The sequence below is a fragment of the Aotus nancymaae genome, unplaced genomic scaffold, assembly GCF_030222135.1.
Source record: "Aotus nancymaae isolate 86718 unplaced genomic scaffold, 86718_ANA_hifiasm-v0.15.2.pri h1tg000004l, whole genome shotgun sequence".
Classification (NCBI taxonomy): Eukaryota; Metazoa; Chordata; class Mammalia; order Primates; family Aotidae; genus Aotus; species Aotus nancymaae.
Genome location: NW_026988415.1, coordinates 1,050,640 through 1,191,604, shown reverse-complemented (window position 1 = coordinate 1,191,604; position 140,965 = coordinate 1,050,640). Strand labels below are relative to the sequence as shown.

The window sequence follows — 140,965 nt, the reverse complement described above, 5'->3', positions numbered from 1 at the left end:
AGGAACCTGGTGATGTTTTGTCACCCATCAGCAGAATAATGATGCTCAGAGCCACAAGTGTGTGAAGAAATGGCACCGTGGCTGGGTTGATGGAGTGTACACGGGTGAGTCTTCGTGGAAGGCCATTTGCTGGAAGGCAGACATCAGCATCTTAGATGTGCGTGCCAGGCGGCCGAGGCATTCTCTTCAAAAGGTCTTCACACGGCGAGTGTTAGTGGAAATACCATTTCTAGTGGCAAAAGTGGGAAGCAGCTTGTAACTCTCCCTCAGTGGAGGAATGGTCAGGCAAATTGTGGGATGACCAACAATGGGATATCACACAGGCAGTGAAAACAAGGTAGATGAAGGTGGGCAGATGGAAAGAATGGGCTTGATGTGCTGTTAAATGGAAGAGTCATGCCCTATCCTATGGAGATGTGTTGGGAACAGCAGTTTGCCAAGATGGCTGAAGCAAAGGACCATAAATGGGCTGGCTTAAACTACAGACGTTCGTTGTCTCACAGTTCTGGAGCATGGAAGTCTTAAATCCAGGTGTCGGCCGGGTTCGTTTGTTCTGTGGGCTGTGAAAGACAATCTGGTCTGTCCCTCTCTCTTAGCTTGGGTTGACTGGGCGGCACTCCTTGGCTTGTAGAAGCATCTCCCTTATCTCTGCCTTCGTTTTCTCATGGTGTCCTCCCCGTGTGCATCACTGTCTCTAACATCCCCCTTTTCATAAGGACGCCAGCCACGTTGCATGTGGGTCAACCCTAATGACTTCAGTTCTGCTTGATCACCTCAGTAATGACTGTGTCCTTATGTATAAGGCCCCATTCTGAGGTGCTGGGGTTTAGGACATACGCATTTTAAGAGAACACAATGCAACCCATCACAACCGACAAAAGCCCTGAGGTAGAAACAAGCTTGGCATGTTCCCTCAGTGGATGGAAGGCCTGTGTGGCTGCAGGGTGGTGAATAAAGGGGAGAGGAGAGGACATGGCTGGGGCGGGAAGCCTCTCAGACATCTTGAGAGGCTGCGACTGGGCTGATGTTCTGGCTTCAAGCCCATGGCTCCTTCTGAAGCACAGGGCTGTACTCCATGCAGGAGGAGGGGACCCTCTCCCAAGGTACACACGCAGGAGGCAGGGACCCAGGCAAGAGGCGTGAGAAGTAAGAGCGCATGTGACTGTGGGCCGGCACCTCATTCTCCTCAGCCATAGACAGCCTCACGGTAGCACTGACCCTGCTGGTTACTTGAGGATTCCATTTGATGATCTGAGGATCATGCCATGCCAGAGGCTGGCATGTGTTTCGGGGAGGTGGCAGTTGTTCTGATTTTCAATCTTTTTTCAGCTCAGATCGGGGACAGGGGTGTCTGCTGACGTGGAGTGCAGTGGTGGGGGAAAGGGCTTGAGGAAGGTGGCACCCAGAGGGGTGGGGAGGAGATGTCTGACTGAGGACCGACTGAGGTCATGGTGCATCCTGAGAGCAGAGCTGAGATTGGATATCAGTGACCTGGGCTCAGCAGCCCTGCAGTAGGAGCCGGGAACGTCAGTGCCTTGGTGGCAGCAAGGCCAGGGCACTGAGAGTACTGGCGGGGCACAGCAGGGGGAACAGAAGAGAAGCAGAGCCTGGGACTGCCCCTCTGTGCTGGAAGAGGGCTAACACCAGCCCCGCCTCTCCACTCTGTCTAGGCCGAGGGGGCCCTCTGTCCTCTGTGTTCCCTAGGGCTTGGTGACCTCTGTCATAGCACTGACCACACGCTATCTGGCCTGTGCCTTCCTCTAGCTGCCCCCGCCCTACTCCAGACCTCCCCAAGGACTCCATGAAATGGACCTGAGTCAGCCGAGTCCCAACCCCTTTTCTTGGGCCTTCCGTGGCGCTGGACATCAGTGACTGCGTAGTGACACACGGAAGCAGTGGACCATCAAGGTCAGTGGGATTTAAGGGACCTGGGAGACACGGGGGAAAGGTCAGGACCACTGCCAGTGAGCTTGGAGGGCTGGCGTGTGACGCGCTTCTGTGCTTCGGCAGGCCACAGGAGGCCCCGGGAGCTTGCGAAGATGAAGTTTGGCTGCCTCTCCTTCCGGCAGCCTTATGCTGGCTTTGTCTTGAATGGAGTCAAGACTGTGGAGACGCGCTGGCGCCCCCTGCTGAGCAGCTACCGGAACTGTACCATCGCCATCCACATTGCTCACCGGGACTGGGAAGGTGATGCCTGGCGGGAGTTGCTGGTGGAGAGGCTCCGGATGACGCCTGCCCGGGTTCAGGCATTGCTCCGAGAAGGGGAAAAGTTTGGTCGAGGAGTGATAGCGGGTAAGTGACGATGTGCCAAATGCGCAGGCAACTCCCGGAGCCGCCACCCAAGATCTTGCTTGGGAGTGTGGGGCCTCCTGTTGTCGTCTGAACTGATTGGCGTGTACAGCACAGTTTCCTTTGATGACAAACCTCCAAAGGGGCAGCGAGGGCCCTGGGCTGGGGGTTGGCGGGCCTGGCTTCCGCATGCTCTGCTACATTGTTTCTCCACTCTGGGCCTCAGTTCCTGTTTCTGATCTCAGTGAGAAGCCGGGTCAGGTCCCTGTGCACATGGTACGTGTGGTGTTTGGTGTGTGTGTGTGTGTGTGTGTGTGCGTGTGTGCACGGGTTGCACATGTCTGCCAGAGACCAAGTTCAGCCTGCCGAATGGGTCAGGTGGCCTCTAGAGTTGGGCTGTCTGCCTGGCTTCACGAGCCTGCCCCAGCCCCACCACTCACGGCACCCTGGGCGAGTCCCCTAACCTCTGAGTGACTGAATTCTGACATCAGCACCTGTCCGCCGGTGACCTGCGTAGGCATCACCTGTAGGTTCCCAGGCGGTAGCTGGTGCCCTTCCAATCTGCAACCGCTGCCTTCAGCAGTCTGGCTTGGACCCGCCTCTTACTTGTGTGGCTTCACTGAAGACAAGACCCTCTCCTCTGCCTTTCTGGAGCCCTCCCCGCTGCCTTTCCCAGCATTCGCTGAATCGAGTTTGGTTCGTTATCAAAGCTGTGGAAAAAAGACTCGACCCCCTTCTTGTCATTTTGCTGATGCCGTCTTACTTTCTATTGATTGTGACTTTGAGTAAATGTGTTGTCACACAGGCAGGCCTTGGGCTATGGAAGTGAAAAGCATTCATGTGTATCTCTCTTTGTGTACAGGACTCGTTGACATTGGGGAAACTTTCCAGTGCCCCGAAGACCTAACTCCTGATGAGGCTGTGGAACTAGAAAATCAAGCTGTACTGACCAGCCTGAAGCAGAAGTACCTGACTGTGATTTCAAACCCCAGGTGGTTACTGGAGCCCATACCTAGGAAAGGAGGCAAGGAGGTATTCCAGGTAGACATCCCAGAGCACCTGATCCCTTTGGGGCATGAGGTGTGACAAGTGTGGGCTCCTGAGAGGAATGTTGCAGGGAAACCAGCTAAATCATGATTTCAATTCACCATCAGATGAAACCAGCTAAATCGTTTAGCTGCTTTCAATTCACCATCATGATGCAGACCTACATACATTAGGTGAAGTCTGAATTTCCCCTGCTCTGGAGAGCCCCAGCCACTAAGCACTGTGCATGGGAATAGGTTTCTTTGCTCAGATGAACGAAGTAGGGGTGGGGCTTTCCTCGTGTGATGCCTCTTTAGGCACACAGGCAGTGTCTCGAGTACTTTGTCCTTTGGGTAGAAGGAAAAGCTGCCAGGAAATGTCTCGGCATGGCTACAATTTTGGTCCTGCTAATTTCTGGATTATACAAATAAATGTGTTGTAGATGACCAGTTATGAGGCTCCATTCTGTGTTTTCCCCTGTCTCCGTTCCGGTCAAAACTCATCAAATCTAGCACGCAGGCGACATTACAGAAAGCCGGACCTGGCACCGAATGTTTGCCTGGTAGTGAGCAGCCATTAATGGACTGACTCATCCAGGATGGAGAGGACGTCAGACAAGAGCAGCTGTCTGTCCTTTCAGGTTACTCTCACTCTCTTATGAAAGTGTCTGTCAGTTCCTGAAGCATGTGTGTCATCTGCATCACACAGCTACTTCATATCCTAGCAGTGGCCCTTCTCTTCTGAGCCGGGATGTTACAGTGGTCGTAAATCCCTTGGCAAAATGGGGTGGCCTGACTCAGGGGGCCCCGGTAGGCTAGACTAGGGATGCTGACCTGCTGATCAGACACTTCCTGGCAACATTGGGAGGGACCCATGGGGAAGAATCTCCTGTTTAAAGATACTGCCAGGATAAGGAGTGAGGCTATTCTTTCTCCTGACCAGCAGGCAAATCTCAGCGGACCAGGTCTTCTTGGGCTTGGCCTCGACGCTTCCTAGCAACATCCTTTGCTGGGTGTGTGAAAATGCTGCTTCTCCAAATGAATGAGGACAGTGGGGACCAAAGCCTGTCTTGGACAGGATTTTCAGCCTCTTCTGGCTTGTGCCAATGAGATGCGTGTCGTATAGAAGGTTAGAAAGAACACAGACACCAGTTCTCATTTAAATTGTTTATTATTTATTTCCATGGAATTTTGTTTTTCTTTCTTAAGACCAAAAAGGTGTTTCTCATTAGAAAATGGCAACTTTTATTGGGCACTAGTGGCCTGTGAATTCATGGATTTGGATTGTTTCTGAACTGTTCACAGAGTGTAGAGTTGTAACCTGAGGAGTCTTCCTCCTCCTCCTCCTCATCATCAGAGGGCTCGTTTGGAGTCATGACCAAGAGGGAGGCCAACAGAATGGAGTAGCAGACATTGCACGAAAACATTAGACTACTAATATCTGGGCAAACCAGGCTGCTAGGCACTTCCCTTGCGCTTTCCATCCCGGCAGTAGCCGAAGATGCAAACGCGTCATTTCCAGAGGTGCCCTCCCTATTTGGGTCATTTGGTTCCTGAGGGGGCCCATATCCCGGGGGATGCCCAGTGATAGGGTTCACATAGATGGGCCACGTACCAGGGTGTGGGCACGGGAAGGACTGGGTGCCACTGGGTCCCTGAACATTGGGGGTTCCCCCCTGGGACATTTCGATGGCTGCATCCTTGTCATTGCTGTGATGGATTTGTAGGGGGTGTCTTATAGGTACCAGCTTCGACCTCTTTGGAGCTGGGACGTGGGTCGCTTGCTGAGTGGCGTTTCTGAGGTCACCGTTTCTCCGGATATTCTCCAGGAGCCAGGGCTTGCCTCTCTGAAAATTGGAGTTGTGGTAGATCTGAAACAAAATGAAGTATGTTAGTTGTTCCGGGATAAATTATTCCTTTCCTGCCTCCCAAAATGATGATCTTGTTTTGCAATGGAGAAAAGAATGCTTTAAGTGGCAGCAGGTGTGGTATGCCCTACAGCATGACCTGACTAGAGGTAAACAGTTCATAGGGCAAGGTGGTAATATATAACTAGCATGAATTTTGATATTAAACTGCAACCCCCTTAGAGGTAATATGCGGGTCTGGATAATATGTTCCTTTATATTATCTTTAAGGGAATTGTAGTTTAATGTCAAAATTCCTACTTTTAAAATTGTATAGTTTGCATCTTTCAATAAGCAAAATACATATAAAAAAGTTATCTTTGACACTTAACTCTTTTACGGTATATTATTTGCATTGGTGTCCTATGAAGATGTTTGAGAAACAAAGGAAAGGGATTACAGAAATGCCTTGTACTTTACCATCACATTCTTGTCTCTTGGAGAGGTGCTTGCGCGTATTTTGCGGAATCCGTAGAGGTTCAGTTGGCGAATGAAACTCTTCAAGCTATCTGTTTTGAAGATCTTCTCTGCGCCTCTCCGTTGAAGAATCTCCCTCTGGAGGAGATCCTTCTCGATGATCACAGCATCTCCATCATCGTTCCAGTTCACAGACTGGAATGTGTCTTCCTCCACCATCATCCAAAGCTTTCTTGGGAAGGAAAGCCTAAAAAGGTTGCGGTTGTCTTCCATGCTGGCCACGCGTTGGTTTTGGTCTTCTGGTTGTGGGTTGTCTTGAGAACCTGAGTCTTGGCTCACGGCTTGGTCCTCGTGCCTGTCCAAAAGCTCCCTGGAATCCACATTTGGATCAGGTGATGAACTAGATGGGCCCCCACTTGTTGGTTCTCCACCAACAGATGGGGCCAGCTTGGCTTCATATTCCTGTTCAGTATTCTGACTCGCCATGGAGCTACACCAGAATCGGGAGCATTTTGTACCCAAGACCCTTATCACTGTCCTAGCAAGTCCAGTATGCCTTCAGTCCCAGTGCGGGTGCCCAAGAAATACTGTCCACAGAATTCTAGAGTCTCGGTGTCAGGGCAACCAGCTGCTTAACTCATCATCTGCTTTATTTTTCACGTGATGTCACAAAGGTGGCTCTCAGCCAATCTGGAGAGGGGGCCCTGGCCAGATGTTGAGGGAGGAGACAGGTAGCGTAGCTTTCAGCTTCTCCCTTTTCTAAAAGTGTAAACAGGCATGGTTTAAGTTCCCAGGGAGTCTCCCGTCTTCTGACAGGCACATTGTGTCTTAGGGCCAGGCCCCAGATGAGCTGAGGAGCCATGACTCTATGGCCATTCCCACCCCTGAAGACAGGGGAGGCCTTTTGCTAGCCTCTGATTCGCTCAAGAGCCAGCCTCTAGTTAGACCTAGCTTGGGTTTCACCAAGACTGCCTGAGTCAGACGGGCCCCTCACGGGTGACTGCCTTCTAGGAGATGGTGGTCCCTACCAGGCTGTTTGGCCTGGTCTGCGTTAGTAGCACCCCTCTTTACAATCCCCCCATCTCCTTCCTCCTTGGTCTCTTCCAGGTACTCCTAATGATTGGTTGGCTCCGCGCCAGTGGGCCCGGATAAAGTGTTTCTTATTCCACTTGATGGAGTTGTCCCCAGAGGGGTGCTGTGCTTAAGTATGGCGGGAGCACTCCTCTCACTCCCCTACCATGGTGTTACCCAAAGCACCATTTGTGGTTGGATGGCCACATCCTCAGCTATGCCTTGGAGTCTCCTGTGGAGCTCTGCTTGCCCCTGCATCTCTCCGTCTTGCAGATCGCAACAGGAGATTACCTTTAGTTTCTATTTTTGCTCACAAATACTGTTTTCATTGCCCAAGACATGCGCATTTCTGAGGCCTGCTGTACACAGACTGTCCTAAGAAAAGTTTCTACTTGTTTAGTTAGACCTGATTAAAGTAATCCAGCACAAAAGTGCCATCATTGTGTATTTGAAAATAGATGAGAATATGAGTGTGTGTTGGGGTGGGCAGGAGGAAGGAGAAAACCTAAATGAAAGTCATCTTCAGCCTCAGATGAGAGGATACAACGGTCTTTTGGTTGATACACCTTCTCTAGCCATTAAAGACAACTTTGTTCTTAATATCCACTCTGTATAGGGAGACAGAGTGATACAGTGGAAAGGCCCCAGGCTGAAAGGACCCTGGGCCCTTGTCCCATTGAGTAGCACCCTTTGCCCACTCGGGGTCAGCCCTGGGTGCGAAGAGGGTTGGAGGAGGCTCTCCCAAGGTGCCTTTTAATCTCAGGGCTATCTAATTTTTCATAGTGCCCCACATGCCTGGATGCAGGTTTGGATCATAGTCGTCATGCTTTTTAAACAGCGTTGCGAAGGTTTTGTTCAAGGACTCAATGTAACCTCTAGGTACACATACTCTAAGGCTAAATATTAAAATATCGGTGACATCTCTAAAGGAGATCCTTGAGTATTCAGTTACACAGCTGGCATCTTTCACTTACATACCAAAGTGCTTTTTCATAGGGGAGTTCTTAACACTGCAAATGATACTTAGTGGTGGCTTTTGTGACCTCATGAACCCTGCTGATTACTTTTATAAGGGCCTTTGGCCATTAGGTGGGAGGGGAACAATCATGAAGGAAATCACTAGGGAAGCTACACGGTAGCATTCAGCCAAGAGCTGGTATTGATTTGATTTAGTCACACTATGTCATATGGCCACCATTCTCCTTGGTTTTAAGTCACAGAATGTCCACTGGGATTACAAGTCTAAGACATCAAGCTACTCTTATCCCCTGGAGAGAATATTTAGGGTGCTGACTTAAATCTAGTCAAGAAGAGTCATGGGAAGGCTGGCCTCCTCTGGCTGAGCCTGCTCAGTCCCCAAAGTTCAGCTTTGCAACCTTCAGCAATCATTCAGACAGTCTTCATGAGTCATCTGCCACCTGCAAGCCCCTTTGAGGAAAATGGTTGGTCTTCTCTTCCTTGCTGCAAAGGCCCCTGAGATGGCCCCTGCATTGCTGCTTTATGAATGAAATAATCATGGTCAGACGACCCAAGCAGAGCACAGCTGACTAGGGTATGAGGACCAGGGGCCCTGTGGAAAGCAGTCTCAGTGCGGACTTGCTGCAGCGTCTTTGTAGCTGTGCAGTGATCGAGAACAGTGCCGAGCTCTTGACAGTGGGGCCCCAAGGCACGAGGCCAGCCGCAGGGCAAGAATCGCTATGTAGGCCTTGCCTGTCACATGGTCCCCCAGGCCCTTCCTTCCTCATCCTACCCCTGGCCTTTCAGGAGCTTCTTCCTTGCTGATCTCTCCCAGGCTCTAGGATGTGTCCCTGCACTTGGTTCATCCTACCGCAGAGGAGTCTTTCTTTTCTTCTTCTTCTTTTTTTTTTAACTTTAAGTTCTAGGGTACGTGTGCAGATCGTGCAGGATTGTTACAAGGCTATTATACACATGCCATGGTGGTTTGCTGTATCCATCCCCCTTTCATCTACATTAGGTATTACTCCTAATGTTATCCCTCCCCAATCCCCCCACCCCCTGCTATCCCTCCTCTAGCCCCCCTACCCCCCAACAGGCCTTGGTGTGTAATGTTCCCTTCCCTGTCTCCACGTGTTCTCGTTGTTCAACACCCACTTATGAGTGAAAACATGTAGTGTTTGGTTTTCTGTTCTTGTGTCAGTTTGCTGAGAATGATGGTTTCCAGTTTCATCCATGTCCCTGCGAAGGACATGAACTCATTCTTTTTTATGGCTGCATAGTATTCCATGGTGTCTATGTGCCACATTTTCTTTATCCAGTCTATCATTGATGGGCATTTGGGTTGGTTCCAAGTATTTGCTATTGTGACTAGTGCCGTAGTGAACATACGTGTGCATGTGTCTTTATAATAGAACAATTTATAATCCTTTGAGTATATACCCAGTAATGGGATTGCTGGGTCAAATGGAATTTCTATTTCTAGGTCCTTGAGGAATCACCACACTGTCTTCCACAATGGTTGCACTAATTTACACTCCCATCAACAGTGTCAAAGTGTTCCTATTTCTCCATATCCTCTCCAGCATCTGTTGTCTCCAGATTTTAAATGATTGCCATTCTAACTGGCGTGATACGGTATGTCAATGTGGTTTTGATTTGCATTTCTCTAATGACCAGCAATGATGACCTTTTTTTCATATGTTTGTTGGCTGCATAAATGTCTTCTTTTGTAAAGTGTCTGTTCATATCCTTCACCCACTTTTTGATGGGGTTGTTTGTTTTTTTCTTGTAAATTTGTTTAAGTTTTGCAGATTCTGGATATCAGCCCTTTGTCAGATGGGTAGATTGCAAAAATTTTTTTCCCATTCTGTTGGTTACTGGTTCACTCTAATGATAATTTCTTTTGCTGTGCAGAAGCTCTTAAGTTTAATTAGATCCCATTTGTCTATTTTGGCTTTCGTTCGCGTTGCTTTTGGTGTTTTAGTCATGAAGTCCTTGCCTATGCCTGTGTCCTGAATGGTTTTGCCTAGGTTTTCTTCTAGGGTTTTTATGGCGTTGGGTCTTACGTTTAAATCTTTAATCCATCTAGAGTTAATTGTTGTATAAGGTATAAGGAAGTGGTCCAGTTTCAGCTTTCTGCACATGGCTAGCCAGTTTTCCCAACACCGTTTATTAAATAGGGAATCCTTTCCCCATTGCTTGTTTTTGTCAGGTTAGTCAAAGTTCAGATGGGTGTAGTTGTGTGGCGTTACTCCCTAGGCCCCAGAGGAGTCTTTCTAAACTGTGGCTCAGAACTTGTCAGTTGTGTAAGCACCAACCCCTCACTCCTCCAAGGCCTTCCTTTCCCAGCCTCATTAGCCACGGGGCCCTCTTTCTTGCGCACTTAGGCATCTGCCATGCCTAACCCTCCTTCACTCAGCATTTGCTTGATGCTGGGTCCTGGGTAAGACAACTCTCAACCTCTGGTTCCCTCTGGTGCTGTTTTCTGAGCACACTGTGAACTTCCTTGCTGGTGTGGGTGCTTGTGCTGCCTCTCCTGTGGGAACACCCTTTTCAACCCAGAAGCCACTCAGCTTGTCAGGGGCCAGGTCACCCCATGAGGCCAGCTGACAAGACTTATTCCTAGGGACTGGCCCACCACAGCTCTCCACCATTGGTTGGGTGGATCCGGAGCTCTGTGAGGTTGGGCATGTTGACGGGCTGTGTCCGCTGTGGACTAAGAGGCCTGTGAGGATGGCTGAGACCACAGTGCAGATGTGGCCCTCAATACATACATGTTGGACCAAGAAAGTTCTGTGTCACCAGGAGCTCGGTGGGGTTTAGTATCCTTGGACATTGCTCTACACTAGAACAGTGATGACAGGACAATTATTGTGAGCTCCTACTGAGACAGGAGAATAGGGTCTGGAGACAGGGAACTGTAGGCCAATCTGTGCTAACTTCCTAAAAGAGAAAACACCAGGGTCTGGGGGCAGGAAATCTAAGGTCACTTCACTCTGACTTCCCAAAGCTGGATCAAAAGGAAAACACCTGGGTCTGGGGGCAGGAAACTTAAGGCCAATTAACACAAACTTCCTAAAGGTAAACCAAAAGGCAGAAACCCCATCTCTCCAGGCTGAGTAACAAAGGATCAGAGGCTACTGTCCCTACACCCATCCCCCTTCCACCACATCTCAGGTGGAAAGGGAGGGTGCCTAGGATTGGCCATGGGCCAAGCAGGGACCATACCTTCATGTGCATGGGGTGCCAATTCACCTCAGCCTTTAATTAGCCACAGACAAAATCCTTCATCCAGATAAGGGGTAGCCGATAAGAACCTCAAGTGGGGGTTTGAGAAAAGAAAACTTTGTAACTGAGCCCCTGAGCCGCTTGCTCGGTCCCACTCCCACTCTGCGGAGAGCTTTCTCATTTTCAGAAATTCTTGTGTCACTGCTTTGTTCCTGCATTTCATTACTCTGCCACTTTGTACATTTTGTTCAATTCTTTGTTCAAAACGCCAGTGACCTGGGCAACTCATAGTCAAGCCACTGTGCTAAGTGCTCTGTGGTCTGTGTCATTTACTGTACACTCCCATCTGTTTTTAAATTGTTGTTCCACACCCCTCACGGCATAAATGCGCAGGATGAAAAGGGTTAAACCCATTTTGGAATCTCTTGGAAATGCAGGATTTCTTCCTGACTGCTTCCTAAACATGATGAGTCTTTCAGTTCTCATGATGCTGTATGACAGTGTTTTTCATCTCTCTCTCTCATAGCCCTGCCAGGCAAGAAGGGCAGGGGGAGGGTAAGAGATGATTGAAGCAATCTGTAGAGTTTTTATTGTTCAGTGGGCCATGCTGATTTTATAAGGATGGATGAAGAAGAGAATGAGACATCTGGAGAGGTGCAGGAGAAGGCATTGTGACCTTGGTGTTTCAGAACTGTTCCTGAAAGCTTTCTCCTCTTGCTGAAGGAAAACACCCCATGCTGCCTTTGCAAGCTTCTGCAAGTTTTGTGTATCCAAAATGATGGCTACGTCTGAGACCGTACCTGACCCCACTGAGTAGGGGCCAGAGGGCGTGGCCCCATCTTCTCCATGTTCCCCACAGAGCACCTCCAGGTGTCCTGTGCACCTGTCATGCACAAGCCAAATTGTCTGCAAGGGAAACCAAGGATGGAACTGGATTATATAGCCTGTACTGGAAAACCTGTGCAGGTGCTACAGTGGGAGGCCACAGTGTGGCCCCTTAACCTGTGCTGCCTGACTTAGGTACACCCTCTTGTGTTGCCCACTCTAAGTTTGCAGGGGGACCATGTGTACGCTTGGGTATAGTACATCCTATGTGTCCTGCCTGTCATGACACTGCCTCAGCCCTGGATGGCTTTCAGGCCAGCTCAGACTTACTGTCCAGGGCTGTGTTTTACCTGAATTGATGCCCCAGTTGATTGAATTGGCCAAGTATAAATAAAAAATACTGAAATTTAGGAGGGAAGCCATGTGGCTGTCTAAGGTACACCTCTGTGGTTAATGGGGTTTGTGTTAACTGGTTCAGTTCAGGACCCATAACAGGCACGAGTAACATCTATATGCAGCTCGGTTTCACCCTGCTGCGTCAGGTCCTATGATAACTTTCCTGTAATATGCCTTGGCCAATGGGGTGCACTGTGCAGAAAAGAGCTCACACAGCAGGCCTCACTGCTATCTCTGGCAAAGCCTGCTGCTTTCAATGTTATCCATTGGCTGGATTCTGAGGACTTGGATTTGGGAGGGATTCCACCTTTCTCAAAACTGACAAGAGTGGTTCACTATACCCCAGCTGTCTACGCAAACAAAAAGCTGCATAGTGCTTTCCTCCTGGGAGTCTGGAATTTTGGTCATGCCAGGGAGAACTGCTTATGTGACCAGCCCCAAGTCCAAATCATGAGTGATGAGGTTTCATGGAGCTCCACTGGTTGGCAACATTTTACATGTGTGGTCACAGCTCGTTGTGGGGGAATTAAGTACATTCTGCGTGACCCTACTGGGAGATGAGGTGACTCTGGAAACCTGTGTGTGGTCTCCTGCGCTTCTCCCTGTGCACCCTTTCCCTTTGCTGGTTGTACTTGGTAGCCTTTCACTGTAGTAAGTTGTAGTCATGGGTAGGACTATATCATGAGTCCTGTGACTTCTCCTAGTGAGCTACTGGACATGATTCCGTGGTTTGGGGTCCCCCATTTGGTCCATTTTGGGGACCCTGACATAACTGTCCAGCCTCTCCATCTCACATTCCGGGAAGTTGCAGGTCAGGACACTGCTGAGAAGAATCATAATGGACAAGCTTGCTTGAGTGCTTCTTAGATCTCAGGGGCCATTCTCAATGCTTTGCAAACATCTAATTCAAACCTCACCACTCCCCGTTGAGATAGATTCCATTGTTCCACCCACTTTGTGAAGGAAATCCTTGGTTTTATCTGTGCAACTTTTCTGTAAATCTAAATCTGTTCTCCTACCAAAAGTTCACGTTTCTATACAATAAATGGTAGCAGGAGGTTTGGGCAAAGATACTGGAAGTTGAGGTTAAATCAGTATGGTGGTGAAATTTTCATGCTATTTTTTTACTCTATCTCTAAGACTAGACCCAAAGGTTGCCCAAATTTCGAGTGGACAGAAAGAGCTTTATGAAAAGAGTCTCTCTCTATGGTCCAAGAGCGAGGAAGGCAGGCCCATACAGTATACAGGGAATGAGGGAAAGACAGTTTTGATCCTGCCGTCCTAGCTCACAGATGAGCCCCAGCCCTGAATCTGTCACCTGTGGCTGCAGCATCAACCACAGCTGGAAAAGCATCTAAAAGTCGCAAGGAAGGGAATCCTATTCTCAAACAAGGTATTTGGTCCAAAAACGTATGAGAAGACTGTGGGGCGGTAATGAGTAGCACTTCTGCAGGTCTCAGCCCAGGGCACAGGGCAGTAAAAAGACAGACTTACTCACAGGTCTGCGGAATGCTTCCTCCTTGCCATACTTTACCAGTATGTCAGTAGGACTCATGTAATAGCAGGGGAATAGCACTGAAACAACTTTGTATCTCAGATTTCATTTAAGAAGAAATATCTAGGGAAACTCAACACAGAAAGTTTAACCTCTGAAACCTATGGCTCCAGGAAACAGTAAACACAGTTGAACTCCTAAACAGACAAAAACAAACTGTCACTTTAAAGGCTTATTTTCCTCAATTCCATTCACATAGTACATTATGTCTGGCTTTCAACTAAGAAAGGAATTCCAAAGCAGGCTGAGCTTTCACTGGTGCTTCTCAGTTTTGTTTTCCCCTTGAAGACACAAGAAGGCTGGATGGTCTTGTAATTGGCTATTTCCCTTCCCACAAGTTAATTAATGTCTAGAAAAAACCCAGCAAGTTAGACTCTGGAAAAATAGTTTCTCTTGCTTCCAGGCCCTGGTAAGAATAACAGAACCCTCTGGGCATATTTCTAATGAATTCTTTCCTATCTCCTTATAGGAAGGGACTTTTCTCAGGTCTTCACTTAGAAAACCCGACAGGGAAAACTTTGGAAAGGATGGTAGTCCCGTTAACACAGTTCCCCCAAGAGCTTTCAAACTTGCCGATACTGAGCCTCCAACCATTCATCTTGTACAGATGAGGTTTTCCCATCCTGGTACATGTACTTGGGTATTCAGCTCCTGGACTTCTCGTCTCCAAGGTGTGACTGTATTTGCCTGTCTCTTTGGCTTTGGTATGGTAGTTTGCCCTGTGGTCTCAGTTCTGCAAGCAAATCTGAGAAAAGTTGTTGTTTTTCAATTGATTCGGGTTTTTTCTTGTTTGTGTTAATGGAAGGGAGACTTGAAGCTTCTTATATGCTGAACTGGAAATAAGAATGGACAATAAAAACTGGAAAACCCATATTTTAAAAGATCAGTTTTAATAGATTAAAAAATAAAATGCTTTGCTATATAACTAATGAAATAAGTCCATATCTGTGTGGAGAAATGACAAAATGCTAATGAAGAAAATTCAAGGAAGTCCAAGTAAATATATGAACATATTGTCTTCATGGACTGGAAGACTCAGTGGAGATGTGTGACCTATACCAAAACTATCTGTAGATTCCATGTAAATGTTGTCAAACTACCAGCAGGAATTTTTGTACATGTGGACAAGCTGACTCAAAAACTCTATGGAAAGGCAAAGGATCTGGAATAGTCAAAACACTTTTGAAAAAAAAGAAAAGCAGAAAATCATGGTGGAATCATACTGCTCAATGAAAAGATGCAAGATAAGCTTACAGTAATCAAAACAGCATGGAATTGGCTAGTGGAGACACATACAGATTACTGGAATAGAATGGGGAGTCTTTGAATAGACCCATACAAACATGGGCAGTGGAGATTTTTAGAAAGAAGTAAAGACAATTCATTAGAAAAATGTTAGGCTTTTCAATCAGTGATACTGGAAAAATTGAGTATCCATATGGTATTTAAAAAAAAACCTTCACCAAAATCTTACACTTTAGACCAAAATTAATTCACAGTGGATCATAGATTCAAATGTTATGTGAAGAACTATAGAACTTATAAAGAAAATACAGGAGGAAATACTGATAACCTAAAGTCAGGCAAAGAGGTCTTAAACACAACGCCAAAAGCATGATTCATAAAGGAAAAGGTGATAAATTGGATTCCTCAAAATTAAAACTTTTACTTTGGGAAATACACTGATCAGAGAATAAAAAGTCAAATGTGGAGTTACACAAATATATGCAAATTATATGCCAAACAAGACTTTTATGCAGAATATATAAAGAGTCCTAAAGTTTCAGAAATGAGAAAACGTGTCAAAAGACAAAATTACACCAAATTTGGTTAAAAAATCCAATTAGCTTTTATTTGCAATTCTGTGGTGGACAACTTCTCATTCTATTTAATACAATGGGTGCTCCAATGATCTGAACAGAACATGTTGGCTTTACGTACAGAGCAGGGCTGAAAAATGTGCAAACAAGTCTTCAGCTGGGCCCCATTCCTAGGTAAGTAGCTGAATTGAAGTTTGTCTTGGAAATTTTCCTTAATGGCTAAAAGTTAAGATTAACAACCAGCTGGTCTTAATTTCTCCTTATCATAGAGTACTCAGTAATCCTATAGTTTGCGCTATCTTTTGTTTTGCTTAACTGCCTTTCTGTTTTTTTATTGTTTCAGTCTATTTCCCAATTGATTTGGCCAACTCCACTGGACTTGGTCAAATTTGAAGGAACAAGGCCTCTGAATTGACTAAAATCATGCAACTGAAAAAAAGAATTTGATTACCTTAGGTGCTTTATTTACATAACAAGGCCACCTTTTAGTAGACAAGCCAAACTGAAAGAGCAATGGCTATAGTTCTGTAGCTAAGATCCTGCTGTTTTTTCACATGACAGCCTGGGTTTGGTTCCTAATCAAGTCCTTTCTGGTTTGATATTTTTGTGTTACATTTGAAATATCAGCAGTTTATCCCAGCCAAAATATGGTAATGAGATTTAAAAGGATTTTTTTAAGAGCACAATTGTTATGTCAGCTTAATTAAAAGCTAAGATCCAAGATGTATATGTGTGTGCCTGTGTGTGTGTGTGTGTGTGTGTGTTCAAAAAAGAGGTCTCTGAGAAAAAAAGAAACAAAAATTTAAAAAGGTAAATATATATGCATACACATACACACACATATATATAAAACGTGTGTGTGTATATATACATATATACATATATATACACATATACATATAAATTTTAAAGGCCTTTATGCTTTCTTTCTCTTCTAGGATATTATTTTTTGAGAAAAAGGGTTTTTTGCCATCCTCAGTCAACAGAATTCTGTTTTCTCCATTGACTTCTGCCTGTCCCTTTCTTCTTGCCACCGTCTGCTGCGTGAGGGGAATTAAATATTATTTCAGGGTCTGTGAAAGTAAATTTTTCTAGTTTTAAGAGAGCTAATTATAGCTCTTTTATATATTTAATTTTAATATATTTAATTATATATTTTATATATTTATAGATAACCTATATAATTTAATTGTATATATTTAATTGGCTTAAAGACAAAAAAAGCACTTAAATCAATTACTTTACCAGAAACATAGAAGCCCAAATGCTTTTTTAAGTTTACTTGAGTAAATCCTTAATAAATAAGTTGGTTTTAAAATTATTGGTAAAATTAGAAATTGCTTCAGAATTGTCAACATTATTGTTGGATTCATTGGTCTAGTAGTTTAATATTTATCACTGTTAGAGGCTGTAAGTTGTCAAAATTTCACGTGAGGGTTGTAAAGCTTGCGGCCCACATGATAATTATTTTTGTATAATTTTTTGTAAATAAGGCACTGAATATTGTTGGCTTTAATGGGAATCGCTAAATCCTGAATATTGGCAGAAAATACCATTTTTTTAACCTTAAGATTCTTACTGAGGTAAATACCTGAAATTTACATGCTATAAAATGATTAATAGGGGTATAACTTTAAATGATGACTATCACAATTTTCATAAGCAATCTACTTAAGCTATTAAAAATACAATTAATTAATTAATTAGGAAAATGTAATGAAATAAATGCTTGCAAATAAACTTCTCACATAATTTAGAATCTAAACTTATATTGAGTTAAAGAATAGATATTCATTAAATGGATCATTTTTATTTTTTAAAAAAATCATTATAGGGAAACTTTTTTGTAAAAAATGTGTTCTTATTTAAAGGGAAATAAGTTTAGTTCAAATTTAAAGATTATTTAATGCTTATTTTTGAAACAAGGTAAAAGGAACCAGTAAATAAGCGAGATGTAAAGAAAGTTATAGATATAATAAGATATTTTGGTAAGATAGGCTAAATAAATAATTTTATGTAAATGAATCTTGTGTGGTAAATTTTTTTTGCCCTAAAATAAAATGTGTGTTTTACCTTTTGGTAACTGGTCTAACAAACAATTTTTACATTTTATCAGAATTATTCCTATGTCACTGTTGCTACATTTTGATTTCCTCAGGAAAACGGAGATAAAAAAATTAAGGTTATTACATCCATGTAATTTTCTGTATTTCTTTTAAAGTCTTCATGCTATTAAGTTACAGGTCTTTGATTCCTGGGACTAAAAAGGATGCCAAGTCCTGCTAAGTCTTAAGCACTGTCAGCAGTTAAAGCCTCATCTTCAGACCTGGTAGAAGATGGCAATCAAAAGGAACTGTTCATGAGACACAGGGCCAGAAGTTAAAACGATTCAATCCCTCTAGGCCCCGGGAGTATTGTGGCAGAGGTGGGCACATGAGACTGTACGGGCTGTTTTTGAGAGAGAAAATTTGTTCAGAGTTTCTCTATTATAAATTAAACATTAATATCAAAGGCACACTAATGCAAGACCAGCATCCAGGCCTTAATTCTCTCTTTCTTTGTAGCAACTTGAACTTCTATTTATGAGAAAAAAAAAGCTTTGCAATTCAATCACCTTTTTTGACTTCAGACCTTTCTTTACTGAAATTAAGCACTACAACACCAACATTTCTTCCATAATCTTCGTATGTGACACCAGCTCCTTTATCTATAAAGTGTTTTGCAGCAAGACCAGACCAGAGCCACTCCTCCATAACATCCAGAAGGAAGAGCTATCTGGGTGTTCATTTTCACAAGAGCTTACTCCATAGATGGTATTGTATAATCATAGGCACTATACATAATCTGCGATCAGTCAACACTCCCGGGTCAGAGCCATGGCATGTGCTTGGAGAGCGGGCAAAGTGCAGCTGCATGCTGCCCTCCTCAGCAGGCGAGGCCTGCTTCCTGGAGGAGAAATGGCTGCTATCTCTTCAGAGCAGGGCATGGCAGAGCAAAAGATGAGCAGAGGAAAGGGCCCAGGAAACGAGAGCACAGGATGAAGCCAAGTTCACTTTGATTATGTGGCAGTTAGCACCAGTGTCTCCATTCTGTTTTGGTCTGTTCTGCTGGGGCCTGGGGGCAGATCTTAGTCCAGACCAATGTATCTCATGAATTCATGTAACACAAACGACCACATTTTGTAAATGGGCAAAAGGTATCAATAGACACTTCCCCTAACTGGACATACGCATGACACATGAGCACATGAAAAGGTACTGTCCATCTCATTTGCTAAGAAATGAGAATTAAACCATGATGAGATAGCATAACATATATTTGAAAATGACTGAATTTTTTTAAAAAAAGATATTACTAAGTGCCAACAAGGATGAAGACACACTTAAAATCTTATGTGCTGCTAGTGGGAATTACAAAATGGTACAACCACTGTGGAAAATGATCTGGTAATTTTTTCTAGTTTTGCAATTTGTACTGCATTTATTTTTTAAAAATTCTATTTAATTATTTTTTGTTTCTTCCCAACTTCTATTTTTGCTTCAGGGGCACATGTTCATGTTTGTTACATGGGTAAATTGCATGTCATGGAAGTTTGGTGCACCAATTTTATATCACTCAGGTAATAAGCATAGTACCAGATAGGTAGTTTTGTTTGTTTTTGAGACAGTCTCACTCTCTCTCCCAGGCTGGAGTGCAGTGATGTGATCTCAGCTCATTACAACCTCTGAGTTCAAGTGATTCTCATGCCTCAGCCTCTCAAGTAGCTGGGATTACAGGCATGCACCGCAAAGCCTGGCTAATTTTTGCATTTTTAGTAGTGAGTAACTGGATTTCACCATGTTGGCCAGGCTGGTCTCCAACTCCTAACCTCAAGTGAGTCACCCACCTCAGCCTCCCAAAGTGCTGGGATTCCAAGCATGAGCCACCGTGCCTGGCCAAGATAGGTAGGTACTCCCATCTCTACCCTCAAGTGGGCCCCAGTGTTTATTTTTCACTCCTTTGTGTCCATGTATACTCAATGTTTAGCTTCTGCTTATAAGTGAAGGCAGAATCTTACCCACCTTCCCTGCTACCTTCCACATGACCATTCTTGCCTGAACACCCTACAGGTGCCACTAGTCACATTGAAAGCCAGTATGTTCCTGGGGGCAGATGCCAGACAGGAGGCAGTGGAAGGCTGGTTCTTTTCAAATTCCAGCTGGCATGTCCACCAAGGAACCATTTCTCATGTCCTAGGAGGAACTGAGGATTGGTAAGAATTCAGCTTCAGGAGATGGCTGCTCCTCTTCTACCTTTTATGAAGGAATGGGATTCCTGAGAACCATCCATTTGCCTGTTCAGTCCCCAGCTTTGGATAAGAAGCTCGTTAAAATCCTTCCACAGATATGCTAGTGGCTTAACCAAACTACTATCTAATTTCAGTGCTATAGCCCAAGAATCAGGAGATTATGGATAAAGCAGACTCCACCGATACCCCACTGGAAAAACAGAGTGTTTAGAGGACTCCCAGGGAGAGGGGACCAGGTGTCTAAAGTGACAGTCCAGAATGTCTGTGCCTGTGGGACAGGACCCAGGGTGAGCAGCAGAAAAGTCAGGGAGCTTTTGCAGGGGATAGGAATGCTCCATGTACTGGGGAGGGCAGGTGATTCTGTGCAGCATCCAGAGGGAGCAGGGAAAAGCAAGCAGCAGGCTAGGTTCCCAGAGGTGGAACAGAGGGCACATGAGAGGGACCACGTGAAGGGTGTTGTCACTCGGGAAAGTGTTCGGGCCAGACAGAAATGCTGGCTAGGAGTGCATTTGACCCATGTACTGAAGGAGAGAATCCAAAATGTGGATGGGCACTTGTAGGCTCTCCCATAACATGTTCTATAGTAGGTGCTTAACAGAAAACACCCAACAGTAACCCCCCCAGAGACTCGCCATGCCACCGCTAATACTGTTTGGTTCTCATTGTCACCTTCTTTTGGCCTGCTTTTAGTCACTTGGCCTCAGGTTCTTTTTTTTGTCACCTGAGAGATATGACGCAGTGCTGAGAAATGAAGTACTGCTCAGGAGGTGGGCCTCAGGCTGGCAGGAATGGGAAGAGCATGGGCTCCTAAAGAATTCAGACCAGAGGTCTGGTTCCAGCCTTGTTACTTACTAGCCATGTAATCCTGGGAAATGCCCAGCCCTGTGAGCCTTGGGTTCTTCATCTGTGAAGCAGGTGTCATAAGGCCTGTTCGACAGGACTGTTGAAGTGTGTGCAATGCCAATGATGCAGCTGGCTCAGGGCCTGGTGTAATTTAGAAGTTTGAAGAATAGCAGATGGCTGTATTTCTACTATTTGATCCCAGACCCTAGCACTCTGGGATTTTGTTGTATGCAGCTTAATGAGACCTGGAACAATTACCCAAAAAAGGAAGTTTTGTCAATGAATTTCAGTAAGTTTACCCACTCAGAGGGTATACTTCAAAATTTCAGTGTGCAGGAGTCTTCCCCAACTGGAATGTAACTCAAAGTTCCTAGAATATGAGTCAATAATAAAGTCCTTCCCTCTCTCCCGGATTCTTTTCCATCTAAACCACTATTTTCATTCATTATATCATCACCCAAATCTTTCCCTTGTTAAAAGTGGCCACACTGCACTTCAGAAAAGCTCATCAGAACGCCTTTTTAATAGAGTCAGCTCTGGCTCTCACAACCAGGAAAAAATACCCTGGCTAAGTGGCATCTGAGCCTCATCCCAGGATATTCACGCTTATCTCTCAGGAAACCCTTGCAGATGATGGGTATCCATCACTAACCTTGTGCGCTGGGTTGAACTGCACTGAGACGAGAGTGCAGGACACCTCCCATTCCTGCCCCAGGAGGAGATGCCTCTCTATTTCATCCACCACACAAAAGGAACTGCTGAGCACTTTTCCCTTCCAAGCTTTTCGTGCTCTGAGAATCTGGCTCTGGCCCCACCCCGCTTCATTTGAATCAGCTCACCCAAAAGGTACTGCAGTTTCCCAAAGCCCAAAAGGCCTTGGCTCAGGGCATGTACAGTCCACCACTCTCTCCTGTTGCCCCACACCCTCACCCCTCTCTTCTTTTTCCTCTAGATGTTGGAGGACAGCTGTCCACCTCAGTTATATGACTGCAGATCCGAGACTCAACCACCTTAAGGTTAGGGGTGGGCCTGGCTTACCTTAGCATCTCCCCTGCTAACCCAGGGCCTTCCAAGTAGCGGGAGCTCAATGAATGCTTTGGGAAAAAATGAGCCAGTGAGCAGGGAAACATATTTATTCATATTTAATTCAATTTCATGCTCAAAGAAGCAAAGTAAATCCAGGTACACAGAGACAGGGTAAACCAAGAGGTGCAAGGAAGGCAAGAATTCACTATTGTTTAATTTCTTTATGTCTTTATTTCTCATAGTTTACTGCTATGTTCTTTCACATTTCTAAAAAAAAAAAAACCGTAATCCTCTGCTCTTATAGTGTCTGAATTCAAGAAATAACATGGGTTTCCCAATGTAAGTGAAAAACAAGACTCTTACTCCTAAACTATATATAAAACAGTAATTCTGCCTACTGTCATACATAAAATGAACGTTGAAGTTCATTACACCATCCACTAAAAGAACGTTAGAACAATTTCAAAAGGAATTTGAAGTTTGGCTGCCTCTCCTTCCGGCAGCCTTATGCTGGCTTTGTCTTGAATGGAGTCAAGACTGTGGAGACGCGCTGGCGCCCCCTGCTGAGCAGCTACCGGAACTGTACCATCGCCATCCACATTGCTCACACTTCCCCTAACTGGACATACGCATGACACATGAGCACATGAAAAGGTACTGTCCATCTCATCTGCTAAGAAATGAGAATTAAACCATGATGAGATAGCATAACATATATTTGAAAATGACTGAATTTTTTTAAAAAAGATATTACTAAGTGCCAACAAGGATGAAGACACACTTAAAATCTTATGTGCTGCTAGTGGGAATTTCCTACCACTGTCCTGTATTATAGTGGCCTTCCCTTAGTCTCTGCCATGTTCCCTCTCTTCCAGTTGGAATCTGGCCTCCCTCCTGTTTGCTGTGAAAGTTGAGTGGAATCAACTGCCCTCCCATTTACATATCCTGTCATCCCAATTGTCTGTCTAAACACACTCTCAAACTTTTCTACATAGATGGCGAGTGAAATGTGATTTAGCACATGATCTACTACTCTTGTGATACAAAGTTAGAGAGGGACTCTTTTAAACCACTTGTTATTTGTAATAGGAATTTAAAGAATGTTTTACTTGAAATTGGTCACTGAACACACACAAGGATGAATGAGCTTACCTTGGTGGTCAAAAACCACATCTACTGAGGCCGAACTCCTAAAACCCTAGAGTCTCCCAGGAGGTGAAAAATGGTTCCTTGTGAGAGTACTAGGTCAAATTTTAACAGAATATTTAACCAAAATTCTACTTTGTCTTGTCTAGTACTTACCCCACAGGAAAATATGGGCTTTCATTGTGTCTAAAGGCACCTGACAGGTGTTTAGGCATGTGGAGTGTAGCAGAAATTCACAGGTTAAGATTTTGACCAGGAATCAAATGGAGGAAAAATTCTAAGCCTACTAAGGGTTTAAAGGGTATTATAAAGGGAAGATTCCCTGAGGAGCCTTCCTGCTGAGACTTTCAAGGTTCTTGGACAGTTGTGAGCCCACATATGAAACCATCAGTCACGTAGCAGACACTAGAAAAAATTAGAGAACTTCAAGGCAAATGTGGCCTCAGAAACTCCTAGCAATGAGAAGGGTTGTGTAATATCAAATTATCATAGTTGCTTTTTTTTGAGCACCTCCTACGTAACAGTTTATGGGGGAGAGTATACTACTCACTCACATTTTGTCTTTGTCTCCTTCCTGGACACATGGGAACAGTACAGCACAGTTACATTTAGGAAGGGTCATGTGACCACTTGTTACCACGGAAACATAAACAGAAGTATTGTTTGTCACATCAGGCATTTGAGAACCAGTGTGCCATTTTCATGTTTTCTTCCTCCATCCAATAGTAAACGTGGCAGCTTCATTTTGAGATAATGGAATCACAGGGTGGAAGGAGCCTGGATCCCTCTGTCATGTGAGAGTGGAGAGCCCCTGCCAAAACACATCAGAACTTATGGGCACATAAAATAAACTTTTCTTGTGTCAAGCCATTCACATTTTCGGGTTGGTCTGTTGCATCAGCTAGCAGTTATTTTTACTAATACATAGCTACTATTTTTGCTGTTTTTCTTATTTAAAGAGTTTTATTACAAAAATAGCAGTATGTATATGTATTTTTGTTTCAAACAATCTAAATATACAGATATATTATAATTTTTCCCTTTTCAAAGTCCTTCCACAATTTAAACGCCACCACAGAGTTCACCATAATTATTATTCTTATATGTATTATTTTAAAGCTGAGTTTAGGCTTTTTATATATAGATGTCCTATGAAAATACTAGTATATTGGTCATTTTGATAATGATGTATATATTGATATGCTTCTTGGCTTTACTACTTAATAAAATGGATACAGAATCTTACCATGACAGTACATGTATCTCTCCCTTGATTTGGTAACCACTCTCTAGAATCTTAAAGCATTAATATACCATAATTAGTTAAACCATTCTGTACCTGATAGATACATAAATTGTTCTTACTCATTGTTATGATCAATAGAACTAAAACCAACATCTTTGAACATGAATTATTGTGCAAATGTGCATATTGTCTACTAAGAAATTCATAACAATGTGAACATTGGGTTAAAGTGGAAAGGGTGGAAACAGTTTACAGTTTTATAAATACTGCAGACATTTCAATCCAAAATCTGTAGCAACACATATTCTGACAGATTAACATATATGAATATTTTATACTCTCATGAACATTTTAATATATTAATTTTAAATTTTTTTTTTTTTTTATTAAAGAGAAAGAGAGAGAATGGGGAGGAGGAAAAAGGAAGAGAAAGAGAGAGAGAGAATGGGGAGGAGGAAAAAGGAAAAGAAAGAGGGAGAGAGAATGGGAGTATTGCTTTCTTGCCCAGGCTAGAATGCAATTTAGTAATGGGTATTGAAAACCTCTTGTATACTGATAATTATACTTAATGATGTAGTCAGGAAGGAATAAGGGAAGAAGATAACAAACAAACAGCCAACCAATATTTCATTTAAACCTATGAAATGCTATGCGATTACTGAGGAGTGATTTACTTCCAATTATATAGTCACTTTTGGAATAGGTGTGAGGTGGTAATGTATGTTTTGTGTATTTGAAGTGGAGAGTTCTATAAATGTTTATTAAGTTTACTTGTTCCTGGTCTGAGTTCAAGTCCTGAATATCCTTGTTAATTTTCTATCTCGTTGATCTATAGAATCGTTAGCTATTCTTGTTACATTGATCCTTTTACCATTATGTAATGTCCTTCTTTGCCTCTTTTGATCTTTGTTGCTTTAAAGTCTACTTTATCAGAGGCGAGAATTGCATCTCCTGCTTTTTGTTTATTTGTTTATTTTTACTCTCTGGTTGGTAAATCTTCCTTCTTCTCTTTGAGTCTTTGTGTATTGTTGCATGTAAGATGGGTCTGGATGCTGCATACCGATGGGTTTTGGCTTTTTATCCAATTGAAATATATATAAGTTTAATACTGGCATTTGATGCTAGCTGGCTGTTTTGCCCATTAGTTGATGTAAATTTTTCATTGTATTAATGTTCTTTGCTTTTTAATATATTTTTGGAAAGGCTGATATTGGTTGTTCCTTTTTATGTATAGTGCTTCTTTCAGAAGCTCTTGTAAAGCAGGCCTGGTGATGGTGAACTCTCTAAGTACTTGTTTGTTCGCAAAAGATTTAATTTTTCCTTCGCTCATAAAGCTTAGTTTGGCTGGATAGGAAATTCTGGGTTGAAAGTTCTTTTCTTTAAGGATGTTAAATATTGGTCCCCACTCTTTTCTGGCTTGTAGGGTTTCTGCTGAGAGATCTGCTGTGAGTCTGATAGATTTCCCTTTGTGGGTAACCTGACCTTTCTCTCTGGCTGCCCTTAGTATTTTCTCCTTCATTTCAACCCTAATAAATCTGGCAATTATGTGCCTTGGGGTTGGTCTTCTTGAAGAATATCTTTGTGGTGTTCTCTGTATTACCTGGAGTTGAATATTACCTTGCCTTGCTAAGTTGGGAAAGTTTTCCTGAATGATATCCTGAAGAGTATTTTCCAACTTGGATTCATTCTCTTCATCACATTCAGGTACACCTATCAAACGTAGATTAGGTCTTTTCACATAGTCCCATATTTCCTGGAGACTTTGCTCATTCCTTTTTATCCTTTTTTCTCCAATCTTGTCTTCTCGTTTCATTTCACTGAACTGGTCCTCGACTTCTGATATCCTTTCTTCTGCTTGATCAATTCGACTGTTTAAGCTTGTGCATGCTTCGCGAAGTTCTCGTGTTGTGCTTTTCAGCCCCATCAACTCACTTATATTCCTCTCTAAATTGTCCATTCTCGTTAGCATTTCGTCAAACCTTTTTTTAAGGTTCTTAGTTTCTTTGCATTGGGTTAGAACAAGTTCTTTTAATTCACAGAAGTTTCTCATCACCCACATTTTGAAACCTGCTTCTGTTATTGGAACACACTCGTTCTCCATTAAGTCTTGTTCCGTTACTGATGAGGAATTGCGATCCCCTGTAGAGGGAGAGGCATTCTGATTTTGAGTATTCTCTGCCTTTTTAGGCTGGTTTCTTCCCTTCATTATATATGTATCCGTCTGTTGTCTTTGTAATTACCGACTTTCTAACTAGGTCTCTGAGCGGACGTCCAACTTTTTGATTCCCAGCGCCGAAATATGAGCAATCCACTGCGCCGGCCAAAACAGCGGTGTTAAGATTGATGGTGCCTTTCTGCCCAGGAATCTCTGGACTCTGCACCAAGAACTGCCGCTTTAAGGCGCCAGCAAAACCGCCGCGCCGGCCACAAGAGTCGCTCTGGCCACCCGTGGAGCTCCTCCGCTGGGAATCTCCTGGTCCGTGAGCTACAAATATTCGTCTGAAAGTGTGGCGTCCTCTCGTTCTCTGCGCTTTCACTGGGAGCTACGTGCCCGAGCTGCTAGTGGTCAGCCATCTTGGATCTCTCTCTCTCAATTTTAAAAATTTTGATCAAAAATATGAGTGAAAAATATTTTCTCAATGTTACTTTAATTAGTGTCTCTGCATTTTCTAATCAGGTTAATTAGAATACCAAGTTAATTTCTTACCCATATGAAGCTGGACTTATGGGGCAGTGTTCTAAGTAAGACTATTCTTCTGGGCATGATTTAAAATTTTGAAATGTCAACTTATGTTTTTCTTTTGAGGAGGAAAGATTCAGTCAGACTGACAGGAGTCAGGGAAGGAGAGCAGACAGGACATGCTCAGCCCGTGAGGGGCATTGGGTGGCTCCAGGGGAGAGCAATTGTCAGAGTCTGTGAGTGAGACCACTTGGGAAACCAAGTCCATGGAGACCCAGCAGGCTGGCACTCAGAGATCTGAGTTCAGAGTTCAGCCTGGTGAGGACAGGGAACCAGGAACCCAAGGGAAAGGAGCCAGAGGAAGAAGGAGTACAGGACAATGTACAGGAGTAGTTTTGGGAAATCTGGGAATCATAATCATCAGCTGGGTTGCCATTTCACTGTCTTGATGGTGTCCTTTGAAGCCCGAAAGTTTAAAATTTTGGTGAAGTCCAATTCACCAATTTTTTTCCTGTTAATGCTTTTGGTGTCATATAGAGGAATTATCTGCCAGATCCAAGGTCATGAAAATACACCTCTATGTTGTTCTCTACAAATGTTATAGTAATAGTTCTTATATTTAGGTCGTTGATTCATTTTGAGTTAATTTTTGTATATAGTGTGAGGTAAGGTCAAACTTCATTCTTTTGCATGTGCTTATCCAGCTGCTCCAGCACCATTTGTTGAAAAGATTATTCTTTCCCCCATTGAGTTCTCTTGGCACCCTTATTAAAATCAGTTGTCCCCAGAGACATGAGTTTATTTCTGGACTCTCAATTCTGTTTCAAATTTTTCTTGATCTGTACTTCTATCCTTGTACCACTGCTAAACTGGTTTGACTTCAGTTGCTTTGTCTTAAGTTTTGAAGTCAGAAAGTGTGAATCTTCCTACGTTTTTTCTTTTATCAAGGTTGTTTAGGCTAAAATGGGTCCAATTAATATTTGACAAGCAAAATCAATTTTGGGGATAGCATTTTTAAAGCATTTTATGTGTCATTTAACAAATTTGCACTTTTGTGGGTATATAGTAGATGTACATATTTATGGGGTACATGAGATGTTTTGATATAGGCGTGCAATTGATAATAATCACATTATGGGAAATGGGGTATCCATCCCCTCAAGTATTTACTCTTTATGTTACAAGCAATCCAATCATGTTCTTTTAGTTATTTTAAAATAACTAAACACTATTGACTACAGTCACCCTCTTGTGCTATAAAATAGTAGAGCTTATTAATACTTTCCTACTATTTTTGTCTCCTTCCTGGAGACCCATCAACCATCCCCACCTCCCCCTCAACCGTGACCCTGCTACCCTTCCCAGCCTCTGGGAATCATTTTTCTACTCTTTACGTCCACTAGTTCAATTCTTTTTATTTTTAGATCCCACATATAAGTGAGAAGATGCAATGTTTGTCTTTCTGTGTCTGGCTTATTTCACTTAACAAAATGATCTCCAGTTCCATCCATGTTGCTGCAAACTATAGGATCTCATTCTTTTTTATGGCTGAGTAGCACTCCATTGTGTATATGTACCACATTTTCTTTAACCATTCATCTCTTGACAGACACTTAGGTTGCTTCCGAATCTTGGCTTTTGTGAATAGCACTATAACAAACATGGGAATACAGATTTCTCTTCGATATACTATTTCCTTTCTTTTGGGTATATATTCAGCAGTGGGATTCCTGGATCACACGGTAGCTCTATTTTTAGTTTTTGGAGGAATCTTCAAACTGTTCTTCACAGTGGTTAAACTAATTTACATTCCCACTAACAGTGTACGGGGAGTCCTCTCTTCTCTACATCTTTGCAAGCATTTGTTGTTGCCGTCTTTTAGATATATAAGCCATTGTAACTGGGGTGAGATTATATCTCATTGCAGCTTTCATTTACATTTCTGTGATGATCAAACAAGCTGAGCACCTGTTACATGCTTTTTTGCTTCTTCCTTTGAGAACTGTCTATTCAAATTAATAATGAATTCTCTACAAATACATATGTGTGAATATATTTCTAGACTCTCTGTAGTTCCAGTGATGCATTTCTATTGTTATGATAATATTATACTCTTCTGATTGATTATTGTGACTTTATAATAAGCCTTGAAATTAAGTAATGTAACCCCCGCAACTTTTATTGTCCTTTTTTATTATTATATTTTAAGTTCTGGGATACATGTGCAGAACGTGGAGGTTTGTTACATAGGTATACACGTGTTGTTGTCTTTTAAAAAGTTATTTTGACTATTCTACGTTCTTTGTACTTGTATATGAATGTGAACACCAGTCTATCAATTTCTATTTTTAAAAAAGTCTTCCTGGTTTTTGATATGGATTTTATTTAATCTATATGTGAATATGCAAGGAATGTACATCTTAACAATATTAAGTCTTCCAACTCATGAATAAGATACCTATCTCCATTTATTTAGGAGATAAATACCTAAATAAACTTTATTTTGGCATTTATCCTTCATTAATTTATCACTGCAATATTTTGTAATTTTTGGTGTACAGATCTTCTACATATTTTGTCATAGTTATCTCTAAGTATTTTATGTTTTCTAGTGCTACTTTTATTTTATTTTATTTTATTTGACGGAGTTTCACTCTTATTGCCCAGGCTGGGGTGCAATGGTGTGGTCTTGGCTCACTGCAACCTCTGTCTCCTGGGTTCAAGTGATCCTCCTGTCTCAGCCTCCCATGTAGCTGGGATTACAGTTGCCTACCACCACACACTGCTAGTTTTTATATTTTTCATAGAAATGGGGCTTCACCATGTTGGCCAGGCTGGTCTCGAACTTCTGACTTCAAGTGATCCACCTGCTTTGGGGTCCCAACGTGCTGGGATTGCAGGTGTAAGCCTTCACACCTGGCCTAATGCTACTTTTAAATAATACTGTTTTAATGTCAATTTCCATTTTTTCATTGCTAGTATATAAAATAGAATTAATTTTTGTGTATTGATATTTTATCTGGTGACCATGCTATATTCAATTATTAGTTCTAGAAGCATTTTTATTTTATATTTGTACAAGTTTCTGCATAGACTAAAGACAGCTTTACTTTTCTCTTTCCAATCTGGAGGTCTTTTTCTTTTCTTTTTTTCTTTTTTATCATTAGACTTTAAGTTCTGGGGTACATGTGCAGATAGTGCAGGACTGTCACATAGGTATACCCATGCCATGGTGGTTTGCTGCATCCATCCCCCAATCATCTACATTAGGTATTACTCCTAATGTTATCCCTCCCCAATTCCCCACCCCCTGCTATCCCTCCCCTAGCTCCCCCAGCCCCCAACAGGCCCTGGTGTGTGATGTTCCCCTCCCTGTGTCCATGTGTTCTCATTGTTCAGCATCCACTTATGAGTGAGAACAGGCAGTGTTTGGTTTTCTGTTCTTGTGTCAGTTTGCTGAGAATGATGGTTTTCAGCTGCCTCCATGTCCCTGCAAAGGACATGAGCTCATCCTTTTTTATGGCTGCGTAGTATTCCATGGTGTCTATGTGCCACATTTTCTTTATCCAGTCTATCATTGATGGGCATTTAGGTTGGTTGCAAGTCTTTGCTATGGTAAACAGTGCCGCAGTGGACATCCATGTGCATGTGTCTTTTTCTTTGTCTGTTGCACTGAGCAACATTATATAATGTTGAACAACCATCCCACCTCTGTGAACTCAAACGTCTTAGGTTGTAGTTTCCTGCATGCAAACACCCAGCACAACTCCTGGCAAATGAATACCTCCCTCATCCCTCCTGTTAAAACCCAAGTCTGGTACTACACAGACTGAGATGAACACAATGCCCACAGTTGAAACAAGACTAATAAGATACTCAGTAGAACAAGGCTATTAACAGCATGAAAATCTGACAGCCTAAAGGCAGCGATTTCAGATTGGAAAACAGAAAACTGAAGGGGCCTCCGTGGACACTAGGAAAAGAAGGTGGGATGGAAATTTTCCGTGTTAGTAACCAAGAAGTGAGTGGTCTTCAAGTTACATAGGATAAATTTTTAGGAGGGAAGTGAGATGATTCACATCTCTGCATACACCTAAATGCGGCCACATTACCTCAGAGGGATTTTTGGAAAGATGTACAAAAATTAGATAGTTGTGAGAGGTAGGAGAGAATAAAGTAAGCCACTGAATGAGGTGGCCATGGTGGGAGGCTTGGATGGGACATCCTCTCTCTGCTATGTGACCCAACAGAATTTAATATGGGGAGATGAAGAGGGTGGCAGGTTAGTTTGGATGGCTCTATAGGGTTGCTAATGAAATGCTACCTTTCTCCAACCAGAGCATCTTGGCCCCCTCACTGCCACCCCTCCCCTACCATCTCCACAGAGGTGTCAGGTTGGTGTTTTGTATATCTAAGACTTCCAGAGCCAACATTGGCTGGGTACTGTCTTTCTGACCAATCAAAGCTCAGGGATGTGGTTTGTCATTGTCCTGGGAGGGGTATCTATGGGGAAGCCAAGTGGTCTGGAGTAGACCACTGAGAGACGAGGACAAGGTGAAGATGCCCAGGAAACCCTGAGCCTCCAGACCAGTTGTGGAACAACCATCTGCCAACACTAAAGAGGCAAGGAAGAGGAAGGCCCCTCTCAACCAAAGTCTGAAAGCCCTATCAAGGCGAGTGACCCACCCAAGCTCCTCCTCGTCTTCCCCTTGACTTGTCTCTGTCAAGACTCCTACTCTATCCTGGTCTGACACAAGCCCCCACCCCAGCCTGTACCCCTTCTCATAAAGACCCTGTTCCTACCCCTCCTTCATCCACTTCCCCAAAACCAATTGCATATTATGATTTAAATTCAATTTTTATTTTTAGATAATTGTAGACTCACATGCAGGTGTAAGAAATAATACAGATAGATCCTGTGTACCCGTTAGTTACCTTCCTCTAATGGTAACATCTTGCAAAACTACTCTACAGTATCACAACTAGGATGTTAACATGATACAGGCAAGACACGGAACAGTCACCACAAGGCTCCTTCATGTTGCCCTTTCATAGCCACAACAACTTTCCTCCTACACCACCTCCTCCTCAACCCCTAGAAACGCCACTCATATGTTCTCTATTTTTATAATTTTATCATTTCAAGAATGCTATTTCAATGGAATCATACAATTATGTCAGCTTTTGATATTGGCTTTTTAAAAATCTGGCATAATTATCTGGCGATTCATCCAGCTTATTGTGTCTAAGAAAAGTCTATTTATTTTCATTGCTGAGTAGTGTTCCAAGGGGTATGGGCGAATCACAGTTTTGTTTTGTTTTGTTTTGTTTGATTTTGTTTCTTTTTGAGATGGGGTTTTGCTTTTTCACCCAGGCTGGAGTGAAGTGGCTTGATCTCGGCTCACTGAAACCTCCGCCCCCAAGGTTCAACCAATTCTCCTGCCTCAGCCTCCAAAGTAGCTGGGATTGGAGGCATACCTGCCACCACACCCGGCTAATTTTTGTATTTTAGTAGAGATGGGGTTTCATCATAGTGACCAGACTGTTCTCGAACTCCTGACCTCAGGTCATCCACCTGCCTCGGCCTCCCAAAGTGCTAGGATTATGTGTGAGCAATCATGCTCGGCCAGCAGTTGTCTTTTAAACCATTAGTCTATTGAAGGACATCTGGGCTGTTTCCAGTGCTTGCTTGTTAATATATCTATAGTGAACATGCTTGTACAGGATTTTGTGTGAATATAAGTTGTTAGTTCTCTGAAATAAATGCTCAGGAGTGTGATTGCTGGGTTGTATGGTAGTTGTATATTTAGTTCTAGTTGTTTTTTTAATTAATAGGCTTTATTATTAGAAAAATTTTGGATTGGCAGAAAATTGAGCAGACAGTAGAGTTCCCATATACTCTCTTTGTCCCTTGTACAAAGTTATCTCTATTATTATCCTCTGCTAGTGTGCTATATTTGTCACAATTAATGAGCTAATATCAGTATTGATACATTGTTTTTAACTAAAGTCCATAGTTTACATGAAAGTTCACTCTTTGTGTTGCAAGGTTCTTTAGGTTTTGACAAATGCATAATATTGTGTATCCACCATTACAGTTTGACCACCCAATGAATAGTTGTGCTTCACGTATTTATCCCTCCCTTGTTGCCTCCAAAACTCTGGTAACTACTGATCTTTGTCATTGTCTCTCCAGTTTGCCTTTTCTAGAATGTCAGGCAGTTGGTATCACACAGTATTTAGCCCTTTCGGACTGGCTTCTTCACTAGGTTCATCCACGGTTCTTTGTTGTTGTTTGGTTGTTTGTTTTATTGTTGTTATTTACAGACAGTGTCTTGCTCTGTCACCCAGGTTGGACTGCAGTGGTACCAAGAACATATTATGGCTCTCGGGATACTGATGGGTCATGGTTCAGGCCCCAAAGGGTGCAAATGGCAACCCAGGAATTTCTGGAGTCAGCTTCCTGTGGGGTGTTGCTTCTTTTGAAGGCCTCCACCCCTGCCCAGGGCCTTCAAGGTACAGAATGTGGCGTCTCACGTGGAGGGGAGCAAATGTGTGTTCTTTAAGTCTCTGGATGTGTTCTCAGAATCTGAGAATGGAACCCAAAGCTCTCAAGTGTCCTTCTGTGGAATCTGCCTCACATAGCTTCCTGGGCCCCAGCTTCTTGCCTGGCATCCCCTGAGGATCTGACGCCAGTTCCCCATCTCTGTCACTCCTCTCCTCACCTGACCAGTCCCTGCCGCATGGCTAAAGGAAGGGGAAGAGATTGCTTGATCTCAGAAGGAGGGTGAGTAATGTTCTCTTCCCATGTGGGTCATGTCATTCTTGCACACCCCCAAACTCCTGCACTGCCCCCCTAACCTCTCCCTGGAGGGATTTTGCACGCTCCATAGTCCCTCCTGCTGTGCTCCCAAACCCCAGTGTACACCTTCAGAACATGTCTGCAAGGGCCCAGGGCCCCAACATGCTCTTCCTTCTTCCCCCTCTTGGCATCAAATCTATCTTGGAGGACTCTAGGAATACTAGCATGATTTTTGTAGAACGCCCCTCAGTTTGAGTGGGTCTAAAGTCTTAAGATTAGAAGGGGATGCATGATTATGTGTTATTAGGAAGAACACCACGGAAGTAGAAAGCCCTCTTTCTAGTAAATACAGTATTTCCAGCACTTAGGTCAGTGCCTGGAGCCTATGAGGAGCTGGATAAATACTGAATGAGTGAGTAAATGAAATAACGTTAGGTTACATCTTGGAAAATGGGTAATGATTCCTCAGATAACTTCGAGCAACAAGGAACAATGTGTACAAAGGTAGGGAGGACATCTGTCTTCTGGCATTGGGAAGATAACCGTGATGGAGCATTTTCCAGATAAATGCAACCTTGCAAACCATGTTAGCCACCCTTCCTATTTTCTCCTGGCAAGCATCATCAAGGTAATTGGTGAATACGGGACTTCTCTCTAGAGCCTCTCCAAGAATCAATGGGAATGCGCTACTTGAACTGAATGTTACATGAATCCCTTTAAAGCCCAGCTGAAACCCGGGGACAGGTGAGACCTGATATTGGCTGCCTGCAGACTCAAATGACCAGAAAGAGGAGCAGGGAATTGGGACAAGGGACACAGCTTCCCACTGGCAAGAAAGAGTGTTCAGATAGCCACTGGTGTTTGTAGTCCTGCCATGCTGACTTTCCCAGGATGCCAGACGCATAGACCAAGCACTGGAACAGCAGGTCTCTGGAGTTCCTAGAACTCAGTTCCATGACTCAATAATAAGAGGATGTTGTGATGCATTTAAACTTTGATTGTTGGGTGATTGGGAGCATTGAAAACACCAGGAGGCTTCAATACAGAGAGGCTGAGAATACTAGGACCATGGAGGTGTAGTTCTTCACTCATCCCACAATGGAGTATTGAGAATATACTGTTTGCCAGGCACTGTTCTAAGCTCTGAGGATACAGCACTGAATAAATGCCCTGCTTCTATGGAGCTCATATTCTAGTGGGAGGGGAGGGGTGGGCACACAATGAACTGTGGAACAAAGTTAAGTAGATTTTATGGAAACAAGGTGAAGTAGATTTTATGGAAACAAGCACTACAGAAACAAATTGAATCTAGAGAGCTAAATAAGGAGCGTTGGCAATGAGGTGGAAGGAGGGATTGAAGTTTTTACAGGGGTATTCATAGAAGGCCTCACAGAAAAGGTTTTGGAGAGAGAATCGGGAATGTGTGGGAAGGAGTGCTAACAGTATTAAAAGAGCAAGTGTCTAGAACAGAATAAAGACATGCAGTAGCTCAGGGTTTTGGAACAGAGAGTAGAAGGCAGGGTCTAGAAAGACTGGTCTGGTTAGCCAGGTAAAGGGTATTACCTGATCCTCTGAGTCATGAGCTGCCTCAGAGGCAGGTCAGCTGCACTGTACCATGAACTGGCTTATTGGATCCAGGTTTCTATTCCAGGTTACTGACTTGAACTGGTGACATGATTTGGCTCTGTGTCTCCATCCAAATCTCATCTTGAATTGTACTCCCATAATGCCCACGTGTTATGGGAGGGACTGGTGGGAGATAATTGAATCATGGGAGCAGTTTTCTCCATACTGTTCTTATGGTAGTGAATAAGTCTCATGAGATCTGATGGTTTCCACTTTTGTATCTTCCTGATTCTCTCTTTGCCTGCTGTCATCCATGTAAGATGTGATTTGCTCCTCCTTGCCTTCCACCATGATTGTGAGGCTCCCCCAGCCACCTGGAACTGTATGTCCAATTAAACCTCTTTCTTTTGTAAATTGCCCAGGTTCCGATATGTCTTTATGAGCAGCGTGAAAGTTGACTAATACACCTGGTGATTGGGTACAGAATGCAGATCTAGGTGTCCAGAAACCTTTCTCTTGGGATAAAGGGTATGGAAGGCACCATTGGCATGGAATGGGCAAGGCTGTTGGCTGTGACACTGCTGCAGTGTGCAGGACAATGGTGCTTGTGTAAAGACAGAGTGCAGAACAAAGCAGAAGGCTCTCTGGTGACACCTAGTGCTCGTTCCAGAGTAGACCCAGTGTCTTCAATGTGGGACTAAACATCATAATCCAGGACTGGATTTCCTATCATTCAAAGTTCACCTCAGGGCAAGGAAAGAAGCAGGTTTGACTTTTTGTTGGGGGGAAAAGGTACACATGGGAGGCTCTTTGTGCTTCCTACTGTACTCCAGCAGGAAGCATACAACTTCTGACTTTTCAACCCTTGATCATATTGGCTCTGATCAGAGGGCTTAGGTGGAGACAGTCTTGTTCCTCCATTGTAGAGTGTGCATCAACCTTTCACCAAAGTTTCATCCATTGATTAGCATGGATTGCATCAGTTGCATTGCTGGGGATTGCAAATGCTTGTTGTCTTTTTTTGCATCATATGTTGCATTTTCCTCAGCTGGAATTCTCCAGTAAGGAAGAACCTTTTCTCATAAACTACAGCTTTTGTATCACCCTGAAATACACTTAGTACATAAAAAACAGGATACATGTTTTATTCTCTCTCTTGCAGAGCTGATTCTTAAAGTGAGGACTGGTTATTCTTGTTCCTTCCAATGGGGTCAAATGAGTCATTCTTTATTAATGATTAATTTTATTTTAGAAAATGTTTAGGTTTATGGAATTATTGTAGAGATAGTACAGAGAATTCTTATATACCCCACACCCAGTTTTCCCTATTACCATCCTTTTATGTTAGCATTATATATTTGCCACAATTAATGAAAGGGAAGAGAAAAACAAGGACACTAGAGGAATTTGAAGCCTCTGGCATCTATAGCTAGAAGAAATAAAGCCCAACTCCTAACCAAATTGACATAAATTCTCACAGTAGAGACCTAATTGCCTCTGTTCCTATGACCTCACACAACATGTTGACTCTCAACAAAAGGATTGCAAGGCACACACACAAAAGAGTAAGAAAATACATAGTCAGAAGAGACAAGGCAATCAACAGACTGGACTCTAATATGACTCAGATATTGGGATTATGAGGCAGAGAACTTAAAATAACTATTTTTAAAATTTTAAGAGGCTTTAATGGAAAAAGTAGGCAACATGGAAAACCAGATAGGTAATTCAGGAAGAGAACCATTGTACTCAGCAAAATCCAGTGTATGGGAAGCTGGACAGAACAAAAGGCAGGTCTTTATTTTCAACAAGTGAGTTTCAAAAAAAAGATAAGGTGGGGGGGTCTATAAATTACTTATGGTAGCTATTAAGAACATAAACGCAATATATAGATCATATTTGCAAACTGATTCAAAGAAACTGCATTTTAACAGGAGTATATGGCCACCAGATACATGTGACAAATAAATGACTATTTAATTATACTAATGACTTGCTTAAATGTTTAGGAACTTCATATGGAACCAAAAGAGAGCCCGCATAGCCAAGATAATCCTAAGCAAAAAGAACAAAGCCAGAGGCATCATGCTACCTGATTTCAAACTATTCTACAAGGCTACAGTAATCAAAACAGCATGGTATTGGTACCAAAACAGAGATATAGACCAATGGAACAGAGCATAGGTCCTGGAGGCAACACCACACATCTACAATCATCTGATCTTTGTCAAACCTGACAAAAACAAGCAATGGGGAAATGATTCCCTGTTTAATAAGTGGTGTTTGGAAAACTGGCTAGCAGTGTGCAGAAAGCAGAAACTGGACCCATTCCTGACACCTTACACTAAAGTTAACTCCAGATGGATTAAAGACTTATAACACCATAAAAACCTAGAAGAAAACCTAGGCAAAACCATTCAGGACATAGGCATAGGCAAAGACTTCATGACTAAAACACCAAAAGCATTGGCAACAAAAGCCAAAATAGACAAATGGGACCTAATTAAACTCCAGAGCTTCTGTACAGCGAAAGAAACAATCATTAGAGTGAACCAGCAACCAACAGAATGGGAAAAAAATTTTGCAATCTACCCATGGGACAAAGGGCTAATATCCAGAATCTACAAAGAACCAAAACAGATTTACAAGAAAAAAACAAACAAATCCATCCAAAAGTGGGCGAAGGATATGAACAGACACTTTACAAAAGAAGACATACATGAGGCCAACAAACATATGAAGTAATGCTCATTATCACTGATTATTAGAGAAATGCAAATCAAAACCACATTGAGATAACACCTCATGCCAGTTAGAATGGCAATCATTAAAAAATCTGGAGACAACAGATGCTGGAGAGAATGTGGAGAAATAGGAACGCTTTTACACTGTTGGTGGGAGTGTAAACTAGTTCAACCATTGTGGAAGACAGTGTTTCGCTTCCTCAAGGACCTAGAAATAGAAATTCCATTTGACCCAGCAATCCCATTACTGGGTATATACCCAAAGGATTATAAATCATTCTATTATAAAGACACATGCACACATATGTTTATAGTGGCACTGTTTACAATAGCAAAGACCTGGAACCAAGCCAAATGCCCATCGACGCTAGACTGGACAAGGAAAATGTGGCACATATACACCATGAAATACTATGAAGCCATAAGAATTGATGAGTTTGTGTCCTTTGTAGGAACATGGATGAATCTGGAAAGCATCATTCTCAGCAAACTGACACAAGAACAGAAAATCAAACACCGCATGTTCTCACTCACAGGCGGGTGTTGAACAATGAGAACACATGGACACAGGGAGGGGAGCATCACATACTGGGGTCTGTTGGGGGTGGCAAGGGAGGGACGGCGGGGAGTGGGAGGTCAGGGAGGGATAACATGGGGAGAAATGCCAGATGTAGGTGACGGGGATGGAGGCAGCAAACCACATTGCCATGTGTGTACCTATGCAACAATCCTGCATGATCTGCACGTGTACCCCAGAACCTAAAGTACAATTTTAAAAGAAAAAACATGTTTAGGAAAGATAATAATGTTGGCTTTATGTTTTATAAGAGAGGACTTATGTTTAGAAAAGCACTCTGACGTATTTGGAGATGAAATCACATGGTGTCTTGGATTTGCTCCACATTATTTCAGCTTCTGCTAGGCGGAGTAGGTTGGGGTATAGTTAGAACCAGATTGACCATGAATTGAAGATTATTGATACTGAATGTTTGGCATATCAGATTAATTATAATATTTACTGTTAGGTGTGTTTGAAAATTTTTGTAATGAAAAGATTTTTGAAATAAATATGGCATTTAATTTGAAATCCTAAGTGAAATAGATAATATTTTAGGAAAATAAGTACATGAACAAATTGATACAAAAAGAAATTCAAATCTTTAATCAAACAATAAAAAGTGAAACTAGTCTAAGCTCAAGCCATCCTCAAATGTAGACAAGGCAGCTTAGGTGGCCAATTCTACATTATTATCAGGAATAACTCAAAGCCACCTTAAGTAAACTCTTCCAAAGCATACAAAAAGTTGGGCAATTATTCAAATCATTTTCCCAGGCTAACCGTTCTTCATTCAAATACCAGAGGAGGACAGCACCATGAAAACACTTGAGCCATGCTCACTCATAAGATGCAAATATATTAATTAAATTAGTAGTATATTCAACGTAGAAGTGAATTAACAGACTGTGTCCTAGGAACAAACATACGATTTAATATAAAATGATTTTCAGTTGTAATTTCCTACATTATCGAATTAAGATGAAAAAAATCGATCACTTTAGTAGGCACAGAAAAGCTTCTGGAGGAAATTCTACACAAGTTAATGGTCAAAATTTTTAGCAAAATAAGGTTAGCAGGGAATTTTCTTTTCCTGAGATAAATGGACAACATACTTAAATATGAAATGGTAGAATTCTTGTCATGGACATATGCTATAACCTCTATCTTTGGAAATTACACTGTAACATAAGGTAAGAGATATGGATGTCAGAAGAAATAAGTATGAATGTTGAACAGAAAGAGTTAATAGTTGGTATGACGATATGATTATTTAGAAAATTCAAAGAATGTTCACATGAAATAGTCAAATAACAGACTTCAGAAAAATAGTATACAGAACGTTACTACAGTGAAATCAAAATCCTTGCAACCCAAAGAAATAACTATTCAGAACAAGTAGCAGAAATACCCCATTTACAATGGCAACAAAATCCAGAAATTATCCAACAAGACAGACAAACCACAGAAGATCTTTATGGAAACAACTACGCAAGTATTCATAGATTCAGGTCAAAAAGTTCCCAAATAAACAGAGCGGTATTCCACGTCCCTTAACAGGGAACAAACTAGTGAAAGATGTTAATTCTCCTTTATTCAATATTTACAAATATAATGCTTTAAACTTAGCTGCCAAGATGAATGTCAGGCTTAGACTTCTGTTCTCCACTCTCAAAATGAACTCTGGAAAACTGTAGAAGGAAGAATAAAATGACAAACAAACAGTATAAACAACAAACCTAAACAGGAAAACATGAGAAAGCCCTGCGGGAGAATGAAGACTAGGTTTAACTGGTACCTTTAATCAAAGTGGCCAGACTGGCAGGGAAGTTAGGGAAGGTCCACAGCCAGTATAGAAGGAAGATGACAGGATGCGTAGGAGGAAACATTTAAACTTTTGCCCCTATTGCACGTGAAAATGTCAGGTTGCACCTGAGAACACAGGAGCCAGTAGCCTGGTTTGATTTAAGTAGTAATAACTCCAGTGTGTGCTAATAACCACTTAAAACCACATTAATAGGTAGAGATTGGCTTTTTTAAAACATTCACTTTAATTGAACATAAAGAATTGATTAAAAATAGAGTGTTGAGCATTAGAATGAAATGAGCATAATGAGGTTAAGTATGATTTCTGATGCTGAATGAAAGTTTAAAAATGAAAATCACTGCACTGATGTTGATAATTATGATGTTGATTAAAATGTTAGATAACTCCAATGACAGAACTCCCTATATTTCCAGCTGCTGTTCAACCTATTCAATGTAAAAATAAATATTTTAGGACAAAAGTTTTGAAAATCAACCTCTGGCTGGGGACGAGCTTCCCTGGGAAGGTGTGCGTCTTCTCCCAGAGGTCACTACAATCACTACATCTAGCCTGAGACCCGCAGCCATTCTCTGCCCGTTTGCTCAGAAGTGGCAGAAACAGAGTCTCTCCCGCCCATGGCTTCATCAAAGAGCGAAGAGCCAGGAGGAGGATCCTCTTGAGTGAGGACTGAGGGTCCATTCTCCCTGCGTAGAGAAGCCAGAGGATCCAGCTCAGCCCCTTCTGTCAGCCCTGGAAGATCCTGGCAATGTTGTTGCCCCGACCACACACCTCCCCCAACTGCCACCTCAGGGGACTGGGAGTCAGAGACTTGGTGTGAAGGGAGCAGACACAATCGGCAGTGGATGCGGTCCAGGGTCTGAAAGGAATCAATGTCAGGACCCTAAGGAAAGCTTGAGAGCCGCAAACACATTCCTACTCCCACACTTGGCAGAATCCAGTTCTGCCACTGCTGTCAACCCAGGGAAGCCCTAGGCTTGGGGGCCAAATGTCACGCCACTGACCTCGGGGGTCAGAGACTAGTGAGGGCCTCACTTTGAGTGGCAGCTTGAGATTGGTGTAGTGAAATGCGCCCTGGCTCTGTGAGAAGGCAAGATGAGATGCTGAGGGAGGACTAAGGAGGCCCCCACCCCAGATAGAGGACCCAAAATAACCCAGTGCCACCCCTGCTGCCAGCCCTGGACCTCCCGGGGGTGGACTTCTCAGACTGCGCCGCTCCCAGCTGCACTGGCACTTAAGCCACAGGAGACTCTGGAGACAGAGCTTGGTGTGACCAGGGAAGGGCTGGTTAGGAGAGGGCAGGGCCCATGCAAGACCAGTCATCAAGGTCCGGACCCTGAGGGAGGGCTGAGATCCCTCAGAGCAAGGCTCCATCTCTGCTCTCAGCTCTGGAAAGTTCTGGGCATGGTGGTCAGGCACATGGGTCCTGATGTTCACATCTGGGGCTGATGTAGGGAAGAGGCTTGGTATCATGAGCATGGCCTCAGGGGAGCAGAGGGAGGGTCCAGGCCCTGCTGAGAGACAAGGCAGGCCTGAGGGGACCCTGCACCCCAGGACAGGAGGCTTACCACGCTTCTGTCTGAGACTGAGGCACCTCCTCAATTGGCCTTGGGAATTTGAGGGATATAGATTCAGGTCCACAGAGGGGTGAGGCCCAGCCCTAACAGGATCAAGGGGAAGAAGAAGAGAGAGGACTCAGAGGACTTCGACCCTGGGAGGTCCCAAGAGTGGTGGCTGTGTGCGGCACATCTTTGCTGTGTCTTTGGGGTGTCAGCGATGAGAAGGCTATAATCTGAGGAGTGGAGCCTCAGGCCAGCAAACAGAGCAGGCCCAGAGCCCTGAGAGAGGACTCAATAGACCTGTTATCCCTGACCTAAAAAATCTGCCCCTGCTATCAGTCCTGCCTCCCAGGCAGGCCTGTGGGGAAGGGATGTGTTCCCCACTTTCTCCTTGGGGGGTCCGAGGAAGATAGTGGCCTTGGTGTATAAGACTCATTCACAGTTGAGCAGGAGGGAAAGGGCTGGGCCCTGTCGGGAATAAATCTGAATACCTGGAGGACACTCAGCGAAGGCACCCCTGAAACCTGCTCCTTCTGTGAAATTAGGGAATCCCATGCAGAATTCTCTGTGTGGTGCCCCCTCACTTCTGCTTCCCAGGTCTCAGAGAGTTTGGAGCCTTGGTCTGAGGCAGTGTGCTAAGGTCATAGAGCAGAGGAGGCCCAGGTATTGCCAGCAGTCAAGGTGAGGTATTTACTTTGAATGTATACAAAAGGCTCCACTGGCCCCAGAACAGAGAGGACTCGAAAGTGCTAACCCCACCTGCCCTACTGTTAGTGCTGGAGCCTCGACCTCTGCCGACAAGCTGCACCCTGAGGAGCCCTCTTGTTAGCAGTGGCAAGTACTCGAGTTACCCTGAGTTACTGGTGGTGTATCCATAAGGGTTTGTAGCAACTTCAGTTCTTGCCTCAGAAGCAAGAATTTGACTGGGGCATAAGGCAGAAGGAGAGACCGAGGCAAATTTCAGAGCAGGAGTGAAAGTTTACTAAAAAGCTTTAGGACAGTAAGGAAAGGAAATAAGAAAAGTACAGCTTAGAAGAGAGCCAAGTGGGCATCTTGAGAAAACCAGAACAGCATGAGAAAGACCTGCCCCCATGATTCAGTTACCTCCCACTGGGTCCCTCCCACAACACATGGAAATTCAAGATGACATTTGGGTGGGGACACAGCCAAACCATATCAGACTACTTCAGAGATCTTTTGTTACTTTTTCCTCAGACCTGAGATCTTCTTAGGAAGCTGCTGATCCATTTCAGGTGTTTTCTATTAGGAGACTGCCTTTCCCTGGCACCGGCTGTGAACAACTATTACTTTACAGAAATAGTTAACCTCTTGACCATCACCTGATGGTCACCCAACACTCCTAGTGTGTGTGTGTGCATGTGTGCACATGTAGAGGGGCGGGGGGAGCCCTCTCCTTGCCTGCTCATACCTAACTACCCACTGTAACACTCTCCAATTCTTGGTGAACTTCCTCCAATTCTTGGTGAACAGGCCAGCTAGGAGGACAGGTGCCCCAGGAGGCCCCAGGGGAGCACTAATGAGAAGATCCATTAAGTCAGCCTTTGTTAGAGCCTCTAAGGTTTGGTACTCAGCTGAGGTCCCTCACTGGCTCCCTCTCTCCCCAGGTCTGTAGGTCTCCATCACCCAGTTCCTGCCCACACTCCCACCTGCTGTTCTGACCAGAGTCATCATGTCTCCTGAGCAGAGGAATCAGCACTGCAAGCCTGAAGAAGGCCTTGGGGCCCAAGGAGATGAGGTTTTGGGCCTCGTGGGTGTGCAGGCTCCCTTAGCTGAGGAGCAGGAAGCTTCCTCCTTCTCCTCTCCTCTGACAATGGGCACTCTGGAGGGCCTGCCTACTGCTGGGTCACTTGGTTCTCCCCAGAGTCCTCAGGGAACCTCCATCTCCCCCACTACCATTGACAACACCCTATGCAGCCAATCCAATGAGGGCTCCAGCAGCCAAGAAGAGGAGGCTCCAAGCACCTCACTAGACCCAACAGACCTGAAGACCCTGTTCAGAGAAGCACTTGATGGGAAGGTGGCTGAGTTGGTTTATTTCCTGCTCCACAAGTATTGAGTCAAGGAGACAATCACAAAGGCAGAAATGCTAGAGAGTGCCATCAAAAATTGTAAGGACTACTTTCCTGGGATCTTCAAGTGCATGTGGCTGGTCTTTGGTGTTGACATGACGGAAGTGGACACCACTGGCCACTCCTATGTCCTTGCCACCTTCTTGGGCCTCTCCTATGATGGTCTGCTGAGTGATGATCAGAGCAAGCCCAAGGCAGGCCTCCATAAAATGGTCCTCTGCATGATTATAATGGAGGGCAACTGCACCCCTGAAGAGGTCATATGGCAAGCCCTGAGTGTAATGGAGCTATATACTGGGAGGGAGCACAATGTCTATGGGAAGCCCAGGAAGCTGCTCACACAAGACTGGGTACAGAAAAACTACCTTGAGTACCACCAGGTGCCCAGCAGTGATCCTGAGCACTACGAGTTCCTGGGGGGTCCAAGATCCCATGCTAAAACCAACAAGATGAAAGTCCTGGCATAAGTTGCCAAGGTCCATGAGACAGATACCACCTCCTACCCATCTCTGTATGAAGAGGTTTTGTGAGACAGGGAAGAGGGAATGTGAGCACAAGTTGTAGCCAGGGCCAGTAGGCAGTGGGTATAGGGACAGGGCCAGTGCACGTTCCAAGGCCACAACCTGCCCCATGTGAAATCAGGCCCTTTCTTCACTCTGTATTTGAAAAGAGCACTGAGAGTTCTCAGCAAAGGAGGTCCTGATGAGTGGAAGGGAACACATTGCATACCATCTTTGGCTTCCTGTTCTATTGGTTGGTGATTTATCTTTGTTTCCTTTTAGTAATTTTCAAATTTGTTGCCTTTAATGGAAGATTTAATTAGTTTCAACATCTAAGTGTATGAATGGTATGAATCACAAATGTATTTTTCTAATCCATTTTATGTATAAGAGTTTACTACTTTGTAATATTATGTGACCTTTGGGGTACTAATTCCTTTTAGTAATTTTCAAATTTGCTGCTTTTAACAGAGATTTAATTAGTTTCAACATCAAAGTGTATGAATGATATTAGTCATACATGTATTTTTACTAACCCATTTCATGTATAAGAATTTGTTATGGGACCTTTGGGGTACTAATTCCTTTTAGTAATTTTCAAATTTGTTGCTTTTAACAGAAGATTTAATTAGTTTGAACATCTAAGTATATGAATAATATTAATCACACATGTATTTTTACTAATCAATTTCATGTGTAAGAGTTTGCTATTTTGTAATGTTATGGGACCTTTGGGGTGTCATTTTTCTGGCCAGAAACCTCTGTGGCCAGTGGCACCTTTTCCTGAACTTTGATTGGGCCTGCTGAGCTTGTTTTGACCACTCAACCTGGCGGGCTGCACTCAGCTCACACTACCAGTCTGGGTCCCGCCAAGGGTGAGACAGGCATGGAATGAGAAGGGTTGTGTATGTGAGTGTGGGGTCCAGCCCCTGCACATAGTCCGACATGCCAGCTGCTTCAGTGGGGAAGGCAGCTCCAGGCACTGGCATAGGTGTTGGCTCTCCACAAGACTGTAGCTGGACCAGCCACACCACAAGCAGCTTCTACAGCTGGCACTGCAGAACATGGTGGCACTTGGAAGCTTGGAGATACCAAGAACTGCAGGGCCCCAAAGAGGGAGTCATGACCCTGGATCAGGGAGCTCCCAGGTCTGGGCTCCTTGATGGGCCACAGCTCTTCTCTCCTTCTCTTTGCTCACAACATGGCGGGTAAGGGGCATGTTTCAGCCTGTTTGTGTTACTGTAGCTCTTTTAGCCCTGCTATTTAATGGGTCTCAAGTCCTTGTCCTGTCATCAGGAAGAAGGAGGTACACAAACAAATGGTGGGTGAGCAAGACAAAGAGATTTATTGAGCAATACAACAACTTAGTCTCCCACAGTGGGGCAACTCCTTCCTGCAAGCAGGTGTCCTGACAAACGTTCAGCTCCTAGCAGAGAGGAGACCCTGGAGTGGGAAGTGTCTCTCTGCAGGCAGGTCCTCCTGTTGTCTCTGCAGCTCTCAGCAGAGAGGAGGCCCTGCAGTGTGTAGCTCCTCTCTGCAGCTGGTCATCCTGACATCTGCAGCTCCCAGCAGAGAGGAGGCCCTAGAGTGAACAGCTCCTCTCTGCAGCTGATTGTCCTGACATCTGCTCAGCTCTGGCTGAGCCTGGGGCTTTTATGGGCCTCAGAGGGGAGGAAGTACATGACAATTGGTCCATGGGTGGCCATGGGTGGGCCCAGAAAAGGCACCACAAGTTCCCACTCTGGTCCACAGGACTGGTAGCCAGGCCCCCAGACTTCAGGCCCTTCCTGGCCTGAAGGTGGGGCCTCACCAGGGAGCTGCCCCCTTCCATCCAGGAACCTGTCTGCCTCCTGTTGTCATTCATAGAGCCTAGGCCATTAGTGCCAAGGGATGCCTACAGACCAGTGATGAGCTGTCCTCACCCCCCATCAGCTTCCCTAGCATGCTCATTGGCACCCAAAGTCTGTAGGGGTCCAAGGCAGCAGGGGGCTGACATGCCAGCACTGCCCCGAGTATGTGCACACCCACCCAGGCTGTGACAGCACCCGGGCTTGGCCTAACTTTGCTCCAATTCTGAATTGGTTGCTGACAGCAGGGAGAAGCCAGGAATGGGAGCAGGCATTTCTGAGACTGCCAGAGTAGTGAGGGTCTTCTTGGGCCCCCAAGAGTGCAGTGATGACAGAATCTGCAGCCATGGTTTGGGCGGTTGCAGCTGTGCCCAGGGGAGGAGGGCAGGGCTCCTGCCTGGTCCATGGAGCAGGATGTCCAGGTCTGCAGCCATGGTTTGGGTGGCTGCAGCTGCCCGCAGGAGAGTGAGGCTCCTGCCTGCTCCATGAAGCAGGAGGCCTGTATCCAAAGCCGTGACTTGGGTGTCTGTGGCTGCACTCAGGGAGCTCCCATCCCACCAACTCAGAAAGGGTGGGGCTCCCACTTGTCTCTGCCTCACACTGGTTCCAAGAAGTGTGCAGCCCTGGCTGCACCTCCCTGTTGCAGCTCATGTGATGGTAGCATCTGCTCCAGACCGGCCGTTGCTGCCATAAGTGAGACATATTGGGCAACCTTCCATATTGTTTTGTGATTTATAACAATATACCATGGCATTGGAGTAGATATTTTCTTGGCAAATGTAATAACTTATCAATAATATTGATGGGGTCATAAAATAGAGAAATAAAAGGAAAAGTCTGCTAATTCTAGCCTTTTTATCCATTTTCAACTGCTGTTCTATAAAACTGAAACATATACATATACCTGGATTTGCTTTGCTTTTTCAATGTTATAGGAGAAATTACATCTTAAACAAAAGACCTGCTCACTGGCTCTTTTCTTTTGACAAATTTTATGAGCATCTGCTCTTTAGAAGGCTCTGGGTTAGTAGTGGAGTTACTAGAATAAGCCAGAGAAATCCCTACCCATAGGTTAGTAGAGTCTAGGAGCTGTAGTCATGTAATTAAGGTGGTGAGATGTCCTCTAAGATTCAGAGGAAAAGTAAGAGAGGGGTAAGAGTGTGGGGCTGCAAGTGAGAGTGGTGACGCTAAATGCCCTGAACTGGGGCCTTTTGACCTTTGGGAAACTGCAGTTTCTTCTTGGGGAGTTGATTATAATGAAGCTTCAGACCATGAGTCTCAGAGGGTGAGAGAAAAGCCTGGAATGGAAAACTGCTCTGAGAAGTTCCTTTTGGGTGGTGGATGTAGTAGAGAGGAGTCTCCACCAGGGGCAGGAATGGAAGGTGTCCTGCACTCTTGTCCCGGTGTGGTTGAACACAGTGTAAGAGGTAGCCGATTGATAACCAACATCTGTTTTCTGCAAGAATTTCCTAAGAGATAAGCATGAATCTCCCACTAAGGGAGGCCCAGAAGTCACTGGCCAGGTACTCTTCTGCCTGGCTTGGTGTACAGCTGACTCCACTAAAATAGCTATACTTTTGGTGGGGATGATATGAATGATGTGAGTGAAAAATAGTGGTTTGGCTGGAAGAGAAGATGGGAGGGAAGAAAAGAGTTTGTTTATGACTCAAATAATTCTAGGATCTTAAAGTTAGTGAGTTGCACTCAGCTATGGGAGACTCCCCAACACCTAATCAAATAATAAATCCTCTTCGAGGGACATTTACTAAGCAGCATTTTTAACTGTTAATTATGTTTCCCATTCAACTGAAAATTCTCTGAGATGTCCTGGAAAACAAAAATATTTTCCAAAATCTGGGGTCAAAGTAATATTAGAAATAAACGATAGTTATTAAAGCAATGTATGTCAGGCACTGTGCCAGGTATTTTAATACATTTCTTATATTCTAATAGTCTATTATAAAAAGTATCAAACCCATGTTACAGATTAAAAAAACCTGAGGCTCACTGGGCTTAGCAATTTCCCTGGATCACATAGCTACTAAGTGACAGACTGGCACCAGATCCCTGGTCTGATTCATCTAGAGACCACACTCTTCTTCTTCCCAGCTTGAAGTCTATCTTCTGGCTTATAATTTGTTTTTACAGTAAGTATTGCAGAATGTCTCTAAGGTGACAAAAATAAGAATGCTGAGGCTCAGGCACTAAAAGCTGACCTAAAGTAAGAATGTGAAACTGGTCATCTGAAAGCTGTGCCTTGCTCCTGGTGGAACAGTCCAGAATCACCTGCCTTCCCCTGACATAGAGCATGCCTACTTCCTGAAAAAGTCCTTTGGCTGTCACATTGCTCACCCTGGAACTCCTCTAAAGGCAACAGCCTCTTTGATATAAAAGTTCACTTGGACAGTGATGTTCAGATGCCTGGTTATATGCCTGAGAGTCAAAATACACTCTGAAGCTTTTCCAAATGGGTGTAAGGTCTGATTTGGCACATAATGTATTCCTTCTTGTGTTATTGTGATGTAAAGCTAGAGAAAGGGTTTTTGAAAGCATCTAGATATTGGAGTAGGATTTTAACAAAATGTCTTATTAGACTTTCCACTGAATACACACAGGTTAATAAGCTTATCTAGGTGGTCAAACATCAAAGCTTGTAGATGCAGAAAGAACACGTAAACCACTGTAGGAAAAAAAGCATACACTGAAGCAGAATTTCTAAAAACCCTGAAGGCCTCTGAGGGGGTGAAAAATGCTTCCTATTTGGATATGCTAGCTCTGATTTAAAAAGAAAAAGATGACTGTATTTCTACTATCTCTTGTCTGTGTACCTCTCCACAGGAAAATCCTTGTTTGCAATGTGCCTAATGGCATTTGCACAGTCTTCAGGCAAGTTCAGTTATGTGGACAGTAACAAAGACTCACAAGTTAAAATTTTGACCATGAATCAAAAAGGGGGAAAATCTCAACCTACTAAGATTAGAGGTTATTGTAAAGGGAAGTGTGGTAATGTGCCACTGAGTGAAGAAGATGAACTTTCCCTGATGAGATTTCTAGAATTATTTGAAAATTAGATATGATCATGTATTTGCAGCATCTGTCACATAATAGGTAGGTACTTGAAAAAGCTGGGGAATTTTGAAGCAAATCTGACCTTTTCAGAAATTCCTCCCAGAAATGAAGAGGATTGTGGTAATAACAAATTATATTACAGTTGGCCCTTGAACGACATGGGTTTGAACTGTGTGGGTTCACATATAAACAGATTTTTTAAAATAAATACATTGAAAAATTTTTTGGAGTTTGCAACAATTTGAAAAAGCTTACAAACCTCATAGCCTAGAGAGATATATATATAAAAGAAAATGTTAGTTATGTCATGAACAAATAAAATATACGTGGATACTAGTCTATTTTACTATTTAGTACCACAAAATATATGAAGTCTACTATACAAAGTTAGAATTTATCAAAATTTATGCACACAAAAAGTTACAGACTGTACATATTATTCACCGTCCAGATAAATGTAAGCAAACATTGAGATGCAGTATTAAATCATAACTGCATAAAATTAAGTGTAGCACATGCTGTGCTACTGTAATAATTTCATAGCCACCTCCTGTTGCTATTGCAGTGAGCTCAAGTGTTCTTGTATCTGCTTGAAAAGCCATGGGACGCTAACTATCTCCATGTGAGCAGTTTGTCTCTCCAGTAAATTGCGTATTGCGGTAAAAAGTGATGTCTCATGGTTTTCACATATTTTCATCATGTTTAGTGCAATACTTTAAAACTTGAATAACACCATTGGATCTATACAATGTGCCACTAGTGATGCTAGAAGTCCTGCCAAGAAGCAGAGAAAAGAAATAACATTACAAGAAAAGTTGAATTGCTTAACATGTACAGTAGATTGGGTTTGGAGCTATAGTTGCCCGCTGTTTCAAGATTAATGAAATCAGCATAAGAACCATTGTAAAAACAAAAGAAAAAAGAAAAAGAAATTTGTGAAGCTGTTTCTGCAAGGACACTAGCAGGTGTGAAAACCTTTCACATTTTGTGAAATACCTTTTAATCTCATTTAGAAAATGCAGCCTGTATGTGGTGCAGAATTGCCACAAGAAAGGCATACCTATATATTATAATATGAATCCAGAAAAAGCCAAGTCAGTATATAAGTTAAAGCAAAAGGAAGGTGAATAATATAAAGCTGAAGAATGTCATGCCAGCAAAAGATGGTTTGATAATTTTATTATGTATATACATATATATTTAAATATGTACATAACAAAATGAAATATATACACATTATATGTAAACTGGGCCAACTGAGACTTGCTATTGGGAAATATGGGCAAGTTTGGGCACAGCACACAGCACAGGTGTACATATATATACCCACTGGGCTAGAGGACATGGTTTGATAATCTTAGAAAGAAATTTGGCTTAAAAAAGTCAAGATAACATGAAAAGCAGGTTCTACCAACCAAGAGCCAGCAGATGAGCTCCCAGACATCATTAAGAAAAATCATTGAGAAAAGATATCTGCCTGTATAGGTTTTTAATGCAGATGAAAGTACCCTACTCGGGGGAAAAAATGCCACAAAGCACATTAATTAGTGAAGAAGAGAAGCAAGCACCAGGATTTAAGGCACAAAGCAATAGGCTAACTCTATTGTTTTGTCCAAATGCAGTCAAGTTTCTAATCAGGACTGTCCTTATCTACAAAGCTGCTAACCACCACCTTCTAGTCTTTTGGTTGTACAACAAGAAAGCCTGGACAATGAGAACACTTTTTCTGGATTAGTTCTATTGATGCTTTTTCCCTGGACACAGAAAGTACCTTGGCAGTAAGTGACTGCTTTTTAAAGTTCTTTTGATATTAGACAATGTCCCTGGCCACCCAGAACCGAAGTTCAACACTGAAGGTACTGAAATGATCAAAGTTATCCCCAAACACAAGGTCTCTAATTCAGCCTCTAAATCAGGGGGTGGTAAGGACCTGTAAGGCTCACTACACATGGTACTCTATGGAAAGGTTTATCAATGCTATACAAGAGAAACCCCATAGAGAGAAAATTATGAAAGTCTGGAAGGATTGTACCATTGAAGATGCCATTATTGTTATAGAAAAGCCTGTGAAAGCCATCAAACTTTAAACAATAAATTTCTGCTGGAGAGAACTGTGTCCAGATGTTGTGCATGACTTCCAGGATTCATGACAGAGACAAAAAAGGAAATAATGAAAGAGATTGTGGATATGGTCCAAAAGATGGAGTGTGAAAAAGATTTCAAGATATGAATCTTGGAAAAATTCAAGAGCTAATAGATACCATGCCAGAGGAAATAACAGAAGGTGACTTGATGGAGATGAGTGTTTCCAAACCAGTGGCAGATGATGAGGAAGAAGATGTATAAGAAACAGTGCCAGTAAAAAAATTTAACACTAGACAATTTGGCAGAAGGGTTCCAATTATTTAAGACTGCTTTTGACTCCTTTTACAACAAGGACTCTTCTATGATGTGGGCACTGAAACTAAAACGAACAGTGGAAGAAGGATTGGTACCACGTAGAAACATTTTTAGAGAACAAAAAAATAAAATTATGTTGTATTTTCATTCAATTACATTGAGTGTGCCTGACTCTCCTGCTTCCCCTCCTACCTCTTCCTCCTCTGCCAGCCCTGAGACAGCAAGACCAACCCCTCCTTTTCCTTCTCCTCAGTCTACTCAATGTGAAGATAATAAGGATGCAGATCTTCATGATGATCTACTTCCACTTAATGAATAGTAAATATGTATTTTTCCTCCTTATGATTTTCTTAACATTTTCTTTTTTCTAGTTTGCTTTATTGTTAGAATACAGTATATAATACACATAACACACAAAAATATGTGTTAATCAACTGTTTACATCATCAATAAGGCTTCCAGTCAACAATAGCCTATAGTTAAGTTTTAGGGGAGGCAAAAGTTATACGTGGATTTTTGACTGCATGGAGGGTGAGTGCCCCTAACTCCCACATTGTTCAAGGATTAACTGCAGTTGCTTTTTGTTGGACATCTGCAAAACAGTTTATGGGAGAGACTACAAGTGCTCATTTACATCTTGTCTTCCTTTCCTTCCTGAACACAGGGGAACACCACAGTCCTTTTGAAGTTAGGGAGGGTCATATGAGGAGACTTTATTTTGTCACAGTCATTTCTATTGAAGGTGTGGCAGAAGCCATAAATTAATTCTCAAACTGTAACAACACAGAACACAGATCACTCTACACCTAGGAGCTGCAATACACATTTTCTCCCTTAGATGTGAGAAACCAGATTCTGTGCATTTAAGGCCCTGGGTGGGAATCATCCCACAGGATGCTGACTTCAGGAATTTTTTTCATGCTACCTGCAACCTTCAGGCTTCCAAAAGTTGTGTTGTCCTCCTCAGTACGGGCCAGTATGGGTGGAAGGCAGTGGCCAAAACAGCCAAAATCTTTATTGAGACCGGGGGTTTCCTCCTCCTGCTGCTGTGCCGAAACTTGCTCATACTCCCCAATACCTGACCTCAGTTGGCCCAGTTTACAGCTTTACCATTCCTGTCTCCACTAACAACCATTCAGCCCAAGATAGGATGTGATGATTATGTTAACACACAAATATCATCATTTGAAATTCCCCAGTAAGAAATCCCCTTCCAAGATATAGTGGTAGAACTGGCAGGAGATGATGAAGCTTTTGGCCAGTCTCCTAGTGGTTGGTAAATAATAATTATTTCCATGTGATGAGTGACAAATCACTATGATTAGGAGGCATTATTCAAATAATCCCCCATGTAATGCCTGGCTTTTGATTAACTGATCGCCTTAACTGGGTGACTATGAGGTTTTGCTTTCTGAGGTTGATACAGAGACGTGGGGCTGGGGTGTCCTAGCTGAGGCAGCTAGGGCTGTGGTATCCCCAGAGAGGCAGTTAAAGAAGACTAAAGTCTGTAGCAGATGGTAGGGACAGTGAGCATCAAGACACTCTGCAGTCCCCAGAATACCTACAGACCCACATTAGGATTTGGAAAGGAGCTGGGTGGGAGAGGGCTCTGGGGCCCTGAGGGAATAGGCTGTGCTGAGGATCAGACACCCCAGGAGAGGTGTGAGGACGAGCACGTGCCAGATCCAGCTCTACTGCCCTGGACCAGCTGTGGGGAGAGGGACATGGGAGCAGAACGAGGCTGGACCATGTCATGAGCCAGGTGCTCCCAGAAATGGCCAGGGGCATACCCCTGTGTGGCACTGCAGGAAGGAAGCAAGACACTGCTGGAAGCAGGGACACCACATGTCCCTTCTTGGAGACAGCCAATGTGTGTGGAGAGTGCTCACCCTGTGTTTCCTAAGGACTTCAGGGCTGCAACAGCTAGGATGATCCACACGCCCTCACAGTCTCTCCTGGAGGCATTTCCGGGGTACAGCATCCTCCATAGCAGCCCCCAATGTGGGCACACATCACACAGGACAGAGCCAATCTTGACCATGGCAGGGGAGAGCAGATGGGAGCCTCCCTGTGCCCATCTGTGGGAAGGTCTTGAGGGTTTCCAGATGCCCTGAGCCTGCCTCTTGAGGGGCTGGTGGAAGCCCTCTCAGACATGGTCACACTTCCCTTAGAAACCTCCCTGTTCCACCAGCCATGGCTAAACCCCTGCTCTGAACTCCAGCCTCCTTGGCAAGGGGCTGACCTCCTGCCTGGCTATTGTCAGCCGTTCCCTTTGTTGACATCAACACAATACATTGCTGGATTTTAATTGGGATTTTGTTAAATATATAGATCAAGTTAGGAAGAACTGACATCTTGACAATACTGAATCTTCCTATCCATGTATATTTGTTTTAAACACCTCCATTTATTGTTTTTAATGTTTCTGAACCAATATCTGTCTTACAATCTACATGTGCATTGATTGGTACAGTTTTCTTCTTCTCCTGAAAATCTGTTATAATGGGTAGTTCATCTCACATCTTGGAACCGTGCAGATATGATATAACTTGTTCTAGCCCTGTCTGGGGCAAAAGTCAGGGCCACTGAACTGGGGCCAGGATCTATACATGGATCTGTGGGTGTTGACCCTGGTGGAGGCTTCCAAGACACCCTCCAAGTCCACCCTTTCTGCATCCAATCCAACAGCCCGAAGCTTTGTGAGGGAGAGTCCTCTGGCTGAACACCCTGAATGCCGAAGAAAAGGTCCCATACTGTGCCTTCTCCTGGCCTCCCAAGTTCATCATTTTGAGGAATGCTGGAGCCACATTCCAAATTCTCTCTGTTACAGCTTAGATTTACAGGTTGGCTCTCCACATGGTTATTTAAAAACCATTCCTACTAATTGTCAAGGAAATGCAAATTAAAACCACAATGAGATACCACCTTACTCCTGCAAAAATGGCCATACATTTAAAAATAAAAAAGACAGATGTTGGCATGAATGTGGTGAAAAGGGAACACTTTTACACTGCTGGTGGGAATGTAAACTTGTAGAACTACAGAAAACAGTATGGAGATTCCTTAAAGAACTAAAAGTAGAACTGCCATTTGATCCAGAAACCCCACTACTGGGTATCTACCCAGAAAAAACGAAGTCATTATATGAAAAAGACACATGCACACATATGTTTATAACAGTACAATTCACAATTGCAAAAAAAAATATGGATCCAACTTAAATGTACATCAACCTAAATGTAATCGCCATCTAATCATCAAGGAAAATACACCATGAAATACTACTCAGCCATAAAACAGAATGAAATAATGGCCTTTGCAGCAACTTGGATGGACCTCAAGGTCATTTTTCTAAATGAAGTAACATAGGAACAGAAAACCAAACATCATACGTTCTCACTTACAAGTGAGAGCTAAGCTAAGAGGATGCAAAGTCATAAGAATGATATAATGGACTTCGGGGACTCAGGGGGAAGGGTGGGCAGGGGTGAGGGATGAAAGACTACACATTGGGTACAGCATACCCTGCTCAGGTGACGGGTCCACCAAAATCTCAGAAATCACCACTAAAGAATTTATCCACGTAACCAAAAACCAACTATACCCCCAAAACTATTGAAAATTTTTTTAAAAGTTGCTGCTCAAACAATCATTTTCAAGGTTTAAATCAGCCTAGGGTTACCTACTTGTCAACTGCAAACTTCTCTTGTGCCTATAATATTTCCAATTTCCTTTCCTGCATTTCATCCTGAAAAGCAGCCAGAAGAGGAATTATGTCTCTGAGGACACAATTATGCACTCATAATGAACTGGAAGCCACCCCTGAGTGGTTTGGGTAAGAATATGTGATGGTTAATGCTGAGTGTCAACTTGATTGGATTGAAGGATACAAAGTATCAATCCTGGGTGTGTCTGTGAGGATGTTGCCAAAGGAGATTAACATTTGAGTCAGTGGGCTGGGGAAGGCAGACCCACCCTTAATCTGGGTGGGCACCATCTAATCAGCTACCAGTATGGCTAGAATATAAAGCAGGCAGAAAAACATGAAAAGACTAGACTGGCCTATCCTCCCAGCCTACATCTTTCTCCCATGCTAGATGCTTCCTGCCCTCGAACATTGGTCTCCAAGTTCTTCAATTCTGGGACTCGGACTGGGTCTCCTTGCTCCTCAGCTTGTGGAGAGCCTATTGTGTGATCCTGTGATTGTGTGATCCTGTGATTGTGTGAGTTAATACTTAATAAACTCACTTTATACACACACACACACACACACACACACACACACATATATATCCTATTAGATCTGTCCCTCTAGAGAACTCTGACTAATACAGACTATAAAAGATCAGTTCTTCTGGCTGCACCTTTTCTATGCTTGACCCCTAGTGATCCGCCTCTTTCCTCATCTGAAAAATGGGGTGTATTAGTCCATTCTCATACTGATATGAAGAAATACCCAAGACTGGGTAATTTACAAAGAAAAGAGTTTTAATTGACTCACAGTTCTACAGGGCTGGGGAGGCCTCAGGAAACTTACAATCGTGGCTGAAGGGGAAGCAAACACATCCTTCTTCACATGATGGCAGCAAGAAGAAAAGCTGAGCAAAAGGGGAAAAAGCCCCGGATAAAACCATCAGACCTTGGGAGAACTGACTCAATACCACAAGAACAGCATGAGGGTAACTGCCCCCATGATTCAACGAACTCTCACTGGGTCCCTCCCATGACACGTGGGGATTATGGGAACTACAATTCAAGATGAAATTTGGGTGGGGACACAGCCAAACCAAACCATAGCACAGCTTCAGAGCACTCGTATAACAAGATTGCACTTGTTTCCTGGGACTGCCATAACAAAGTATTGTACCACAAAGTGTGTGGTATAAAACAACACCAATTTATTCTCTCACAGTTCTGGAGGTTCAGTGTCCAATATCAAGGTGTTGGCAGGGTTGTGCTTTCTCTGAAGGCTCTAGGGGAAGATCTGTCCTTGCCTATTCCAGTTTCTGGTAGCCCCAGGTGTTCCTTGGCTGTGGCAATATCACTCCAGTCTCTGCCTTCAGTTTCACATGGCTGTCTTCTGTTTGTGTCTGTGTTTCATTTTCCCTTTTCTTACAAGGACATCAGTCATATTGGATTAAGGGCCCACTCCAATGACCTCATTTTAACTTTATTACACCTGCAAAGTCCCTATTACCAGTGAGGTCACCTTCACAGGTATTGGGGATTAGGACTTCAGCCTATTGAAGGGTATATTTTATATGGTACAATTCAACCCATAACAATGATTATAAGTGTAAGGTCTGTTCTCGCCGAGGACGAAATGAAGAAACTGAGGCCAGCACGAAAATAATCCAATGCAAGGGAATTTATTCAGGCTCCCGGGTGAGGTTCTGCGGCCCGACAGGAGGGGCCGGAGAAGTCGCGCAGACTCCTCTCAGGCACGGGGTTTTATATGGAGTGGAGGCGTCCGATTGGCTGTGGCCAAGGTGAGTGGGACAAAATGGAGGGGAGTGGGACCCGGATGAAACAAAATAGTAGGCAGGGAGTGGAGCCTGGATGGGACAAAATGGTATCAGGTATGTCCTGATGGGGCTTTTTTCCCGGGCTCCCGGCAAAGGAAGGAGGCGTGTCCGAGCTCCCGGCAAGGGAGGGGGGCGTTTCCGAGCTCCCGGCAAGGGAGGCAGGCATGTCCGAACTCCCCATGAGGGGAGGAGGCGTGTCCGGACGCCCCGCGAGGGGAGGGGGCGTGTCCGAACGCCCCGCGAGGCAGCCAACCTTACAATAAGATGGCCCAAAGTAGAACTTCTTATGATCAATAAGATGGAGAAATTACTGCTGAATATCTAAGATGCACCTTCTCCTGTACATGGTGATATTTATGAAAGAGTATAGATCTTAAGATGCATAAGTACATTGATTCATGCAGGGTTTTTCCCTTGAAAATGTTATTAAATAGATGGTTCATCTCACATCCTAGAACTGTGCAAGCATGGTATAAGTTGTTTTATAATAAGACACAAAAAAAACCTCAATATGTCAATGATTTGTAGGAAAATGGGAGTATGTGTACCCACAGATAATGCTGGCAGCTATTAGAAACTTGGAAAGAAAGGATCATTGTTCCTGTAGACATGAGTTGCCTGGTTTGAGGCAAGGGAAGAAGAACTGCTTGTTTGTTAGTACCCTGTGACTGTCCAGCATCAGCATTCATTTCATCATCTTTGCCTGAGCACCTACTGCATACCAGGATCCAAGGATGCAGGGATGTAGTGGGAAGCATGAGTTGTCCAAGCACAGAGAGCTGAGAAAGCACATGCACAGCTGCTTGTAGGCAGAGTGGGGCGGTGAGGTGGTTGCAGACAACATCGTTCTCCAAAAGCTGCACCTGCCTCTACTCACTGACTTCTGTGCTTTCACAACTGTTGTTTACTCTGCCTGGAACTGCATTTCCTCTCTTCCTAGCCTGAAATGTTATTTTTCCTTTCAGATTCAGCTCAGCCGTTCCCACATCCCCGATGCTTATTGTGCACTATGCTGTGTTTTCATTATTCATATATGTGTGTTCCCAGTGCTTTCCACAGCGCCCAGCACAAAGCAGACACTCTGGAAAACATATGTCAGATGAATGCGACTGAAGGAGTTAAGGTTACAGGCTACCCACACTGAAAGGATCCATTAGGGGAAGGCAAGGTGAGGAAGAGGGCATCTGATTAATTAGGGCAGAGGGCCCAGAGGAATGTGTCAGAAATCCAATGTGGAAACACAAAGGGAAAAAGACCAGCAGTGAGTGGAGACTCAGGAAGGAGAGCAGGTTGGGAACAGGGAGAAAAAGGAATCATGTGGGCAGCTGGTTGGTGACCTTTGGCAAGCATGGGCCTTTTTGTCTGTCCTGTGTGCTTGGCTACGTGCACTTGACCTGGGCTTTGCATACACAGCACACTGGAGGAGAGTATCACAGCTGGGAAGGCTTCCTGGAAACCCTGGCATCAGGAGAGGTCCAGAGGAGAAGCACAGGGATACTGTGGTGGTTTGCAGGCCCAGGCACAGGCTCCCCATTCTGCCTTCCAACAGGAAATGGCCCCTGCTTCCCTTAGTAGGAAGCTTGCTCCATGAGGGATGATATAAACCACCTACTTCCAGGGCTTCCCTGGGTAACAGGAGGTCCACTGGGGCTTTGGGACTGTCCTCCCTCCCTCTTCTCTCTCAGTAACTGTAGTTTGCCTACCTGAGGGAAGCCTCCCTGGGAAAGTGGCTTCTTCTGGGCTCTGGAAGGCCATGGGGTCACTGCAAGTGCAAGCAGAACTATAGTTACTGCCTCTGTGGTCCCTTTGGTCTCCTCCCCCTAATCTCCTCCTCCAGTTCTCCAAGTCCCTAAATCTAGCTCCGTATTTAACCAAACCACTGGGTCTAGACTCCAGACCCACCCACCTCACAGGGAGCTCTCAGATGTGTATTCAAGTCAAGCTAAAGTCGCCAGAAACAAAGGGTTCTCTCAGGAAGGAGGAGATTCCATTCTGCAGGTGGAGTAATTCCCAGCATTTTCAGCAATTCTCTAATTGGTGGCATTCAAAGTGTGGACTTTAGGTAACTTAAGGTGGGAAATTTCAGGCTGAGAAAGCCTTGCAGGCTGGCGCCTCCATGTTTCCTGGCTAAAGAAAGTGTCAATATGATCTCTCAGAAGCTCTTTATAGTCCCATAGGCCTTGTCCAGGACTGGATCCCAGCTGGCCCTCCCTCCACTGGAGCAAGGGTGAAGCTGGTGTTGAGATCAAATCTACTAATTCCACACTCTCTCCATTTCACTGCTGCAGCCAGGGAAGGAGCCTCGGTAGTGTGGAGAGCTGGTCCGCAGCCACTTCCTTCCCCTATGCCAGGTCTCCCCAATCCAAGTGTCTAAACGCACCATGATTCTCTTCACCAGGGCCTTGCTCTTCAGAGGTCTACCCTCTATACCATCACATTGGAGCCAATGTGAATATTGAATTGGACAAGCCACCAACTTATCAGAAGGGTGGTAAAAATCCAAGTTAGCCTTTAAAACCATGGTCAGATATAAACCGATGCTTCTGGAATATTGTAACCTAAGCCCACCCCAAAGTCACAAGAATATGCTTTCTGGCTTATTTGGGGATCATGCTTTTACAATCCAGAGCCATTTCTGGCCTTTGAGTGAAGAATGCTTGGAGCCCCTAGTAAGATAGCCCTGGAGTTTTGTAGCAAGTCAAGGAAAAGATAAAGTCAGGCTCTGCTAGTGGAGAAGATGGGGGTGTCATCTTCTCCACTAGTCATATTTAGCCTTGATGTATCTATTACCTTTCTTCTGAGAATGTAAAAACATTTCATAAGTGGTAATTAAGCTTCCCAACACTCCTGGTGCCTGCATATGGCCCAGGGTCTTTCTTTAATGTCAGGATTACTCGTGGGTCTGTCTACCCAGGTAACTGAGGCTTTGGACCTCCATCTAGGGTGGGACACTGAGTGAGGTCTCTGAGGTGAGCAGCCAATTGTCAGTAGGGTCTTCTGCACTTGCTGGAGAGAGGACCAGGTGGACATCTGGTTTCTGGCTGTTTTCTTTTTCTTCCATGAAAGCACCAGTAGTGTACAGGGCTGGGCTTCCAGTGTAGTTGGGGCAGTCCAGGTAATCCACCTCTTGAAGACTGGGGATGTGAGGCCTTGGGATAGTCCAGTTCTTCCTGTTTTTCCTCACAGACAGGTTCATATGCTCCTCTTGGCAATTTACCTTGTCAGAGCAAAAGAATACAGTGACAAGTAATTTGTGTGTCAGTGCCCTGTTGCCTTTGCTAGATGGCTCCACAGGCCTGGCCAACTCTGGGAGAACGGCTAAAATTGAACTTGTGGGCCTGCAGAGCAGCGGTTCAGCTCCAGCACTGCCTGGGAATCTCACTAAAGTGGCATCTGCCCTCAAGGCTCTGGACTCTGAGGAGCCTGCCTGGCCTCTATCTATGAAGCTCTTGAAAGGCCAATAGTGCCTCTTATTCAAGTGTCTGAACTGACAGGCCATCTCCTCATGCCTGCTTGGGGCACAGTCACTGGTAATGAAGATGGTGCTGTTCACTAAGACCACTGGCAAGCACCTCTTTCTAATTGTGTGGGATGCAGGTTCAGCTAGACGCTGTGTTGCATCTGTACTCTTCCACCCTTACTTGCTGGGTGGCTTAGGGCCTATTACACAAGCTTCTCTCTGCCTTAGTTCCTCATCTGTATTTGAGTGCTCATTGAGAACCTCCTCTGGGCTACACATTGGACTTTACCCAGAGGATGGGCAAGGAAGCTGGGCCAGAAAGTCTGGGACAAGGTCCTGGTGCTTCAGCAGATGAAAACTTGATTGGAATACTCATCCTTAAAATCGGTTTGTATAATAATATCCATTCCCCAGTGGGTGTTAGGAAGCTTAATTACCACTTATGGAAAGTTTTCACATTCTAAGAAAGGTGATGCATCAAGGCGAAGTATGACTCGTAATTGTGATCCTCTCAAGCTGCCCTTGGGGCTAAACAGTATAAAATCGTCATTTGTGAAACTCTGCTATTGCAACAAAGGATGACTACTATCCATAATGATACTAGACTAATGTTTAAGGCATTGCTGTGCTCATGAAAACTTTAAATCTGCCCGAAGTGAAGATGGTAAACTCGGTCATCTGCTATGAGCTTGTCCTGCTCTTGGATTTCAAAAGCAAACAAAATCCTTGCGGAGGTAGGCACCTGAAAGAGTACCAGATAGCAACAGCATTCTTTGAACACCTAGCATGTACCAGGGAGTGTGTTATGCACACTGTCTCACTTAATCTTCCTAACACGCTTAGAAAATAGGTTTTTATCATTTCCATTCTGCAGAGAGAAAACTGAGACTCAAAGATGTCGACTTGCCTAAGGAAGATGAACTTGGCACTTGGAAGTAGGGCAGCCTGGCGTGGAGGCAGAGGCCAGGTGTGAAGTGACCACAAAGTTTAGACAGGATCCAAGGAGGCTCTGAACTGGGTTAGGAAAGTCACGATGATTTCCACGTCTTCAGCTTGAATATCCCTTACGAATAGGCCTGCTGCCAAGGGAAAAAGGGAACCCAGGAGGGCAAGGCAGTTGGGAGTAAGTGATTTTCGTGCTAGGTAACTTGAGTTTTGAATAGCCAGCATATCTGGACATGTTGCCTTGGGAACTGGAAGGGAAGTTGGGACCCAAACTTTGGAGTCGCTGACAGATCTGACAGGTGAAGCCTGGGATAACATCGCCAAAATGTAACATCTCACTCGTTGTCACTACTCCCAGGGCTCAGTCATCACCAGGGAAAAGCTCCAGAAGGCAGCGCGGGCCAAGGTGACAGATGTCTGCCAAGTCCTGCCCGCCAGACTCCTGGGCGGCGCACTCCCTCCCTGCAGGCCTTCAACCCGTCAGCATCATCTTCCTTGAGTTCCTGCTCACTCCCAGCCTCCAGGTACTTTGGGGTCTCCTCCGCCAGCCGGGTGCAGACACAGGGCCAGCGGCCTCTCTGCCCGGGGCGCTCTGGACGGGGCTCCGAGCGCATGCGCGGCCTCCGTACGGAAGCCCGGAAGGAGGGGCGGGGAGCGGTGGTTCAGGTTTCTTGGGGCGGCGGCGGCGGCGGCAGCAGCGGTGGCAGCGACGGCGGCGGCGGCGGCGGCGGCGGCGGCGGCTTCGGCGGCGGCTTCGGCGGCGGCTTCGGCGGCAGCGGTAGCAGTGGCGGGAGCAGCAGTGGGGACGCGGCTGGCACTGGCGCCATGAACCCGCTGTAAGGCGCAAGCTGTGCAGCACGGGTTGCGGGGGAGGAGGACGCCGCGGTGAAGTTCTCCGCCATGAACCTGAGGGGCCTCTTCCAGGACTTCAACCCGAGGTGAGGCGGCGGCGTTGGCGCCCCCAGGAGTCCGCGCTACGGGCTCGGGCGCAGGCTGGTGTTCGGCTCCGGGGAGGCACGGCGGGCGAGATGCTGCAGCCCGAAGACCCGGGCGCCTGCCTGAGCTTCTCTGCGGGTGCAAGCGGCTCCCAGGCAAAACAGTCGGCCTCGGCACCCGCCCTCTTCCTCCTCCAGTGCCCGGTGCTTTCAGCCCCTGCCCGGCCGCAGCCGGAAGGGCCTGGCCGGGAGACTCGTCGTGCCCCAAGGGAACCCCATTCCTCTCCGCTTGCTCTCCCTCATTGCTGTCTCAACTTCTTTCTCTCGGTTCCATCCTCTTCTGCCCCGCTGCGTGTCCTCCATTCTCCGCATCTGGCCGTCTCACTTGACCCAGCACCCCTACCCCCACCCCAGCTGTTTCCTCCAGTTCCTTGCAGCCCTTGGGGTTTTCCTTGGATGTATGCCCATCCTTTGCTTGTTGGCTTCTTTGTTGAACGGATACCTGAAACATTGTTGAATCCCTGGAGTCAGTGTCAGGGTATGGCAATACCTTATATAATGCATTTCAGGGTGAGCCTGATCATTTTCCATACGCATTTTCTCATCAGTCTTCACTACAAGTTTATTTGCAGGAAGTAGATATTGCTGTCCTTTTCCCGATGGGGAACACCCAGTGCACAGTGTGGAGAAAGCACTGGCTAAGGACTCAAGCGCCTGTCCTGCTCGACTGTTCTGTAACTGTTCTCTTCCCCCAGGCTGTGAGCTCCCTGAAGCTGAGCCCATCTCCTGCACATCTTAGTGTCCCCAGCGCCTCCCACCCACCGTATCTGGCAAACAGTAGGCACAAATAAAATGTCTGTGGAACTACACTGAGCCCAAAGACTTGGATTGGAGACCAGGCCATATGTAACTTGATGATTCTCTGCCCTTCTTTGGCCTTTCTGTAAAATAAGAAGTTGGCCTAACTGATCTCTTAAGTTTCCCTTCTTTGTTAGTTGGGAAGACATGTGCTCAGTAAACATTTGTATACTGTAACCTATGCTAGGTGCTTTAGATGCTGGCAGTCTCAGCCAAGGGGTGAAGAAGGGCTTGTGCACTTAAGATGTCTTACGGTACTGTGCTTGCTGTACTATGGGGGCCAACTATGGGGACGACTGTCTTGGCTGCTTGTTGAGGATGAAAGGAAGTCTTAGGGGAGTGTTTGTATGTTAAGTATGCAGTCTCCCTAGGGATGGTGACATTTTAACTTGTGAGTCATTGTGACTTTCTAGGTGCTTTTATTCCACTTTGAGTTCATGTTCTGGTCTGGAGTGCCAGTGTCCCTAACACAGCGCAGACATTATCATTGTTGGCCTTAACAGAAGTAACTGCAGTACCTTCCTCTGCTGCATCTGGGGTTAGGAATGGTCTGCAGGGTAGTAGGGTTGTTGCTGTAGCTAGACAAGCCATGTGTATCTTCTGTTTGGAGATGGTGATAAGAAAGATAAGTAAAAGCTGAATTGTTTTGTGCCCTTGGGCAACTCACTTATCTATTGTTTTATCTGTAGAATGAGTATAATCTCTCAGAAGGGTAGGGAGGCCAATTCATAATTGATTACAGACTGGTTTACAAACAGAAAGCTACATAACTTGTTCGCAAGGTGACATATAATTCAGAAGCCATAAGAAACTGCCTCAGGTGATCAAACAGGCTAACAGAGTTGCCAAAGCAAAACAGTGCTGCACTGATACTACCTTTAAGCATTTTTTCCTTTAGCCCTTTCCTCCAAAAAATTAATATATGAAATTACAGTGAAATACCTGGTATCTAAACAGATTTGTAGTAATTATCAACATATTTATCAATATCTTAATTCTACCTGGATTAAAATGTATTTCTACCTGAAAAATTTAAAGGTTTTCTATACTGTGCCATTTTCCTGATTCTGTGTTGCTAGAGGTAGTGGGTTCCTTAATCTTAGATATTTCAAGAAGACATTGGCCAGGTATTGTTGGTAAATCAGATTTGGTTTTTAGCTGGTAGTGTTTCATGTAATTTTAAACAAATTCAACATCTCCTTCCTATCCCAGGAGGTTGTCACACACTGTTCTCTTTGCCAGGAATGTTTCCTTCTCTTTTCATTTCCTCCAGACCTAATGAACTCCTATTTATCCTCACTTGGTACTTGCTAAGGGAAGCTCTCCTTACTTCCCTCACAGATCTACTGCTCCCTGTTTCTGCAATTCCTGTAGTAGTCACTACTCCTCCATCATAGTGCATATTTGTACCCTTGTATTTGTCTGTGTGCTTATTTGATTAATACCCGCCTCCCCTACTAAACTTAAAGCTCCATGGGGTCAAGGCCGTGACTGTGTCAGTATTATAGCCTGCATACCTGGATTAGTACCTGGCTCAATAAATATCTGTGGGATGAATAAGTGAATAACTCTCCAGAATCTATAAGAGAAATCTAGAACTGCTGCTTTCAATCCCTGCTTTCCTGGTGGTCTGTGGTCTCGTTCTCTTTCTTCTCACCCTCTTCCCACCTTCAGAGTGCAGCCATTCCATTGGAGAGATGAGAAAGAATGTGGCACTAAGGCAGAATATGGCTGTTTTTACTTTGCAGATTATGTCTTTGTCACAGAAATAGTCACTTTTATGGTTTGGTAGGTCCCAAGGCGTGGGCCATGGCTCTAGATCCCCTTTCCAGCCTTTTGGATCTTGATAAATCTGAACCCACTGCTGCATTGACAAAGCTCTGGAAACTGCAGTGACAGAGAATGATTCACAAGTGTCAACAGTCAGATGTGCAGGGCTGCTAGGTGACCCTCTGCCTGTTTCCATCTGGCACAGGACTGGCTGATCATGAACTTCTTTTCATAATTGCTTTTTAGTTATGCAGGTTAAGATGTGCTGAAACAGATGTACTGGACCCACAAAGAAGTCCTTCCTTGAATGCCTAAGGCTTCCTAACAGTGAAAGAGCCCTATTCTTAGAATAGGCAAACCGATTCCGAGGCATTCTGGGTGGTAGGAATCTGGGAGTAGGCAGCATTCGGTGGGCTCCCTGCACACACCATGGAGCCTTGAAATTTTCTGCTACTTTGATGGAGTTGCTGGTTCAGAGAAGGCCCTTCCACTCTGACAGCCATGTGGCACTGGAAGGCTGTGAGAGAACTCTGCTGGGCCTTCTTAGTCATCTGTGGTGAGCTCCTGATGGGAGTATGGTATATCCCTCAGGTGTGCTAGACTGGAACAAAGGCTGAGAAATGTTGTTCTGGGGGTTCCATCATGTGGCCGCGGGGTACTGATGGGATCAGTAGTGTTTGGAAACTTCTATATGTTCCATATTCAGAAGACATTCTGGAGTCTATGTAAGTTATCTTGTCTCTTGTTTGAAGTCAGGAAAAAGGAATGCGATTGCTGGTAATATAGTTCACTAAAGGCAGTTACCTGTCTTCCAGCAGTTATTTACAAAGTATATTTAGAACATTGATTCATCAAACATCTCCTAGGTTCCTACCTCGTGCCAAGTGAGGTACTAGGTGCTCTAAGTACACAAATCAATGGAATATAGTCCTCTTCTCAATGTGTAAGCCTAGTGGAAGAAGCAAAAATGAAAGGGAAATAAGAATTCAATAGAGTATGAGGCATTACAGAGACAGGAACCAAATGTCTTGGAAGTACAAATGGCGGGGCCACTAATTCTGTCTCGAGCATGCAGGGAAGAGACTGTAGTGGAAATGACTTTTTTTTTTTTTAATATATATATTTTATTGCGTTTTAGGTTTTGGGGTACATGTGAAGAACATGCAAGATTGTTGCATAGATACATACATGGCAATGTGGTTTGCTGCCTTCCTCCCCATCCCCTGTATCTGGCATTTCTCCCCATGTTATCCTCCCCAACTCCCCACCCTGCACTGTCCCTCACCTAGTTCCCCCCACTCCACAGACCCCAGTGTGTGATGTTCCCCTCCCTGTGTCCATGTATTCTCATTGTTCAACACCCACCTATGAGTGAGAACATGGGGTGTTTGATTTTCTGTTCTTGTGTCAGTTTGCTGAGAATGATGGTTTCCAGGTTCATCCATGTCCTGACAAAGGACATGAACTCATCGTTTTTTATGGCCGCATAGTATTCCATGGTGTATATATGCCACATTTTCCCTGTCCAGTCTGTCATCGATGGGCATTTGGGTTGGTTCCAAGTCTTTGCTATTGTGAACAGTGCTACAATGAACATTCGTGTGAATGTGTCCTTATAATAGAATGATTTATAATCCTTTGGATATATACCCAGTAATGGGATTGCTGGGTCAAATGGAATTTCTTGAGCTAGATTTTGAATTGAGCTAGTCTTTTGAGCCAGACTTTGAGCTAGAATTGTAGGGTTGTCACCAGACCAGAGAGCAGGAAGGGTATCTCAGAAGGGACAAAGTATGCAAAGGCATGGGGTCGTGATAGTACGTGGTATGTTCAAGCAGCGAAGAGGTCCGTGTGATAGGAGCACTGCAGATGACATGTGTCGTGTGAATTAAATATGTAGTCTTAGTTACTGCAAATATTCTTTACAGATTATTGTTTTTAACAAAGCAGTATCCAATCCATGAGTGTACTGTCAGTACTGTCAGTGAACTACTCACCGCTCAAGTGACGATGTTTATCTGTTGTTCTGTACTCTCAAGCCACCTACAGTCAGGAAATGGTCTTGATTTTACTGATGTTGTTAATAATAGCTGTGACTTCTTGAGTGCACCCATTATCCATAATCTTTACAACAGCCCTGCAAAATTAGATATCAGACTTATTTTAAAGTCTTGACAGCTTGTGACTTCCCTGAAGTCGCACAGGCAGGAAGAATCCCAAGTTAAGATTCTAATCCAGGTCAGTCCCATAAAACCTGTGCTCTTTCCTGCATGCCATGCCATGTTTCTAGTTAAGTGACAATCCCTTTCCCCCATGACATTGTAGATCCAGTATACTAAGGACCCTTCTATTTGCAAATTGTAGGTGATTAAACAAAACAAACCTCTTACTGGAGCTTATACATCCAAATGAGTGTTGTCATTCAAAGAAATTAATTGGGGAAAGGGAATGTATAAACCTATTCCATGTTCATACTCCTTGTTACTCATCTGGAATTCCCTTTAAAGTCAATTTACATATCACATAAGAGGATACATCTCACTGCTTTATGATCATTTAACATTTTCAACCAAAATAGTTCCATCTAGTTTGATCACACATCTTATTCACTAAGCTTGGCTCTGAGTGACTATTCACCATTTCCAAAATTCGAATCCACCCTCAGTGAAAATTTAGCACCATTTGGGATAGTCAAAAGATCAGACTGCAGGATCTCAAGGTGCTTCCAAGAAGAAAGCTTCAAAGATGGTTTGAATAATGAAGTACCATTGGAATTAGTGCATTGCCTCCCAAGGGGACTGGTTAAAGGAGAGAAATCTCATTTGAATGTGTAATTTCCAGTTTTAAAAATATCATTCCTATGACTTGATATTTACACACACATTGTTCTTAGCTGTGTTCTCTGAGGGCTAGGATTCGGAGATGCTGAATTAGGTGCTGAATGAGTGGATGTTGAGTACAAATAGACATGTACCACTGGGAAATCCTTGTTGCACAAGAGAGACAGTGGATTGAAGGAGTTTTAGATATTTTCCTAGGACTCCAGAAGATAAGCTTTTTTAAAAAAATATAGAGCTTGGGGTTTCTAATTACTTTGCATGATATGTCATACTTGTACAAGGTGACTGGAATTTAAGACAAAAGCCTCAAACTCCAGAGATAGGTTCTTTATAACTGGAGACTCATACTTTGTCAGCTCTGACTTAATAGTGACAAAAATGATTGCTAAATGAGATTGTTACCTACAATTGGCAGAACTTTTGTCTTTCATAATACTGCTAAAGCTAGAATGGGTGAAATGTATTGTTTACACAGTGCTTTCACATACCCTTGTCTTAATGAATCAATATATGAGGAATCAGATGAGGAAGCAGACTTAGGGGAAAACCACACCGCTGATGAATGGCAGTTGAGGAACTTAAATGTAGATCTTCCTACTGGCTTGGGCTCTGCTTTTATTTGGCTTTTGTGCTTTTTTATATCTACTGGTTAGATGCTCTTAAACATTTTTTGTCTAATAAAACCAGTTAAAATCTCCACTAAAAGACTTTAAATTTGGTTAATAAGGTTCTGCTGAGTGTAAGAGGGGCAATTCCCTTGATAGTTTGTGAGAATGTCAGGTTGTCATTTGCAGCCATTCTCTCAAGCTATAGACTGGGATGTGCCATCCAGAGTTTGTGTGTGGGTGCACGTGTGTGCGTGCATGCAGGCACGTGTTAATGTGCATGTACATGCTCCAGTGAAGCCAGCAGCTTCCAATGGAAAAAAACTGATAGGTCTAAAAAGAGTCCAGCTGCATTCTTATGATATGCAGAAAACAGATACTAGAACATTTACACTCAGAGTTATCATCCCTTTGCTATGTATATTCTCTCTCTTCCTCCCTTCTTCCTTTTCTCCTTACCTGTTCTCCTAACCCTGCAAAGTGGAGAGAGAGGGAATTTGAGCCTGAGCAGAAAGCTCCATATAATTTAGAGAGGACACTAGCTTTGGCTCAGATAACACTACTTAGTGATTCATCATATACTAACACTACAGATTCAAATGAGAGTGGCATAAATCCATTCTAAAAGTGTAACTGGAAAAGTGAATTTTAAGTAGTGATTAATGTTAAACTGGAACCTCCCACTTCTCCCAGGTTTGCGGATAAGCAGTCTATTTTTATACTTGGACTCTGGTCTGAATGTTTCTTGAAAAGTAACTCAAAGTAGTTTAGGCTACAACTGTGACTTATTTTTTAAATACATTTTCTTATCACTGTATTATTTGCCTAATATTGTATATTCTCTTGCAAATCAGGCTTGATATTTTCTTTTGGATATGCAGTCACCTTTTAGACTTTGCTTCCAAATATATTTATATAGTTAAGATATTATTCTTCCTTTCCCCAACTAGGAGTTTGTATGAATTACATCTTTTGCACTTTCTGATTATATTAATTTGTTTTATTTGATCAACTTTGTAGTTTAATTTTTTTTTTAATTGCAGTTTAGGTTTTGGGGTACTTGTGAAGAACATGCAAGATTGTTGCATAGGTACACATGTGGCAGTGTGATTTGCTGCCTTCCTCCCCTTCACCTATATTTGGCATTTCTCCCCATGCTATCTCTCCCCAACTCCCCACCCCCCACTGTCCCTCCCCTATTTCTCCCCAACAGACCCCAGTGTGTAGTGCTCCCCTCCCTGTGTCCATGTGTTCTCATTGTTCAACAGCCGCCTATGAGTGAGAACATGCGGTGTTTGATTTTGTGTTCTTGTGTCAGTTTGCTGAGAATGATGGTTTCCAGGTTCATCCATGTCCCTACAAAGGACGTGAACTCATCGTTTTTGATGGCTGCATAATATTCCATGGTGTATATGTGCCAGAAAAAGCCAGCTGTTAGGATTACTGATAAGTTTCATTTTTGTATCTATATTTCTACTTTTAGTTTTATTATTTCTGTATTTTGGCTTTTTTCCTCAAATTTCCTAGAAACTCAGTTTACTAGTTTTCTTTTGCCTCTTTTTTTTTCTTTGTTTTCTACTTTTGTTTAAACTTTTGAAGTGAACACATTTTCTCTTGAGTTTTGCTTGGCAGCTGCCCAGGTGTTTTTGTGTTTCAGTTACATTTTAGTAATATATTAAATATTCTGTAATAGTGTTCTCTTTTATCCTTGACTTAATCATTATTTAAGGAAGGAAATTAACATTGATCTAGTTAACTGTTTGGTGCCAAGTCCTGCAATGAATGTTTTCTGATAGGTTATTAAATCCCTAGCACTATCTAATAGAGATATCTGCATTTTGCTCATGAGGCACATGAGGCTTAAATTAAATGCATGCAAAAAATCTCATCAACTCTACTAAACTGTTTAACAAATCAGTATTGAAAATGATCCATTTTTTGTCAGTCTCTTATAAATTGTATAGAATTTCTGCCTCTGGTCTCTACTGATTACAGTCTACTTTACACACTCATGTGTATCTTCTGTCACTCTTTTGTTGAGAAAATCTGCAGTGGCCCCATATTACCTGTTAATAAATTTCAAGGACTTTACCTTGATATTCCAATTCCCCTACCATCTTACCGCAGCCAACTTCTGACTTATTCCCTACAATGCCCTTTCTCCTGTCTCTCCAGCACCCTACTCACCAAGATTTATAGAAAGTATTCTGTGTGTTCCAGTCTGCTGTAATTGGAGAGGGGAGGATAAAGAAGGGATAGGTAATGAATACAATAATACAGTTAGATAGAATAAACCTAGTGTTTGATAGCTCAAGAGGCAAATATAGTTAATAATGTATATTTGCAAATAACTAAAAGAATGGAATTGAAATGTGCCTAACACAAATAAGTGATCAGTGTTTGAGGTGATGGATATTCCAGTTACTCTGATTTGATCATTACACATTGTATGCTTGCATCAAAATATCACACGTATCCCATAAATATATACAACTGTTTTGTATCCATAATAAATAAAAATAAAATTTTTTTAAAAGATTGGAAAACATCTTATTCCCTTTGTCTGGAATTCCTTGTTCCCAACTCATTGCCCAGATTCCACCTCTCTTCCCAGCTCTCCCAGAGAAATTAATCTTCCAAGTCCCCTAGTTTACCATATGTAGTTACTTGTTGATACATCATCTCCCTCTATTCCTATTAGCCTGAGCATCTTGAGGGAAGAAATTGTTTCTCCTTTTTATATATCTCACACGTTTCAGGCACTCAGATATTTTTAAAAATTGTAAATTAGATATGTGTTTATTGTGTATTGCTGCCCCAAGTTTCCTTTTTTTCTCCCTGGAAAAGCTATATATATGTAAAGAAAGTGTGTTTTCTTGTTCTGCTACTTAATTCTCTTGATATAACCTTGCTGTTTTTTAAATCTACTCTTGTGTTCATTTCCATATTTTCCCTAGGAACTTTGTCTGTTTTATCTGTCATGATTTAATAGTAGCACGAGGAAGCCCACAATGAAAATATTTCCGTATATTCTTAAAAATTAAAAATTGTAAAATTATGTCCATATTCCATGGTCATGTTGTTAGATTTTTGTTATTTAGGTTTTCCTTATTAGTCCTTTTAGCTTTTAATACTTCTTGTTTTAAAATCTAATTTATCTAATTTTAAAGATAGTAAATTGTTTCTCTTGTCTTCATCTAGGCGTGATAAACCTCTGTCCTCTGATTTCTTATAGTTGGTTCAGCTTTTAACATTGGTTACCAGTGTGACTCTTGAATGTAACAGATTTACTTTTTTAATCTAGGAAGTAACCTTTCTTTTTATAGAGCTGTGGTAGGCAGAATAATGACCCCCCAAGTATGTCCACATCCTAATCTATGGAACCAGGGAATATGTTCTGTAACATGGCAAAGGGGAATTAAGGTAGCAGATGGAATTAAGTTTGCTAATCAGCTGATCTTAAAATAGAGAGATTATTGTGGATTATCTGGCTGGGCCCAATGTAATTACAGGGTCCTTAAATATAGAAGAAGAAGACAGAAAAGGAGTTCAGAGTGATTGAGTATGAGGAGGACTGCATTCTCCATTGTTGACTTTGAAGATAGAGGAAGGGGCCATGAGCTAAGGAATGTGGCAGCCTCTAGAGCTAGAAAACACAAAGAAACATTCTCTTCTAGAGCCTTTGGAAGCATAGTCTTGCTGATACCTTGACTTTAGCCCAGTGAGACCCATATTGGACTCTGACCTCCAGAACTGTAAGGTAATAAGTTTGTGCTTTTTAAACCACTAGGTTTGTGGCAGTTTTGAATGGCAGCAATAGGAAATTAATAAAAGAACATTCAGCCCATGTGTATTTTTCTAACCCTAGTATTTGGATCATGAATTACATTTTTGTGCTATTATTTGTCCTTTTGTAAGTTTGTTTTCTATTTTTCATGTCATAGACATAAAATTTTAAGTTTCCTTTAAATTATGTCAAAAACCACATAAAACAATCACTTTTCCAACATTTAAAACATTTTGATACTTCTCTTTTCTTTAGTTCCACTACTCTTTCTCTTTTTTTTGTTTTATTAAATAAGGAAATTGTTTTACAGAAGATAATGAAGTTAGCTTATAGCATTTACCCTCCCCCTAATCTACTTTTTAATTGTAGTCTGGAAATCCTTTAGGATAAAAATTACCTGTCCATATTATCTAAGTTACATATGAATCCTGTGTCTGTCGTTATCTTAGCATTTGTTAATGTTCTAATCAACTAATTTCTTTTAAATATTCTGTTTTCAAGGCCATTGTTTCTGGTAATTATATTTGTAGCCACAGGCTGTAGTTGACAAATTGGTTCTGATTTTTTTAGATTTTGGAATATTCCCCTCTGCTTTTAGAGAGAAAAATTCTGCCTCTACTAATTATGTACTGTGTTTGTGGTGATAACTCCATTTCTATTAACTTGTGAATCCCGCTCCACCCCACCTGGACACAGGCCCTTTTCTTGTTCAAAGTCTAAGTCATGGATGAAGTCATTTTTATCTTGGCTTCTTTAAATGTTAATTCTCTCTTTCTTTGTAGCAACTTGTAAAAGCCTGTTTTTGTTTTTGAGTATTAATAATATTTAACTAATGTGTATTGAGTATGCTGGTTATCACACTGTTTTCCACAGACCTTGGAGTTCCTTAAGACCATTTTCAGGTATCTGCAAAGTCAAAATTATAATACTAAGACATTCTTTGCCTTGGTCGACATTGGCACTGGTGGAGCTAAAGTGATGGGTCAAACAGCAGGTGCCTGAGCACAAATTAGGACAGTGGCACCAACTGCACTAGTATTTTGTTGTTGGATTCTTCACCACATGCTGGACTTGCAGTTAAAAAAGAATGCCAGCTTCACTTATGAGTATCTTGATAAACCAGAAAAATATTAATGTCATTTAATCTTGACCCCTGCATGCACATCTATTTTAATATTCCATGTGATGAAATGTGAAGAGTGCATAAAGACCTGCCTTATGCTAAAGTGCAACAGTTGACTTAAGGAAAAACGTGTGTGCCTGAGTTAAAAGCTGCTGTTTTCATGGAACATCATTTTCATTTGGAAGGACAACTGACAGTCAAGACTGTGGTTATTTGTGTTATGGTATTTGGCAGACATTTTCTTGAAAATACAAGAAGCAACCTTCAAGGAAAACAACTCATGGTATTTTTTGTAAATGGTAAAATTTGATCTTTCATGGGAAAATAAGAATTTTTGAAAAGTTGTATCTACCACCATGAGCTTGATAACCTCCCGGTACTTAAAATATTTCTGATGAAGTGAGTGGAGATAGTAAGTAAATAGTGTGACTTTTTTTTTTTTTTTTTTTTTTTTTTGCTATTGTGTATGAAATGTGTCAACATTTGAAAGGTCTTTATAACTCAGTGAACCAATATTTTCCAGTTGACCTACATTGTATTATACAATCATGCTGGGATAAAAGAGTCATTGAAAATTTAAGAGAGACCAGTGGATTTCAGTGTAGCACAGTACAAAAAGTCCATTGACAGGATTTCAGATTCCACATCACAGTTAACCTTTAAGAAACTACCACTTGTTGAGTTTTGGTGTCCTGTTGAAGAATATCTACCATTATCTGAAAGAGCTATTAAAATAGTTCTTTTCTAACTAATAGTTCTTTTCAAACATCTCTCTGAGACCAGATTTTCTTTGTATACTTGAACCAAAACAATGTATTGCAACAGAATGAATATAAATGTAGATATTAGAATCTAGGTGTCTTCTATGAAATCATACATTTAAAATTTTGCTAAACTAGAGAAACAGTGCTGCCACTCACTAAATTTGTATTGGTTTTAGAATTTTTTAAAAATAATGTTATTTATGTCTGTACTTAATGTGTTTATTGTTACCTTTAAAGAGTAGATTTTTTTAAAATAACCACTGTATCAGAAATATTAAATATCAGTAGGGATAACTCATATCAACAAGAGCTCATTGGGATCCTCAGTAATTTTTAAGACTGAAAAGGATTCCTTTTTAAGAGCTAAAGAAATGTCAAAATTTTTTATACTAAAAACTTTGAGAGCCACTGATTAAGTGCTTTATACAAAGCACTTATCATACTCATTATCTTATATTCACAGCCACCTTATGAGGTACATATTATTACCCTAACTTTATGGGTAAGAATACTATGACACAAAGATGCTATATGTATTTTTGTTAGCAACCCCTCTGAATCTCATGGTCTTCCCAGTGTAGTTTTCTATCTTGGGGGCTTGCTTCTGAGTTTAATTCTGTAGGTCCCATCTTCTTAGTACTCTCCTCCCTTTTTTCCAATTGAAGTTTCTTATGTTATTTTTCATAGTACAAAAACAGTACATATACCTTACGGAAAACTCAGATATCATAAGCAAAAGAGTAAAAAGACTATCCTTAATCTTCCCCATTGGAGACCTGTTAGCTGCTCAGTGGATATTTATTCAGATGCTTTTCTAAACATGTTCAATTATCAGTGTAAAGTCAGTATAGTATAATACTCAATTAAAAGGATTTTGGAGTCAAATGGTTTGACTCCCTAATCTGAGCTCTTAGACAAATTACTTAACATCTAAGCTTTTATTCCTTATCTGTAACTGCACTGATCTGTTTTCTGTGTCTAGAATTTTGCCCTTTCCAGAATGTCAGATAAGTAGCATTGTACAATATCTTGGGTTTTCAATCTGAATTATTTGACTTATAGTGCATTTTAGATTCATCAGTGTTGATGTTTTCATCCATAGTTTGTTCCTTTTTACTGCTGATTAGTATTCCATTGAATGGACATACCAAAATTGGGTTAACCATTCAACAGTTTATGGATATCTGAGTTGTCACCAATGGCAATTATGAATAGAGCTTCTTTGAATATTTGAATACAAGTTTTTGTGTGGACATATATTTTCCTTTTTCTTGAGTAAAACACTTAGATGTGGGATTGCTGGGCCATAGAGTCTAAGTATACACTTAACTGTATAAGAAACTTCTGAAGTATTTTCTAAAGTGGCTGTACTATTTCACATTCCCACCAGCATATATAAGAGATACAGTGTGTGCGTAATCTTATCTCATAGTGGTTTTAATTTGCATTGTCCTAACACCTGAAAATAGTATTTTTTTGTGTGCTTATTTGCTTTTTGTATACCTTCCTTGATGTGATGTCTCTGAATTTTTTGGCCATTTTTAATCAGGTTGTTCACTTATTTTTTTAGCTGCAAAAGTCCTTTTTATATACTGGATACAGGTACTTTGTCAGAAACAAGGTTTCAGAGTATGGTCTCCCAGTTTGTGGCTTGGCTGTCATTTTCTTAATGATATGTATCTTTTAAAGAGTAAGAGTTTTTCATTTTGGTGTAGTCCAATTTCATATCCCATCTAAGAAATGTTTGCCTAATCCTAGGTTGCAAATATTTTTTTTCCTATGTGTTTTGGACATTTTGTAGTTTTGTTTATGACATTTAGGTCTATGATCCATTTCACATAAATTTTTGTGTATGTTGTGAGGTTAAGAGTCAAGGTGTACTTTCCTCATTTATCCAGTTGTTCTACCATTTATTGAAACATTGTTTCTCCGTTGAATTGCCTTGGCACCTTTGTGGAAAATTAACTGACTCTGTAAGTATGGGTCTGTTTTACAGAAGAACCTGCTGGCTTCCAATTTTCATTGGGATTGGATTGAGTCTTTAAAATAATTTGGTTAATTTGGTGAGTGTGATAGGCTAAATCATGGCCCACAAAGATATGCACTTCCATGGAACCTGTTAAAGATCTTAAGATGATGGGGTTATCCAAGTGGGCAATAAATGCAGTCAATCACAGGTCTTAAAAGAGGGAGATAATATTAAGAGGAGAAGGCAGTGTGATGGAAGCAGAGAGAGATTGGAAGATTTTATGCTGCTGGTTTTGATGATAGAGGAAGGGGCCATGAGCCAGGGGAATACAGCTCTAGAAACTGGACAAAACAAGTAATAGATTCTCCCTTAAAATCTCCAGAAGGAATAAGTACTGCTGATATCTTGATTTTAGCCCAGTGAAACCCTTTTTGGACCTCTGGCCTTAGGATAATAAATGTGTGCTATTTTAAGTCATCAGTTTTGGGGTAGCTTGTTACAGCACCCATAGGAAACTAGTACATGGAGGATGTAAATCTTAACAGTATTGAGTGTTCTAATCTATGAACACAGTATATTTCTGCATTTATTTAGATCTTTAATTTTTATGGCAGTTATGAACTGAATGTGTCCCCTCAAAAATCACAAATTGACTCTAATCCCCAATATGATGGTATTTGGAGGCGGGACATTGGGAGGTGATTAGGTTGTGAGGGTGGAGCCCTCATGATTGGAACTAGTGCCCTTATAAGAAGAGAACAGAGAGCTAGCTCACTCTCTTTTCACCATGTGAAGGGTATGAGAAGTCTGCCATCTGCCACCCAGAAGACAACCCTTCCCAGAACCCAGCCATGCTGGCATCCTGATCTCCAACTTCCAGCCTCTGGAACTGTGAGGAATAAATTTATGTTGTTTATAAGTTCCCCACAGTCCTACCAGTGTTTGGTGGGTTTCAGTATATAGGTTTTGCGGATATGTTATTAGATTTATCCCTACATTTTTTATATTTGTGATGTTATTTATAAATCGTGGATTTTTCATAAACTTTTAATTTTTGAATACTTTTAAATTTATAGGAAAGTTGCAGTAAATGATATATATTTTTAAATTTCTGTTTCCAATTTGTCATACCTAATATATAGAAATGTATTAACTTTCGTACTTTTATCTTGTATAATTTTATTAAATTCACGTATTAGATCTACTAGCTCTTTTGTAAATTCCTTAGGATTTCCTACACAGAAAATCATGTTGTTTGTAGATAATGACAGGTTTACTTCTTTCTTTCAAAACTGTATTCTTTTGATTTCTTTTTATTATGTTATTGTTGTGGCTAGGACCATTAGTACAATTTTGCATAGATAAGTTGAAGTGGACATACTTGCTGTGTTTCCTGTCTTAAGGGGAAAGTATTGCTTCTCTCACCATTAAGCATTATAACTATAGGTTTTTCATAGATGCTTCTCTGTTCCTAATTTGTTTAAAGCTTTTTTCTTGAATAGGTAGCAAATTATGTCAAATGCTTTTTACACAACTATTGAGATGATCATGTGATTTTTCTTTTTCAGCCTACTAATACCACGAAGGATGTTAACTGATTTTCGGATGTTAATCCAAGATTGTGATCTTGCAATCCTAGCTAAACTACATTTAGTCTTAATATAGTATCCTTATATATTGCCGAATTCAATTGGCTAAAATCTTTTGAGGATTTTTTGGATCTCTGTTCATGAGAGATATTGGTCTGTAGTTTTCTTTCTTGGTCAGGTTTTGGTATCAGGGTAATGCTGCCTTCCTAAAATAAATTGGGAAATGTTCCCGCCTCATCTTTTTTGCAAGAGTTTGTGAAGAATTGATGCTATTTCCTCCTTAAATGTTTGGTAGATTTTGCCAGGGCCTAACATTTTCTTTGTGAAAAAGGTTTTAACTAGAATTGCAGTTTCCTTGTCTTTGTTTCAAGAAATTTACTGGCATAAAGTTGTTTATAATATCCCCTACTTATCCCTTTAGTATTTTTAGAATTTGTAGTGATATCTGTGCTGTCATTCTTGATATTGGTAATTTGAGCCTACTTTTTTTACTGATTACTCTGGCTCTAGATTTACCAATTTTCTTATTTTCTCAAAGAAACTGCTTTTAGTTGTATTGATTTTTTTCTCTAATGCCTTTTTACTATATTTTATTGATTTATGTGCTTATATTTATCATTTTCTTCCTTCTGTTTGCTTTTTAAAATTTTTCTTCCCTTTCTAGTTTCGTAAGATAGAATCTTAGAAACTTGAGATCTTTCCTAATGTAAGTATTTGATGCTATAATTTCCCTTAAGTACTGCTTTAGTGTATCTCACAAATTTTGGCATATTGTGTTTTTGCTTTCGATTAGTCCAAAATATTTTTTAAATTTTCTTCATGGTCTTTGACCTATGGATTATTTAGCAGTATGGCATTTAATTTTCAAATATTTTGATAACTTTCTAAATATTTTTCTTTTTTTTTTGTTTTTTTTTCTCTAAATATTTTTCTATTGTTCATTTCTAGTTTGACTCCATTGTGCTTATTTACTTTGTATGATTTCAGTCCTTTTAAATTTGTTGAGCCTTGTTTTATGGCCCACAATTCAGTCTGTCCTGGTAAATGTTCCATGTGTGTTTGAAAGGAATCTGTATTTTGCTTGTGTTGGGAGGAACTCATTAATATTAATTAGGTCAAGTTGGTTGATAGTGTTGCTACAATCATATATATCCTTAGTAATTTTCTGTGTATGTTCTGTTAGTTACTGAGAAAGGAATGTTAATTTCCATTTATAACAGTTCGACTTTTTTATTTCTCCTTTTAGATTGATCAGTATTTTCTACATATATAGTGAAACTTTGTTATTAGGCATATAAACATTTATGAGTGTTAGATCTTCTTGACAAATTGACCCCGTTATCATTATGAACTAATTCTGTTTGTCCCTGGAAATAGTCCTTGTTCAAAAATATACTGTGTCTTATGGTATGATAGGCAGAATGCCTGACTCCCACAGATATCCAGGCCCTAAGCCCTGAAACCTGTGAATATCTTATTTTACATGGCAAAGGGGACTTTGAAGATATATTTATTAGCATGAGTTTCTGTTGTTACCATGACAAATTATTAAAACTACTCAAGCTTATTGTCTCAGTTCTTTAGGTCCGGGTACAGCATCACTCAAATGTTTTGCCTAATTTCACAAGATCAAAATCAAAGTGTTAGGAGTGTGGTATTGCTTTCTGGAGGCTCCAGGGATTAATCTGCTTTCAAGCTCATTTGAGCTCGTGTCAAAATTTAGTTCCTTGGGGTTGTAGGGCTGAGGTCCCCTTGTCTTTGTTGGCTGTCAGCTGTGAGTTATTCTCACGTTCTAAAAAGCTTGCCTGCATTCCTTGGCTCATGGTTCCTTACCTCCATGTTCAAAGCCAGAAGTGACAGACTGAATCCTTCTCAAGTCTGGAATCTCTCTGACTTCTGCCTCATCTCTCTTCCACCACATTTCTCCGACTTAACTCTTTTGTTTTCTTATTTTAAGGGCTCATGTGATTATACTGGGCCCACCTGGAGGGGCCTATTTGCAAGGGCCCGAGAGAGGCCCCTAGTATCTAAGGTCAGCTGCCAGGTGACAGTGAGCAAAGAAATAGGTACCCTAGTCCTACAACCACAAGAAACTGGATTCTGCCAACAACATGAATGAGCTTAGAAGTGGATTTTGCCAGAGTCCCCTGATAAGCATTCCACCAACAGACACCTTGATTTCAGCCTTGTGAGATTCCAAATAGAGAAACCAACCAAACCCATCTGGCCTTCTGTTATATAGAACTGTGAGATAATAAATTTACATTGTTTTAAGCTGCTAAGTTTGTGGTAATTTGTTACAGCAGCAATGGAAGACTAAACAAATATTAATATAGTCATTCCATCTTTCTTTGGTTAGTGTTTATTTGGTATAACTTTTTCTTTCCTTTTGATTTTAATCTGTCTGTGACTTTATAGATAGATAAAGTGGGATTCTTATTGACAGCATATAGTTGTCTTGCTTATTTATCCAATCTGATCATCTTTGTCTTTCAGTTGGTATTTAGGCCATTATATTTAATATAGTTATTGATAGGGTTGAGTTTTAACTACTGTCTTGCTTCAGCGTGGAAACTGCCTCTAATCTACAAACTGGGGCAATAGTAGGATTTACTTCTTTTGTTTCCTCCCTCTCACCTGTTCTCCACTGCCTCTTGTCAATATCTGAAAACTGTTCTTTTGTAGACTCTATCAAGTTGCTTATTTAGGTGGGAAGGTAAATTATATTCCTATTATTATATCAAGGCTGGAAATAGAAGTCCTCAAGAGTGTAATTTCCAGTTAATATTTTAAGGACATCCTCTGTAGCAATTCCCTTTTATATGGGATGAGCATGTGTGTATGTGTAACTTATTCAGTTATGGAAAGTATAATACATACACTAAAATGTTCATGCCATATGAATGTGACAGATGGCTCCCTTTTTAGAAATATAATCAGCCAGTGACAGAACTTGACCATATTCTGAGCATGTCAGCCTTTTCCAGTCTCTGTGTCTTGGTATAGCTAGTTTCTTCTGCCTGGAATACTTCCTCATCTTACTTCCTTTCCCGCTGGCTGCTTTCTACTTGCCCTCTGGAACCAGCTCCAGGGTCATCAACTCTCTGCTTCTGAGTGCCTCAGACACAATCTGTATTTCCTCTTCCAAGCTCTCATCACAAACATCATGCTGTATTATATGTTTCTGTGTGGACTTCCTTTTATGAGGAAGCCTTGGAAAGCAGGAGACTTATTTTAGTCTTCTTTTTGTTTCTTTTATTCCTAACACATTATGTCTGCCCCATAGACCTTTTCAATACATGGTTGTTGAGTTAGTGACTCCTTTTACTTGCTGACAGATGTTGCTCTTATTACTTCCTATTTCAGTATCACATGTTTGTAAAAGTGAATCCTCTGATTCTCCTTTTCTCCTAGTAAATTCCTCATCTATGCCTGTCTGCTGCTGTTCTCTGTGCTGCTGGCCCTTCGTTTGGATGGCATCATACAGTGGAGTTACTGGGCTGTTTTTGCTCCAATATGGCTGTGGAAGTTAATGGTCATTGTTGGAGCCTCAGTTGGAACTGGAGTCTGGGCACGAAATCCTCAATATCGGTAATACTGCTTTATAAAACCCATTGGTCACTATCATGAGGGAGCAATATCTTGACTTTTCTCACTTTTGATGAAGTAAGGACCGTTTTATTTTCTGCCTATCTGGGGTGTTAGAACTATAGTATAAGCTAACAAATCTCTTCTATGTTTTTGAAATTTTGGTGTTGGGTATGTATTTTCTTACAAAAGCAGTACCATTTGGGGGTAATTAAGTTGCCAGCCAGCTTACAAATGCCTGTATAATCCAAAATGCACCCCAAATATGGAACTGGTATGCCATACTAGACTAAGTAGCATGAAACCACCGTTTTTAGGAGAAGACACTCATATTATGTTTGCTTATGAAAGATCTTTCTCCAGCTCAGTTTTGGAACTGGGCCTCCCCTGTGCCACCCTCCTAGCCCCAGAGTTTGAAGACTATTATCAGTGTGGGGAGGTGGCTTAGCCAGGAGACCATGAGTCCCTGAGACAGCAGCTGGGGAATGAGGAAAGTTGAGGGCTGGATGCTAAGAAGGAAAGCAGAGCCTTTGGGGGCAGTGGAGAGGGGTACCCTTTACCATTTCCAACTTTTGCTCTCCCTGCTCTTGGATGCCTCAGCTGACCCAAATTCCTGGGAGTTGGCTCACTCCGGCATGCAGCCTGGTGTTTCTGGGACCTGTGAGAGACTTTCCCTTCTCTGCCATAGAGACTGTAACTACATAAAGGAAAAAGGGGATTTAAGAGTGAGAGGCTATTATGAACCTTCACTAGGAAGATGAGGAGTACAGGAATTCCCAGTAGGCAGCTGCTCATGTGGGAAAAGTGTAAAGTTGAAACTGCCTCAACTTTTTTTTTTTTTAAGATGGAGTTTTGATCTTGTTGCCCAGGCTGGAGTGCAACGGCACGATCTTGGCTCACTGCAACCTCCACGTCCTGGGTTCAAGTGATTCTCCTGCTTCAGCCTCCTGAGTAGCTGGGATTACAAGTGCCTGCCACAACTCCTGGCTAATTTTTTGTATTTTTGGTAGAGAGGTTTCACCATGCCAGGCTGGTTTCAAACTCCTAATCTCAGATGATCCACCTGCCTTGGCCTCCCAAAGTGCTGGGATTATAGGCATGAGCCACCATGCCCAGCCACTACCTCAACTCTTTAAATTCTTGTTTACTAACTCTAAGATTCAGATTGTGTAAGTTACAGATCACATACATATCTAAGAACTGTAAGACAGTTACATAGAGAGCTTTGGCAGGTGGGAGACATTCATGTATAGCTGTTTCAAAGTTCTTAGATTTTTTTTTTGTTTTGAAAGATTGATGACCTGTGTGGCTGTATATGCTTTCTTTTTTATGAGATATTTTCAGATATCTAATATTTGCTTCTCAAAGTTAAACATTTAGGTTCTACTAATTGATATTTAGAATATACTCAAACTTCTCTTTGTTGGTTTTATTTAAGATGTTTTGAGCAAGGAAAGAATTATTTATGTAGTGTTGGATGTGAGAAATGTATGGGCCTAGTCATTCTCATGTTAACATTAACCCGTGGAACACGCTTGAGTCCTACAGGAATAATCTTTGATAGCATTTTCTCTATGATCTAACCTCTGGTGTACTTATCACCCTCAAGACATGTATATCATAAATGTTTCTCTATATTTTGAATAAACATTGTAGGCCTTTCAAATGCATTATAGAGCCTTTTCCTGATTGGTGGCCTTACCATTGCTCAATTGTAGATCCGTTTAGGTTATTACTCATGATACTTAGCTAATTAAACTGATTTTGTTTGAGAACAGTTTTAACTCTTTCTCTTTCATCTGCAGGTATTAATTTATCTTAATGGAATAGAAAGAAAAATAAAAATCATTTATACTTTTTATTTACATTTAAGAATAGCACCTAACAATAGTTACTATATCTTGTTGAAATATAACTGACACTTGTTCACAGAACTAGTTATTTTTATAATATTGTGTGAAGTGTGGTTTACGTGGTTTTTAATTCATTGAAAAATAAAGATCATGAGACTTAAGGGGTATTTGTCTGGTTTTAGCAGTAGAAGCAATCAGCTTGAATAATTTTGGAAGTAACTCTTGTTGAATTTAAAGATGTGAATAGAAGTTTTTATGTACATTGTCAGGGAAATAATAACTGGTTATTTCTTTTGAGAATATCCTTGTATAGTTAAAACATTAACGTCTGGTTTTGTTGTAATGTTCATTTCTTTTTTTTTTAAGTTATTCATATTTTGTTTTATTGTGTAGGATTTTTTTTAAATTGTACTTTAGGTTCTGGGGTACATGTGCAGATCATGCAGAATTGTTGCATAGGTAGACACATGGCAATGTGGTTTGCTGCCTCCATCCCCCCGTCACCTACATCTGGCATTTCTCCCCATGTTATCCCTCCCTGGTCTCTGTAGTAGTTCTTCAATGTTTCAGAGATTGCCTATCAAAGCTCACATTTAAGTTAGCTTTCTACCTGATTTCCCTTTGCTTTTGTCAAATTTACAAGTAAAATTCAAAGTATCAACATAAGTTGGTATTTGCCCTGAACTACTTGCTTATAATGGAGATTCTGAACTGAGGGTGTTTTCTTCTTCTCTCCCTTTTTAGAGCAGAAGGAGAAACATGTGTGGAGTTTAAAGCCATGTTGATTGCAGTGGGCATCCACTTGCTCTTGTTGATGTTTGAAGTTCTGGTCTGTGACAGAATCGAGAGGGGAAGCCATTTCTGGCTCCTGGTCTTCATGCCACTGTTCTTTGTTTCCCCGGTGTCTGTTGCAGCTTGTGTTTGGGGCTTTCGACATGACAGGTCACTAGAGGTGAGATTTCATATATTTAAGAATGTTTTCCATTTTGGGAGTCCAAGGCGGGCGGATCACTTGAGGTCAGGAGTTCAAGACCAGCCTGGCCAACGTGGTTAAACCCCATCTCTGCTAATAATGCAAAAATTAGCTGGGCGTGGTGCCACATGCCTATAATCCCAGCTTCTCAGGAGGCTAAGGTGGGAGAATCACTTGAATGCAGGAGGTGGAGGTTGCAGTGAACCTAGATTGTACCATTGCACTCCAGCCTGGGTGACAGAGCGAAACTGTCTCCAAAAAAAACAAAAAGAATGTTTTCAGAAGTAAAATCTTCTGCTCAGTTATTCAGATGTTAATTTCTTACTCTTTGTTAGGAAGAGCTTGAACATTAACAGCTCTAAGTCATGAGACAATAAGCCAACAAAAGACAATGGAAATAATCATTTTTCTTTCTTCACTTAGAACATTGGCTTTTCACCCAAGACATCAGCCTTCTCCCAGCTTCACATCCTGTATCAATCAGACAGAAACAGAACTAATAGGTTAGTTACAGATATACATATAAAGAGAGTTAAGGAACTGGCTCACATTATTGTGGGGCTGGCAAGTCTGAAATCTGCAGGGCAGGTGGACAGGCTGGAGACCCAGGAGGAGTTGATGCTGCAATCCTGGCACAGAATTTCTTCATCTCCAGGAAACCACAGTTTTTTCTTTTAAGGCCTTCACCTGATTTCATGAGCCCTCCCCCGATGCTATGGAGGGTAGTCTCCTTTATTCAAAGTCAGTAACTTCACTGCAACACCAAGCTTAGTGTTTGATTAAATAACTGGGTACTATAGCTCAGCCATTTGACACTCAAAACTGACCATCTCCCAACCCCAGACCCCATGATTTAGCACCTCCCCTGCTCTCTGGTTAGCTTATCCTGATGTTTGTTTATTTATTCAATAAACATTTATCAAGTATTTACTATATGCCAAGCCCTTTTCCCCAATCATAGGGGATATGCAGATGAATAAAATACCAAGACTAGTAATACTAGTAATGAAAATAATTGCAGATAACATTTATTGAGCACTTACTATGTGCCAGGCATTGTGTGAGGCACCTCACATGCAGTATTCACAACCTGTGAGGTAGTACAGAGAAGGTAAGTCGTTTGTTCATGGCTACATGTGAAGAGGCAGGACGAGTATTTCATTTCAGTCGGCCCAACTCTAAAGCCCAGGCACATAACTACATAACTGCACAAAAGCTGAGGGCCCAAAGCTGACTCCTGATGCATTGAGGGGAGAACTGTGGACAAAGAGTGAAGGAAGAAGACCACAGTTGGCTTAGGAAGTAAACATAGCAGCTATGGGTCAGGCATACAAACTCAGATCCCAGGTATGGGCATGGGGGAAAGGTATCTAGAAAGAGGGACAATGATGGAACAAGGCCCCGTGGGACTCAGAGGGAGAATGTGACCCAGAGCACCAGGAAGGGTTTGGCCTTGAACAAAGGGAGCTATTCCCTGATTCTCATGCTGGTGGAAAGGCCACAGCATGGGTGTGACTGGTAGATGGAAGTGGGCTATGGAGGGAGAGTGTCTGATGGTCCACTTTCACCCTCCCTGCAATTCCCATTTTATATCAGGGACTTGAGTATCCATGGATTTTGGTATCTATGGGGAGTCCTGGAACCAGTCCCCCACAGATACCGAGGGAAAACTATACAAGGGCTAGGACTGCATTGGGCCTGAATTATAGAAAGTAAGTCTTTCATATATTCACACTCTTGGCATTCCTACCCTTGGAAGAAATCACATACCAGAAGCTGAGCTCTCTCTTCCTGTTACACAAGAACGAGTACCTATGTTGGCAAGGGGGTGGTTGGGAGTAGGCTCATACAGAGATGGGAAGGTGGTCTTCCAAGGAGCCCTGTGTTGGGAGGAAAGGGATGGCATTTGGAGGACATACTGAAGCCTAGAGGCTGGAGACACTCCATTAGCTGAGTGGACTGTGGCGGTTCAGATACGACAGGAGCATAAAGTGGAAAGGAAGGAACTGTGGGAGTTGAGAAGAAAGGGAGCCTCTACAGAGGGATTGGGTAGAATAGGGGCCACATCCTCAGCCCACAGAGCCTGTGCTGAAGTGCCCCAGGCACCCCACTGCACTCACAGGGCACCAGGGGATAGTGGACATTTTGAGGAAAACAGTTAATACCTGAAATTTGTTGAGACATCGTACAAACTACTAGCTTGAGATGGTTTACAGGTTTATTTTTAGGCCACACTACATTCCTTTCAGTGACATCATATCTTTAAGAAGCTAGGTTTTTGGCAGTTGCTGTGAAAAAAAAAAAAAAAAAAAGGGCCAATGCTGTGTGAAAATTCAGGTGAAGAACAGGCAACAAGAGTGGGAGTGCCTTGTCTGATTCCAACGTGTGGGAAATGGTGAGCCACCTGACAGGCACACGCATCCAACTGGGAGTTAGTTTTGGTTATTTAAAATAAACATTTTTCTGTAGTTTTATATGAATTATTTTTTTCAAATGGCTACTTAGGACAGAAATACTTACTTAGACGTAATTACTTAAATCAGTGCAACTGTTGGCATTCCCAGCCACATTAGGGATTTCTTTTGGCCTACAGGTTTACGGAAGAATTATGAAATTCCCTATGTACCTGTGTACTGAAAACTTTTGGGAAACTCTGGGCCCGGTCTTAGATTTTGATTCTGTGGACAGAATGTGTTTTACCAGAGTGAGGAGCAGCCTGCAGAGCATTTGGGCTGGAGGTGAGAGGTTAATAAGGGAGTTGCTAAAGTGGTAGGGGGATGATGAGGAAGAACACCTCACTAGGCAGTCATCAGAAAGTGGGCACGGATTCAAGAGAGTCTGGATGGTACAGTGGATAGGATGTGGTGACAGAATTCGAGAGCATGGGAAAAAGAATAGAGAGTGATTCCCAGGCCCATGGCTTGAGAAATGAGACCACTGTTGGGCCTCAAAATGACATGGGAGGCTACAGAAAGAGGAGAGACAAGGTTCTAAGGTGCAGGGGATAATGATCTCTATTTGGGACTGGCTTCATTTGAGGTGCCTCTAGGAGAGCCAAATGGCCCATGTACAGCTGTGTCTGCTACACAGCAGGAAGGCTAAATTGGAGACAGATGTGAGAACTAACCACTAAGGAAGTAATGCAAGCCAAGGGTCTGGTTGAAATTTCTTCTCCCTTAGTCCAGGGTACAATGGGTGAGTGAAAGTATGTGTCTTTGTGTGTCCGTCTCCCTGAGCGGGGAGAGAAGACTGAGTTCGTGGCTCTAGGGAACATCACCATTTAAGGAGGGGGAAAAGAAGACAGAAGGAATTACCAGAGCACTCCAGAGGGCTCTAAGACTGCATGGTGGGATTCTAGAAGGCCAGGAGGAGGGGAGCAAACATGAAAGAGTCATCCACAATATCAGTAGGATGCCAGTTGAAGTGTTTTTGCTGCCTCCTGGTTATTGGTGACTTCAATGAGAGCTGTTTTCTGGTGGTCATGGGGGTGGAGGGCAGATCACAATGGAGGAAGCTGGGAATGGTAGATGAGGTAGTAGGGGCTTATATATTCATTACTGTTTCTCATGAAGAAACCTGAGGCTAAGAAGGGTCTTGGATCAAAGGAAGGGGTGGGTTTATTTGGTTTGGGGGTTTTTGTTTTTAATGAAAAGGAGTTAACTTGTTTCTATGCTGCTAAAAGGGATCAATGGAATGGGTGGCGTTAAACATGCAGTAAAGAATCTATAATTGATGGCTAGATGTGACAGGGTCCTCAAGGAGCCTGAAAGGAAGAGGTGCAATTCAAGGGCAAATCTGAGGTATGAGAAGAAGGACATATAAGACGGTTTTGAATAGACAGTATTGTTGAAAGGGGCACGAAGGAAGCTTAGTGGTCTACTGCACTTAGCCTGTGTTTCCAGTGAACCTGGAAACAAGGTTCTCATCTGTGCTTAGGCCTCGGGCCAGAAAGGGCAAGACCGCAGAGGGACAACGCAGCAGGCCGAGCCATAGTTCCCCTTGCCTTAGTATTGCTGTGCCCATCTGGTACCAAAAATTATGAGTTTCCAGTGCAACATCATATTATACAAGTTACACTGTATTATAATGTGTATTGTCTTTTAGTGTGTTAACCAAATTATTGTAATATTAAATGCAAATTATACTTTGTTTAACTGATTCTTCTCTTCATTTTTAGTTAGAAATCCTGTGTTCTGTCAACATTCTCCAGTTTATATTCATTGCCTTAAGACTGGACAAGATCATCCACTGGCCCTGGCTTGTATGTAACTTTTAAAATCCTTAAACTTCTTTTTTTATTATAAGAGTAATTCATACTCACTGTAGAAAGCTTGGAAAAGACAGACAAGCAGGAGTAATAGCTTAATAATCACCCATAATCCCACCATGTGGAGATAACATGATTAGTGTTTTTTATGTCCATGTTTTATACAAACAGTTGGAATATAATTATGTGTATCATTTTGTATCCTGATTTTTTTTGTTTTAATGTTGTATCATAAACATTTAATGTTAATAAAAGGTCTTTATAAACATAACTTCTAAAGTTTAATTGATGCAAAATATTCTTCAGGTACGTGTATCAAACCATCCTCTTATTTCTAAAATACCATATTTCCATTGTTGCCAGTGTTGAATGATTTTAAATCATGCTGCAGTGTACATGTTTATGCATTAAAATCTTTGCCTTTTATTTTTTGGTTGTTTTCTTTGGAAATAGTCCAGAAATAGTGTTACTGGGCTAGAGGATGGGAACTGTTTGAGATTCCTATATACATATACTGCAGTGCCAACTTGCTTTTCCAAAAGCTATACTTTGGGAGGCCAAGGTGAGCAGATCACTTGAGCTTAGGAGTTTGAGACCAGCCTGTGCAATGTAGCGAGACCCTGTCTCAGAAAAGAAACAACAGCAAAACAAAACACAAAACGCCATACCCATTTACTCTCTTACTGGTGGTGGCATCTATGTCATATTTCTAAACTGTGACTTCAGTTACTGGGCATTTGGTTGAAATTAACTGTGAATAAACGGGTAGATGGATGGAGAGATAGAAAGATAAGTGGCAAGGTAGAAATTAGAGAACACAGTATAGTTTCCACTATTAAACGCATGGAAAAAAGATTGAGACCAAAGGCAGAAGAGTTCCATTGCCACTGGGACGTAAAGTCATGCTAGTGTTTTTGTTTCTGTTTTAATTTTTTTTGTTTGATGTGTAATTTTACATAGAAGATATTTTATGTATTAAATATAGTTACTTTTAAAAAGTAAAAAGTATAGTAAAAAATTGGGAGCAGAGAAGAAATGAAGGGAAACTAAATACACTCCATACTTAAAGATGAGATTAATCACTTCTGCCCAAAGTCTTTGATAAAACATTCATAATCAAAAATGTCTTTAGGTTCAAAACTGTTTCTGTTGTTATATGGAGGAAACATATCCAAAAAAGACCAAATTTTTAGTATAAGAAAATGTCAAATGATTAGTAATTTTTAATGCTTTCCACAAATGAGAAGAAAGATTTTTTTCTGCCCTTAATCCTGTGTAGGTCCCAGTGAATGAAGCAGTCTGAGTACATGTTTCCCATAGTGAGCAAGAGAGAACAAGTAAGGCTATTGAGATCTAAAATTTCACCCATGAAGGGATCTTCAGTAAAAAGGAGAATCTCATCACAGAAGGGGGAAGGGGGAAGAAAGGTTGTGCATAGACTGCAGCAAAGCCTAAAATCAACAATTCCAAGCTGGTCAGGAGGAGTAAAATTCCTATGCCAACTCAAATCTAGAACTAAAAGAAAATGTAAAAGTGTTAGAAAAAAAATAGGACAGAATCTTTGGGGCTTGCAATTAGGCAAAGAATCTTAGAAATGGCACTGATAATATGGTCCATATGAGAAAGAAATCATAAATTTGGACTTCCTCAAAATTAAAATCAAATAAAATGAAGACAGACAACAGACGGAGAAAATATTTGCAAAGCACACATCAAAACATTGACTTGCACCCAGAACGTACGGAGAACTCTTTAAAAAACTAAAAAATGCAAAAAGAAACACCTAATTTAAAAATTGGCAAAAGACTTGACAGTTTGCAAAGGGGATATGTGCATGGTGAGAAAACACAGGAAAAGAGGTGCAACATCATTACCGGTTGGGGAAGGCAAACTACAACCGGGATGAGAGCCCGAAACACATGGCTTCCGAATGGCGAAACTCAACAGCACCTACAGAGCCACGTGCCCGGGAGGATGCAGCGGAACTGGGACGCTCCGACGTTACTGGCGGGAAGGGAGAACGGTACAGGCACTGTGGAAAACGGTTTGGCAGTTTCTGATGCGTTAAAGGCGCTCTTGCCATGGGAGCCGGCTGCCCCATTCCTAGGTGTTTACCCTAGAGAAGTGAGAGGGCACAGCCAGGTAGAAACCCACGCTCTAGAGTTTGCAGTGGCCTTGTTTGTGATAGCCAAGGGCTGGAAACCATCCTCAGCAGACGGTCGCATAAGCAAACTGTAGGCACCCATACAGTGGAATACCACTCAGCAACGAGAGGGTCCACCTGTGGATGCAGGGAACAATTTGGATGAATCTCAGAGACATTATGTTGATGGCGGGAAGCCAGTCTCAACGGGCTACTTGCCTTGCGATGCCATCTACATAAAGTTCCAGCAGAGAAAAAAGGACAGTGACGGAGAACAGATGAGTGGTTGCCGGGGCTAAGGGTGGGACGGTGTGACAGTGAAGGGACAGCACGAGAGAGTTTTACAGGGTGGCAGACCTCTTCTGCATCCTGCCTGTGGCTGTGCGAATCTACACTTGCGTGAAGACTCAGGGATCACCACACCAAAGGAAGACAGTCACTTCTCCTACTGTATGTTAGATAATTAATAAAAGAAAAAGGGAGAAGGGAGAAGTGTCGTCCCAGGGGACCGGACAGGAGGGCGAAGACGTGTCACAGGGGAGCCTGGCCAAGTGACGCTCCCAGAACTCATCTTCTGGGCCCGCGTGTGGATGACACAAGGTCTACCACCTGGTACGATAGCAACATATTAGGAATGTGCCCTTGCCGTGCAGGCGGGGACCCGGCAGCGTTACGTATCCAGCGTCAGCCTGCCAAGTTCACTAACTTGGTAGGGGTGAGAGTACGGGTCCTTAGGAGCCCAGGCAGCCACACTTTCTGGGGAGCCTGTTCCCATTTGTGTTGCCAAAGTACCCCCAGCAGGTTGTGGGAAGGTTGCCGGTGAAGAGTCTGTTGGGGCGAGATCTTGCGTGTGTGCACAGGGTGAGAGCTGGAAGACAGACTGATGTCCCCCACTGAACGTTTGTGTCCCCTGGTGGCGGCAAGCCCTATAGTGGGCACACCATACCTTTTCTGTCCCGTGCGGTCCTGGCAGCAGGCCTGGGAGGTGGAACTGTCCTTACTCAGCTTGCGGGTGGGACCGTCTTAACTGGAGCGGTGCCAAAGATGCCTTCCATCGGAGGCCGGGGCGGACGTGCTAAAGAGACTTCTTCTCTCGCCCTCCCCCCAGGTTGTGTGTGTCCCGCTGTGGATTCTCATGTCCTTTCTGTGCCTGGTGGTCCTCTACTACATCGTGTGGTCCGTCTTGTTCTTGCGCTCTATGGATGTGATTGCCGAGCAGCGCAGGACACATATAACCATGGCCCTGAGCTGGATGACCATCGTGGTGCCTCTTCTTACGTTTGAGGTAAGCATTCCGCGGGAAGCCTCTTCGGCCCCTGGAGCTCGCGCGTCCCCTGACAGGATCCTGCACCCCTAGAAAGGCAGCCTCTGTCCCTCGAGCTCACAGTGAGCCGACTCCAGGAGACGGGAGAGAACAGGGCCGGCTCTGGGAGGGAGCTTTAGTGAAAGGAGAACATCCTTCCTTTCTCTTGGGGAGAGCGCGTGGGGCTGGCAGGGAGAAGAGTGCACCTTTTTAGCCATGCTGCCTCTGTAAGGCTCCAGTTTCCACTTTTGGAAAAGGAGAGGTGGATGTCGGATTTGTGTATTGGAGTCGTGTGGAGAATTCTAGAATGGGAGCTGTTGACTCCTTAGAACAAACACCGGGAGGAGTTTGCCATAAAACTGCTGGTATTGGGAGCTTTTCAAGTGGATGCGCTTTTGCTGAGCTCTGAAGAGGGACATAAAAGCTCATTTAGAGCATTCCCCAAGGACAGGTGGTTTTCTGCCTTTTCCTGTGGTGCTGACATTCCGTCTTCTGACAGCTCACCGCGGTGGGGCCCTGCGAGGCGGGTCGGGGGAGGGGAGCTGCCTAATGAGGTCTGGCTTCCTCCTCTGTCGGTTCTTGGTGCTGGCGTCCACAGGGCCTTGACTGCGTCTCTTTCTTTAGATTCTGCTGGTTCACAAACTGGATGGCCACAACGCCTTCTCCTGCATCCCGATTTTCGTCCCCCTTTGGCTCTCGTTGATCACGCTGATGGCAACCACATTTGGACAGAAGGGAGGAAACCACTGTATGTACTCAGCATTTCAGAAGTCCTTGGGGTGTGTCTGGGTAGGTGGGAGATCGCGGTCTCTAGGAAGGGATGTGTCCCCCAGGGTCCCACTTTAGAAGCTTGTGTGGGAAGCGAGGGCTGAGGAAGTTCTGGGACCTTCCGAGGGCAGGGCATGCCGTCACCCTGGTGTTCTACTGGCCTGCACCGGGACTTTTCTCGCAGTGCACGCTGCCAATAGGTAGGACCAGGCAAGGCAGGCAACCTCTCAGAGAGCCTATTCCCTCCTCTGCAAACTAGGGATCAAGATAGATTCTTCCCAGGCCCGTGACGGTTTGATGGGAAATCCACATCTCCCACCCGAACCCTGGGATTCATCCTAGCTCTGCGTTGGCCCCTCTGCCTCCCCAGTGTCCTTGCTGCCATCACCCGAGTCTTGTCTCTCGTGCCTTGCTAGCTCTCTCTTCCCCTCCACCTGCTCGCTGAGGCCGACACTTCCAAAATGATCTCTGCAGAGGGTGCCTTCCTGGTGAGGCTGTGAGCTCCATGGCATGGAAGCCCAGAGCACTGGCCTTCCAAAAGCCAGTGGGGTTGGAGGCAGGGCCTCACTGCAGCCCAGCAGCCCAGGCTATGCTTGCTGCTGATGCCTCTGCCCTCCCGGGAGCAGGGAGGGCCTGCACCAAGCTGACACTCCAGTGGTGTACAGAGAGGAAGAGTGGGACTGGGCAAGTGGCTTTAAGGTGGCTCCATGAGTTCGGGCCCCCGCCTGGCCAGGATCCACACGTGACTGCCACCCTGGCAGATTCTGGAGGGTGACGGAAACCCTTTGCTTGGATGGCACTGTCATCCATGAGTTTTTCCTGGGTGGACAAGATTAGTGGAAGACACCATGGCCTACGCACCACAGGTGTTTCGAGACTCACTGGAGCAGTGGTTCTCAAACTTGGGCGCCCAGCAGAATCCCAAAAGGGTCAGGAAAAGGGGACCTCTGGAGCCCACCCTAGCCCGACTCACAGTTGCCAGAGAGAGGTCTGGGCTGAGGCCCAAGAATGGCATCCCTAACAAGTCCCGAGGGACGCTGTCCCTGCTGGTCGGGGAGCCCCACTCAGAGAACCACGGCGCTAGGGTTTGTTCTTCTCCTTCATTTTGGGTACTCAAGCCCTGTTCGGGCTTTGTGACTCGGGCGTCTGGATACAGTGTGTGACGACGACGTTTAGGAGTGAAACTTCTCGTTATGGAAAGAAAGTTAACGGGAAGGTCAGTTGAGCCTAGTGTGTGAAATAAAACATTCTTATTTTTCAGGGTGGTTTGGTATTCGCAAAGATTTCTGTCAGTTTCTGCTTGAAATCTTCCCATTTCTACGAGAATACGGAAACATTTCGTACGATCTCCACCACGAAGATAACGAAGAAACCGAAGAGACCCCAGTTCCGGAGCCTCCTAAAATCGCTCCCATGTTTCGAAAGAAGGCCAGGGTGGTCATTACCCAGAGCCCTGGGAAGTACGTGCTCCCACCTCCCAAATTAAATATCGAAATGCCGGATTAGATGCCACTTCCGGGGACAGAGCTTAAGTGGACTGAGACGTGCTCTCTCCACCTTCCTCTGCCCCCTCGTTCACCCCACAAAGCAGAACCAGAACTGGAGCCGGGTCTCCAGGTACGTCCATCTCATGCCTTGTTTGCATCCAGCGCCTGTCAGCCACTCAGCACGACGGGATGCGGAAGTGGCAGGTGACAGGGGCGTGTGCCAGCAGATGTGGATGCCGGGAAGAGTGTGAGAACAGGCGCGGGATTTCCGTCCATCTGGGAGGGGCTCCAGGTGCTCCTCTTCCCTGTGGCACCCGCCGGGGAATGGCTGCTCACCAGGCCCTCAGAAGGAACGTCTGTTTACACGGTGCTGAAATCCCAATGAAAAGCGTTGTTTAGAAATGCCTTTCTCCACAGGGCTGACTTCCCGCAGCTCACTCAGCACTCCCCGGTTGGTCGGGGCTGGCGTAGTCAGTAGGAACTGGAACCATGTCTCTGACGCACCACGTGTTTAGACACAGCACAGTCCTTTCTTCTGTTCCTACTGTGGGAGTAGTTTCTCTTTGGGCATGCTGACAGCACTTTTTCATAGCCTCACCGATGAGCCCTTTCTATGGGAGTGACTCCATGCCTGTATGCAGAGTATTTATACAAATATGTTAGCATCGTGATATGCGGTGTTAACCCCTAGTTCTGTATAGCATATTCTGTTAAAGTATTTTTTTACAAGCTTGTGCTGCAGGCAGATGCCTTCTGCTGCAAAAGTGGATGCCCGTGGCACACCCATCCAGCCCCAGCGGGGTGCCACAACCCCACAGGACATTGCCACTTCTGCCCTGGAACTCATGCAGGTACGCAGTAGCTGCTACTGTCTGAACAGCAACGCCAAGCCGGAGACGCTCCATGCTGCTGCTGACGTTCTCAGAGTAGTGGCTAGCCGAAAACCCAACAAGCGCGACTCGAAGCCGGAGCACTGGAGAATGTTGCCGAGGGCAGAAACGGCCACGCGGGTCACATCTGTGCGTGGGGAAGTCTCAAGCTTCCCTCCTGCCAGCAAGAAGAAGGCTTTGCGGTAGGCACGGCGGTTTGACGTGTGCGTGCAGTTTCTTCAAACGCTGCAGGTTCCTCCATGCGTCAGAGGTTGCAAGTTTAACGTCCTCCTGCCTGAAAACAAATAGGTTCTTCCCTGAGAAGAGGCTGAAAAAGAGCATTGATCTTCTCGCCCAGGAGAAGAGTGGCGTTTCAGTGCAGGCGACTGCTCACCGGCCTACGTGGGGCTGAATTCAAGTCCGCTGCGAACACAACTCTGCCCCTGGCACTGGCGTCCAGCAAGCCTGTTCTCTTTGGGGTACGGGGGTACAGAATGGTTTAGCCCTTCCAGCTCAGTGTGTAAAAAATGTAGCTAAAGCCAGTATTTTTGCTCTCTTAAGCTGTTCAATAAACCGGCTCCTCGTTTTACACGTGCACGATCTGTATCTTATTTGCTGGATGGCCCAGGAAACTGGGATGGTCCTCTCAGCCAGTCTCAGAGGAAGCAAATCTCTATCTGGCACAGGCAGCCGAGCGAGGCTGGCGACTGCAGGGGCACAGTCTTTAGACTGAGTCCTTCTTCAGTGCGCAGCTCTCAGGGGAATATGGGGTGGAGGGAGGAAGGAGGGGACGCCACGGAGATGCCACCGTTGGCTGGGCTACGCAGTGCCACAATTGTTACCACTTAGGAGGCTTTCTGGAGTGTTCCTCGGGTGCTAAGAGACAGTCTGCAGCAGACACTGTCCTTATACTGCTCCCGGTCCTCGTTTGCTGCCCGGTCATGTCAACAGCTGAGGACTGCTCACGCTGCAACAAAAGGCTCTGTGATTTCTGACTCTAGGCTTCTGCCTGAACTGAAACTCAAGTGGAGTTCAGCTCATGACTTGCGGCAGTCGACGAGGAAATCCACCCGTTGCTGGGGCCGGAAGGGTTTTCAGTCGTGTAGGCAGCCAGAGGCCACAGGTGGATTCTGCTTTAGGCTCATGAGATTTCGGACTTGCTATTCAAGAAAATGCCTATTGAAGTGACAACAGTAGCTATGACCCAACTGCCGGGTGCCTTGCTAGCTCCTACACGGCCCACAGGATCCTCACAGCCCCGGGAAGCAGGTGCTACTACTCTTATCCCCGGGAGGAAACGGAGGCTGAGCGAGGTTAAGTGATGACGTGCCCAAGTCACACAGCTCGGCAGCGGCCAGGCCGAGACACCAGCATCGGCAGTCTGCTTGCAGAACCCTCACCGTCATCCCCTGAGCCAGAGCGTCTTGGGCCCTGGGGTCAGGATGTCTCAAGTGTGGAGGCATCACCGGCTGGTGACAGTCTCTGGAAGATCACCGAGCTCTGTGCCCACAGTCGAGTGAAGGGAGTCTGTGGAGGGGTGGCCCTGTGTGTGTGGACAGTGTGTTACACAGACACTGCTTCGGATGGACGCCTCTCCCGTGACCTCCTAGCGTCACATCCCAAAGGAACCACTGTTGCGGAGGTGGACCGCTGGGCACAAACCCATGTGCGTTTCTCTGGAGACACTGGCCAAGGAAAATGACACATGCTCGAAGGCCAACAGCCACATGCCCTGCCACGATGTGACTGCAAAGACCCGGGGTGTCGAAGGGTGTCTCTGCTTGGTGGGGGTACACGTGCAGGCCGAGGAAAAGCAGGAAGAAGTCCGCCTCCAACTGCCCACCGGACTGTGCGGCAGCACTGGGTGGTGGGACAGTCAGCTAAGCCATTTGCCTAAGTGGCCATCGGCCATCTGCGTCCTGGGGACTGACAGTGTGGGTGTGTTCGGAGGACCTTTATGGCGCACATTGCTGCCTCTGGCTAGGACAGGGTGGAAAGGGTGGCGTGGCTACAGCCTGGCCCATGGGCACCTTCCTACCCTTGGTTCTGTGCTTCAACGTGTCAGTCATGTGCTGGGGTCTGTGGTCCCATGACTCACATGGTGAGCTCTGACCTTCCTGAGTCAGGGCTTTGCTGTGGTTCTGCCTGACCCCAGGAGCTCTAGGACAAGGGGACCACTCCAGGTCTGCACCTAAGGTGTGGCACGGCCCCTCGACACTCCTGTGCGCTGGTGTCCTCTTTTCCCATTGAGATGACTGTGAGGACCAGAATCTGCACATGCAGGTGGGCAGCTACTTGTCTGCCTTGGCCCTTTATTAGATAACTTGCTGGGCGTGTGGTGATGTCACCCCCAGGCAGTCTGAGCCCCTTTGTGATGTCCCGGGGCTGGCTGCCTGACTCCCAGGGGGTGCCGCTGGCCACACTGCACTAGCACGTTTGCCAGATGGAGGACAAGCCTTCATTGAGTATGGCTCGCTCTGAAGCAAGGAATCCGAGAGGACAGGGACACAGCTCGGAAAGGGTGCCTTTTCCTCCCCGATTGGACTCAGAGATCTACCATCACCCAGCGGATCCTTCCCGAGCCCGGGACTACCCGGTGTCCCCCGGGAGCCCTGACTTGAGGATGCTGCTGGAAGAAATGGCTTTCCAGTCCCTGGTCCAGGAGGCTTCCCTGAGAAGGCCACGCCCCGGCGGTGACGTCTCGCCCCAGGGAGAAGATAATCTCCTCCACCTCGCCTTTCCGCAGAAACTGTGGAGACTGGCCCACAGCAATCAGTTTTCTTCCATCTGTTGGGATGACGGTGGGACTTGTCTGGGGATCAATCAAAAACTCTTTCAAAAGGAGATTCTCGAAAGGGACGTCCCGGACAAAGTTTTTGCCACGGACTCGCTAAGCAGCTTCCGTCGCCAGCTGAACTTGTATGGCTTCCGAAAACTGTGTCAACGCACTTTCAGGACCCTCACCGGTATTTTCCCCGCACAGCGGCCAGTCTCCATCTTGAACAAGGTAATGAACGACAAGCCTCTGGAGGGGCTGAGTCGGGGGGCTCTGGGGCCTGTGTGGGTGGAAGTCCCAGGACTGCCTCCTGGGAAGTGGGCGACCTCGGGCGGGGTGTGTGGGGCCATCACTGTGGTCCTGTGTCCCCCGCTGGGTGGAGGTGACATGAACCAAGAGTGAATGTGGGCAGAGGGCTGAGGATGGTGCCGGCCCCTCTGGAGTGGATAAAATACCACAGGAGCTAAGTAGCCGTATCTGCATGTTCCTCTACCCGGGGCCAGTCGTGTCATCTGGGGGTTGCCGTGCTCCCCTGACTCCATAGCACTTTACCCTGTGAAGTGAGCAGGCGGCGGGGAGTCTGGTATTTGTACCACTGTCCCCCTGGCTGGTGTCTGGAGAAGTGCCCAAGCTGAAGGGCGCCCGTCACAGAGGGCGCACAGGCTCCTGCTGCCCTTGGTAGGTGGGCCCCTGGTGTGGAAGAGTCAGCGCCCGGGTACTCCAGCCCAGCTGGGGTGCATTCTGTTGCCAGCTGACATTGCGTGCGGGAGGCCCAGAATCTTCTTCCCTCCCGGTCTGCAACTTCGAAGACCCTTTCCGCTGGCCGTGGACACCCTAATTTGCCATTTTGAGGCTTCTTCCGAGACGGAAATGCTCGTCACAAATCGGTAGAGCTTGACGATGTGAACACGAGTCCCCAGCTTCTTTTGGGGACTGGGACGTTCTCCAGAAGGGCCTCCTGGGCCAGTAGAGTTCTCTTGCACAGGGCCGTAGATGCTTGGTGGTTGCCGTCCATCCTTGTGACTTGCAGTTTCCTTTTCTTTAGTTAAACTTTGACTCGCAGTTACAGTTCTACTGCCATCCCTACTTTCAAAGAGACTCCCCTCACCTCCTCGTGAGGATGAAGAGAAGAGTGCGCGTCAAGTCTGCACCAAGACAGGGGAAGGAGGGCCGGCGAGGAGCTGCGGAATCCCACTTGGCACCAGCAGGCACCGAGCAACAAGATCACACGTCTCCGAGTGAGAATGAGCAGGTCACACCACAGCATCAGGACCGGGCCGGTCCCAGCAGCCAAATCAGGAGTGGCTGTGCTCCACCAGCCACTGCTGTGACGGCGCCCCATCCCGCCGTGGCGGGTGACAACGCTCCAGTGGCCCAGCCGGCCGGCGGGTGGTCGGAGGGCAGCCGGGCTGACGTGGCTCCGGTGGCAGCTGTCCCTGGGCCTGCGGCACTGCCCTTCCTCTGTTTCCCCGGATCTCCCACCCGGATGAATTCCGACGGGCCTGTGGTGGCCCTTCCCCCGGCGCCCCCTGGGACCCTCGCCTTGGAGACCACAGGACACCCTGCGCCTGGCATGCCGCCCTTTTGCCGTCTCTGGGTGCCGTTGCCCCTAGTGGCTGCTGTGGCTGCACAGTCTGCTGCCTTCATGGCCACGTTCCCCCATCCCCCAGCTCCGCCCCACCATTGCCCTGACTGCCACCACATGTCACAGTGCATGCCAGCTAGCCATGTGCTCCGGGCGTACCCAGACGACGCAGACCACCACACATAGAGGCGAGCATTTGGGCAGAACGTGTGCTGGTCAATAAACGTGTCAGGAAATGGGTAATTTTCTGACTGCACAAAAAAGTCTTCACGGTCTCCGTCCTTTTTCTCTCTTTGCAGTCGAGCACCCCGCTCCGACATCTTTTGCTTGCATGGTAGAGACTTCGGTGTAATACCCCTTCCTGGGAAAATGCCCCGGAGATATGCAGCAGGTGCTGGGTTTTAGGAAGCCCCTCAGACGCCCTGCCTCCACTCATTAAAAATTACCTGGAGCCGCCCGCTGAGTGCCATCGTGGTGCTGGCATTGCCCGCCGAGGGTTCACAGTGACACTGTGTCGCTGGCCGTTCCTCGTCGTAGCGGTGCCTTTATATGACAGGACCTTCACCTACATACAGACGAGAAGAGATCACGTCTGGCTTTGTCACTGGGTTAAACAGTGCCCTTGTTAGTTGTGGAGGTGACAGATACTACCAAGGAGTCCTACGGGTTTGCACTTTAGAGGCTGCTCATTAGTGTCCCGTTGACAGGATTTACGTTCGGCTTTTATATCTGTACTGGATCCGGTGGGCGTTTTTACTTCCTTCCTTGATATCCCCACCACGCCCCCACCTTTTCGTTCTTTCTTTCTCTTTCTCTTTGTCTCTTTCCCTCCCTCCCTCCCTTCCATCCTTCTCTTTCTTTCTTTTGGAGCCCAAAATTTAAAATACATCATGTTTTAACTTAGGAAGCAGCCTTTTCTGATCACTTGAGGTGTTTAACTTAGAACACATGCCGTCATTGACAAACCTCTTTGACTGAATGATCAGAGAAAATAGGTTCAAGTTCTTACCATAGACACAACTGGGCACAGACGTCAAAAGATCTCCAAAATCAGGCGTGCAGAGAGTCCCAACACCCACATGCCAGAACCCAGAGGTATCCCTTTCCCTGATTTTTAATTGGACAGTAGGTGGCAGAGTCCTGCGAGAAGTGGGAGGAGGCTATAAGGGAATGCAGACATGGGAATGGATTAATCCAGAGTCCAGGCCTGGTCCGCAGGCGGATCTCCCTGTCTTGGCCTGCTCGCTTACAAATGGGTGCGAATCACATTTCATCACTTGTGAGCTCCTTAGCTTCCAAGCAGCACAGTTTTCTCATGCGTTTCTTGGACTTCATACACATGCCTCCAGAGTTTGAATCATGCAAAGATGCTGCTACTTAAAAACCTCTCCTACAAACTTACGCCCCTGCGATCCTGGCTTCCCTGTAAATCTATAGGGAGAGATGCAGATTTGCAAAATGTGGTATCGACTTATTTGCTTTAGAAGAAAAGCCTAGAGATACTGTTGGTTGTCAAGACTAGGGATGTTGCTCCTGGCATCAAACAGGTAGAAAGAATCCAAGGATGCCACTAACCCTGCTACTATGCCCAGACCAAACCCCCACACGCCTCCCCCCACCGCCATGCAAAGAATGGGCCAGCCGCAAAGGTCAACACTGCCATCCATGGGAGAGAGACCCTGCCTGTGCAAGAACATAACCTGCATCCCTCCTCTCTCAGCTTTTCTCCCTGGCCTCCCACGAGGACTCAATTTCCAAGGCAGGGCTGAGAGAAAACAATTCCTTCTCTTCCCTCCCAGATAGAAACAGCACTCTAGAAGTTCAGGTAAATACGATGACGAAACAAGGTAAACCTGACGGTTCAGGTAATCATGATGATAGAATCAGGGCCACTCATAGGAACTTTGCCCCAGAGAGGCGATTGGCTCTTGAAAACACCTGATTACAGTATCAGACCATTTGGAAGACTCAGCAGCTCTCACCAAGCAGTGAAATGGCAGGTGGCAAAGAATCCTTGCAGTTACTTTGCTCCTGGCTACATTTCTTGTATTTAAATCCTGAGTTTCTTCCTTTAAGTTCTCCGTTCTCTGGGTAAATTTTAAAAACCCAGTTAACAGTAAAGCGGTGCCAAGCATTTGGACCAAACCTGGCTTAGCGTGGTGTCGTGACTGACCCTCCTGGCTACTTGAGTGAGTGAGCTCTCCTTCCTTGGAAGAAATCAAAGCTGAGCTTGCTGTGAACCGTCGTGGGGATGGGAATCAAAGATCTGCCAACTGCCAGGCTGGCCTGGTGGTGGCCCATAGCCTGGGTCTTTTCCAGACACCCCATTCCCCAAAATACAACCAGGTTCTTTGGCATGAGGACAAGGTGCAGAGCCTGGGCCCAGGTTCCCAGCATCCAGCCGGCGGGAAAACCTCCAAAACTGGTCTTGGGAGGAAAGGAAGGTCCCGTACTGCCAGTGAGACACCCCACCATACAGACCAGGCCCTGGAATCAGGAGCGGCGAGCCATGCCCCCTGGGGCCCTGGAAATGCCCTCACCCATGAGTCCCTTCCCTGCGGGAACCATCCCGGCCTGAGCTGCTCTCGGGGGCGCAACTTCTCCACCACCTCTGTCCTCCGTGTTGGTGCTGGGATTCGGCAAAGGGAGCTGGGGGCCGGCCATTGCAGGGAGAAGCTCTCACAGGTGGAGCTGGAACCTGGGCGAGTCACACTGAGTCACATTCCTAGCCTCACAGGAACCTCTAAGGGCAGGCACAGGGCAGCCATGGACCCACCTCCTCCCTCCCCTCCTCCAGGTGAACAGCCAGAGCAGACGGGGACTTGGAACCTAACCAGCCACATGTTCTTTAATCCCCATGAGAAAACCTCATGGATTTTGCACAAAAGATGCCCTTCAGAACACTTGGGAAGAAATCACTGGGGGCGGTGGGGGGACTCTCTCCTTTTCCTGACTGTGGTTTGACCCAGGGGTCAACCAGAGTGTTCAAGGCAATGTGCACTGTGTGCATGTTGACTCTTGCAAACCTAAAAGCCCCACACACCCACCCTCATTCCGACCACCTTTCTAAACATTAGAGACTCCACCTTCTTGCTTTACTGAGTGTAAGGCGCACAAGTGAGGCGTCAGCACACCAGGGTGACAAGAAGGTGAAGCACTCAACCGGAGGACAAAGGCAGTAGACTAAGCAGAAGCAGTGCTGACTTCTGGATAAATGTGAGAAGGTGGCTGATGTGGCTTGTTGGGTTTGTGGGGCAGTCGGGCTTTGGGGACACTCAGTTGTGTGGGGCAGTTGGGCTTCAGGAGTGCGAGGGCTTCTGGGGTAGTCGGGCTTAAGGGGCACTTGGGCTTGGGGGGCACTCAGGGTTGGGTGGCAGTCAGAGACCTGTGGGGCAGTCAGTCTCACGGGGACATGGGGTTTCTGGAGCACTGGGGCTGGTGCGGAAGTAAGTCTTCTGGGGCACTTGGTCTTGTGGGGCAGTGGGGCTTATGAGGCAGTCGGGTTTGTGGGACATTAGGGCTATGGAGGGGAAGCCCTAATGTGGGACATCAGGCTTAGTGGGGAAGCTGGCTTCAGGACCACCCGTGCTTGGGGGGCATTGGGCTTCTGGGGCACTCTGGCTTCTAGAGCATTAGATCTTGTGGGGAAGTGGGGCTTCTGGAGGACTAGGGCTTGCGGGGCAGTCAGGCTTGTGGGGCACTCGGGCTTGTGGGGCAGTGGGGCTTGTGGGGAAGCTGGGGTTCTGGAGCACTACGGCTTGAGGTATAGACAGGCTTGTGGGGATGTCGAGCTTTGGGGGCATTTGGGCTTCTGGAGCACTAGGGCTTGTGGGGTCATCAGGCTTGTGGGGAACTCAGGCGTGTGGGGTACTGGGGTTTGTTGGTCACTTGGGCTTGGGGGTCAGTCGGGATTTGGGGGCAGCTGTCCTTCTGTGGCACTGGGGCTTGTGGGGTTGCTGGGTTCGTGGGGCAGTCAGGCTTTGGGGGCACTCAGGCTTTTAGGCCATTTGGGCTTCTGGTCTGGGGCACCAGGGCTTGTGGGGCACTCAGGCTTGTGGGACCCCGGGGGATGACTGAGGGCCCCTATCCCCAACCCCACCCTTACTCCGTCAGGACGTGGTTCAGCCCCTTCTGTCAAGCCAGGGAAGCCCCAGACCTGGAGGCCGGATGTGACGTCACTGACGTGCGCACTGCGGGGTCTGAGAGAAGGGAGCGGCTTCCTTCTGAGGGGCGGCTTGATACCGGCGGAGGGAAGCGGGCCCAGGCTCTGTGAGGAATCCAGGTGAGCTGCTGAGGGAAGTCTGAGGACGCCCCCACCCCAGATAGAGGACCCTGTAGGACCAAGGGCCATCTCTGCTCCCAGCCCTGGACCACCCGGGGCCGACCCAGGGCAGACTTGTGAGGTTGGGCCGCCCCGCTCCTTCCGCCGCTCAAGCTGCTGGGCACTGTGGAATGAGTTTGGTGTGACCAGGGCAGAGCTGCTTAGGAGAGGGCAGGGCCCAGGCTCTGCCAGGCATCAAGATCAGGACCCTGAGGGAGGGCTGAGCTCCCGACCCACCTCACCGGGACCTACAGCCCCAGGATCCCCACCCCCATCCTCAGCCCCACTCTCCACCCCGCCCCACCCCCAACCCTCCGGCAGCAGAACCTGTTTCTGCCTCTGCTGTCAACCGAGGGAAGACCCAGGTGACTGGATACAAGGCCCGTGACTTGCACACGGCGGGGATCAGAGAGTAGTGAGGGCCTCGCTCTGAGGGGCGGGTTGATATCGGCGGAGGGCAGCGCGCCTAGGCTCTGTGAGGAGGCAAGGTGAGAGGCTGAGGGAGGACCCAGGACCCTCCCACCCCAGATAGAGGACCCCAAGGAATCCAGCACCGCATCTGCGGCCAGCCCTGGACCACCCCGTGGGGGCGGATTCCTCAGGCTGGGCCAACCCTCACCACCCCTGCGCTTAAGCCCCAGGGGACTCTGGAGTGAGCGCTTGGTGAGACCAGGGCAGGGCTGGTTAGGAGAGGGCAGGGTCCAGGCTCTGCCAGGCATGAAGATCAGGACCGTGAGGGAGGGCTGAGCACCTCCCCACCCCAAACCCGACCACCCACCGTGACCTACAGCCCCAGGTTCCCCACCCTCATCCTCACCCCCACTCTCCACCCCCAACTCCATCCCACCCCCAAGTCTCCCACGGCCGAATCCGTTTCTGCCCCTGTTGCTAACACAGGGAAGCTCTGGGTGCCCGGATGTAAGGCCGCTGGCCTGGACGCTGGGGATCAGAGAGTAGCAAGGTCCTGGTCCTGAGTGGCGGCTTAAGATCAGCAGAGGGAAGCGGGCCCGGGCTCTGTGAGGAGGCAAGGTGAGACCCCGAGGAAGGAGTGGGGACGCCCCCACCTCTGATAGAGGGACCCAAATAATCTAGCACCACCCCTGCTGCCAGGCCAGGCCCACCTGTGGGCAGACTTCTCAGGCTGGGCCACCCTTTGCCACCCTGCCGCTTAAGCCCTAGGGGACTGAGTCAGAGCTTGGTGTGACCAGGGGAGGGCTGGTTAGGAGAGGGCAGGGGCCAGGCTGTGCCAGGCATCAAGGTCAGGATTCTGAGGAATGGCTGAGGTCCCGTAGAGGGAGGCTCTGCCCTTGCCGTCAGCCCTGGGAAGTTCCGGGCATGGCGGTCAGGCAGGCGGATCCTGATGTCTGCAACCTGGGCTGACCGAGAGAAGGGGCTTGGTATGGTTAGCATGGCCACGGGAGAACAGAGGGAGGGCCCAGGTCCTGCTGGGAGACAAGGGAGGCCTGAGGGAACCCAGCACCCCAGGACATTGGGCCCACCCCACCTCCATCTGAGACTGAGATTCCTCCTCATTCAGTTTCGGGAATCCGATGGATAGAGACTCAGGTCTACAGAGGGGTGGGGCCCAGCCCTCTAGGAGACCAGGGAAGGAAGAAGAGGGAGGACAGAGGGACCGTGGAGTCCAGAGCAGTAGGGATCTCGGCCTGGGCGATCCAGGGCACGCTGGCCGCATGTGGTGCGTTCTGGCTTGGGGGGTCGAGTGTCAGTGGGGACAGGGCTGTGGTATGAGGAGTGGGGCCTCAGGTGAGCAGAGGGAAGAGTGTCAGAGCCGTGAGGAAGGATTCACCAGACCTCTCATCCCAGAACTAGGAAACCTGCCCCTGCCATCAGCCTTGGGAGGCCGCAGGCAAGACCGTGAGGAAGGGAAGTGCCCCCGCCCCACACTTTCTCAATGAGAGTCTCAGGGGGAAGTTGCCCCTGATCTGCAAGACTCATCTCTGGTTCAGCAAAATGGAAGGGGCCAGACCCTGTCAGAAGTAAAGATGACTATCTAGAGGACACCCAGATCGAGGAGGCCCCCTGAAACCCGCTCCTTTGGTCAGCCTTGAGTATCTCATGAATGAGTGACCATGTGGTGCCCCCTCACTTCTGACTCCCAGGTCTCAGGGAGGTGGGGGCCTTGTTCTGAGGGGTGTCCTCAGCTCTGCAGAGGGAGCCACACCTGGTCAGCACAGGGTGAAATCCAGGGTCTTCCAGGAGTGACGGAGCGGAAGTTTGGTGAGCACTGAAGGTAAGAACGTACCTGGACCCTCCCAAAGCAGAAAGGACCTCACAGACACTGGCGTCGCCTATTCTCAGCCCCAGGTGGCCCCAGGCAGGAATGGCATGTGGCATGCTCTCATTTCTCTCACGTGGTTGGGGGTGAGAGGTCTCAGGGAGCTGAGTACCTTGCTCCCAGGGGGATTAAACAGAGGGATCCACACCTGGTCAGCAGAAGGAGGACTCCCAGGATCAGCAGGACCCAAGGTGTGCCCCCTTCATGAGGAATGGAGGTACCCCCAGCGCAGAAAGAAGCCGCCCCACAGTCTACGTGACCTCTGTTCTTAGCTCTGAGGATGGGGCTAAGTGGCAGGCTCACTTGTACCACGGGCAGGAAGTTGAGTAACCTTCAGGGGAATGAGGTGTTGGTGTAAAGGGAGATGTCCGCTCATCTCAAGGGTTTGGGGGTCGAGGAAGGACAGGCTCCAGCAGGAGTAAAGATGAATAACCCACAGAAGGACTTTGGAATCCCCACCGCATACCTGGAGGGGGTCAGCTGGTGGGGTTAGCCCTGGACACCCCACGCAAGTGTGACGAACGTGGGGACTCCTCACCTCTGTTTCTGAATCTCAGGGAGGGGAGGAGCTGGTTCTCAGAGGGTGAGAGGACAAAACAGGGAGCCTCTGTGTTCGACAGACACAGTGGTCCCAGGATTGGCCAGCAGTCCAAGTGAGGAGCCTAAGGGAGGATTGAGGGTGCCTCCAGACCAGAGAAATTCTCAGATCAAGAGAGGGCCCTGCCCCTACTGTCACCCCAGAGGGCCTGTGCAGGGCTGACTGCTGAGGTCCCTCCTTTATCCTGGGATCGCTGGTGTCAGGGAGGAGTGGCCCTGGTCTGAGGGGGCTGCAGTCACATCGGCAGAGGGAGGGTCCCAGGCCCGGCCAGGAGTCAAAATGCAGACTGAGGGGACCCTGCTCAGCAACCACAGAGGACCTAGCCCCGCCCTGCCCCTTGTGTCAGCCAAGGGAAGCCGCTGGGTGGGTGGGGTGGACTCCCCTCACTTCCTCTCCAGGTGTCTCCTGGAGAGGAAGGCCTCAGGTCAACAGAGGGAGGGTTCCAGACCCTGCAGGCATCAAGATGAGGACCAGGCAGGATCCTCACCCCAGGACACATGGACCCCATTGAATTTGGACCCCTCTTGCTGTACTTCTGGGGAAACCCTGGGCAGGTGTGGCCAGATGTTGGCTGGGGCGTGTCCTTGTGTTCCTTGTCAGGAATATGAGCTCTTGATCTGAGAGACTCTCAGGCAAGTAGAGGGGTGGAGTCCAGTCGCTGCCAGGAGAAATGTGAGGGCCCTGAGTGAGCACCGAGGGGAACATCCACCCCAAAAGCGTGTAGAACTCACAGTGTCCAGCCCGCCCTCTCGGCAGCACTGAAGGACCAGGGCTGTGCTTGCAGTCTGCAGCCTAAGGGCCCCTCGATTCCTCTTCCAGGAGCTCCAGGAAGCAGGCAGGCCTTGGTCTGAGACAGTGTCCTCAGGCCACAGAGCAGAGGCCGCCCGGGCAGTGTCAGCAGTGAAGGTGAAGTGTTCGCCCCGAATGTGCACCAAGGGCCCCGCCTGCCCCAGCACACGTAGGAGTCCAGAGCGCCCAGCCCCATCCACCCTACTGTCACCCAGAGAGCCTTGGTCTCTGCGGGCCAGGTGCACGCTGACTAGCCCTCTCACTTCCTCCTTCAGGTTCCCAGGGGACAGGCTGACCAGGAGGACAGGAGCCCCAAGAAGCCCCAGAGCAGCACTGAAGAAGACCCGTAAGTCAGCATTTGTTAGAACCTCCAAGGTTCGCTTCTCAGCTGCGGTCTCTCACACGCTCCCTCTCTCCCCAGGCCTGTGGGTCTCCATCGTCCAGCTGCTGCTCACAGTCCCAACTGCTGCCCTGACCAGAGTCATCATGGCTCTTGAGCAGAAGAGTCTGCACAGCAAGCCTGATGAAGACCTTGAAGCCCAAGGGGAGGACCTGGGCCTAGTGGGTACCCAGGATCCCACAGACAAGGAGCAGGAGGCTACCTCCTCCTCCTCCTCTGAGGAGGAGGTGTCTGCTGCTGGGCCATCAAGTCCTTCCCAGAGTCCTCAGGGAGGCTCCCTGAGGAGTCTGTGGAGCCAATTCGATGAGGGCTCCAGCAGTCAACAAGAGGAAGGGCCAAGCACCTGGGTCGACCTAGCTCACCTGGAGCCCTCGTTCCAAGAAGCAGTGAAATCTAAGGTGGGCGAGTTGATGCGTCTCCTGCTCCACAAATACAAAGTCAAGGAGCCGGTCACAGAGGCAGAAATGCTGGAGAGTGTCATCGAGAATTACGAGCAGTACTTTCCTGTGATCTTCGGCAAAGCCTCCGAGTTCATGCAGCTGATCTTCGGAGTTGAAGTGAAGGAGGTGGACCACGCCAGCCACTCCTACATCCTTGTCCCTGCTCTTGGCCTCTCATGTGATAGCATGCTGGATGACGGTCACAGCATGCCCAAGGTCGCCCTCCTGATCGTTGTCCTGGGCGTGATCATAGTCAAAGACTACTGCGCCCCTGAAGAGGTTATCTGGGAAGCATTGAGTGCGATGGGGCTGTATGTTGGGATGGAGCACGCTTTCTATGGGGAGCCCAGGAAGCTGCTCACCGAAGATTGGGTGCAGGAAGGCTATCTGGAGTACCGCCAGGTGCCCGGCAGTGATCCTGAGCGCTACGAGTTCCTGTGGGGTTCAAAGGCCTACGCTGAAACCAGCTACGAGGAAGTCATAGATTATTTGCTCATGATCAATGCAAGAGGTCCCATCTGCTACCCATCCCTGTGTGAAGAGGTTTTGGGAGAGGAGCAAGAGGGAGTCTGAGCACCGGTCACAGCCAGGGCCAATGTCTGTGGGGCCAGGGCCGCACCCAGCAGTTGTCCTGCCCCACATGGCATGAGACCCACTCTTTACTCTCTGTTGGAAGATTGCAGTCGGTGTTCTGAGTGGCAGTGGGTGGAAGTGAACACACTCTATACCATCTCTGGGTTCCTTGTCTATTGGGTGACTTGGAAATGCATGCTTGCTCCCTTTTGGAATTCTTCAAATGTTGTTTTAATGGTCAGTTTAATAAAACCTCAACCATCGAAGTTAATGGATGACAGTTGTCACACGTACTGCTGTTCAGGTTATTTAGGAGTAAGATATTTAGCAGGTTATTTAGCTCATGAAGTAAGGCAGTGAAAGTCGAGTTAATTCTTGCCTTCTACCTCTTTCCCTCCCCTGCAAAATTAAATATACACGTGTACACCTGGATTCCCTTGGCTTCTTTGAGAATGTAAGAGAAATAAAACTGAATAAATAATTTTTCCTGTTCACTGGCTCATTCGTTTCTCCAAACATGCACTGAGCATCTGTTACTCGGAACATTCTGGCTCAGTAGTAGAGATGCGAAGGTTAGCCAGACCCGTCCCTTCACCACAGGGAGGTGAAGTCTAGGAGCCACAGTCATAAAATGAAGGTGGTGAGATGTCCTCTAAGGACTAGAGGAAAATAAAACATGGGTGAGGGTTTGGGGCTCTAGATCACAGCAGTGGAGTGTGTATGCCCTGAGCCAGGGCCTTTGGGGCTTTGGTACACTGCAGTTCCTTCTAGGGGAGCTACCTCTAATGATGAAGCTGGATGGTGCCAGAGCCAGATTCTCAGAGGAAGATAGACAGGCCTGGAATGGAGAACTGCTCAGCAGTTTCTTTTGGGTGGTGGATGAACAGAGAAGAGCTTCCACGTGGGGCAGGAATAGAAGGAAACTGTCCTGCGCTCTTGTCTCGGTGCGGCTGAACACAGTGCAGGGGCTGGGTGATGGGTACCCGTCGTCCGCAAGGGTTTTCTGCGGCATAAGCGTGAATCTCCCAGGAAGGGAAGCCCAGAATTCATTGGTGGTTTCTGCCTGTCTTGGAGACCCAGAGTTGATCCTATTTAAAAGGCATTCTAATCAAGTTATCTCAAGTGGGATTTGACCAATTGTAAGGAAAGGCTAGATTTTGAGCGTTAAAAAAATGAGTGAAAACAGTGTCTTGGATCAAAGAGCAGCTGGGAGAGAGGCAAGGAGTTGATTCTTGATTCAAATTCTAGGAGCTCTGAGCTGCATCTGGCTGTGCAAGCAGATGGTCCCATCTGGGGGTGGGGGGAGACAGTAACAGATCATCAAGTGTTCGATTCTCACAAGGAGCCGGCAACCTAGATCCCTCAGGGGCGCAGTTCACAATAGGATTGCTCCTCTGAGGAGCTAATGTCTCTGCTGATCTGACGGGAGGTGGAGTTCAGCTTCACTTGCTTGCCCAACCACTCACCTCCTGCTGTGCAGCCTAGTTCCCATCCATGGCGGGGGAGGGGGGTGTTGGGGACCCCTGAGCTAATACATTTGAAAGGATATGTAACATAGTAGACACGTTGAGCATTTCAAGGCAAATCTGGTCTCTTCAGAAACTACTCTGAGAAATGAACATTGTTGTTGTCATAACAGTTTATAGTTTCCGTAAAATTTCCTCTACTTCTAGCTGTGTTCAAAGCTGTTGCTTCTCCAAAACCGTGTTTTCTGGGGTTTGGTTTGGTTTCATGAGACAGAGTCTCGCTCTGTTGCCCAGGCTGGAGTGCAGTAGTGGCAAGCTCACAGCTCACTGCAGTCCCCGCCTCCCAAGCTCAAGCAATTTTCATGCCTCAGCTTCCCCCCCGAGTAGCTGGTATCACAGGCATGCACTGCACGCCTGGCTGATTTTTGTATTTTGAGTAGAGACGGGGTTTCACCATCTTGGCCAGGCTGCTCTTGAACTCCTGGCCTCAACTGATCTGCCTGTCTCTGCCTCACAAAGTACCGGGATTACAGGCTTGAGCCACCACACCTGGCCCAAAGCCATGTGTTTTAAATTTCTCAGATTGACATCGGGACTTTTAGCTTGTCTGATCTACTTAAATATCTAACATTTGATTCCATCAACATTATTTATTGTTTTTCTAAAATTTCCAAAATTTCATTACTTTTTCTCCTCTTGTGCATATTATCCAGATCCTTCTGCTCACCTTAGGTTTGATTTCCTTTTTCTTTTCCAGTTATTGAAGATCAGAATATACATATTTGAGTCTTTTATTACTTTCTAATATAAGCAGCTCAGTACATCAAACTTCCCCTAGGCACATTTTAGCTGAATGGCAGATATTTTAAAACATCACATTTCCATTTTATTTATTTGAAAATATTTTTTAGCTTCGAGAATTTTTTCAACGTGGATTAGCTTTAATTTGTTTCCTTCTTTTCTGGTTAGTTAAGGTAGAAGCTCAGATTATTTATGTGAGATCTTTCTTTTACTTTAATCTAAGTACTAAATGTTATAATTTTCTCTCTAACAGTGTGCTCAGAAAACAGCACCAGAGGGAACCAGAGGTTGAGAGTTGTCTTACCCAGGACCCAGCATCAAGCAAATGCTGAGTGAAGGAGGGTTAGGCATGGCAGATGCCTAAGTGCGCAAGAAAGAGGGCCCCGTGGCTAATGAGGCTGGGAAAGGAAGGCCTTGGAGGAGTGAGGGGTTGGTGCTTACACAACTGACAAGTTCTGAGCCACAGTTTAGAAAGACTCCTCTGGGGCCTAGGGAGTAACGCCACACAACTACACCCATCTGAACTTTGACTAACCTGACAAAAACAAGCAATGGGGAAAGGATTCCCTATTTAATAAACGGTGTTGGGAAAACTGGCTAGCCATATGCAGAAAGCTGAAACTGGACCACTTCCTTATACCTTATACAACAATTAACTCTAGATGGATTAAAGATTTAAACGTAAGACCCAACGCCATAAAAACCCTAGAAGAAAACCTAGGCAAAACCATTCAGGACACAGGCATAGGCAAGGACTTCATGACTAAAACACCAAAAGCAACGCGAACGAAAGCCAAAATAGACAAATGGGATCTAATTAAACTTAAGAGCTTCTGCACAGCAAAAGAAATTATCATTAGAGTGAACCAGTAACCAACAGAATGGGAAAAAAATTTTTGCAATCTACCCATCTGACAAAGGGCTGATATCCAGAATCTGCAAAACTTAAACAAATTTACAAGAAAAAAACAAACAACCCCATCAAAAAGTGGGTGAAGGATATGAACAGACACTTTACGAAAGAAGACATTTATGCAGCCAACAAACATATGAAAAAAAGGTCATCATTGCTGGTCATTAGAGAAATGCAAATCAAAACCACATTGACATACCGTATCACGCCAGTTAGAATGGCAATCATTTAAAATCTGGAGACAACAGATGCTGGAGAGGATATGGAGAAATAGGAACACTTTGACACTGTTGATGGGAGTGTAAATTAGTGCAACCATTGTGGAAGACAGTGTGGCGATTCCTCAAGGACCTAGAAATAGAAATTCCATTTGACCCAGCAATCCCATTACTGGGTATATACTCAAAGGATTATAAATTGTTCTATTATAAAGACACATGCACACGTATGTTCACTACGGCACTAGTCACAATAGCAAATACTTGGAACCAACCCAAATGCCCATCAATGATAGACTGGATAAAGAAAATGTGGCACATAGACACCATGGAATACTATGCAGCCATAAAAAAGAATGAGTTCATGTCCTTCGCAGGGACATGGATGAAACTGGAAACCATCATTCTCAGCAAACTGACACAAGAACAGAAAACCAAACACTACATGTTTTCACTCATAAGTGGGTGTTGAACAACGAGAACACGTGGAGACAGGGAAGGGAACATTACACACCAAGGCCTGTTGGGGGGTAGGGGGGCTAGAGGAGGGATAGCAGGGGGTGGGGGGATTGGGGAGGGATAACATTAGGAGTAATACCTAATGTAGATGAAAGGGGGATGGATACAGCAAACCACCATGGCATGTGTATAATAGCCTTGTAACAATCCTGCACGATCTGCACACGTACCCTAGAACTTAAAGTTAAAAAAAAAAGAAGAAGAAGAAAAGAAAGACTCCTCTGCGGTAGGATGAACCAAGTGCAGGGACACATCCTAGAGCCTGGGAGAGATCAGCAAGGAAGAAGCTCCTGAAAGGCCAGGGGTAGGATGAGGAAGGAAGGGCCTGGGGGACCATGTGACAGGCAAGGCCTACATAGCGATTCTTGCCCTGCGGCTGGCCTCGTGCCTTGGGGCCCCACTGTCAAGAGCTCGGCACTGTTCTCGATCACTGCACAGCTACAAAGACGCTGCAGCAAGTCCGCACTGAGACTGCTTTCCACAGGGCCCCTGGTCCTCATACCCTAGTCAGCTGTGCTCTGCTTGGGTCGTCTGACCATGATTATTTCATTCATAAAGCAGCAATGCAGGGGCCATCTCAGGGGCCTTTGCAGCAAGGAAGAGAAGACCAACCATTTTCCTCAAAGGGGCTTGCAGGTGGCAGATGACTCATGAAGACTGTCTGAATGATTGCTGAAGGTTGCAAAGCTGAACTTTGGGGACTGAGCAGGCTCAGCCAGAGGAGGCCAGCCTTCCCATGACTCTTCTTGACTAGATTTAAGTCAGCACCCTAAATATTCTCTCCAGGGGATAAGAGTAGCTTGATGTCTTAGACTTGTAATCCCAGTGGACATTCTGTGACTTAAAACCAAGGAGAATGGTGGGTAATGGTCCTACAGAAGCCACATGACATAGTGTGACTAAATCAAATCAATACCAGCTCTTGGCTGAATGCTACCGTGTAGCTTCCCTAGTGATTTCCTTCATGATTGTTCCCCTCCCACCTAATGGCCAAAGGCCCTTATAAAAGTAATCAGCAGGGCTCATGAGGTCACAAAAGCCACCACTAAGTATCATTTGCAGTGTTAAGAACTCCCCTATGAAAAAGCACTTTGGTATGTAAGTGAAAGATGCCAGCTGTGTAACTGAATACTCAAGGATCTCCTTTAGAGATGTCACCGATATTTTAATATTTAGCCTTAGAGTATGTGTACCTAGAGGTTACATTGAGTCCTTGAACAAAACCTTCGCAACGCTGTTTAAAAAGCATGACGACTATGATCCAAACCTGCATCCAGGCATGTGGGGCACTATGAAAAATTAGATAGCCCTGAGATTAAAAGGCACCTTGGGAGAGCCTCCTCCAACCCTCTTCGCACCCAGGGCTGACCCCGAGTGGGCAAAGGGTGCTACTCAATGGGACAAGGGCCCAGGGTCCTTTCAGCCTGGGGCCTTTCCACTGTATCACTCTGTCTCCCTATACAGAGTGGATATTAAGAACAAAGTTGTCTTTAATGGCTAGAGAAGGTGTATCAACCAAAAGACCGTTGTATCCTCTCATCTGAGGCTGAAGATGACTTTCATTTAGGTTTTCTCCTTCCTCCTGCCCACCCCAACACACACTCATATTCTCATCTATTTTCAAATACACAATGATGGCACTTTTGTGCTGGATTACTTTAATCAGGTCTAACTAAACAAGTAGAAACTTTTCTTAGGACAGTCTGTGTACAGCAGGCCTCAGAAATGCGCATGTCTTGGGCAATGAAAACAGTATTTGTGAGCAAAAATAGAAACTAAAGGTAATCTCCTGTTGCGATCTGCAAGACGGAGAGATGCAGGGGCAAGCAGAGCTCCACAGGAGACTCCAAGGCATAGCTGAGGATGTGGCCATCCAACCACAAATGGTGCTTTGGGTAACACCATGGTAGGGGAGTGAGAGGAGTGCTCCCGCCATACTTAAGCACAGCACCCCTCTGGGGACAACTCCATCAAGTGGAATAAGAAACACTTTATCCGGGCCCACTGGCGCAGAGCCAACCAATCATTAGGAGTACCTGGAAGAGACCAAGGAGGAAGGAGATGGGGGGATTGTAAAAGAGGGGTGCTACTAACGCAGACCAGGCCAAACAGCCTGGTAGGGACCACCATCTCCTAGAAGGCAGTCACCCGTGAGGGGCCCGTCTGACTCAGGCAGTCTTGGTGAAACCCAAGCTAGGTCTAACTAGAGGCTGGCTCTTGAGCGAATCAGAGGCTAGCAAAAGGCCTCCCCTGTCTTCAGGGGTGGGAATGGCCATAGAGTCATGGCTCCTCAGCTCATCTGGGGCCTGGCCCTAAGACACAATGTGCCTGTCAGAAGACGGGAGACTCCCTGGGAACTTAAACCATGCCTGTTTACACTTTTAGAAAAGGGAGAAGCTGAAAGCTACGCTACCTGTCTCCTCCCCCAACATCTGGCCAGGGCCCCCTCTCCAGATTGGCTGAGAGCCACCTTTGTGACATCACGTGAAAAATAAAGCAGATGATGAGTTAAGCAGCTGGTTGCCCTGACACCGAGACTCTAGAATTCTGTGGACAGTATTTCTTGGGCACCCGCACTGGGACTGAAGGCATACTGGACTTGCTAGGACAGTGATAAGGGTCTTGGGTACAAAATGCTCCCGATTCTGGTGTAGCTCCATGGCGAGTCAGAATACTGAACAGGAATATGAAGCCAAGCTGGCCCCATCTGTTGGTGGAGAACCAACAAGTGGGGGCCCATCTAGTTCATCACCTGATCCAAATGTGGATTCCAGGGAGCTTTTGGACAGGCACGAGGACCAAGCCGTGAGCCAAGACTCAGGTTCTCAAGACAACCCACAACCAGAAGACCAAAACCAACGCGTGGCCAGCATGGAAGACAACCGCAACCTTTTTAGGCTTTCCTTCCCAAGAAAGCTTTGGATGATGGTGGAGGAAGACACATTCCAGTCTGTGAACTGGAACGATGATGGAGATGCTGTGATCATCGAGAAGGATCTCCTCCAGAGGGAGATTCTTCAACGGAGAGGCGCAGAGAAGATCTTCAAAACAGATAGCTTGAAGAGTTTCATTCGCCAACTGAACCTCTACGGATTCCGCAAAATACGCGCAAGCACCTCTCCAAGAGACAAGAATGTGATGGTAAAGTACAAGGCATTTCTGTAATCCCTTTCCTTTGTTTCTCAAACATCTTCATAGGACACCAATGCAAATAATATACCGTAAAAGAGTTAAGTGTCAAAGATAACTTTTTTATATGTATTTTGCTTATTGAAAGATGCAAACTATACAATTTTAAAAGTAGGAATTTTGACATTAAACTACAATTCCCTTAAAGATAATATAAAGGAACATATTATCCAGACCCGCATATTACCTCTAAGGGGGTTGCAGTTTAATATCAAAATTCATGCTAGTTATATATTACCACCTTGCCCTATGAACTGTTTACCTCTAGTCAGGTCATGCTGTAGGGCATACCACACCTGCTGCCACTTAAAGCATTCTTTTCTCCATTGCAAAACAAGATCATCATTTTGGGAGGCAGGAAAGGAATAATTTATCCCGGAACGACTAACATACTTCATTTTGTTTCAGATCTACCACAACTCCAATTTTCAGAGAGGCAAGCCCTGGCTCCTGGAGAATATCCGGAGAAACGGTGACCTCAGAAACGCCACTCAGCAAGCGACCCACGTCCCAGCTCCAAAGAGGTCGAAGCTGGTACCTATAAGACACCCCCTACAAATCCATCACAGCAATGACAAGGATGCAGCCATCGAAATGTCCCAGGGGGGAACCCCCAATGTTCAGGGACCCAGTGGCACCCAGTCCTTCCCGTGCCCACACCCTGGTACGTGGCCCATCTATGTGAACCCTATCACTGGGCATCCCCCGGGATATGGGCCCCCTCAGGAACCAAATGACCCAAATAGGGAGGGCACCTCTGGAAATGACGCGTTTGCATCTTCGGCTACTGCCGGGATGGAAAGCGCAAGGGAAGTGCCTAGCAGCCTGGTTTGCCCAGATATTAGTAGTCTAATGTTTTCGTGCAATGTCTGCTACTCCATTCTGTTGGCCTCCCTCTTGGTCATGACTCCAAACGAGCCCTCTGATGATGAGGAGGAGGAGGAGGAAGACTCCTCAGGTTACAACTCTACACTCTGTGAACAGTTCAGAAACAATCCAAATCCATGAATTCACAGGCCACTAGTGCCCAATAAAAGTTGCCATTTTCTAATGAGAAACACCTTTTTGGTCTTAAGAAAGAAAAACAAAATTCCATGGAAATAAATAATAAACAATTTAAATGAGAACTGGTGTCTGTGTTCTTTCTAACCTTCTATACGACACGCATCTCATTGGCACAAGCCAGAAGAGGCTGAAAATCCTGTCCAAGACAGGCTTTGGTCCCCACTGTCCTCATTCATTTGGAGAAGCAGCATTTTCACACACCCAGCAAAGGATGTTGCTAGGAAGCGTCGAGGCCAAGCCCAAGAAGACCTGGTCCCCTGAGATTTGCCTGCTGGTCAGGAGAAAGAATAGCCTCACTCCTTATCCTGGCAGTATCTTTAAACAGGAGATTCTTCCCCATGGGTCCCTCCCAATGTTGCCAGGAAGTGTCTGATCAGCAGGTCAGCATCCCTAGTCTAGCCTACCGGGGCCCCCTGAGTCAGGCCACCCCATTTTGCCAAGGGATTTACGACCACTGTAACATCCCGGCTCAGAAGAGAAGGGCCACTGCTAGGATATGAAGTAGCTGTGTGATGCAGATGACACACATGCTTCAGGAACTGACAGACACTTTCATAAGAGAGTGAGAGTAACCTGAAAGGACAGACAGCTGCTCTTGTCTGACGTCCTCTCCATCCTGGATGAGTCAGTCCATTAATGGCTGCTCACTACCAGGCAAACATTCGGTGCCAGGTCCGGCTTTCTGTAATGTCGCCTGCGTGCTAGATTTGATGAGTTTTGACCGGAACGGAGACAGGGGAAAACACAGAATGGAGCCTCATAACTGGTCATCTACAACACATTTATTTGTATAATCCAGAAATTAGCAGGACCAAAATTGTAGCCATGCCGAGACATTTCCTGGCAGCTTTTCCTTCTACCCAAAGGACAAAGTACTCGAGACACTGCCTGTGTGCCTAAAGAGGCATCACACGAGGAAAGCCCACCCCTACTTCGTTCATCTGAGCAAAAAAACCTATTCCCATGCACAGTGCTTAGTGGCTGGGGCTCTCCAGAGCAGGGGAAATTCAGACTTCACCTAATGTATGTAGGTCTGCATCATGATGGTGAATTGAAAGCAGCTAAACGATTTAGCTGGTTTCATCTGATGGTGAATTGAAATCATGATTTAGCTGGTTTCCCTGCAACATTCCTCTCAGGAGCCCACACTTGTCACACCTCATGCCCCAAAGGGATCAGGTGCTCTGGGATGTCTACCTGGAATACCTCCTTGCCTCCTTTCCTAGGTATGGGCTCCAGTAACCACCTGGGGTTTGAAATCACAGTCAGGTACTTCTGCTTCAGGCTGGTCAGTACAGCTTGATTTTCTAGTTCCACAGCCTCATCAGGAGTTAGGTCTTCGGGGCACTGGAAAGTTTCCCCAATGTCAACGAGTCCTGTACACAAAGAGAGATACACATGAATGCTTTTCACTTCCATAGCCCAAGGCCTGCCTGTGTGACAACACATTTACTCAAAGTCACAATCAATAGAAAGTAAGACGGCATCAGCAAAATGACAAGAAGGGGGTCGAGTCTTTTTTCCACAGCTTTGATAACGAACCAAACTCGATTCAGCGAATGCTGGGAAAGGCAGCGGGGAGGGCTCCAGAAAGGCAGAGGAGAGGGTCTTGTCTTCAGTGAAGCCACACAAGTAAGAGGCGGGTCCAAGCCAGACTGCTGAAGGCAGCGGTTGCAGATTGGAAGGGCACCAGCTACCGCCTGGGAACCTACAGGTGATGCCTACGCAGGTCACCGGCGGACAGGTGCTGATGTCAGAATTCAGTCACTCAGAGGTTAGGGGACTCGCCCAGGGTGCCGTGAGTGGTGGGGCTGGGGCAGGCTCGTGAAGCCAGGCAGACAGCCCAACTCTAGAGGCCACCTGACCCATTTGGCAGGCTGAACTTGGTCTCTGGCAGACATGTGCAACCCGTGCACACACGCACACACACACACACACACACACACACACACACCCCAAACACCACACGTACCATGTGCACAGGGACCTGACCCGGCTTCTCACTGAGATCAGAAACAGGAACTGAGGCCCAGAGTGGAGAAACAATGTAGCAGAGCATGCGGAAGCCAGGCCCGCCAACCCCCAGCCCAGGGCCCTCGCTGCCCCTTTGGAGGTTTGTCATCAAAGGAAACTGTGCTGTACACGCCAATCAGTTCAGACGACAACAGGAGGCCCCACACTCCCAAGCAAGATCTTGGGTGGCGGCTCCGGGAGTTGCCTGCGCATTTGGCACATCGTCACTTACCCGCTATCACTCCTCGACCAAACTTTTCCCCTTCTCGGAGCAATGCCTGAACCCGGGCAGGCGTCATCCGGAGCCTCTCCACCAGCAACTCCCGCCAGGCATCACCTTCCCAGTCCCGGTGAGCAATGTGGATGGCGATGGTACAGTTCCGGTAGCTGCTCAGCAGGGGGCGCCAGCGCGTCTCCACAGTCTTGACTCCATTCAAGACAAAGCCAGCATAAGGCTGCCGGAAGGAGAGGCAGCCAAACTTCATCTTCGCAAGCTCCCGGGGCCTCCTGTGGCCTGCCGAAGCACAGAAGCGCGTCACACGCCAGCCCTCCAAGCTCACTGGCAGTGGTCCTGACCTTTCCCCCGTGTCTCCCAGGTCCCTTAAATCCCACTGACCTTGATGGTCCACTGCTTCCGTGTGTCACTACGCAGTCACTGATGTCCAGCGCCACGGAAGGCCCAAGAAAAGGGGTTGGGACTCGGCTGACTCAGGTCCATTTCATGGAGTCCTTGGGGAGGTCTGGAGTAGGGCGGGGGCAGCTAGAGGAAGGCACAGGCCAGATAGCGTGTGGTCAGTGCTATGACAGAGGTCACCAAGCCCTAGGGAACACAGAGGACAGAGGGCCCCCTCGGCCTAGACAGAGTGGAGAGGCGGGGCTGGTGTTAGCCCTCTTCCAGCACAGAGGGGCAGTCCCAGGCTCTGCTTCTCTTCTGTTCCCCCTGCTGTGCCCCGCCAGTACTCTCAGTGCCCTGGCCTTGCTGCCACCAAGGCACTGACGTTCCCGGCTCCTACTGCAGGGCTGCTGAGCCCAGGTCACTGATATCCAATCTCAGCTCTGCTCTCAGGATGCACCATGACCTCAGTCGGTCCTCAGTCAGACATCTCCTCCCCACCCCTCTGGGTGCCACCTTCCTCAAGCCCTTTCCCCCACCACTGCACTCCACGTCAGCAGACACCCCTGTCCCCGATCTGAGCTGAAAAAAGATTGAAAATCAGAACAACTGCCACCTCCCCGAAACACATGCCAGCCTCTGGCATGGCATGATCCTCAGATCATCAAATGGAATCCTCAAGTAACCAGCAGGGTCAGTGCTACCGTGAGGCTGTCTATGGCTGAGGAGAATGAGGTGCCGGCCCACAGTCACATGCGCTCTTACTTCTCACGCCTCTTGCCTGGGTCCCTGCCTCCTGCGTGTGTACCTTGGGAGAGGGTCCCCTCCTCCTGCATGGAGTACAGCCCTGTGCTTCAGAAGGAGCCATGGGCTTGAAGCCAGAACATCAGCCCAGTCGCAGCCTCTCAAGATGTCTGAGAGGCTTCCCGCCCCAGCCATGTCCTCTCCTCTCCCCTTTATTCACCACCCTGCAGCCACACAGGCCTTCCATCCACTGAGGGAACATGCCAAGCTTGTTTCTACCTCAGGGCTTTTGTCGGTTGTGATGGGTTGCATTGTGTTCTCTTAAAATGCGTATGTCCTAAACCCCAGCACCTCAGAATGGGGCCTTATACATAAGGACACAGTCATTACTGAGGTGATCAAGCAGAACTGAAGTCATTAGGGTTGACCCACATGCAACGTGGCTGGCGTCCTTATGAAAAGGGGGATGTTAGAGACAGTGATGCACACGGGGAGGACACCATGAGAAAACGAAGGCAGAGATAAGGGAGATGCTTCTACAAGCCAAGGAGTGCCGCCCAGTCAACCCAAGCTAAGAGAGAGGGACAGACCAGATTGTCTTTCACAGCCCACAGAACAAACGAACCCGGCCGACACCTGGATTTAAGACTTCCATGCTCCAGAACTGTGAGACAACGAACGTCTGTAGTTTAAGCCAGCCCATTTATGGTCCTTTGCTTCAGCCATCTTGGCAAACTGCTGTTCCCAACACATCTCCATAGGATAGGGCATGACTCTTCCATTTAACAGCACATCAAGCCCATTCTTTCCATCTGCCCACCTTCATCTACCTTGTTTTCACTGCCTGTGTGATATCCCATTGTTGGTCATCCCACAATTTGCCTGACCATTCCTCCACTGAGGGAGAGTTACAAGCTGCTTCCCACTTTTGCCACTAGAAATGGTATTTCCACTAACACTCGCCGTGTGAAGACCTTTTGAAGAGAATGCCTCGGCCGCCTGGCACGCACATCTAAGATGCTGATGTCTGCCTTCCAGCAAATGGCCTTCCACGAAGACTCACCCGTGTACACTCCATCAACCCAGCCACGGTGCCATTTCTTCACACACTTGTGGCTCTGAGCATCATTATTCTGCTGATGGGTGACAAAACATCACCAGGTTCCTTGGTTCTGGATTACTTCTGACAGAGGCTGAATGTCCCCCACAGGGCCTGGCCACACCCATCGGGATATGTGGCTACAGTGAACGTTTGCCTCTTTTCCAAAGCTCAGTTTCTTAGCCAACCCTTTTCTCGTCATCACCACAAAATCACAACAAATGTGAACTGGGTGTGTGGGGAATCCCTAGTAAGAACTCAGGTAACTGGAAAGGCAAGAAGGGGGTTGAGTCCCCTCCTACCTGGTGCTGCAGAGAGTACCTGCTTTGCAGCCTGAGGAGGAAACACTCTTCCACGTAGCTTCTTTACCTGCACAACAAGGAAGATAAGGAGGAAAGGTCATTAAGTGCAAAACAGCAAGGCTGGTTAATGGCCCTAGGAAGGTCATCTACTTAGTAGAAGGCATTGGAAACCAAGAAGAGCTGGGAGGGCCGGTCTTATGAGTAACACACCTGTGCACCTCACTCAGTTTGGTTCTGCTCATCACAGCAGTGGGACCCTCGGCACCTGTCTGGGTCAAGGACCACAGGGTGCACCAGCCTGCAGGGCAGAACATCATTTAAGTAAGTTGAGTCGCATTCCTACAACTGAGCACGCTCTATCCGAGGGGAGAAAAATGCCACTTCCCCTCCCATTGTCACTGGGCGAGGGTTTGGGGGGCTTACATCCCACTCCCCTCAGCTTAATTCTGGGTAGGTCACGCTGAGCACGATGCCACAGGCCACAGAGCTGTGCACTGCCTGGCCTCAGGTCCAGGCAAGCTCACAGCAGAGGGTCCAAGCTGGAGGCAGGGAAGACAGGGCCGAGATGGGGTCGGTGTGTGTGGAGCAGCACAGGGCTTTACTTTTTTGACACAGAGTTCCGCTCTTGTCGTCCAGGCTGGAGTGCAATGGTGCGATCTCGGCTCACCGAAATCTCCGCCTCCCTCAACTTACTTAAACGATGTTCAAGCGATTCTCCTGCCTCAGCCTCTGGAGTAGCTGGGATTACAGGCACGCTCCACCACGCCCGGCTAAAATTGTCGTATTTTTAGTAGAGACGGGGGTTTCTCCATGTTGGTCAGGCTGGTCTAGAACTCCCGACCATTCGCCCGCCTCGGCCTCCCAAAGTGTTGGGATTACAGGCGTGAGCCACCGCGCCCGGCCCGAACACACGGGATTTCTACTCGCAGACGCATGCCGCCAGTAGACACGCTTAGAAGGAGCGGGGCTGAGACCCTGGCGAGAGCAGGGGACAGGAAAGGGTGCCTTGGGCGCGCCCCACACGGGTTCCCAGACTCACATCCAGGGAAACCCCAGCCCTCAGGTGCTGTCCGCAAGACGGCCGAGCACACAGGCTCCCGTACCTTTCAGCCGCGGCCGCTGTTACGGTCTCCGGACCCTGAGAGTGGTCGCGTCCAGGGCCGACTCTGGCTTTTGGCAACAGAAGAACAGTCCTCCGCCTACGCAGGAGGCACGTACTCAGCCTTGCATATAGACAGCCAAGTCTTCAGAAATCCACTCTTCGTGAAGCCATGCACTGACGTCATCACGCACTTACGCACGCACTGGCCGCCAGGAGACGCTGTTCAGTTTACGGGTCCTGACGCCCGCCAGCCCACCAGGCCAGCAGGGGAGCTGGAGACCGGCAGCCTGGACAAACAACCGGAAGGAGGAAAAGGAACCGGAGGGAGGAAAAAGAAGAGGGGCGGGACAAGGCCACCAGGCAGGAGTTTTAAGCTCAGAGCTGCGACACCAGCAGGGAGGAGCTGGGAGAAACCACGGGGGAGGGTCGCGGGCTCAGGGCTGAGAGGAGGAGGTCGCCGAGCTGGGGAGGGGAAGGGCGGGGACTGAGATAATCGCTGGGGCGGGGTTGAGTGGGGCGGGAATTAGGCGGGGTTGGGGGGGCTGGGCGAAACCATTGGGGGTGGGGCCTTGGGGGATGTGAGCGAGGCCTTAGGAGGTGCTTGCGGGGAACCAGCGCGGTGAGGGAGGGGGCCGCTGAGAGGAGGAGGGTGGGGCTGAAAGAAATCGCTGGGGAGGGGCTGGGGGCGGGTCTTTGGAAGCAGAGGCAGGAGAAGCAGGGCGGGGCTTGGGGTGCGGAGGGGCGGGGCTCAGAGGGGTGGGGCTGGTTGGGGGTGGGGTTTTGGTAGCACCCACCGGAGAAGCAGGGCGGGGCTTGGGGAGAGGCGTGGCTCGGGGAGGGGCGGGGCTGAAAAATCTGCTGGGGAGGGCACTGGGGGCGGAGCCTCGGGAGGAGCCACCGGAGAAGCAGGGCGGAGCTGGGGGTGGGGCGGGGCGAGAGTAACCCCGGGGGTGGGACATTGGCCGCAGCCACAGAGGCAGGGCGGTGTTTTGGGAGGGGAGGGGCTGCGAGAAACCGCTGGGGCGGGGCTGGGGCGGGGTCTTGGAAGCGGCCGCAGGAGGAGTAGGGCGGGGCTGGGGGAGAGACATCTCTGGGGCGGGGCTGGAGCGGGGCTTTTGAAGCAGCCCTGAGAGGAACAGGGCGGGCCTCGGGATGGGGCGGAGCCGAGAGAGGCCACTGGGGAGGTGCTGGGGGCGGGGCTTTGGAATCCGTGGCGGGAGAAGCAGCGCGAGGCTGTGGAAGAGCTGAGCGAGAAGCAGCTGCGGGAGCACCCCGCGGATTCCTGAGAACCAGCTTGGGGAGAGCGAGGGCTGGGGAGGTGCAGGGTGGTGTCATGAGAAAGCGCTGTAGGAGGGCCTGGTGCATAGCTCAGCTGCAGGGTGGAGCTGAGGGAAAGCCTGGAGGCTCCGGAGGAGGAGCAGAGCGGGGCTGTGGCAAATCGCTGTGGGAGATGGGGCGGGGCTGCGGGAATGAGCTGGGGAAGGAGGAGCCAAGCTAGAGCAAGGCTGTTGTGTGAGCCCGGTTGGGGAGGAGCTAGTGCAGAGCCGGAGGAAAGCTGAAAGATGCTGGGGTGGGCAGAGGGGTAGGAGAACCAGGAATGGGCCAGAGGAGTTGGAGCTGGGAGTGGAGACGCATGGGGAGTAGGATGGGGCTGTGGGAAAAAGCTGGGAGAAAGAAGCTGACGGTGGAGCTGCAGCGGGAACTGTGTCAGAGATTCTGGAGGGGCCACCTGCAAGAGGAGGACGTAGCTGTGGGCAGAACTGGTTAGTGCTGGGAGGAGGAGGAGTTGGGGGCGAAGCTGCGGGAGAAGCAGCTTGGGCGGAGTTGCAGGAGGAAGAGCTGATGGTGGAGATGCTGGTGGAGCGGAGCAGAACTGGGGTGAAGCTGTGGGCAGAGCTATGGGAGAAGGCAGGCTGTGCAGCTTGAGGAGCAGGATGGAGCTGGAAGGAGGGAGCTGAGGCACTTCTGTGCTGCACCCTTAGGCAAGAGTCTAAGCTTGCCCCCAGCGACCTAACTGCACTCTCAGAGTCTACCTCCAGGGAAGCAGCAAGAAGGGCGGGAGCACTTGTCTGGGGTCCCTGCAGCTCTAGACTGAGTCTTGCAGGGCTGAGCCCCCCAGGCCTGCTTTCCTGTGTCCTAGCGGCTCTGTCAGTGCCTGCCAATGGGGTCTGGAGGGACTGTCTTTTTAGCGCCTGTTTTGCAGGTGATGAGAAACATCCCCACTCTTAATGTCCTGCCGCCCCTCCGACCTAAGTCGCCCAACACACAGCCCAACTTCCCTGGCGAACTTGCTTTTCAAACTCTCTTCTCCATCTCAGTCAGGGCTCAGGTTCCGCAGCGCGGCCATGCTATGCTCCGCTGTCCCTCCGCTTGCCCAGTCCCCCGCGTTGACTTCGTAACCAAGGTCCAGGTCCGTGCCTCTGAAGTGCCTGATGGGACCAAACTGCTCCTCTTCCTGCATCCCCTCTGCTACTTCCTGAGTTCAGGCCTCGTGGTCTGGAGCCTGCACAATTCCATGAGCCTCCTGACCAAGCTGGAGGCCTGTCTTTCCTCTCTTGAGTCTGTCCTCCACAATCTTTCAGTTTAGTTTCTAAGTCACAAATGTGTCCCTAGCAATCCTCTAGTGAAAACCCTGCCAGGCCTTCTCAGGTTGAAGTCCTAACAGCCCAGGGAGTCGGCCCAGCTCTCTCCACCCTTAAGCCGAACACTCCCTGGGTTCACGCTGTGCAGTTTAGTCACAGGTCGCCATCAGCCTGTTGCCCCAGGTCTCCCTGCTTTGCAGCGGTGGTTCCCATGGCCTTGTCCTGGTGCACTCCTGGCCTCCTTCAAGGCACAACTTTAATGTCACCTTCACAGTCCCACCGCAGTGTTAGGGACTTTTGTCTCCAGTTCTGACAGCATTTTTAACGTCTCCCCTCCCCACCCCACATTAGGCTCTTAGAGCCCAGGGTGGTAATTGCGCTGTAAAAGTCTGTGGCTGCCGCATGTTCTCTGAGTTCCTTGAAGGCAAGGACGGTGTTTTACTCATTTGTGAAACTGGGTGCCCAGGACACAGTATCTGCTTAGTAAGTGTTGAATCAGCAAAGGGCTGCTTTCTCGTCTTTTCTAGTGAGATGCACCTACGTCTCCTTGGAGAAACTTGAGGAAGCAGGAATGCTGGAGATGAGGTGAGGAGGAGAGGGTCCCTCTTTATGGGATGTAAACCTCAGGGTGGCAAGGGGCCTTCAGATCACCAGTTCCAATTCCCATCCATGCTAGCATCCCCTCTTGGGCTCCTTCCCCCAAGAATGGTTGCTGGCTTCTTCCGGACACCCCGGAACCTGCTGGGAGTGGTTTCACACCATGAGTGAGGATCCCTGCTCTTTCTCCCGTAGCCTCTTGTTTGAAGAACTAGAACTCACCTAATGAGCTGGATACTCACATGTGGCTGCTAGCGGGGAAGCCCGTGGTGGCTACATAAGGGCTCCGTTTTCTAACTCTCCCAGCTGCCCCACTCTCCTGGGTGTGCTGGGCAGTGGGGTTAGCGCGCACATTAGTGCACACTCTCCCTGGGCGGCAGCAAACAGCCGAGGTCTGATCTGTGGTCAGATGAGGAGAAGTCGAAGAAAAGCAGCTGCAGCGGTGAGTGGGCCTAGGAAGAATGGCATCACCAGGTCAGGTAGGGATGAGGGTGGTGTTCGGCTACCCCTGAGAAAGGGACCAGATGGCACCTGAGTCTTGATTTTCATTCCCAATAGCAAGTCAGCACCAAACCCGAAAACGCTCTGATTTCTGACCTCAGTCCTCTCATTTACAATGTCCTGGCAGGAACAAGACTTTCCCCTCCCTCTCTGTTCGTCTCTCAGCAGGTCAGGCCAGCCTTCAGCTCCCCAGACCCGTCCTGCTCAGTAGATGCTCTGGAGCCCCAGGCAGGCAACTGCAGGCATGCCGGGCCTTCTCGGGTTCCTTGCTGTGCTCCCATGAAGCCGCTGTGCCTGGCTGCACTCCACTAGCACACACTCAGCTGACCCCATCTCCTGGGGCCAGGAGTGTTTCTCCTCCTCAAGGTCTGCTTTCTTCTTCAGGCCTTGCTTGCATCCCCATCGTGCCACACGTCGTATCTCTTTTAGGAAGTCCTTGTGTTTTCCAAAGATCTTGCTTTGCAGCTGACAGCACTCCATGCCAGCCCCCCCACCCCAGGCTACTGCCTCCTTCCTGAAACCACAGCCCCCTCTCAGAGTCTTCCTTCCCTCTCATCCCTGGGAGCCCCCTGCAGAGCTCCCTGTCCATCTCGCTGGCCTTCTGAGCCTTGCCTCTGCCTTTCTTATTCCTCTCCTCGCCTCACCCTGCCCAGCCCCGCCTCTCCTCTCCACCGTTGTGGCAGGGTAGCCTCCCTGGCTACAGCTGTCCCTTGGGAATGTGCTGTCCCCTTCCCTCTCTGTGCTCAGCATCCCTGGCTGTTCAGTCAGTCTCTTCCATCCATGTGCTTCCCTAGGGAAGCATTATTTTTTCCTCAGCATGATTTCTATGCGGCTCTTCCCATTTTCTGAGCCTGTCACCCCGTTCCTCTTCCCTTGCCTCCCTGCTGACACTTTCCAGAGGGCAGCCACCCTCTCCTCATTGTGCTGCTTTGACTCTAAGGCCCAGGAGGAAGTCACCCTCCTCCCAAGAGGGTTCGTGTGTGATCCTGCCTAGGGTTATGGGGCACGGCCAGTCTGGGACCGCTTTGACCCTAATTCCTGGTTTCCCTTCAGATGCTTCTTGGTCAGCCTGCTTTCCTCATCTAGGAAATGGCTTTTACCCACTTTTCTATTGAGTGACTTGCCTTGTTGGTATGGAGCTGTAGGAGCTCTTTTTGAATTCTGCTGTAGGGCTGTGGAGGCCCCACGGGGTCGTGGGGTGTCCCTTATGCTGTGTTGAGGTGCAGGATCAGAGAAGTAAAGAGATAGGACACTGAAGAACTGGTGAAGAGCATCTGGACTCGAGGGGCCATGCCACCTGTGAGCGGAGATCAGCGACGGCCCCCAGATGCCCAAGAGCATCTGTATTTATTAGGTACAAGCAGGGGGCAGGGTCGTGCGTGAGGTCATCATCTGTAGGCTTAGTGATAGCGCATAGATAATTGCGTGAGTCATAAGTGAGGGGGCCACCCCATTATGTCACCTGGGCAGAGAGGTGGGCCGTGTGCAGCAGGGGGCCGTGCTGTGCACAGTAGTAGAGGGTCGTGTGCAGAAAAGGGGTCCACCCTCATTAGGTCACTGAGGCAAAGAGGTGGGCTGTGTGCAGCAGGTGTCATGCGCAACACTTCTTATCTGGGGGCTGGAGACTTCAAAGGATTTCTAATAGAAGGATGCTGTAAGCTTAATGCAGTGGGAACTGACAGACTCGTGCTCTTCTCTTAAGGTATTTATGGAAGGATGATTTGAGCTAGCACAGAAGTGAGAAAAGACTGACAGAGTGTACAGCCGCTGTGCCTGGTCACACCAGAGGGGTTCTTCTCCCTCGGTTACTTCCAGGATCTCAGGCCTGAGGCCTACTTTCCACAGGAACTGGATGCAAGGTACTACAACTCCTTTTTCAGGAGGAGAGGCTCTTGCTCCAAGCCTGCCATACAGCGTATGCCCTTTCAGGCAGGGATGCCACCGCCTGGATCTTTGGTTCTCGTCCTGGTCTGGCTGTTTTCCCATGTACTGCTTCTGTTCTGTGACTGCTCTAGGCATTCCTCCTACTACAAACTACTATACGGTTATATAGAAGGATTCTATACATCAGCTCTAAATGTGTCAGTACAGCTCTGACTACAATACCTATATGATCATATAGAAAGATTATATAGAACTAAGTATGCCAGATATAAGTATTAAGTATGATTATATAAACTAGATATATGTAAGCAGTAAGGTATACTTCACGCACTAATTCTATAAACTAATATATGATTATATATGAAGGATTATATAAAGTAAACAGCTGAGCAATAGCACTGTAAACTAAGATATTCTTCAGGCACTAGTTGTGCCTGGGGTCTGAACAGTTCTCCTTCCTGGGTGCCCATGGGGGTGTTGCCCACATTCTGCCTCTTGTCTCATGTTGGTTTTTGTATTTCAGAGACCTCGTCGGCTCAGAGGCTTGTTCCTCTGTCTCTTTGTAGGGCTATGTTGGACTCAGTATTCACCTAAACCCTCCAAATCGTAAGTAACCCCAGAGGTCACGGAGTGTCCCGTGGCCCCCCGTCTGGAGGCTGTGACCCCCTCCCCCAAGGAGGAGGCACTCACATGCATCCAGCACCCCACCCATTAGATTGGAGAAGGCTCCCTTCTTTGCCTTCTTGCACCCATCTGTCCACCTTTTAGCTTTCCTTTTCTCCCCTGGACTCACACAGGGTCGCACAAACATGGTGTATAGCAGTAGGAGAGAGGTAAAGTGGAGGAATAGGAGCTGGAGGGGAGAAAAGAGGAGGAGGAGGGGGAAGAGAGGGAGCAGGTTAGAGGAGGGAAGGAGGAGGAGAAGGACAGGAGGAGATGAGACCCAGGAGAAGAGGTGAAGGAGGAGAGGAGCACGCAGAAAAGAGAAGAGAAGAGGAGCAGATGGGAAAGAGGAGGAGGAGCAGCGAAGGAGGAAGAAGAGGAAGAGGACCAGAAGAGCAAGTGAGGAGGAGGGGGGAGTACGGGGAGTAGGAGGAGAGGAGAAGGAAAGAAGGTGAAGGAGAGGCAGATACGGAGGAGAGGAGGCGGGGGAGAGGAGGAGATGAGAAGGAGGAGGAGAAAATGAGAGGAGAGGGATGGGGGAGGAGGAAGAGAGGAACAGAAGGAGGAGACGAGGAGGAGGTGGAGGTGGGAGGGTGGGGAGGAAGGGAGAAGGAGGGGAATACCAGGATGAGGGAGGAAAGGAGGAGAGGTGTAGGAGGAAGAGGAGCGGAGGAGAGGAGGAGGGGAGGAAGAGGAAGAGAGGTGGAGGAGGCAGAGAAGAGGAGAAAGAGGAGAGGAGGAGGTGGCAGAAAGGAGGACCAGGAGAGGAGGAAAAGGAGGAGAGAAGGAAGAGAGGAGAATGAGAAGCAAAGGAGAGGAGAGGAGGAAGAGGAGGAGTAGATAAGAGGGGCAGAGGAAAAGGAAGAGGAGAGGAGGAGGTGGGGAAGGGGTGGGGAAGGAGTGGAGAAGAGAGGAGGGGAACAGTTGGAGGAGGTAGAAGAGAGGAAGAGGAGAAGGAGGAGAGGAAGAGAGAAGGAAATGAGAAGGAGAAAAGTAGGAGGGAGAAGAGAGAAGAGGAGAGCAAGAGAGGAGAGGATGAGGAGGAGGGGAGGAGAAGGAGAGCCCGAGGGGAGGAAGAAAGGAGGACAGGAGGTGGAGAGGAGGAAGAGAGAATTAGGAGGGGAGGAAGACGGGAGGAGAGGAGGTGAGGAGGAGGAAGAGGAGGAGGCTACAGCAGCCTTATCAGGCTCCAGTTCTTGGTGCACCCCGTTCTGCGAGACACTCTCCTGTGGTCCGCCCTGGCCTGCAGGGGATCCCCACGCTGAACCTTTGATGGATGCTGGCACCCTCTTTCCAGCACGTTCCCGATGTCCTTGCTGAAGCATGTGTCCTCAGGGCCCTCTCCTGAAACATGATCCTCCGGGGTGTCTTCTGGCCTCACCTCTTCTGTCCAGGTCCAGCAAGCTCACGTTGCTGAGCCTTTGAATCCCTTCCTTCACCGTCTGCAGTGACAGTCCGGGCCTTTCACCGTCACTCAGGCATGGACCATCGCTGTTGCCCATCCCATGCCATCAACAGGTTGGCCCCGTCCCTTTGGCTCCCTGCCAGGGCCTTGGGTTGTGTTTAGCAGCAGAGTGTCTCCAAGTCTCTGACCTAGTCTTCGTTTCCAGCCCCCACGGGTTGAGCTGCATCCGGGTCCCATCCCGCAGGGACACCCCCGGCCGCTGCAGGTGCGTGCTGATCCTGCAGCTCCTCAGGGGTGTCATCCCTTTCCCCCTTACCAGGCCCGGCGCATCCTGCCCGCGCGGCGCTGTGCTGCAGCTTCCCTCTGGTCACGGGTCTGGCCGTCGGCTCACCAATTCCTCCAGCTTCCATGGGACTCTCCGGGTGTTAGCACTGCAAGTTCCTCAGCAAACTGGGACTGTCGGTCACCTACCTGGCAGCCAGTAATAAGGTGAGGGCCACTCCTGGGAGGGAGGACACCTGTGGGGAACATTCTTGTGTGATTTATTTCTCCTTCGGGGTAGAGTGCCTGCACTGGCTCTTGCTGGGCTGATGCTGCAGACTCAGAAGTTTCAAGGGCATCTGGGGAGATTAGATATTCAGAGATCTTGTCCTAGATGTCCCTGTTCCATGTATTAGGGACGCAGCTTTCCCCAACAGGGCCTGTGTCGTTGGCATGACAGACCTGCCTTGGCTGAGCGTTCAGCTGTCTTTGGAGTTCAGCCACCTTAGCAAGTCCTGGGTTTGTTCTTCAGATTTTGCTGCTCGCCCATTGCCTGGATCGGGGGCTACTTTGTAAACCACCAGGAAGACTCCAGTGCTTCTGCTTAATTTTTAGACCTTTGTTAATTACCCTTGGCCTCTCATGAATCCCCTGTGGGCCATCCAGGCAACGTAGTCACCACCATCCACTCCCTGAGTTTCCATTTCCAGACGTCCGCCCTGCCTCGATCTCCTCACCTGCCAGGAACTTCCTGTCCACAGGCTGCACATCCCATCAAAAGTTCTAACACCAAAGAGCTAGCAACTAGGCTGCCGTTTTGTGCCTGGAGCCACCCGCGTGCCACCTATGCCCAAAGATGGGAACCTCGTTGCCAGCTGGGCAGTTGCAGGGTGGTCCTGTACCAAGACTCCATCTTACGACTTGCTGTCTTGGACCACTCTGGAACCCACTGTCTCAGATTGGGTCCTCCAGGAAGCAGACCGTGAGAGGGAGTCGGCAGGGCCAGAGGTTTACCAGGGCTAACTTGCACTCAGGAAAGGGACAGAAAGGAAGCAGGGCTGGAGAGCAGGTTGGGCCAGACCTGACAGTCTCGAGCAGCCCAACGGGGAGGTGTGGAGCAAGGGTTGCCCATTAGAGGGGCTTGCATTGGGCATGGGTGGTGGGGTCCACATGGTACCTGGCACACAGCAGGCCGTGCAATCCATCTTAACTGACTGGATGAATTAATGCCAAGGAAAGGCACTCTGGAGAGTGGGTATGTGCTGAGCAGCACAGGGAAGGGCCCAGCATCTGTCTTTGCACAGCCAGAACTGTGCTGTGCCCTGCAATAGGCCACCCGAGAGCTGCTTTGAGCTTGCGTGTGCATTAGACAACTCTCACGGACACGAAGGTTTGCTGGCAGAGCGCCTCGTGACCTGTGGGTATTGATGTGAACACAGCCTGGCAGGAGAGGGCAGATCTCGGCACAAAGTATCATGTCAAAAAGCAGATCGAAGCCCTGCTCCCTCCTGGAAGAGGCTCCTTGAGGGTAGGTGCACACTCATGCCTTTGTTACTTGTAAGGGGGCATCTGACAGGCAGAAGGAATTAGGTGAATGGGAAGAGGGAGGGACTGCTCACTCTGGGCAAGGGTCTAGGGGAGGCTTCTCAGAGGAGGGGGTGTTTGAGCGGCGTCTTGAAGGTCGAAAGGGTTTTTTTTAGGTGGAAAATGGGGGAGGGACAACCTGTAAGAGTTAGGTACCTTCAGGGAGCCCAGAGAAGGTTTGCAGCTGGACCAGACCCATTTGTAGAGTGAAGTCGTGGGGGAAGAGGCTGGGAAACTAGGTTGGGTCCAACTCCTAAAGGCCCACTGAAGGAGTGTGGGTTTCAAGGGCATCTGGGGAGATTAGATATTCAGAGACCTTCTGAATATCTGATCACCCATGCAGCAGGTGAGTGTCCTCACTTGCGTTGCACTGTCGGCATTTTAAAAAGGCAAACCGTGGTTCTCGTACAGGGAAGAATTCACTGATTCACTCATGAAGCCAGCAAGTCATCTGGGCTAGAGGTGGGTGGGGAAATGATAGGAGTGCAAGTGTCATCTGCAATCACAGCAAAACTGCCCTTGTTTTCTTACCTGTCATTTAGATATTTCAGTGTTGCTCATGTCCTCTGCTCCCTCCTCATTCCTCCCTTCCCAGCCATACTATTTATGGAGAGATTTTGTCTTTGTAAAATGACTGTTAGTCTTATCAAATTAATCCCAAAGTGGTAACAACAGTTTTCCTCTAAAATACCAACAAGACCCCTGCTTGAAACTGCTTGTACAGTAAGGACAGAGAAGAGTCTGTGAGAATCAACATATTCTGAGCGCTCCTACTGTGTGCCCAGAGAGAGTTCAATGCAGCTCCCCTGCTGGTGTCTCCTCTGTAGTAAAGCAAAGGTAACATTCCTGCAAGGCTTTGAAGCTTACAGCTGCTGGCCCTTGGGTTCTTGTGTTGTGTTCAGGGTCAGCAAGAGTGCCTCTTCAGCTCCCTTTTCTCATCCTAATGTGACACTGAATTCTTCACATGCTCCTGGGACCACATTATCATTGTCTTCACTGGAGAGATGAGGATGCTGAGATTCAGAGAGGGGAAGTGATTTGCCTCAGCTTGTACTGTAAGTGTTCAAGGCAGGACTCAACCAGTCTTTCTAACCCTTGCTATGGTGATTTGATCTCTCTACCCACAAGATAGTGGTGCAATGGTGGAATATGGTACCTAGAAGGCCCTTTGTAGCTCAAGACACATTTGATGCTGTGACTGTTTGGGGATTCAGTGCTGACCAATTTAAGAGGTTGTGTTTCTTAGCTGTCTCTGGCTCCTGGTTTGCCCAGTTTAATTCCATGCCTGCCCAGCAAAGCTTCTCTCTGTCTGTGGTTCAAGAAGCCTGACATCTCTGAACTAGTCCTCCTGTCCACCTAATATCAACAGAACGTCCTGGTACATCCTTCTGGGTCAGCCATGGAAAAGCCAGCTCTGTTGTTTTGGTCCTTGGGTTGTGCCCCAGCTTAGGAAGGTGACTCTTCATGGTGCCTCTCCCATGCTAGGTCACATGCAGGTCACAGATTCCCAGGTAAATTTTGCACTATGTTTATCTGGAATTTGTCTTAATTTCCTTGTCCTTATTTCTGATTGTGTACTGTCTTCTCTTTTGTCTCATTATCTGGGCCCCAAGTCTTTTCTCAGTGTTTGGTTTCGCTTCTGTAGGTCTCTAGACCCTATGCAAGTACACAGTGAAGTGAATGAAGTTTAAGATAAAGCTTCAGTGTCTCTTGCTTGCACAGCCCTGGGAGCCCTAGCATTTTACAGTTGTATGGTTTGGAAAATCTACAGAAGATATTTTAACCACAGTTGGTTCAGGGAACCTTTCTTTCCACTATGCTGTCTCCATCCCTCTTGCCTGTGTGTTGGGTAGCAATGCAATGACAATGGTCATATTGGGAATTCAACTAAGGGGACATTAAGTTGGGATTTATTTAGTTTAGGATATATTTTTGAGTTATCTTTTAGGGGTCCACAAGCAATTCCATGTATTTCCCAGTTATTGCCAGCTGCCCTGTATTGGAATAGCTTTCAGGAATGCTTCTGCTTACTGTGCTGATGCATCCAGTGTTAGGACAGGAGGGGTGAGGCTGGAGGGTACATTGTAATGTTGCTGTGACTTGCAGCACTTGGCATCAGGGGTATGTTGGCAGTAGAGGAAAATCAAGATTCACAATGTACAGCACCAGAAGCTAGTCTGTGGAAAAATCTTCCAATTATCAATCAGTGTAAAATTGTAAGTGAAGGATTCCATTTTCATTGAAAAGCAAAAGTGCTCTCTTGTTAGGAATATACCCAGCATGCACTGTATGTAATTGTAAATACAAGATACATTGATTTGCACATGTGGATGGGGGTTTTGTGAAATGGCATTTTTCAGAATTCTTATGATTGTAGGACACAGACCTGTAGAAGGACTAGAAACATTGAGTAGTATGCAGAAGAGTTCATGTAACAGTCCTGTGCTGTGTGTAATCCCCTATCTGGGCACCGAGGAAGGAAAGCTAAGCAGATCCCCAGCACAATTAGTGCCTGAAGAATATCTTAGTTTATAGCATTATTACTCAGTTATTTCCTTTATATAATTCTTCATATATAATCATGTATTAGTTTATAGTCAGAATAATTAGTGCCTGAAGAATATCTTACTACTCAGTTATTTCCATATATATACACATATATATAATTATATCTTAGTTCATAGTCGGAGGAATGCCTAGAGCAGACATGGTGCAGAGCATAATTTAAGGGAAAAACAGTTATACCAGGACAAGAATCTGGCCCAGGCTGCAGCGTTCAGTATTGTAAAGATACCCACTGTATGGCAGGCTTGGAGCAAGAGCCTCTCCTCCTGAAAAAGGAGTCGTAGTACCTTGCATCCAGTTCTTGTGAAAGGCCACTCTCAGACCAGCAATCCCGCGAGCATCCGAGGGCTTAAAACCACTCTGGTATAATCGCGCCTTGGTGACTGTATAACTTGTCAGCTCTCTAGCTACCGTGCTGATTCAGATCATCCTCCTATAGAAATCATTGGAAGTTGCCAGCAGGTGGCTGTGGAACTTGTCAGCTCTGTTGCTGCTCAAAGCATCCTCCTATAGAATTCCTTAGAAGTAGCCTGCCCCTAGAAGGCGATATTGCACCCTCTTCACTGTGCACGGCCCACCTCCTTGCCTCAGTGACCTAATGGGGGTGGACCCCTTGCTGCACACTGCCCACCTCCTAGCCTAGGTGACCTAATGGGGGTGGACCCCTTGCTTATCGCTCACGTGAATGTCTTGATCCTATCACTGTCCTTAAAGATGACTTCACGCACTACCCTTCCTTCCGACCTGTACCCAATATATACAGACACTTCTGGATGTTCAGGGCCTCACCTGTCTCTGCTTGTAAGTGGCCCCCCGAGCCCAACTGTCTTTTCCAGTCCTTCTGTGTCCTGTCTCTTTACTTTTCAGATCCAGTGGCTCAGCACAGTGATAGGGGACACCCCACGACCCTGTAGGGCTGTGGCTCTACACTGTACTGCTACCCTTAGACCTGCTTGGAAGTTATGCTCCCTGCTGGCATCTGGAAACTCCACTCTCAGAATTTCCCTAGTCAACAGTTAACTGATAAGATGGCTCACTGTGCCTTAACTGTTGATACAAACAACGTGGTTTATGCTGAACACCTGCTTTCCTTCTGGGAGTCTGGAATTTTGGTTCATGCTAGGCAGAGGATGTCTGTATGACCAAACCCCAGTGTAAACTGTAGGCAATGAGTCTGGGCTTCTCTGGCCAGAAGCATCACATGTGTCACGGCATTATTGTTGCTGGGAGAAGCATGTGCTGTGTGGCTCCTCATGAGGGAGAGAGCATAAGGAAGTCTGTGTATGGGTTCCTCCAAACTTTGTCTGTGTCTTTTCCCCCTGTGGTCTGGCTGTGTGTCCTAACCACACAGCTGTAATAAATCTTAGTTGTGATTATATGCTGAATCCTGTGAATTTCCAACTATAACAAACAAGAAAAGTAGGAATAACATACTACAGAAGTACATCAGGCAGTTAAGGACTAAAGATAAGTAGTTATTTATGTTTTTTTTTCTAAATTTTCAGATGTTTCTAACATTTGTCAACTTTTTCAAATGTATCTTTGTTTCTTTTTTTTTTCTCATTTTAAATATTCGCTTTTGTTCCCAATTTTATATTGGTAATTTTGCATTCTTGTACTTAAAGAAGGCCCCAAATGTTACAAGCTTCAAGCCCCACAAAACCTGGATCTGTCTCTGTCTTGGACTCAAGACTTGATGCCTCGTGTCGGTTTTGCTTTTGTCACCTCATATTACACAGGTGGGGAAATTAAAACCAAAAGTGGGGAAGCTAAGCTTACTTGGCAAAACCGGGACAGGATCCAGTTCTTCCAATTCCCAATTTAATGAATGCTCTTTCCCACTATTCCGTAAAGGTTTTGATAACTTGTCCGTAAATATCAGTCATGGTATATTGTCCACTGGGTGGCACTCGAGACTGAAGTTAGAGTTGCTTCTCTTTCAGTAGATAGATAATCTTGAACTAGTCCCTTTCCCTCCTGGGACAGATTTTCCTCGTTTGTAAAATAAAGGGGCTGGATTAAATGCTCTTTAGAAACCTTTCTCTCTCAGGTATTCCCTAAGTTTTTAATTCTAGAAATGCTGGAATTGTATATTTGTAATTGAGACCAGTAATCTTCTTCTTGTTCTTGAGTCTTCTTCATCTCTAAAATGGAAATAAAATACATACCTCTTGTGGTTGTTGTGAAGCCCCTGGCACTGTTCATGGTAGAGCAGGTGATCAAAAGTTGCTTTCATCCTTCTATCTAATTGGGAACAAAAGCTCTCATGTATAATTCTCACTCCTCTCCCTTGGAATCAGACAATCTTATCAGCAAACCTAAAATGTGTTTTTCAATCAATTTAGAAGTTTATTTTGCCAAGGTTAGGGACATGCCCATGACACTCCCTAAGGAGGTCCTGGTGACATGCCCAAAGTGGTCAGGCCACTTGGTTTTTAGGGAGATAAAAGACATCAATTGATACATGTGAGATGTATATTGGTTTGGTCTAGAAAGTGGGACAAATGGAAGTTGGGGGACTTCCAGGTCATAGGCAGATTCAAAAATTTTCTGGCTGGTATTAATAATTGATTAAGTTATTATCTAAAGACCTGGAATTATTAGAAGGGAATATCTGGTTTATGATAAGTAGTTGTGGAGACCAGAGTTTTATCATGCAGATGAAGCCTCCAGGTAGCAGGCTTCAGAGAGAATAGATTGTAAATGTTTCTTATTAAAGAGTCTGTTCTATCAGTCTTAAGGTCTGTATTCATGTTAATGGTAATGAGGTGTGTCAGACTCCCCCTTCCCCATCATGTCCTGAACTAGTTTTTCAGGTTAACTTTGGCCAAGAGAAGGGGTCCATTAATATGATTGGGGAGCTTAGAATTTTATTTTTGGTTTACATTCTTTTCTTCTGGCCAAGATTTGCCAGAGGCAACATCAATGGCCAAACTTTTATTTTGTCCCATAGCATTGTTGAGGTGGTATGACTGCCTGCCCCAGGTCCATCCTGTCACTTAGTAGGGCCGCTATGGCCAAGAGACTTACAGCCAAAAGACTTATAACTAGTTTAAATGTTCTAGGCCAGACAGGAATGGATGTGGACAGTCATTCATTACCCCTTAAAATTTTTAAGTAATCTAAAAGCCAACAAGCAAAAAGCCAAAGGTGAGGTTACAAAATTGGCTTATCTATCTTTAACTTCTATGTGTTGAGCTACTGTAATCTTGGTTTTAGTTATAGACTTACAGCAATTGACTATATAAGCAAACCTAAATTTTAAAAAGAAAAGAAAATGAAGCATACATATACCACTTTTTAAACTTTATTTTTGAAATAGCGTTTCGCTTTGTACTCAGGCTGGAGTGCGGTGATATGATCATAGCTTTCTGCAGCCTTGAGCTCCTGGGCTCAAGTGATCCTTCCACCTCAGCCTCCTTAGTAGCTAGGACCACAGGCATGCACCAGCACACCCAGCAAATTAAAATGAAGTCTCATTATGTTGCCCACACTGGTCTCAAATTCCTGGCCTCAAGCAATCCTTCTGCCTCAGCCTCCCAAAGTGCTGAGATTATAGGTGTGAGCTACCATGACTGGCCTAAAACATTTTTAATGGAAATATAATTTGCAAACAGAAAACATGCCCAAATATTGAGTGAATGCATTGATAAACATTCACAACTTAGTACAACAAGATAGCCAGCAGTTAAATCACAAAATAGAACACCGCTAGGACCTCCTTGTGATACCCTCCAAGTCACTACTTCTGCTCAAAGGTAATCGCTATTTTGCAACATTTTTTTATTACTTTACCTAAATGGAATCATACACTATATACTCTTATTACTGTCTGGATTTTTATATTAAATATTGCTTGTGAGAGTCATCTGTGTTGTCATGTGAGCAATACTTTGTTCTCATTGCCATATAGTATTCCAATTGTCAGTATACCATGATTTATTTATCCATTCCACTGTTTGTACATGTTGGAATTGTTCCCAGGTTTTTGCTAATACAAACAAAGCTGCTATGAACATGCTTGGATTTACTTTCTTTGGTGAATATATGTTACTGTTATGTATATGTCTAGAGGTAAAATTGATGATTTATGGGATATGCATATGTTTAATTTTAGCAGATACTGAAAAACAGATTTCTAAGGCAGTTGTAGCAATTTACATTACCACCAGGAATGTGTGAGTTCCATTTGCTCTCTATCCTGACAACACATGTTGTCACTTAGGTGGGTATGCAGGGGGATCTTTTTTTGGCATATTTACTTATTTTTTTACATAGTGCAAACTGATGTGGTATACCATTTTATGACTTTTGCCTAATGCCATCACTACAGTTAAGTTACCAAACAATTCCATCACCTCAAAAATTGCTTTGTACTACCTCTTGGTATTCAATCCCTTCTCCATTCTCAGCCTTGGCAGCCACTGATCTAATCTCTCTTTCCATAGTTTTTCAGATTATCAAAGAAACAGAATGATATGGCTGTAATCTTTTGGATCTGGCTTCTTTCATTTAGCAAAATTCTTTTGAGATTTAACTATGTTGTCGCGTTATCGGTAGTTTGTTCCTTTGTGTGTGTGTGTGAGACAGTCTTGCTCTCTTGACCAGGCTGGAGTGCAGTGGCGAGATCTCAGCCCACAGCAACCTGTGCCTCCCATGTTCAAGGGATTCTCATGCCTCAACCTCCCAAGTATCTAGGACTACAGGCACACACCACTGTGCCCAGCTAATTTTATTTTTGTATTCTTAGTAAAGACGAGGTTTTGCCATGTTGACCAGGCCAGTCTCGAACTCCTGACCTCAAGTGATCCCCCTGCCTCTAACTCCCAATGTGCTGGGATTACAGGCATGAGCCACTGCACCCGGCCCAGGAGTTCATTGCTTTTTATTGCTGGGTGGTATTTCATTGTATAGCTGTACCACATTTTGTTTATCAGTCCTATAGTTAAGGGTTATTTGGTGTGCTTTCATTTTTTCTCTATTATGGATAAATTGCAAGGGGAGAAATGCCAGATAAAGGTGATGGGGAGGAAGGCAGCAAATCACACTGCCATATGTGTACCTATGCAGCAATCTTGCATGTTCTTCACATGTACCCCAACACCTAAAATGCAATAAAAAAATTGTTATAAACATTTGTATACAGGGTTTGTGTGAACATAGTTTTTATTTCTTTTGAGTAAATATTCAGGAGCGGGATTGCTGGGTTACTTGGTAAATTGCTGGTTTGTAGTTCTTTTTAAGAACTTGTCAAACTTTTTGCAGAGTGGCTGTAACATTTTGCGTTCCCACTAGCAGGGCTTGAGAGTTCTAGTTGCTCCACATTCTTGCCAGCACTTAGTACTGCTAGTTTTTTTGTGTATGTTTTTGGTTTGTTTTGCCACTCTAAGGTGTGTAGTGGTATCTCTTTCTGATTATAATATGTGCATCTCTAATGATTATTAATGTTGAACATCTTGTAATGTGCTTATTTGCCATCCATCTAACTTCTGTGGTGAATTTTCTCTTTATATACTTGTTCAACCAAAATATTGGGTTGAGTAGCTGTCACTACAGGTGTGCATGTTTTCTTATGGTTAATTGTAAAAGCTATATTTGGAAATAATTATAGATTTAGAGGAAGTTGCAAAGAAATGTATATGCTTCACTCAGCCTTCCCCAATGTTAACATCTTGCCTAACTTTGGTACAATATTAATATCAGAAAATTGACATTGGTACAATCCACAGAGCTTATTCAGATTTTACCAGTTATACATATACATGTGTGTGTGTTTCTATGCAATCTTATCACATGTATAGTTTTGTGTAGCTTCCACGACAATCAACGTATAGAACTGTACCATCACCACAATGTTCCCCTCATATTACCACTCCACAGCCTCACCCACTTCCTACTCTACATCCCTTACCCTTGTCAACCACTATTTAGTTAATCGTCTGTATAATTTCATTATTTCAAGGATGTTATATACATGGAAGCATACTATATAGTATGTTTCCT

The 140,965-nt window shown here is 45.9% G+C and overlaps 7 protein-coding genes across 17 annotated transcripts in view; 5 read left to right on the top strand and 2 right to left on the bottom strand.

The window, feature by feature from the left end:
- LOC135268327 (protein EOLA1) overlaps positions 1-3,586 on the top strand; it is a 5,330-nt gene extending 1,744 nt beyond the window's left edge. For all 4 annotated transcript variants that reach the window (XM_064360680.1, XM_064360679.1, XM_064360691.1 and 1 more), the window contains 3 exons: positions 1,765-1,908; positions 2,011-2,292; positions 3,152-3,586. In XM_064360680.1, coding sequence (XP_064216750.1) covers positions 2,040-2,292; positions 3,152-3,375 — 477 coding nt within the window. In that variant the 5' untranslated portion in view covers positions 1,765-1,908; positions 2,011-2,039 and the 3' untranslated portion in view covers positions 3,376-3,586. The remainder of the gene's footprint in view (positions 1-1,764; positions 1,909-2,010; positions 2,293-3,151) is intronic.
- Positions 3,587-4,585: 999 nt separating this feature from the next.
- Positions 4,586-6,137, bottom strand: LOC135277557 (heat shock transcription factor, X-linked member 3-like). The gene is made up of 2 exons (XM_064383696.1): positions 5,642-6,137; positions 4,586-5,185 (listed from the first exon to the last, which is right to left on the bottom strand). The coding sequence occupies exons 1-2, from the start codon at positions 6,122-6,124 to the stop codon at positions 4,586-4,588; spliced, it is 1,083 nt and encodes a 360-aa protein (XP_064239766.1). The 5' UTR covers positions 6,125-6,137.
- Positions 6,138-62,271: 56,134 nt separating this feature from the next.
- TMEM185A (transmembrane protein 185A) lies at positions 62,272-95,693 on the top strand. 5 transcript variants are annotated; one of them, XM_012467119.3, is made up of 8 exons: positions 62,425-62,545; positions 81,262-81,438; positions 84,033-84,240; positions 86,855-86,999; positions 88,443-88,522; positions 91,780-91,956; positions 92,599-92,722; positions 94,004-95,693. In XM_012467119.3, the coding sequence occupies exons 1-8, from the start codon at positions 62,508-62,510 to the stop codon at positions 94,246-94,248; spliced, it is 1,194 nt and encodes a 397-aa protein (XP_012322542.1). In that variant the 5' UTR covers positions 62,425-62,507; the 3' UTR covers positions 94,249-95,693. The 5 variants fall into 5 exon arrangements, with proteins under 5 accessions (XP_012322543.1, XP_012322547.1, XP_012322542.1 ...); XM_012467120.3 differs by lacking the exon at positions 86,855-86,999 and having other exon boundaries at positions 62,272-62,545; positions 88,439-88,522; XM_012467122.3 differs by lacking the exon at positions 81,262-81,438.
- Positions 95,694-95,791: 98 nt separating this feature from the next.
- HSFX2 (heat shock transcription factor family, X-linked 2) lies at positions 95,792-100,009 on the top strand. Its single transcript, XM_012467118.2, has 2 exons — positions 95,792-98,105; positions 98,920-100,009. Exons 1-2 carry the CDS (start codon positions 97,542-97,544, stop codon positions 99,643-99,645), a joined length of 1,290 nt encoding a protein of 429 aa, XP_012322541.1. The 5' UTR covers positions 95,792-97,541; the 3' UTR covers positions 99,646-100,009.
- A 7,255-nt stretch (positions 100,010-107,264) lies between these two features.
- On the top strand, positions 107,265-109,364 carry LOC105727299 (melanoma-associated antigen 9). The gene is made up of 2 exons (XM_012467090.2): positions 107,265-107,809; positions 107,885-109,364. The coding sequence occupies exons 1-2, from the start codon at positions 107,599-107,601 to the stop codon at positions 108,874-108,876; spliced, it is 1,203 nt and encodes a 400-aa protein (XP_012322513.1). The 5' UTR covers positions 107,265-107,598; the 3' UTR covers positions 108,877-109,364.
- A 6,015-nt stretch (positions 109,365-115,379) lies between these two features.
- Positions 115,380-117,109, top strand: LOC110567694 (heat shock transcription factor, X-linked member 3). Its single transcript, XM_021667856.2, has 2 exons — positions 115,380-115,934; positions 116,391-117,109. The coding sequence occupies exons 1-2, from the start codon at positions 115,452-115,454 to the stop codon at positions 116,988-116,990; spliced, it is 1,083 nt and encodes a 360-aa protein (XP_021523531.1). The 5' UTR covers positions 115,380-115,451; the 3' UTR covers positions 116,991-117,109.
- A 700-nt stretch (positions 117,110-117,809) lies between these two features.
- EOLA1 (endothelium and lymphocyte associated ASCH domain 1) lies at positions 117,810-123,328 on the bottom strand. 4 transcript variants are annotated; one of them, XM_064360645.1, is made up of 6 exons: positions 122,922-123,328; positions 122,029-122,116; positions 121,819-121,885; positions 119,677-119,820; positions 119,293-119,574; positions 117,810-118,423 (listed from the first exon to the last, which is right to left on the bottom strand). In XM_064360645.1, exons 5-6 carry the CDS (start codon positions 119,543-119,545, stop codon positions 118,200-118,202), a joined length of 477 nt encoding a protein of 158 aa, XP_064216715.1. In that variant the 5' UTR covers positions 119,546-119,574; positions 119,677-119,820; positions 121,819-121,885; positions 122,029-122,116; positions 122,922-123,328; the 3' UTR covers positions 117,810-118,199. The 4 variants fall into 4 exon arrangements, with proteins under 4 accessions (XP_064216715.1, XP_064216716.1, XP_064216708.1 ...); XM_064360646.1 differs by having other exon boundaries at positions 121,838-121,885; XM_064360638.1 differs by lacking the exon at positions 122,029-122,116.
- Positions 123,329-140,965: the final 17,637 nt, after the last annotated feature.

What these genes read in the sequence shown, in the direction of transcription:
- LOC110567694 (XM_021667856.2), top strand. Translation starts at nt 115,452, where the DNA reads ATGGCGAGTCAGAATACTGAACAGGAATATGAAGCCAAGCTGGCCCCA. An exon ending in CAAGAGACAAGAATGTGATG is followed by an intron (nt 115,935 to 116,390) that starts GTAAAGTACAAG and finishes ATTTTGTTTCAG; the next exon opens with ATCTACCACAACTCCAATTT.
- LOC135277557 (XM_064383696.1), bottom strand. Translation starts at nt 6,124, where the DNA reads ATGGCGAGTCAGAATACTGAACAGGAATATGAAGCCAAGCTGGCCCCA. An exon ending in CAAGAGACAAGAATGTGATG is followed by an intron (nt 5,186 to 5,641) that starts GTAAAGTACAAG and finishes ATTTTGTTTCAG; the next exon opens with ATCTACCACAACTCCAATTT.
- LOC105727299 (XM_012467090.2), top strand. Translation starts at nt 107,599, where the DNA reads ATGTGCACCAAGGGCCCCGCCTGCCCCAGCACACGTAGGAGTCCAGAG. An exon ending in AGCAGCACTGAAGAAGACCC is followed by an intron (nt 107,810 to 107,884) that starts GTAAGTCAGCAT and finishes CTCTCTCCCCAG; the next exon opens with GCCTGTGGGTCTCCATCGTC.
- HSFX2 (XM_012467118.2), top strand. Translation starts at nt 97,542, where the DNA reads ATGGAGGACAAGCCTTCATTGAGTATGGCTCGCTCTGAAGCAAGGAAT. An exon ending in CAGTCTCCATCTTGAACAAG is followed by an intron (nt 98,106 to 98,919) that starts GTAATGAACGAC and finishes CCTTTTCTTTAG; the next exon opens with TTAAACTTTGACTCGCAGTT.
- EOLA1 (XM_064360645.1), bottom strand. Translation starts at nt 119,545, where the DNA reads ATGAAGTTTGGCTGCCTCTCCTTCCGGCAGCCTTATGCTGGCTTTGTC. An exon ending in TGGTCGAGGAGTGATAGCGG is followed by an intron (nt 118,424 to 119,292) that starts GTAAGTGACGAT and finishes CTTTGTGTACAG; the next exon opens with GACTCGTTGACATTGGGGAA.
- TMEM185A (XM_012467119.3), top strand. Translation starts at nt 62,508, where the DNA reads ATGAACCTGAGGGGCCTCTTCCAGGACTTCAACCCGAG. An exon ending in GACATGACAGGTCACTAGAG is followed by an intron (nt 84,241 to 86,854) that starts GTGAGATTTCAT and finishes TTTGGCCTACAG; the next exon opens with GTTTACGGAAGAATTATGAA. An exon ending in ACAGAAGGGAGGAAACCACT is followed by an intron (nt 92,723 to 94,003) that starts GTATGTACTCAG and finishes CTTATTTTTCAG; the next exon opens with GGTGGTTTGGTATTCGCAAA.